We start from the raw sequence: 144,179 nt of genomic DNA, 5'->3' as shown, positions 1-144,179 counted from the left end.
TCGCCAATATGGCACTGATAATTTTTACGTCATTCCCCAGCAAGCTGATTGGCCTATAGGCACCACAGTCCAGTGGGTCTTTCCCCTCCTTATGTAAAACTGTTATTACGGCCTCTGACCAGCTCTTTGGTGGGTCATTTTCCTGTAAAGCATAATTAAAAACCTGACAAAGTTTTGGCACAAGCTCCTCCATAAAGGCCTTATAAAATTCCCCTGGTAGACCGTCTGTGCCAGGGGATCTGTTAATTTTCAATGACTTGATAACGTCCTGTATCTCACTTTCTCGAATAGGAGATACTAATTCATCTGCCTCAGACACAGAAAGTTTCGCTAAATTAAGATTTTTGAACTTTATTTATAACTTCCAATTTCCTTTTGTTTTGTGTTTCTTCTGGAGTATCATAAAGCTTTTTATAAAAAATTTGAAATGCCTCAGCTACTTCTTCTGGGTGTGAGACCTCGGTCAAAGATGTCGGGTGTTTTATTTTAGGAACAATGCGGCTTGACTGCTCTTTTCTCAGTTGAAAGGCAAGTAGCCGGCTCGCTCGATTTCCCATCTCATAGTATCTTTGGGATGTGTATCGAAGCGCTCCCTCAGCTTTTCGTGTGAGGAGTTCATCTAAGGAAGTTCTACTGTCTTGTAATTGCTTCAATACATTTCCATCTCTGGTCACTTTGTGTTCATGTCCTAGTCTTTTTATATCGCTTTCCAACTGTTTTTCCCTTTCCATTCTCTGTTTGTTTAGTTTGACAGCAATCTCAATACACTTCCCTCTCAGCACCGCCTTCGCCCCATCCCAAAGAGTTGAGGGGGATACTGATCCATTATCATTAATTGTGAAGTATTCGTCTATAGTTTGTTTTATTTGTTCTTTTATACTTGAGTCCGTTAGTAATGAAATATTCAGTCTCCAGTATTTGAAATGCCACTTAAAGCCTAAATTTAATTTCAGTTTTACTGGACCATGATCAGATAAAATACTAGGTTCAATAACACACTCTCTAACTTTATGCAGGCTCTGCTTTGAAATGCAGATCAGATCAATTCTAGAATATGACCCATGTACCATAGACAGAAACGTGAAATCTTTTGTTGTTGGATTCTTGGATCTCCAAACATCCACAAACCCTAATTCTTCCAACATGTGTTTTGCTGCTTTGGATTTCCTGCTAGGGGGTCCATAATCAGAAGGTAATTTATCTATTTTCAAATTTAAAACACAATTAAAGTCACCCCCTAAAATTATGGAACCTCTGGTTTCCCTTGCCATTACAGATGCTACTTCTTTAAAGAAGGAAGGGTCATCTTCATTAGGAGCGTAAATATTCATGATGGTTAGCGCTACTCCATCCTTTTTGTTTATTTTAACCAACATATTTGATCAATTTGTTACACACTGTGGCTTTCCTATTAAATAAGACTCTTAGCTTTCTGCCCGAAATATGTTTTATTACAGACAACTTTACACTCAAAGCTTTGGGCTTTTGACTCTTTTTTTTAACAGAAATTTCATGTACAATAATGAATCTAGAAATATATTTTAGGATAACCAATGAAAATAAGTCTCTCAACGTTAGATAAGATGTACTCTTGTACAAATATATTTTTATATTATATGTTTGTTTTTATTCACAGATTATTGTGAAATGGCTGCTCCAGTGAAAGAATCAGAATCATCCTGGAGGAAAAGGATTCCCAGAGACGCTGCAAGATGGGATTCCAGAGACTGTTGGTGAACTTGTTCAGCACATAAAGAGGCAGTGTGGGGTAGAGGACCACTTCAGGCTGCAATTTATGGATGCAGAGTTTGGCAATGAATTTACCAACTTGACTTCAATGTCTAAGTTCCAGGACAAAAGTACCTTAAAGCTTGTCTTTGATTCAGCTGCCTCAGCCCTGCCTCGTGGTTCACCCCCTCCACCCTACTCCACTGCTGCCACATCAGGGTCTGGTAATGAATCATCACTTTCATCTGGTAGCTTGTGTGATACGGACATTTTGTCTTCTCCTGAGTCCATCCCTTCAACATCTGGATCTCTCTGGATGGGCCTGTTGTTTTTTTTGTTCCTTGATTCCCATATGATTGTGAGCTGCAGCTGGACAGAGCCAATGCGGCATTCAAAGAAAGCGGACCTTTATTGAATCCAGACATGAGACTTAAAACTGCCGTTGACAGTTTAGCTGAAAAAATTGTTAAATACAAAGTGCCCCTCAGACAATGAGTTTGAAGAGGTTGCTGAAGCCCTTGTGTCATCACATCCATGTTTGAAATGTGCCACTGGATATGCTGGCTGGAAGGTGAGCTTAAAGTACAAACTTTCTAACTACAGGAGGAAGCTCAAGCGGCTTGGATGTCCAGAGGTTGAACTGAATTCCCTGACAAATAAACCTGCAGACAAATGCAGTCCTGCTTATAGTGTGAAGAAGCCCAGAAGAGCCGAAGTAAATTACTGCCCCACCTATACCCATCTGGTAAATCCACGGAGACACTTGAAAAGATAAGAGAGACCTTGCTTTTAGAAGTAAGGAAAAGGAACAATGAGGACACAGTGGCAGCAATGATGGAGAAGACCTTTGTATGCAGAAGGCAAGAAGTTATTTGTGATGCACCCTTGATTGCTGATTTCAAAACCGGATGGCTGGCTCTCTTCTGTGTACGTGAGGTAGGTGAATATGTGCACAGCGCTCATTCACTTTGATTGAAATATATTGTCTTCATTTAATATGTACAGTGTGATTTATATCAGCCAACAAAATGTGGGCAAGCCTTTGAAGTAACTCGTAAGCTGATTCAGGATTTGGTGATAGATGACAATTGTTGAACTAGTTGGTCATTTCAATGCTATGATATTCAAATTCGCTTTGTGTACCCTTTTTTTTCCGTTTGAGCCAACTGCTGAATTTAAGAGGATTACAACCGTCAGTTTGCTGTCAAAGTTCTTCTCCGAGATGGATGCTCACTCTTCGAAGTTGATGAGGGTGTTTGGCAAGAAAGGCGGCATTCATTAAACTTAATGCGTGAAATTTAAAGAGGAAATGTCAGAAGGATTGGGAGAAATAAAACTAGATGGAGAGGGGGGTAATGTACTCTTTTGAAGAAGGATCTCATAAAATATGAACCTTGGGCAGATGAGACAATGTCCACTGATGTTACAATGGTAGTTACTGTTTCCTGGGACCACATGCTTTCATTTGACATATTTCTATGATTAAATGTCTTGCTTGGACATAAAACCAATGCCCCCATGGATATTGTAAGTTCATATATCATAAAAATGGTCAATAAAGATTGTTAAATTTGAAAGAAAATTTTCGTTCAATTGTTTGTGAGATCTACTCTACCTGATTAAAATGTTATCTTTTTTTATTGTCCTACATACTCAGACTGACGCCATTGATGACAGAAAAGAGTGCATCATCAAAACCCTGTGTGTGTACCTGAATGAAGAGACCGAGAACCTTGTGAAAGAATACATGGTATGTAATTTAGTTTTTATTATCCAGTCCTTATTCATATTCATTCATATGAATTAGATAAATGATAGCTGTTTTACTCTGTGTGTGTGTGTGTGTAACATATCTTTACATATATATACTCTATTTCCCCCTTATTTCTGTGAAAAACACAGATGGTGAAAGCTCTGCAGCTGCAGCTTCTGGATGAGTTGGGAAACATCCCACTTGCTGTGGTGATGTTGTTTGCGCTTGTATATGCTCTTGACCTCAGCTACTCGCCAGAACCGAGATACACCTTTGAAGCTTTGCAGAAGGTCATCATGGAGCTTGATGGAAATAGACTCTCAAAAAAAAATCAAACACTGAGAACTCTACTTGCGCGTTAGTCATCCTCAATAGAGTAAACTACAGGTAGGGGTTACTCTTATGGGAAAGTATTTGAAGCCATTTGAGTATTTATTGTATTTACTAAAATGACAAGCTGTGTTTGTGTTTTAATACTTCCAACTGTTTCTATTTTGGGGTTACAAAGTAATATGTTTTGAAATGTTTCTTGAAACAAACGTAAGGTAAAAAAAAGAAAAGTGTTCTTTTCAGAAGAAAACTACTTTGTTTGACACTTGAGATATAAGTATGCACAATGCAGTATTTTCAGTTTGTTCTCAAACATTTTTCTTTGCACTCAGTTGCTTTCTTCATATAACTTTGTAACCAGCTTTGATTTGTTTTTTGGTAATAAGAGAGCACTAAATATAGACACCTAATGTGGGTTGTTAAATGGTTTTGTCTATGTGCATAGGAATGTATGTTGCACATTGATTTCTCAAAAGCCACTTGGCTGCCTAGCAGAACCCAGTCTTAAGAAAAGTACTATTTTAAAAGTATTTGTAACTACCCTATTAAATTAAGTAACTCAGAATCATATCATACAAGTTTAAATGGCATGACAAAATTACATTGGACTGACCCCTGGTAATTAAGTAACAGTAACGCAAATACATCATGTTGACCCATCATATTTACATTTAGGTCACTTAGGTCAATCAAGTCCTTCAATGACCAATACCTGTCTGAGCAGCAGATCAAACCACTATATAACCTTTTAGAAGATGAAGGGGCCGATAGACAACCTGTGTCCTACTTGGGATATATTCAAGTCAGAATCACGCCGTTACGCTGTAACTCAAATAGCAAAATTTGATTACCTGGGAACATGGATGTATTATAAGGACTGGATAGAGCTCCGCCCCTTTGGCTCCGTTCATTCCTATGGAGTTGCTAAGCCAGCGCATATGCCACAAAAGCTTCTGACTTCTGCGTTTTTTTATTGCTCAGCGCGTCCATAAACAGTGAAAGGCATGATGGGAGTACGCTACTGACGTGTGCAAGCGGATTTCATGAATACCTATGTCACGTTAGCTTCAGTCTTTAAACCATGGATTTGTAAATGAATGTAAAACCAACGATAGTGAACACAGTAAAGTGAAAAGTATAATGACGTCATTACAGGTTAAAATGATCAATTTAATGGTTCATTTAATTGACCGTGAATATTAGTTTATATGTGTTGTTACAGGAATTATGTTGTTTTCTTCCATTCAGTGATAAACTGTATGATAATAATAAAAATGTTGTAAAATACAAAATGTCACAGAACTCAGGGATTTTATATATTATTGTCCAAGAAAATAATGACAACATTAAGTACTTTTATGATGATTAAAAAAACAATTCCATTGAATATTAACCATGAATATGATTTTGCTCTCATTGCTATGCTTTGTATTGTGGTTTGATTTTCGAAGTTCACATTTCTAACTGTTTTTGTAGGTGGTTTACAAATGAAGCTAACTTATCATTATAATTAGTAATATGGTTAATATAGTAATCATACAATATTAAAATAAAGTCACTCTAACATGATCAAATTATTAGGAACGTATTAAAAGTAGTTTTATGCGATAAAGTGCAGTATTCAATTCAATTCAATTCAATTTTATTAGTTTAGCACCAAATCATAACATACATGATCTCAGGTGTGTACATAGACAACATCAAGGAGAGCAGAGAAACACAACAGTTCACACAATGAGCAAACACTAGGCATCAGTGGAGAGAAAAAACTCCCTCTTAACAGAAGAAGAAATCTCTGACAGAACCAGACTCACACATGTGCAGCATCTGCCTCGACCGGTTGGGGTGAAAGGAAAATGGGGGTCAGCGGAGAGGTGGGGGACAGAAAGGGGGGAGAGAAAGGACAAGAGGGAGATGAGGTAGAGACAGAAGAGAGAGCGAGACCAGGAGCAGATACACAACAACTGTATCAAGTTACAAGTTTATACAGTCAATGATAGTGGTGCAACGGATCATCATTGATCCGTGATCCGTTCGTATCAATATCTTCGGTTCGGCACACACGTGATCCGCGGATTGATCTATGAAAAAAAAAAGGTTGTGCGCACACACAGTGTGGTCAAGGCGAGCGGAGGAACGGAGGAGCTTGAACGCCCCGCGTCATTTAAATCCCCTGTATGGGAGCATTTTGGCTTCCCTGTCAAATATAATGATGAAGGAAAGAGGTTAGTGGATAAAACCGTGATGGTGTGTAGGCACTGTGGCACAAGAAAGCCATATGACAGTGGAAACACATCAAGCATGGCCATGCATCACCCCGGTGTTTCACTGACAGGAGTGAAAACGAAGGCTGCTCAACAATCGCTTATCACCGCAGCATTTAAGCAGCCCCTTGTTGCACAATCAGACCGGGCTAAAGCCATCACAAACATTATCAGTGTGTTTATAGGTGCAGACATGAGGCCATATTCGGTTGTGCAAAACAAGGGCTTTAAACACATGCTGAAAGTGCTTGAGCCACGTTACGACGGTGTGCCGTCGCGCACCCACTTCAGAGAAAAGATTGTGACAGACTGCTTTTTTGCTGATCCGAAAATTAATCCGATCCGTGAGTTTTTTGATCCGTTGCACCCCTAGTCAATGATATCGACTGTCATGGCATGTCAGTCTCCTCTCTTAAATCAATCTTTAATACATCGGTAATAAGTTTGAAAATAAATGCTAATGAGTGACGAATAAATAACTCAAACCTACTTTGTCGTTATATTTAAAAAAATGTAAAAGAAAACCCACCGTTGCCTTCATTTATTCTCATTTCTCATAAAGTTTTTGTACGGTTCCCTGACAGTAGCCGTTCCTGAGATGCCACATGACTGCACTTTGCTGTGCTCGTACACAGCTGTGATGTCACTCTGTGAAATAAGAGTTGTCTGGGCTTTTTATGGCATTTAGGAAGGTTTTACAAATGTGAAACTCCGTGAATTAAAAATACAGAATATAAAGATCTATACCTGCCTGTGTCCATGTCACCAGGTGTCCTGTAGACACTTTTACAGGTGTCTCTTTTACTATTGTGCTCAATGGCAAAATTGCTTTTTGGGCCCCTGAGTATTTTTTGTTGCAGTACCGGTAGTGGCCACCATGACAAAATTGTCTTCAAGGCAGAGGGGGCGGAGCTCTATCCAGTTCTTTTAATACATCCATGCCTGGGAAAGAAGGAGGGGTGGGGGGGGGGGCAAGGAGGGAGGGCTGAGAGCTTTCATTGGACTAGCTCAACGTCCTTCAAGAAATTCAACCAATGGGCCGTGTTTCATGTCTCAATTACCGCCGCGGGCGATAAACAATATTTATAAAAAATATACTTTTTTTCTTTCTAATTGCCCGGTACACCCGATGGCCAGTCTATGCCTGACTCTGGTTTATTATGGTCATGACAACGGACTATTGCATGGTGTCAGAAGTCGGTCCAATTCGTCATCTTGCCTAGAGGAATAAACACTGGAGTTTTCTGTGCTCAAGTAGCTGCAGCTAACAGGTACAGGACGGGTGAATTAACCGCGAACGGTGTGCTAGCTAACTGAAGATGCAACAGTTTAAACTACCATCACCGCTGGTGTTAATGGGCAATTTGGGAGAAAATTGGAGATGATGGGAACAGCGATTTTCCTGATATAATGACCGCAACTGGTGCAGAGGACAAGGAGGAGAAAGTCCAGGTAGCTATTTTGCTGCATGCAATAGGTGAAAAAGCACTGGAAGTGTACAACCCACTGGAAGTTGATCTGGATGACGATGGCAACCCCCCGGTAAGTGGAATCCTGGATGCCTTCAGGCCATACTGTATGCCGAAGAAAAATACAGTGTTTGAGAGACATCAGTTCTGGGCGCATCCTATGGCAGAAAATATTTCAATTGAGAGGACTGTATGTAACAGAACTGAGGCAGAAAAGTAAAGACTGAAGAATGCCAGATGAGAGATAAGGTTGTGTTCAGTTTGAACGACCAGCGCTTGAAGGACAGACACTTGAGAGAACCTAATCTCACATTGGAAAGAGTAATAGACACGTGACGTGCTGCAGAGACAGCTAAGGTTTAGATTCAAGCAATGGGTGTCGTCTGTGAGCCGAATTCTATGCACAAAGCCCTTGTCATCTCCACAATCTGGATTATGTTTTGAGAACACATCCTGATATTTTTCCAGCATTTCCACCAGCTGATTCTTGGTATAGGGGCTCACCTGGCAGCCCTCAATGTCAACATCCCCCAGGCCAAGGTTCTTCAATCTCTGTCTCGGGTCAGTATTATGAACAGTGTTTTGTCGGTCACGTGTCTTCTTATCTGTTTCATTCTCTTTAAACAGGAGCCTTGAAGCAATGTAAAGTCTTGAGCCGCAATGCAGGGAGAAACATCTTCTAGCTTGCAGTGAGAGGCTTTTTGATGACATTGGTCACTCTCATTGGAGTCCAACCATCTCCCCACAAAGGTGTGACCACTCTGCCAACCTTGATGCCTCCGGGGACACACTTAGATGAAGTGGGTTCCACCACCACCGTGCTTCCAGGCGACATCGGGACATTACTGGGTAACCTGCCCCACAACAGGTACTCCTGTTTGGGGTGTAGTGTCACTGCCTGAGCCAGCCTAACTGTGCCCACTGTGTCTGGTACATGTATCACCTCTCCACCTGGTGAGGCCTGCCATCATCTCCAAGAACTGCTCACACTGCACGGATTCCTGTGTGCTGCATGAGATAAGTTTCCAGTAATTGTCATGTTGGTGCCTATGATGATCTCATTTTTCTGACCGGCAACCACCTTAGCTGGAGTTAAATCCCCCAGAAACTTGCCTCGCCCGAGACTCATTACAACAGCACCCTCATCATAGTTAGACAGACCGACAGACGACTTTATTAGTTTATTAGTTACGTAAGTGCTCTCTTTATATTCTCACCCTCAGCCATGTTAGCCAAATATACTAACTTTCATTCAATGATATCAAAGACACGTAAGTAATACTTAATAGCGTGTACACAAACAAGAAAACTTCAGATAGGCAAGTTATGGAGATAAGAATATCAATAACCCTCAATATTTCAAATGTACAATGCATACATATTTTTTCACAGTGTCAGAACCCCTGGAATATCCCTACTTGTAACAACAACCACCGGGGATCACTCTGGCGATGATCCGTGGAGATGACATCCGGATGCACCAATGTAGCCGGAACGCTCTGCAGTCCCCGACTAGACTGCGTTCTGTGCACGAAAACACAGGACACAGGTTTCTCACTGAAGTATTATTCCTGTATGATGTTGATATAAAACAATATGGATGTGCGTGAGATAGTCATCCTCTTCACAAAATGCCTCTCTTAGTCAGGAACAGCATAGACTCCAAAATGCAACACTATCTCCCAAAAATGATCACATCTCTTCATACAGTGAATCACACAACATAACTTTTTGACCGTGGAGACTCAACTACATACCGCTCTTAGTCAGGAGCAGTGTAGACTGACCAGAGGAGTGAGCTACATATGTCATATCTGCAGACTTTCAAAATAAAAGCTCTGGTTTGTAAAAAATGAAGGAAATAAATAAATAAAAAAATAAAAACACAACAATTTGTATAATCCATATTGCAGGTAAAAAGAAACTAAATCACATCATGTGATGGATTTTGGGGAAATTAATAATAATAAAATAAAATACCAAAATGATTTATTTTCCTATCTGTTACACCAGTACACATGTAAAATAAACAGACACTGAGAAATCAACACTTGGTCATCACTCTGGTATATTATGGTCATGACAACGGACTATTACAGGTAAAATAACAAACCGGAGGTCAGGGGAAACAATGTTAACCGATGTGGTTCTTTGACAAACCAATCAAGGTTCAACAGTTATTTCCACATGTTCAACATGGGCGGTTGAAGTTTAAACTATACGCACACACATACACACACACTGAAAATGGACTTTCAGTGATATCTTGTATCCAGTGGTTAAAAGTCAGAACTAACAATGTATTTATAGTCTATAATTTAACAATATTGTAAAGAATTTTTAACCATGTAAATATTTTTTTTCATGGCCAACCACATTGAATGCAAATGAGTTGTTGGTCGTTTTTTCACATTTTTTAATAAACAATTTAACTTTTATAATTACTGGATCAATGTGACTATCCTCAAGCATAAATAAGTAAGTTAGACCATCAGTATCATTGTCTTTTAAGTGGAGGGTATTCTCACCAGATGCAATCCATCAGTGTTCCATTCCCTTAGTTTTACACAGACATCCGTATTTTCTGTCAGCTGGGTCCTTCTCCCCCTGCAGCTATGTCCATCTGGCTCTGGTATGAGTGTTTCTCTTCAGATTAGGGGGGACAGAATAGAGTCTGGTAGCGACCACTTTGGCCACTGAACTTGCACCACTGGCGTCTGTGCTGGAATCAAAGTGACACATGTCGTCCCAGGTCCCTCACCTGACATTTTGTTGCCAGCCTGTGTGACAGCCCCTTACTTGATTGTTGACAATTCTCTGCAACCTCCGACCCTGCTGTCCCTTCCCACCAATCGAAGGATTCTCATCATCTTCAGAATCTCCAGAAGAGCTGTAGTATTAAAGAATTACAACGAATAAGAGCCTTTCATTTCACTGTATACTGAACAGGCAACAGCCTAAACGCCACGTGAGAGTTTCAGACAAAGAAAGAGTCCTTCTCATGCTTAAACACCTACCGATGAAATTCCAAAAGCAGAATCCTGATACCTCATTGGCTGCACCTGCTGGACAACAACCCCCACTGGATAAAATCCATAAATACAACCACTCCACTCTACTTCTTTCTCTTCTACTCAAACTCCGTCAGGAGCTGCTTCTAGGTTGTTGTTGTTGTTATTATTATCATCACTACTATCATTATAATTATGTTAATTATTATTATTACGTTGCGTAACGGTTCAGTGTCAGGCTTGGCTGTCTTCGGCTTTCTCCGGCTCTACAGGAAGTAAACCGACAGATCAACTGACACGAGTCCCATAGTTTATAAGGAGGATTTAGCTGGTTCAATCGAACTATAAGTTTTGCAATTTTAGCAGCTATACTTGCTACTATGGCTATATTGATCTTGTAATGAGTTTGACATGTTTATAAGAGGTATGTATGCGATGGGGTTTATAGTTTAGTCAAAGTGTAACACAAAAGTGCTCCCCCCTTTCTCCCAACTCCCAGAAACTAAGACGACTAGCGTTGCAGTCCAACACAAATTTATTTTCAACACATGGTAGTTTAACTTCAGGGTGAGCAAGGCCAAAATAACAAACGCAATCTCTGTCAAGAAGAAGAAAACTAACTTACCTATCCACAAAAAAATTAAAATACAACAATCTTACCTGCCTCCCTAACATAAAACAGGAGGAAAAAGGTTCCCAGGCAAAATGGCTATTCACCCCTACCTACCAGGACTGCACTAAATAATATGGTTTCTTTGTTAACAATGTTATAACGAAATTCACACTTGACACCAATCAAAGCTACCTGTCAGGATGCAGTTCAGCATGGTCTGACTGAGGGGCAGGACAAAGGCATCCTTTAAAAACTAGCCTGATCAGCTCCTGGCCAATCAGCATCTCCACTCACCACCTGCAAAAATCAAGGGGAGACACAACACAAGGAGCTACACCTCCCTCTGGCAGGGTTGGTTTGAAAACTTAGCTTGCTGTCAGCAGCCTAACTGAATGAAGATGAGCCCGCCGAAGAGCCATGCTAGCACCGCTCAGAACACAAATTCACCTAAGGGGATACGATGTGGACCACTGTGATGCAATCCTCAAAGACCTCCTCAATGTAGACGAGACCAAATTCCGCCACCCTCAGCCACAAAGCTGGACTTTGTCGGGTGGGGAAGAGAAGTGCAGGAGGCTAGCTCCTCCTCTCTACCTGCAACGACTAGCACTTCAACCCTTCCTCTGTCTTAACCTTCCCTCTCCTACGATCTGAACTGAACCTTCCAATCATCGAATGCGAGTACGTGTGGTACTTGAAATCCATTCTCTACGTCGGTTTTGTAAAAGGTCAACACACAGGTGCAACTGAAACACCTTCTCGCATATCACAACGCTTGCTATACTTGACTACAAAACTGAACCTGTGCACCTAAACCAAATATATTCATTGGATTTGCCCAAGTAACGACTTATCTTTTTAACGCCTTTATATTTTTTATATTTTTTTTTCTTTTTTCCTTTTTATACATATGTTTCAGTTCATATTTAGACTGTACATAGACTTGCATGCCTCTTATGTTTCTATCGTGTAACATATTCTGGAGCTGCTGAACTGTGAATTTCTATGTGAGATGAATAAAGTATCTATCTATCTATCTATCTATCTTATCTGTTTGGTCTCAGACTTTCTGCATCTGAGTAAATGAATGGCGTGACAGGCATGACACAGCTACTAAGGTGAACCTGCCAAAATAGATGTTTTTAAAGGTTCCTCAGGGAGCCACTGTGCATATTGATGACCTCGTCCTCCTTTACCTTTACGCTAATTCACATGACTGGGACAGTAACATCACATTAAACACCATCCTCCACCTACAAAAAACACCTGAAACTCTCCCTTCTGGCTACTACTAACCCCTCAAAGGTTAAGGCAACCTCACGCTGTCCTGTCCGTTTCCTGCTTACGGTCCCTTCCGTTGAACACCTACAGTATCTCGCCTCCCCCAGGCACCTCCTCTTGGACCAGTAGCAAGAACCCAAGGGCTGTGTGATTGTACATATATATTATTCCATAACAATATGTGTTTGGAACTAGTTAGTGAAGACATCTGCCCAGATGTGCCTCAAGGTTGCCCAGGGACAACCCTCTTACTCAAACCACTTTTGAACTGCAGGGAATACTGGGAGAATATGCCTGTTCAGTATACAGTGAAATGAAAGGCTCTTATTCATTGTAATTCTTTAATACTACAGTTGAGGTCTTCTGGAGTTTGCCGACTGCTCCTGTAAATCAAACAACTTGTGCTAAATTTGTCCACATGAGAAAGATGATGAGAATCAAATTAACTGTTCCCTTTCTCCCAATCTGTATAGACTGTGCCATTCAGTCCACTCCACTTCTTTCTCTTCCTCCCATGATCATCAGAGCTGCACCCCTGCTCTCTCCATTCAGCACTGTATAGAAGATGCCCCTTCCTAAAGAAATTGTACCAGTTTCACACTCCCTGGTCGAGTCAGAAACTTTTTTTTTTGTCCACCCACGCAGCCCTCTGGATTTACACCTGGTTCCCTCTGGATCCAATTCTCCATGCAGACTCTTGGGATCACAGGTACTGCCCTTTAAATCATATTTATCTGATAGAGTCCAGTTTGCTCATGTTAATGCTAAAGCCTCACTACAAACAAAAGTTAATTGAGGAGTTCCACAGGGCTCAGTGCTTGGGCCTATTCTTTTTCCCTTATATATGCTTCCTTTAGGGAACATTATTATAAAGCACAACATACACTTTCATTGTTATGCAGATGACACACAGCTATATTTATCAATGAGCAAAAAAAGGACTTAATGGTCAGGCCCCTTCATACCTGAAAGACCTAGTCATACCTTATCACCCTAACAGATCCCCTAGGTCCCAAAATACAGGCTTACTTGTGGTTCCCAGAGTCTGTAAGACCAGAGTGGGAGGCAGAGCCTTCAGTTATCAGGCTCCTCCTCTCCTGTGGAACCAGCTTCCAATGACAGTTCGGGAGGCGGACACTCTCTCTGTATTTACAGTTCGACTTAAACTTTCCTTTTTGATCAAGCTTATAGTTAGAGCTGGTTCAGGGAAACCTGGACCATCTCTTAGTTATGCTGCTATAGACTTAGACTGCACTCTGTCACACTCACTCTCTCACACGTGTATGAATATGACTTTTTATATGTCATTAACCTTGTTCTTTCTTTCCCTAGTTTGTGTCTTTTCTTCCTTTCCTCTCTCTCTCTCTGTGTCCTCATCTTGCAGGTTGCAGGATCCAGATCCAGTTTTCGAGGCTATTACTATCATACATATCATCATCATTATTATTATTATGCTATAATTAAAGTTGACAGTATAATTTTATCAACAATCTCTGCTGCTGCTTATATAAATGACAATTAATGACTGGATCCGTTTGTAGCATGGAACGCAAGCATTAGAGTTTTGAAGCGTATGCGAGCAGCTACAGGAAGCCAGTAAAGGGAGTGGAGGAGCGGTGTAGTGTCAAAGTGTGAATGTACAGTGCTTTGATATAATGTATGTTATGATTCGGCGCTATACAAATAGAATTGAATCGAATTGAATACTGCAAACACTGCCCAGCGATGCGACCACAGTCAATGGTAGATAACACATTAGCCAACACACAAACCCTGGCTTCCCCATTTCCAAATGCCCTGTGTTTTGTCTAGCAGGCAAGTCGGCGGAGGTGTTTTTGCACTTACTGTAGATGCACTTACATATTCCCACATTTTTGATTACTTACCTTGCAACTGGATTTTGTGAACTGTTTGCCTGAAATAGAAAGATTGATTCAGATATATGATGTTTTATTGTGTTTTGAAAACTTTATTTGGGTCTAATTTGTTCTATGCACGAGGATCAGCCTTTTTCAAAGGCACTTTGAGTAAAGTTTTGCCCAAATTCAGAAGAACTTTGATCAGCATGTTTACACATTCCACAAAACCTTTAGCGATATGCCTCCAGCACAAGTTCACATGTTTTCAGTACTGCATTTTTCACACATAAATAAGTTTTACTCTCAGCTGAGTAAGCCTTCTATGTGCGGCCAGTAACTGTGTGTTGCAACATGATCAGAGGGGCCAATTTCCCCTTTTCAATTTACTGTAAGCATTTGCACTCAAGCTCCAATTTTTAACTTTCTAGATCTTGATTAAAGAACAATTCTGCACTTTTCAAATTCAATCTGCTGCTCAATTGGAGAAGTATGACGTAGACAGTATGTGAGGCTACTATAAATGACAGCAAGATGAGGTAGGATCAGCATCCTTTTTTCAACAAGAGGAGAAAAATATGAATCCATGAGAGGGAGCATGGACAAGCACACTTACTCACATGTGGAGTCAGGCCACAGAAGCAACACTCAGATGTAGCTGATCAGCTGTTAAGGGGCAGCCAGGCCCACAAGCACACCTGGACCTCGGGTAAGGGATGAGGGCAGGTTCATGAGTGCCTTCTGGGAAATATCTGCACATGTACAATTAGGGATAGTCAAAGTTAAAGTGCTTCATTACAGGAGCAGGGAAAAAGAAGCTGAAGGCATATAGCTTCTTGATGCCAAACCCTCTGTGGACCTCTCTGCACAATCGCATCATGATCATAGCCTGAAACATGTGATTCCCAAAGAGCAGGTTCAGTTGCAGGGGCCACAACTTGACCTCTGTCAACCAACTGAGAGAACAGCCATTTGTGAAATCCCATCACAGCCACCCTGGACGCTTTTCCACAGACTGCAACCGCATGATGTGTAATGGACGTTTGAAGGGAAAATGCCCAAGCAGATTTGCTTTTACAATTACATCTTCAAGACCACAGAACAGTTCTGGATTCATGGAGAGTCACACAGGGAAGACATCAAATGTGAGCTGTATCAGATCTGAGACACTGAGAATAGTCAAATATATCAGATTTTATTTTCTACTTTAATACAGACTGTGAGGTGTGTGCAAACAAAACTCAGCTGTGTGAATAAAAAAGTTTTACAAGTTGCAGTAGTTACTATTGCATTTCTTCTTGATTTACAAGCTGATGAAGATCAAACATAAGAAATAAAACTAAAGTGTCTTGTTCCAGGACAAGTTCAAGTTGTTCATAATGCATCAATTTGAAGCATGATCAAAATGTAAACTGCACAAAAAAACTAAAACTTTTAAAAACTATATGGACATCACTCACATTCAGTAAGTGAGGCATATTTCAAAGAATATACTTAACAGCACAGTTCTGGGTTTGAAATTAGCATCTAACATGTTACCTAATTACTCCCACATGTGGAATGCTGTGCACTGAATAAGTACTGACAAATTAGATATCATACAGTATGTCAACATAAATTAATAAGAAATTAAAGGTCAGAGTTGAAGCCAAATTCTATAAACACACACGCACATGTGACTTTGATTATCAGGCGGCTGTGTTTGGCTGCATGTGTCACAAATAGTCAGACTTCCTAGCCAATCACACGCAGGCTCAGGGACTTGACTGAGGGCTTGTTTAGGCAGTGTCACCCTCTCCATGATGAACAAACCACATAATGTTTCAAGAGTTCAAGTTGGAGGCTTTCTTATACTGACCAGGCCTTTCGGAGTGTGGAAAGATACTTAAAGATTTAATGACACACGGGACAACCCAGTCTCCAGGATCATGTGGTGTATATCATATCATATCCAAACCATATCATATCATATCATATCATATCATATCATATCATATCATATCATATCATATCAAACCATATCATAGCATATCATATAATATCTTCTTATTGTTGCTTTTATTTTCTTCTTCTTTTATCAATATATCCGGATACAGTAACAATGAAGCTCATTTTCGCACTGTTTGTTGTATTTTCGTTTACTTCCCGTGGGTCTGTGTTGTCGAGCTGTGGTGGTGGGGTGCGCAGACACGCCCCCTGTCCACCTTGTGGTCTTTCCAGGTCAGCAACATGCACCTGGCCATTAGTCGTTGATAAACTGGCCCTGCATCCGCTGCTGTCCTACTGTCCGCCAGGACAAATTCATGTACATTTTCTTCGTTTGATGTGTTTATTTGTCTTACAGGGCAATTTCGTACACACAGAAATTTCACTTATTGACCTGGTAAATTCCAATATTGATGACAAGGTGTCAACTTCTAATGTAAAACGAAAATGTTTCATCCTCCTTCTTCTTTTATTATTAGGCAATGTTTAGCCTAACCCTGGCCCTTTCCAGAAAAATATTAGTACCCCTCATGAATTTAGAGCCAGATCAGGCCTTGGCATCTTACATCTGAATGTCCAGAGCCTGCTTCCTAAAATTGATACAGTTAGGATTTGGGCACAGACAACTGAAACTGATATTCTTGTGTTGTCTGAAACCTGGTTGGGTAAATCAGTCTCAGATCGGGATATTTCTATAAATGGTTACAATGTCTTTCGCTGTGATTGTCCGAGGAAAGGTGGAGGTGTAGCCATTTATATCAAAAACAAGTTTCATGCTACTCCCCTCTCCTCTTTGTCTATTAGCAAACAGTTTGAATTCTGGCATTGAAACTTCAATTTCAACAAGGACAGTCACTTACAGTCATAGGCTGTTATAGACCCCCCTCAGCCTGCAGTGAGGCTCTAAGTTCCCTAAAAAACTGTGTCGCAGGGTTAAACTCTGGTGAGCTTGTTTTGGTAGGGGATCTAAATTGGTTGTCTTCAGCCTCGGACGGCCTGAAATCTATATCTGACTCAATGAATCTAAGTCAATTAATAGATAGTCCAACTCGGCCTAACATTAAATGTCCTTCTAGAGCGTCGCTCCTTGATCTAGTAATAACAAATGCCCCCCACAAATATACTGATGTTGGTGTTTTTGGGAACGATCTGAGTGACCATTGTGCTATTGCAGTGGTCAGAAATGCCAAACTCTCCAAAGCTAAACCACAAATTTTACTCAAAAGAGATTTTAAAAATTTTCATGAGCAGGCTTTTTTGCACAATCTGTCTACTGTTCAGTGAAAACGAATCTCCCTCTTCGATGATGTTGAGTTGGCATGGAGTTTTTTTCATTCTGAATTCTTGAAGATGATAAATAAACATGCTCCATTACGAAAGATTAGAGTTAAGGGGCGAAATAATCCCTGTTTTTCCACTAATATTGGAAACCTCCTCAAAGAAAGAGATCATGCCTGGGTCAGAGCACGAAAAACAAAAAAAGAGGCTCACTGGCAAATGTTTTAGTCAGCTCCGCAATAAATGTACCTCCCTCATAAAGAAGGCTAAATCTGAATTTTATATATCAGAAACTACCAAAAACCTGAATGATCCCAAGAAATTTTGGAATGTTGTGAGAGGTGTTTCTGGTACTACTTCTTCCAGTGAACTGCCACCTTTTTTAGTCAAAGATTCTGTACACCTGACTGATAAAAGTGCCATGCTAAATTATTTTAATGAACATTTTATCACAGCAGGGCACTTGTTTGATTCTTTAAATCGTGATTTTAAAAACACTGTTTTAAATAACAACAATAACGACACACTGTTGTAAGCCATCCCCCTGTTGATTGTGCTTTTAATTTTGAACACGTGTCTATTTTTGAGGTCTGTAGTGCATTGGAAAATTTGGATCCCAAAAAATCAGCTGGTCCTGATGGTTTGGATCCATTTTTCCTAAAGCTGGCTGCTGATTTAATTGCTGAGCCTCTAACTGGTATTTTTAACTTAAGTCTTAGCAGAAACCAACTTCCTAAAATTTGGAAATCTGCGTTTGTCCTCCCACTGCTTAAAGGAGGCGAACCCTGAAACGCGAACAATTACAGGCCTATTTCAAAATTATGCATTTTGGCGAAAGTATTGGAAAAATTGGTTTGCGATCAGTTGAAGGACTTTTTGGAATCTAACAACATTCTAAACTCTCTTCAATCAGATTTTAGGAAGCAACACAGCACTGCTACTGCTGCCCTAAAAGTTTTAAATGATGTGTTTGAGGCATTGGACTCAAAAAAGTTTTGTGTTGCCCTGTTCATTGACCTGTCCAAGGCATTTGACACTGTGGATCACAATATTTTGCTAGACATTCTCATCAAAAAAGGTATCTCCACACAAGCTACTACTTGGGTAAAAGATTATTTGGCAAATAGGACACAATGTGTTCAGATGGCTGGAGTTAGTTCCACTTTTCTTGAGGTCACAAAAGGTGTACCTCAAGGCTCAGTCCTAGGACCACTTTTGTTTACAATTTATATTAACGATCTGTGTGCAAACTTGTCCAATGCCTCACACCATTTTTATGCTGATGTTACAGTCATTTATTGCTCTTCACGTTCAATTGCACAAGCATTCATATTTTTGCAATCCGCCTTTGATACAGTGCAGACTAATCTGGAGAAATTGAAACTGGTTTTAAATGCTGAAAAATCCAAAATTATGTTTTTTTCAAACTCATCTGTTCCCATGGAACAAATCCCCTCAATTAGAACTTCCCATGGCAGAGCTCTTGAGCTGGTTACCAGTTATAAGTACCTGGGATTTATTATTGATGGGGAGCTGTCTTTCAAAGTGCATGTTAGAAATTTGGTTTCTAAATTAAGGGTGAAGCTTGGTTTCTTTTATAGAAACAAGTCTTGTTTCTCCCTCAGAGCTAGGAAGGTCCTGATAACAGCGACATTCTTACCAATAATTGACTATGGTGATGTTGTGTACATGTGTGCCTCTAACAGTTGCCTACAGTCTTTGACTCCAGTCTATCATTGTGCTCTGAGGTTCATCACTGGCTGTAGCCGCCTCACCCACCACTGTGAATTGTATGCCAAAGCTACCATGTCTTCTCTGTCTGAAAGACGCTACACACACTGGATGACTCTGGTCTATAAGGCTCTTCTCGGCTTGGTTCCTACCTAGCCATTATGCCTTACGTTCCAATGATATTTTGTACTTGTCTGCCTCACGCGTTCGGACCGAAATGGGAAAAAAAGCTTTCAGTTTCTCTGCCCCCTCTGCTTGGAATGCCCTCCAAACTGAACTTAAATTGCATGCTCTTATTTCGCTGGGAGCTTTCCACTCCATCTTAAAAGATAGACAACAAAAAACAATTGAACAGTGCCTGTGCTCTTAAATTGTTACTGTGACCAAAACTTTTGCACTTTATGTTTGTCTAGTTGTACTTTTGTAATTCTATGTTTGTATTGTAGTTGTTGTCTTCCTGTTTTTATTTGACTATGATGTGTGCTGCTGCCTTTCTTGGCCAGGTCACCCTTGTGAAAGAGATCTTGATCTCAATGGGTCTTTTTATCTGGTTAAATAAAGGAGAAATAAAAAAAAAAAAAAAAAATATCATACCAAACCATACCATACCATACCATATAATACCATATCATGCCATACCATACCGCACTCATCACTCAATAGTTGCATTTTTTGAGTTAAATGAAGCCTTGACATACCAGTGTATTATAGTCCACAAACCTCACACGGGTGTTGTTTACTCTTTGAAAAAATAATGCTAAAGAAATAAATTGAACTTCAGAATTTAGAAATGGCTCTGATTCATCACCGTCACCAAGGTTTTCACCAAGGGTCTTTCTGTATGGTGATTGCATGTTCTTACAGCCCAAAAACAATCAGGGATGAATTCGACACTCTGAATCGACCATAGGTGTGAATGTGAGAGTGAATAGTTGTTTGTCTCTGTGTCTTTGCCGTGCAATAGCCTGGCAACCTGTCCAGGGTGTACCCCACCTTTTATCTAGGGTCGCCATAAGTCTGGATTTAGGCTGGACAGTTGGGATTTTAAATACCTCTTCCTGAGCAAACTGCTATATCTATCTAAGGATAGATCTGTGTGAAAGTTTTTGATTGACAGCAATGCTGAATACAGCAGACATACAGCAGAGTCCTGTGTGAATATGCAGACACTATCTGGTCTTTGTGTGTTATTTGCTCATCGTTTCCTTGTTGTAGTTCATTTGCAGAATTTATGTATAAATAAATGGGCCTGAAATGAGCTTCTCCTGTTTGAAAGACCAGCAACCGCCACTGGTGTGTATGCGTCTGTAATAAGTGGTAAGCGGTGTGTTCTCTCAGCATGTTCTCTCTGTGTTCATGTTTTCTCTGGGATGCTCCAGTTTCCTCCAACCAATCAAACATGTGATCGGGTAAAGCACTGGCATTCAATCAGGAGTTGGACCCCTGGGCTGCTCAGTGGCTGCTCACTGCTCCGAATTCTAGAAAGATTCCTAGAATGGGTAAAATCAGAGAAAAATGTCCCCATTGGGATTAATACAAGTTACCTTAACATTAACCTGTAGAGTCAGGGGTGAGTCCTATTGTACTATTATAAACATGAGACTAAATGAACTTCCTCTGAGTACATTTCTCATTGGTAGCTAATGGCTCTGTCTTCCTTCTGCAGTGAGATCTGATCTGACAGGTTCAGGAAATGTGAGCTTCACCTTTATGGATGAGTTATCTTTCTCGTATTTTTCCTTTATCTGTTTTGATTTGCATGTGGTTGCTGTTTAATTAGTTTCAAAATCCAAAAAACATCCCATTTAATTTGAAAAAAAATAACAGCTTTCTTTGTGCCATGACCAGAACTTTTATTTATCTGCAAAATGTTGTACACGGTACAGAATAGCAGTGAAAGCAAAACCATGAGGAACAAATCTACAGTGTACATGTCATTGTACAATGCAATCAACATTGACTTCACAATAAAATAATACAAGTAGATTTGTAGGCTTTTTAACTTGTTTCTCCTTCTGCAGGTGGGAGCTTGTGAGTGGAGGAAAACGTCCTCTACAGCTACAGAGAAAGCAAAATAAACCAGTGGAGTTAATGGGGGTACTGCAGAGTGCACAGGCTGTGTATATGATCCTGTCAGCTGAAGCTGTTGATGGTGATTACGTCTATCATAGTGAGGCAGCACAGTTACTTCCAAAAATAAACATGCCAGCCACACCACTTGGTATTATTGCATCATCACATAATCATCTCCAATCAAAACTAACATTCCTACAGTATATGAGTGTTCCATTTGTATAGAAATGGCCTCCAACTAAAAAATGATTTCATAGTTCCAAACTTAAGATGAAGGTGGGAGGAAACATCTATACTGAAACTAATCAAAAATCACAGAAACCTTTAAATTATTGAAGCGGCACACAAACAAGAGTCATGTGGTGATGAATGAGTGTGCTGAGGCCACGCTCATCCATCACCTCACCGGTGCGCCTGACACCGCCAACGTGACAGGAGCGGTCAAATAACGTTTAGCACACTGGGAACCCTGTGTTTGGGGGGAGATTATTACTGTCACAGCTTTAATGGATTAGCTTGCACCAGTTCAGGTTCAGCCAATGGGGCACAGGGACAGTGTATTAGCATAGCTATCAGAGGTCCAGCCAGGCAGCAGCAGGTTGGTGATTGACAGATGGAGGTGGCCGCCCGGCAGATATGTAGCCAGTCTAAGGCCAAGCAGCAAGGAGCCAATTATGTACAGAGAAGCAGGATCATTCATCATTCTCTTAGACACCTGTCCAGCCTCACAAAGGAGAGTGCAGAGCCTCGGCCAGCATCCCGAGACAGAGATGATGCTCATTAGATTGTACTGGGAGAAATAAAACGAGCCCTGGATTCACATTTACAGAACACAAACAATACAGACGATAAAAATGTGAGGTGCATGCAGACGAGGCAGATGAGCAAAGCTTTGTTTTTCTTCATCAGAAGAAAATCCAGGAGCCAGAGGGAGGAAATGCTGGTGCCACACAGATGATGCAAAAAATGTATCCATAAATGGTGTTGCAGTACTACTTGTAGTGCCTAATATTGTAGCTTTTAACATGAAATTATATTATAGTATTTAATCGTTGTTATGTCCTTACCTTATTTCTACTTTTGCCTTGTAGTGATTGTTGGCTGCTGTAAAACTGAACATTTCCCAGGGGGTCTTGAAGTCATTTTGATTTTAGGAATATAATCATTTTAGTATAGACTAAATAACTAAAGTTTAAAGTTTAAACTAAATGTTTATTCATCTAAATAATTATTGTGTAAATGGTGGAGTCCTCAATATATACAATCATAAAATATGGGTACCCATATTTGGGGGTGTCACTTTTTCTTGACAGCACCAAGATGACAGTGATACTTCAGCAGCTAGATGAATATCATCCAATGATATCATATTGGTGCAGGAAGTTAAACACAGTCAGTTAAGTACTGAAAATAAAAAAAAATAAAATAAAACAAGCTACAACACGATCTTTTGAAAGATGACCACATTTTCTTTCTGTACAATCATTTATGCAAATCTGTTCAGATAATGTCATAAATTAAACAAAAGTCTGACCTCATGATAAGAAAAGGTCAACATTAAAACACCAATGTAGTCATTCTAGTTCTTCTTGTTTTGCAGTGTTTTTATAATTTTATGATTTGACAATTTCCTTTTCTTATTTCTTAAAGACCAATCAAATTCAATGTTTTCAATCAAAACGTGTCATTATTATGAAAAGGTCAGAAATGAGTGGAATATCATTACTTTTTCCTGAGCTCTAGTGACTGTGAGGCAAGAGGCAAAGATGCAATAATACAAAGATTCCTGGTCAGAGAAGATCATGTGACACGCAGAGTCCCATTTCTTACCAACAGTCGTTTTAGTTTGAACTTCTGAACTAAAGCACGGCGATGCTGCAGACTCACACCATCTACTTCTTATTCATCAAGTATCATAACACTATTATTGAATTTTAATGACCAAGGACACAGCAATCTGCCTTTTAAAGTGAGGGTGTGTTTGTCAGCCCCCTCAGCCCTCAACTTTTTGGTCATGCCTCATCACCTCTGTGCTCGGCTCCCTCTACTGATGGCAGACTATAAACCCCCACATAACACTGAAATTAACAAACGCTTGACATTTGCACCATGTCCAATTACTCAATATCCAAGGCTGAGCACATGTTTAATCAACATTCATATTCCCCAGGGACAGAGTGCAAGCTCACTGCTCCACCACCCCAGCCACATTAGGTCCATCCCCCTGGGCCCTCTTGGCAGGCATTACTGTTTACCTTCTTCCAAACTCCACTGGAGACGCTATCCTACTCCATAGCCCCCCCACCCCCCCCTCCTTGGTTCCTGCTCTGCACATGGCAGAGCCAAACCAACCTCATGGGGGACTCTTTGTTGGAGAGCAAGAGATCAATCCTCCTGCCACAAAGGGGGTCAGGAGGACAATAGCAACAGCTCTGACAGTGCATGTTTTGGCTCTTCCTTTCACTGACATGACCTGATGAAGTTCATCAGTCCAGGATGAGGGTCAAGAACAGTTTGCATGAAGCAGTGGGAGATGTGCTGCTCCAGTTCCAGATGCAGTGTGACAGAGAGGAAGTCTTTGAGACCCCGAACAGTTCCTCATAGCATCCAGCATCCAAAACACAGTGGATGTCGATCAAACATACAGCACATTTGGTCTTGACCAAGTCTCCAAAGATAAAAACACAGTGTTACAACATAAAAATTCACTATGATGTCATCGTATTCCACTTAACGGTAGATTGTGGGCATTTGATGACCAATCACTGCTACTAACCCATGTTGTGACGACCCCAAGTGGGCGGGGTTGTGTAGGTGTGCCTCTCTCCCTTTCTCTCTGTTTTACACAGGAATGCAATCAAGCTTATGCATCGCAGGTGTGTGCAGTTTCCAAGGAGGCGGGGCTGAGCCTTTAAAGCCCAGCAGTCCAGCCGTGCTCTCTCTCTCTCTCTCTCTCTCTCTCTCTTTCTCTTTCTCTTTCTCTTTCTCTCTTTCTCTCTCTTTCTTTCATTCTTTCTTTCATTCTTTCTTTCTTTCACCATTAACGGCCTGGTGTCCTGCAGCTCACATTGTTTGTTCTTAGTTTCACATCCATGCACCTGCATTTACAACTGATTCATCTGATTACAGATATAGGTTATATTTGGTTTAGATTATTATTTTGATTATAAATAAATGTTATAATTTTTGTCAAGTCTTGACAATGTCAACATCTCATGTAACCACACAACCAATCGCTGTCTTCACACTGTCTCAAATAAGTCTTGTGATGACAAAAACATTACATCCATTCTAGTACTTAAGCAAGTAGCAAGCATGTGTCCTCTTTTAAGATGTGCAGTTCATGTTTGCATATCTTGTACTGGAAGAATAAATACTGTGTTCTGATCAACAACAGCCCCTTATTCACATATCCTGCCAGGATACAAACAACAGCCAAACACTATCTGGGAAAAGATGATGCCCCAAAAGTTATTTAGTAATAATAATGATGATGACAATACTATTAATGATAATAATAATTACAATAACAATATTAATAATAAATTCGCTGTCATCTGAGTCCTCATCTAAACAAGCGTTCTTTTCTATGAAAGCATGTGCATGCAGACACAGACAGAACAGACCTGAACGTGTGCTGTGTAGGAATTGCCAGATTGCTGATCAAACAGAGGATTACATCTGTATGTATGTGTGGTGCAGATATAAGTGGATGTGTCAGCAAATGATGGATGACCAGGGGAATGTGCTGCATCCCTGAAGTCTTATACAACCAGCCCAATTCCCCATCCATCTGAGCCTGCCCCAGCTACCTCATCTGTCAGAGAAAAGCCATTTTCTGTGCACCCATGCATGGTGCTTAAGGTTATTCCATTTCTTCATTACAAACCATGGGGTGTGGCCCTCCCAGTGTACTGTATACCAGTCTCAATACAAATACAAGCATCTATAACCAAGCTGTCTGTATTTATAGTTTGCTTTAATTCTCATATCACTCAGGCATCATTTCAGTGTCATCAGATGTTTCTCAGTGAAATAATTAAAAGCAACATTCAACCTTAATGAATATGAAAGGAAGTGACACAATAGGAGCCAATATTTACACGTCAGGGTGCATGTTGTGTGAGGTTAATATGAGACGGCTCATGTTGGAAGACACAAGGAGACAAAGACAAGTCCACCGTCATCATTCATCTTAGTCAGGCTGGTCCAATCTGCATGACCGAGGTAGTGACAAATGCCACTGTTGGTCTGGGGCGTCGCATCTCCCCGGATTCATTTCCCGTTAATGTCACATCCATCATAGCCGCCCACTGTCCTGTCATGTCGCAAGAGATGAGACTGGTCATCGGTAGGAATTAATTGGAAGGACAAGAGCGAGGTGATGAGATTGAGACAGTGTCCTCTTGGCCGCAGAGACTTGCAGATGAGTAAAGTATTTTGGGTTTTTTAAGAAATGCCTTTTGCATATAGACCCTGTTCATTTGTGTTGTAAATGGCAGAAATATGTTTCTAAATGTTGCTATTATGACTCATTCAGATATTGTAAAGTCTATTGAGACTATTGCTTTGCTTCCTCACCACTCCACCACAAAATAAAGACATGTCTGTGTGTGATTTAAAGGATTCAGTCCATGGAAGTGCCCTGTGATGTTCTACTGCCCTCTAGTGATAAAACCTGCCACCACATTTGTGTGAAACCCAGCGTGATCGGTACTGTGTTTACAACTCTAACTTGGATTTCTATATACTTCACATTGGTTTGTATATGTTATATTTAACATCCTTACATGTCCATCATTCCGACACGTCACCAGTCCATCACAGGGACACAGAGACACACAACCATTCACACCTACAGTCAATTTAGAGTGTACAATTGGCCTAATTATCATATTACATGTTTTTGGAAACTGGAGAACCCGGAGAAAACCCACGCACACCCGGGGAGAAAAACATGCAAAAACAGGGATTAGGTTAATTGGTCACTCTAAATCAGGGGTGTCAAACATACGGCCCGGGGGCCAGAACGGGCCCGCCTGAGGGTCCAATCCGGCCCACAGGATGAATTTGTCAAAATTTCACACTATGATTACAATCTAAATGTAATGTCAAATGCAATATTTTTCACTTCCAGATACCTGTTTATGCCTTTATAGATGATGTGTAAATAGTAAATTTAGGCATGATATTGTTGAAATTGCACTTATATTTCTCAAGAAATGTCATGTTTTGTAAAAATATCCCTCATTAAATGTAAAACAAAGGAGAAAAAACAAATGAGTTCTTGTTGGTCATAGTTAATGCTATTATTTTACTATTTTTACTGGTCCGGCCCACTTAAGATCAAATTGTGCTGTATGTGGCCCCTGAACAAAAATGAGTCTGACACCCCTGCTCTAAATGGACCATTGGTGTGAATGTGAGAGTGAACGGTTATTTGTCTCTGAGTGTGTCCCTGCGATGGACAGGCAAAGTGTCCAGGGTGTGACTCCGCCTATCGCCCTGTGTCAGCTGACACAGGGCGATAGGCGCCCCCCCCCCCCCCCCCGTGACCTTCCTGTGGAGGATAAAGCAGTAGATGATGGATGGGATGGAATATATGATACATTTTTTTTAAATATTTAAATGGGTGAATCTATATAAGTGATTGTGTTTGCAACTATTCTTAACTAGTGATTTATTTAGTTTTTATTCCATGTTTGAGTCATCTTTTTTAATCTTTGCCCAGCAATTACACTGCCTGGCCAAAAACAAAGGGTCACATGGTTGGAGCGCCTTTAGCTTTGATTACTCACTCATTCACAGTGGCATTGTTTCCATAAGCTACTGTAATGTCACAAGATTTATTTCCATCCAGTGTTGCATTCATTCTTCACTAACATCTTGTATTGATGATGGGAGAGTCGGGCCACTGAGCAAAGCCTTCTCCAGCACATCCCAAAGATTCTCAATGGGGTTCAGGTCTGGACTCTGTGGTCAAACTGATGTCTCATGCTCCCTGAACCACTCTTTCACAATTTGAGCCTTATGAATCCTGGCATTGTCATCTTGGAATATGCCCATGTCATCAGGGAAGAAACAAATGCATTGATGGAATAATCTGGTCATTCATTATATTCAGGTAGTCAGCTGACCTCATTGTTTGGGCACATGATGTTGCTGAACCCAGACCTGACCAACTGCAGCAACCCCTTACCTATTTGCTTAGTTAAATCCAGGTGGCCACTTTTATTTTGGCCAGGTAGTGTATTTCACTGGTTTAAAATTTGTTTCAAAGTGAAAAACATTTTTAAAATGATGTGAATACATGTAACATTGTTCTCTCTCTCTCTCTCATGTATAAACAGTGTGTACGCACAAAAAGGCAGCGTATGCATGCTTTCACACACACACAACAGCATGAATATACTCGGCGTGAAACTTTGCAGGTTTCAAAATAATATTATTAATGTGTCTACATTTTACAAACAATACTGATACACCACATAAGTGTGATCATATGTGATTAACATCAGAGCTAGCATTGAAGAAGAAACACACACACTGTCAGTTTGTGTGTCTATCCAACACAGATTGTGCTTTTTCTGCAGAGATATTTTACTTCAGTAACTTAAGTAAACACATGACAAAATAATAATGCTACATTTAAAGTCCCACAAATATGAAAATATCAACCCAATTGTTTGTTTAGGGACACAACATTTTTTTTTGTCAATCAAACTGTCTTGTAGGAAACCTGAAATGCACAGTCGTCAGCCAGACACTGACATGTGTGGGAACTGAATGGAATTGACAAGTTCACAGAACAGTGCTTCTGAATGCAAGTGAACAGAGGACCCGGTCAGAGGAGAGGACGGAGCTTCTTGACAGCTCTCTGATAACAAGCTACTTCAGAGTGATTCAATCAGGCAGCTCCGCCCCTCAGCCACGAGCCAACACATACCCATTGCTGTGTGTTACAGCGATTAGCTGCACACGCATGATGAGAGATGAACGAATTTGTCATCATTTGCAATATTCCACACAGAGATGGAGCTGCAGCCAGTGATGGGTTCAGGACTTGTCATGTCCCAGGGGCAGTTTGCAATGTGTGTCTGGGTGTGGAAGGATTTCTTTCCCCCTTTGTTAACAAAAATCTAACTTTCAATTTGTCAGAAAAGTAACGGAAGAAATGTAAAATGTTGCTGCTCCAACATATTCTCAGTTTTCCTTCTTTATCTTGTTTCTTTTTTCTTATTTTCTTGTCTTTTCCTCGTGTGATTTCTTTGACTTCCTGACATAGTCAGATTGCTCTCCATTCAGATTGTATGGGTGGCGTGGGCTGGCATGCTAATGCATCACAGTCTTAAAAATATAACCAAGGTGAAATTAAACAGAAGCAACACTTTTTGTGTACGTTCAACTCTTTTGAAGGCAATGTATCTGCAGAAGAGACACTGCTGCAATTTCAAGATGGGATGCTATTGATTGATGTGTTCAAGATATTATAGTGCCATGGTCCACTGTGAAGGCAGCAATCAAACAAGAAGCTCAAGGATAACTCAGTTACTAGAATCACAAGCTAAAAACGTGCTGACTGTGCTATGTAGGGTGAAATACCTCTGGAATATCATTCCTGTCTAAGAAACATTGTAACTGTCATGCTCGTCAGCACAGCCTTCTTATGCCCTGGCTCTGGTTGCAGATGGTTCCAGTCTACTCTGCGGTAACATCACGGTCCTCCTCAGTTTACACGTTAGTGTCTTCTTGTTGTTTGTGTTTTTTTTGCCTGTGAAGTAACTCCTGTGCTCGGACCTGACCCTTTTCATCGCTGTCTCTGACGATTATCCTCATTGAACTTCCACGCCTCCCTGCCTCGCCTGCCTGCGCTTTGGTTGTAATGATTCGTCACAGAAACTATGTGAAGATAACTTTCTTCTTTGATTTTAGAAAGGAGGAGTTTGGAGATTACCCCGAAATAAGAAAATGCAGATTGATCAAGGTCAGGCTTCATTTTATCGATGGTTGCAGCACTTTTGAAAATCCTGGGCACTTCATGAGTGGTGTGACTGCTGTTAACAAAAGCCAGTACAGAAGGTCCAGTAGTGCAGGGGTTCTAAGGTGGACATACACTGATTCTTATTTTTATTGTAAAGCTCCAGCTCCAACTGTACACTTTAAGAAAAAAAGAATATAATTTACGGTAAAATACTGGCAGCTGTGGTTGCCAGAACCTCACTGTAAAAAAATAAGGTGACAATGTATTTACGTTCCAGTATTCTGTTAAACTGTAAATTTGACAGTTTTTTTTTAAACAGTACATTTCTATGACAAAACATGTCAATCATAAACCATTTTGATTATAAATTACAGTAGTAATATAATGACTTTAAAATAAGCATAGTATAACTGTATTATGGTATTTTACTGCAGAAGTGAAGTTAACAGTAAACGTAGTATGCAGTCACAGACATTTACAGTCAGCGAGCAGCTTTGACTGAAGAGGATGATCATCGCTTACACACACACAATACTCAAGAAACGTGTAGTGTGTACACAGTTGTCTTGTGTTGTTGTATAACTGAACTGTAATGGACTTTAAATACATACATTGTTGGTTAAGTGGTCAGTGCTAGTGAGAGAATTTATTGCAGCTGAGAGAGAGGATGGATTGATGTTCTTGATGTTTCTGAATGTAATGTAGCGGGGTGCTTGATGAGATCCAGAATATTGTCACGGCTTAGCAAGAAACCCAGAATGAGACTCTGACTGACGAAAGAAAAGGTTTATTTGAGATGAGGCAATGCGGGGAAGGAAGGGTGCTGGTCCGGGGGGGGGATGATGGCTGGAGGGCTTGAGGTGATGGCTGGGCTGGCAGACGGGCAGGCAGGAAAGGACTGAACAAAAGACAAACAGGTTTAAATTTTGCGCCGACTGGTAACAGAGTACAGTTTCTAAAGGTTAGCTCGATTAGTAGTCTTCTTCCAACAAACCGTGTACACTGAGTGACGATCCGGCAGAGACTGAAGGTAGGGACAGGAACTAAGTGCAGACTGGGTGATGAGCTGATGGAAACCAGGTGGCTTGATTGCAGCAGCAGGGCAGGTGTGGAGTGGGAGGTAGGCAGATCCAGCAGAGGTGACAGAGTGCAAGGGGGGAGGGGAAAGTGACAGACAGACAAAAACAAACACCAAAACTGTCATGAGGCTGGCCTCATGACAGTACCCCCCCCCCGACGGACGCCACTGGGCGGCCCACCAGGCCTGGGTTTCTCGGGGTTAGCTCGGTGGAAGTCCCGAACGAGAGCAGGGTCCAGGATGAGCCTGCGGGACACCCAGCATCGTTCCTCGGGCCCATAGCCCTCCCAGTCGACCACGTATTGAACGCCACGGCCGCGGCGGCGACAGTCCAGGAGACGCCGAACAGTGAAGGCGGGATGGTCGTCAATGACCCTGGGGGGAGGAGGAGGGGGAGGAGGGGGAACCAGCGGACTGGAGACAACAGGCTTGACAGCAGACACGTTGAATACAGGGTGAACCCGAAGGGTCCGAGGTAGCTTCAGCCGAACAGCATTGGGGTTAACAATCCTCAGAATCACAAAAGGGCCAATAAATCTTGGGGACAGTTTCTTAGAGTCTGTCTTTAAAGGGAGATCCTTGGTGGAAAGCCATACCTTGTCTCCAGGAGCATAGCAGGGCGCAGGGGTGCGATGGCGGTTCGCTTGGTGCTTGTAGCGGTCAGAGGCTTGGAGTAAGGCAGAGCGTGCACGGTGCCAGGTCTTGTGGCACCGGCGGGCATGGGCTTGGACTGAGGGTACTGAAAGCTCCTTCTCCTGTGAGGGGAATAGGGGAGGCTGATACCCAAAAACACATTGGAATGGTGACATACCTGTGGCAGATGAAGGCAACGTGTTATGGGCATACTCCACCCACGGAATTAGCGTCGACCAGGTTGAGGGGTTGCAGGACAACATGCAGCGGAGTGAGGTCTCTAGATCCTGGTTTGCCCTTTCTGCTTGACCATTAGATTGTGGATGGTATCCTGAGGATAAACTGATGGTGGCTCCAACAGAGGAACAGAACGCCTTCCAGACAGCGGAGGTGAATTGAGGCCCACGATCTGAAACTATGTCTGAAGGAAGTCCATACACACAGAACACTTCTCTGACCAAGAGATCAGCTGTCTCCTTGGCCGAGGGCAGTTTAGGTAGAGGCAAGAAACGGGTAAATTTACTGAAACGGTCAACAACAGTAAGGACTACCGTGTTGCCAGCAGAGGCGGGCAGACCAGTCACAAAATCCAGGGCCAGGTGTGACCAGGGACGTCGGGGCACCGGCAGAGGATGCAATAATCCAGCACTGGGTCGAGTTGAAGACTTGTTTTGTGCACAAACAGGACAAGCAGACACAAAAGATTTGACATCTGCAACCATTGATGGCCACCAAAAACGACGTCTAAGGAAGGCAAGTGTTCGATTTAACCCTGGATGGCAGGTAAGTTTTGATGAATGGGCCCATTGCAGTACTGCGGGCTTTACAGAGTCTGGGACATACAGCCGACCCGGAGGGCCATTACCTGGGTCTGGTTGTGTCTGTTGGGCCTCTTTTACCTCCTCTTCAATCCTTAGAGACACCGCAGCGACTAAACAGGACTCCGGGATGATGGGTTCTGGGGACTCGATGGGGCCATCCTCCCTCCCAAACATACGGGACAGGGCATCAGGTTTCGTGTTTTTAGAACCGGGCCTGTAGGTCAGGGTAAAGTTAAATCTACCAAAAAATAGGGCCCACCTGGCTTGACGAGCGTTGAGCCGCTTAGCAGACTGGATGTACGCCAAGTTCTTGTGGTCCGTCCACACCACAAAAGGCTGTTCCGATCCCTCTAACCAGTGCCGCCATTCCTCAAGAGCCAGCTTCACAGCCAAGAGCTCACGGTTGCCCACATCGTAGTTCCTCTCTGCTGGAGATAACCGGTAGGAGAAAAATGCACAAGGATGGAGCTTACCATCCATGGTGGCGCGCTGAGAGAGGACGGCTCCCACCCCAATGTCCGAAGCATCCACTTCCACAATAAACTGCTTCTCCCGGTCCGGCTGGATGAGAACTGGTGCAGAAGTAAAATAATCCTTGAGCTTGAGGAAAGCTGCTTCAGCGGCGGGCGTCCACTGGAAAGGCTTAGAGGTTGAGGTTAGTGCAGTTAGCGGGGCAGCCACACGACTATAATTTCGGATGAATCTTCTATAGAAATTAGAAAATCCAAGAAACCTCTCTAACGCCTTACGACTGCTAGGGCTGGGCCAAATCAGGACTGCCTCTACCTTGGCTGGGTCCATCCTCATCTGTCCTTCAGCGATGATGAAGCCCAGGAAGGAAGTTGACGAGGCATGGAACTCGCATTTCTCGGCTTTCACAAAGAGCCGATTCTCCAACAGTCTTTGGAGAACCTGGCGGACCTGCTGGACATGTTCTGACAAACTCCTAGAGAAAATGAGAATATCATCCAGGTAAACGAAGACAAAACGGTGCAACATGTCCCTGAGGACATCATTTACCAGGGCCTGGAAGACGGCTGGGGCGTTGGTGAGCCCAAACGGCATAACCCGATACTCAAAATGGCCCAGAGAAGTGTTAAAGGCCGTCTTCCATTCGTCACCGTCCCGTATCCTCACCAGGTGGTATGCATTACGGAGGTCGAGTTTTGTGAACACCGTGGCCCCCTGGAGTGAGTCAAAGGCAGAATTCATTAACGGCAAAGGATACCTATTCTTTATGGTGATATTGTTTAACGGGCGAAAGTCAATACATGGCCGGAGGGACCCATCCTTTTTACCAACAAAGAAAAACCCTGCTCCAAGGGGTGACGAGGAGGGACGAATGATGCCAGCAGCCAGGGAGTCCTTAATATACCTCTCCATGGCCTCCTGCTCAGGCTTGGAGAGACTGTATAGGCGGCTACTGGGAAGGGGAGCACCAGGCAGGAGATCAATGCCACAATCATAAGGACGATGAGGGGGCAGAGACAGAGCACGTTCCTTACTGAATACCGTCTGGAGGTCATGGTATTCGGGTGGAATGGAGGCTAGATTAGGGACTTCAGGCAGGGTTTCAGGACTGGGCACCGAAAAAGGAGGGGCTGATAGCAAACAACTCGCATGGCAATGAAGGCTCCAACTGGTGATCTCTCCTGTCCTCCAATCAACTTGGGGATTGTGTTGTGCTAGCCAGGGGAGACCGAGAACTAAAGGAACTGAAGGCGAGTCAATTAAGTAAAAGCTAAGGCTTTCCTGATGATTACCAGACAGAAGTAATTGCACTGGCACAGTCCTCCGAGTTATGCTGGCTAAGAGTCTACCATCTAGTGCGCTTGCTTCTAGTGGCTTATCCAGACAGATAGAAGGCAAGTTTAACTGCTTGGCAACAGTAGCATCAAGGAAACTCTCATCTGCACCAGAATCTAGAAGAGCAGAACAATCCAGGGACTGACCTTTCCACGACAAAGTCGCATGTGCTTGTGCTCGGGGTCGGGGAGAGAGAGGAAGGGAGGTGTGGCTCGACAGGATTCTCCCCCTTACTGACGAGCCTGGTTGTTTGACGAACGAAGAGGACAGGAGGCCAGGAAATGCCCAGGTTTCCCACAATACAAGCAGCTGTTACTCCTCATGCGACGCTGACGCTCCTCGGGTTCCAGATGGAAACGTCCAAGCTGCATTGGCTCAGGTGAGGGATCCCTTCCTAGTAGACCAGGGACTGAGCCCTCCTCACCTTGGTGCGCACGGGATCCTGAGGCTGATGGAGAGTGCCCTGGGGTGGCAGTGGGTGGGCGCCGCTGCCTCTCTCTTCTCCGCTCTCGCAGTCGATTGTCTATGCGGATAGCCAGGGAGACTAGACCCTCAAAATCAGAGGGCTCCGGGTAGGAAACAAGTTCATCCTTGATTGAATCATTTAATCCGTGACAAAAAACAGTTTGAAGAGATTCATTGTTCCAGCCACTCTCAAGGGACAGGGTACGAAATTCAACTGAAAATTCTGCCACACTACGCATACCTTGGCGCAAGGAGAGTAACCTCTTGGAGGCAGCCTGGCCACGAACTGGATGGTCGAAAACCCTCCTCATCTCGGTGGTAAAGGCAGCATAGGAAGCGGTGACTGGAGACTGCTTCTCCCACAGAGCAGCAGCCCAGGCCAAGGCGTTTCCACGCAGGAGCCCCATCAGGTAAGCAACTCTCGACTGCTCCGTTGAGTAAGACTGGGGCTGTTGACTGAACACAAGATTGCATTGTAACAGAAATGAACGACATAATCCAAAATCACCCTCATATCGATCCGGGGGAGGAACCCAGGGCTCCTTAACGGGAACAGAAGTGGACACTGCTGGAGTTGGGACTGGTGGCCTTGTCTCGGAACTGGAGGGCTGATTCACCTGATCCCGGATCTCCATCACCCGGGTGGTGAGCTCTCTGAGGCTGTCCATTACCTCCTTCAGTGCCAGGGTGTGCTGTCCAAGCAATATGCCATGGTGGGAGACTGCCTGGCGGACTGGGTCAGTGTCTGCTGGGTTCTGCATGGCCGGATCGTTCTGTCACGGCTTAGCAAGAAACCCAGAATGAGACTCTGACTGACGAAAGAAAAGGTTTATTTGAGATGAGGCAACGCGGGGAAGGAAGGGTGCTGGTCCGGGGGGGGGATGATGGCTGGAGGGCTTGAGGTGATGGCTGGGCTGGCAGACGGGCAGGCAGGAAAGGACTGAACAAAAGACAAACAGGTTTAAATTTTGCGCCGACTGGTAACAGAGTACAGTTTCTAAAGGTTAGCTCGATTAGTAGTCTTCTTCCAACAAACCGTGTACACTGAGTGACGATCCGGCAGAGACTGAAGGTAGGGACAGGAACTAAGTGCAGACTGGGTGATGAGCTGATGGAAACCAGGTGGCTTGATTGCAGCAGCAGGGCAGGTGTGGAGTGGGAGGTAGGCAGATCCAGCAGAGGTGACAGAGTGCAAGGGGGGAGGGGAAAGTGACAGACAGACAAAAACAAACACCAAAACTGTCATGAGGCTGGCCTCATGACAAATATGTCCTCTCGAGTGGGTGGGAGTGTTAACAAACTGATTGATACCAAAATTATATATTTATATTAAATATGCCTGTTCCTTTCCTGTTAAGATGTAGCCCATCATGCTTAAACAAGTCCCACTTAGTCCAGAAGGAGTTAAAATTGCTGACAAAACCAAGACCAGTGGCAGTTGTAAAATTTTCCATCCACTGGTGGAGACTAAAGAGACGGCTAAAGCGCTCAGAGCTCATTGTCAGAGAGGGGGTGGGACCAGATAAAATAAAGTTCCTTCCCAGACTTTTGACTGAGGTGGCGAGAGACTCAAGGTCAAAGTGGAGTTTAACTGACGTCATTTGTGCTAGAGTGTGAGATCACAGTGTGGACAGAGAGAGTCTGGGATCAGTTCAATAAAATCAGCTGTTTTACCTCCAGAGAGACAGTAGGTTAATGCACTAGGGAGCCTTACAAATCTTACAAAAGAGCCCGAAGTGGAGAAATCAACTCAGAAAGTGGATAAGGTAGGCTGAGTGGAAGGAAACTTACGGACAGGGGCCTGAGTCAGGCCCGCTGCGGAGAGACTGGCTCAGGTAGCAGTTCCTGGTTTGCGGTGTTGTTAGCAGCGCCGTTAGCAATGTTGTTAGCTGCAACTGGACACTTTTGAGCACACAGATGTGTCTTGTGTCTAATCCCCTGAGATGATCTCATATATCACTGTCTGTTAACTGTCTGGTTTCTCTGATCTCTGATGAGTAACAGTAACAACAGCAGTGATGTGTCTGTCAACAGCAGAGAGTTTAAATTGTATAAACTGCATTTATTTGAATATTTGTGCTTCTGTTATGCCTGTATTCTCCGTGGTTTGCTCATGTCTGTGTCAGTTGGGCTTCAGTTGTTACAGGCAGGTGATGTTGATTAGTATAGTTACTAATGCTTATTAGTATAAGCATTAGTAACTATACTAATGCTTACCTGTAATTAGCTTTGATAAGACTGATGTCTGGATCCACACTAGTAGCACTTTAGGATTTATACCATGTACAAATTATGGGAAATGGGAAAAGGTTCACAAGCACTTATATGTACTGTGTGTACTGTATGTACTGTATGTACTGTGTGTACTGTATGTACTCACAGAAGCTGAAAGCTGATGATGAAAATCTGTAGTCACACTGTGCAACATGTAGTGGATTGGAGAAATAATCAGTATTAATCAGATTATTTTGAAATGGAAAAAAAGTGTTGCCATGTGGAGTAAACAGCACTAGGGGGCAGTAATCTGTTTTTGTTTTGTTTTCATAAGGAATACAAGCTTTTAGTTTAACTAATATACAGTGGCCCAAAACAATTGAAGAAGAGAGAAGATTGGATGGCTGAGAATGGAAACAACTCGTAATCATATTAAATTATGTCACAGCCTTGATTTATCAGTTCTCAACATCAACACACAGAATAAGTATATATGTATAAAAGTGAACTGTACAAACACTTATCAACATTTATCTGGTGATCACTCATGTGATCTGGAGGTCTCCATGACAAGCAACCACCAGTGGACATGGAACAGGTGAAAGAAAGACAATAAATAACTGTAATGATAAGTCATCTTACAGAGCTCACCTGTGGTGCACATCATCCTTGTTTATCTTGAACACCACTGCCCAATGAAGCAGCATTAAACATTGAAAACCTTACCAGCTTGCTTAAGCATTCAAGTAGATCAGAAACTCACCATTTTCCTTAGTGTCCAGAAAGGCCAGCATGTTATGGCCCTGGGACCCACCACTGAGGAATGTGAGCGTCTACAGATAAGACGACTTTGAAATTCAGTTTATTGACCTTAAAGATATATAGAGCTTTGCCTTCCACCTACTCTGTCTCAACAGCAGTCAAACAAAGGCTTAAATGTTCTTTACAAACAGTTTTAATAAACTGACTTTGAATTGAGAGTCAGGGGGCTTTACAGTCCATTTATATCATCAAGAAGATTTCAATAAAACTCTGCAGAAAAACAACCTCATAACACCCCAACTGTGTAGACCCTCCCTCTTGATGATATTATGTTTTATTATTGTTATATCATTTAGTGTTGTCTGTGATCTTATTGTTGTGCTGAAAATGTCTGTGAAAATGTTTCAAATGAACAAAAGAGTTCGAAAATGCATTTCGGCTTCATTGCAGCGGATGCTTCTTCTTCATGGCGGGAGCACCACCTGGTGGTCACAGCCTCAGCAGGCTGTATCATGCATGAGTCCAAACAATGAAAAAGATCAACGTACACATCCACTTTTATTCAATTGAGTCATATAGGAAACACTATCAGTAAGTTAATACATCAGATACAATGACATTAGCCTACACACATTAAATTACTTCTTTACATTGCTCTCATGTGAACGAATGACTCCTCAAACACAAAACTACAATACAAACTCAAAATAGTGGTGACACACTGAAGAGACGACTGTAAAAACACTCAGGACACAGTGATACGAACGAGGACAACACAGGTTTGACAATGTGATGCTTCTGTACACACACACACACAACAATAACAGCAACAACAATAATAATAATAATAATAATAATAAAACAAACAATGACAAGTGATAATACATGCAATTAATCATGTGTAGTCCAAACACTGGAGTTTAGTTAAATCTACTATTCCCTCTGCACAGTACTACCTGTCAGTCATATGTCAGGCAAGACAGGAAATAACGAGTCAGTGACTGGCTTCAAAATAAGAGTAAGAGTTAATAAGAGTGAACAAGATTAGTAAAGTATCAGATTCTCAGCAAGGACAATACCAGCAGTATATGTCAAATATAAAAATGTTTAAACTTAAGAGCATCTGAGGCATTTTGTGGAGAAAACATAAAATAAAATATAAAATCCTTATTAAATCATGGAGATCTTACAGGTGAAGTTGCAGCTGAATATTGCTCTTCAAGAGTGTGAGAACACCTACTGTCATTGAGCCAAAGCTCCATTGTGGGCTGTTGTAAAAACATGGTGCCTCTACAGCGCTGACCCCGCTCCTGTTATAAATGGAAAAAGCTTTTTTTTATTATTTGAATTCCTGCCAAATAAGAATAATTGTACCTACATTTCACACACCAGGCCTTTAATAGTGAAAAAGAAGTGCTTTTTGATGTGACTTCATCAGGACCCACATCAGGGTGCCTCATTTTCCTCTTCTGTAGTCTGTCACGTTAGACCTTTTTACATTTTAATGTCAGCAGTGTTTAGAACGTTGCAGACAGAAAAAAACAGCTCTATTATTCTGCAAACAGGAGAAACATAGTGAAACTGAGCAGAGAACTGCCAATTCTCAGTGTGCGGAGCAGAGCTGTGATGCAAAGATGAAACTTTTCTCTGCAGTCCACAGAAGAGAGATGTTCCTCAGAGACAGACTGCATCACACAGTGTTAGTTTTTATGTTACAAGATCCATCTTCATCATCAAGAATCCATCCTTGTCCTCCAAAAGAGTCTACTTGTACTTCAGGGCCAGCTGCATAAGAGGAATCAAACTGACTTGATTACAAATGCATATTTGAATAATACCATACATTATTTGTAAAACCCTGTGTGTTATAGTTATGTGTCCATGTCACCTTGTGAGCAGTGTCTGCAAACTGCTGAGCCTTGTGCATCACGTACAGAGTTTTGTCCTCAGCTCGTGTCAGTCTGTCTCCGCGCTCGCCCAGAGCCACGTTCATCCTGTGAACTGCATTACCCTCAGTGCTGCCTGTGGCACGTTGGCCAAGCTGACCTATACACACACACACACACACACAGAGTGTAAGTGGAGAGGTCAGGGAGTGCAAACACATTATTCACTGCAAACATTAAACATTTGACCTCACAAACTGTTCCATGCAACCAGAGTTAACAACCAAAGAGGGAGACTGATTGTGTGTGTGAGTGTGAGTCTGACAGTTACTGACACCACTTTGCATTGTCTCTCTTCAGATTTAGACCGTATTTCACGGAAGTCTGAAGTTGAGCGTTAAGTAGGCATAAATCATTTTTCAGACCGATGTTGCTATTTGGGGTCACACAGCGATGTAGCAGCTAGCACTGTTGCCTCAGTGATTAATACAACCAATAAAATAATTTAACGCAGTTAACGCAAGTTTTACTTCTGGTGTATGCTGCCCTCTGATATGAAAGCTGAAAATGATCCACTGCCTGCAGTCAGTCAGATACTGTAGGAGCGACAGAGATAGAAGCTGAAGATGGAGAGAGGTGAGGGATTGTTGGGCAGAAGGTTTCATTTCAAGAAGCTGAGTGATGGAACCACCGATAAAACTAAAGTTACCTGGGTGTCACGACTGTCAAAGAAACAGTAGCGTGACTAATTGCTGAGACCTGCGCAGAGGAATTCCTCCACATCGCCAACCAGTGGAAAGTAAGTGGTAAACTAACCACTGTAGGCACAGAAATCACAACAACATCATGAGAAATCACAACGCAATTAAGAGAAATCACAACATTAAGAGAAATCACAACACAATAAAGCGAAATCACAACGCAATTAAGCGAAATCACAACGAAATTAAGAGAAATCTCAATGCAATTAAGCAAAATCACAACACAATTAAGAGAAATCACAACATTAAGAGGAATCACAACGCAATAAGAGAAATCACAACGCAATAAGAGAAATCACAACGCAATTAAGCAAAATCACAACGCAATTAAGAGATATCACAACGCAATTAAGAGATACCACAACGCAATTAAGAGAAATCACAACATTAAGCAAAATCACAACGCAATTAAGCAAAATCACAACAATATTAAGAGAAATCATAACACAATTAAAGAAAATCACAACATTAAGAGAAATCACAACAACATTAAGAGAAATCACAACATTAAGAGAAATCACAATGCAATTAAGAGAAATCAAACCGCAATTAAGATAAATCACAACGCAATTAAGAGAAATCACAACGCAATTAAGACAAATCACAACATAATTAAGAGAAATCACAACAACACTAAGAAAAATCATAACGCAATTAAGCGAAAACACAACACAATTAAGAGATATCACAACACAATTAAGAGAAATCACAACATTAAGAGAAATCACAACGCAATTAGGCAAAATCACGTTAAGAGAAATCATAACAATTAAGAGAAATCACAATGCAATTAAGAGAAATCACAACATAATAAAGACAACATTAAGATAAATCACAACATATTTAAGAGAAATCAAAACGCAATAAGATAAATCACAACAACATTAAGAGAAATCACAACAACATTAAGAGAAATCACAACATAATTAAGAGAAATCAAAACGCAATAAGAGAAATCACAACAACATTAAGAGAAATCACAATGCAATGACACCATATGAAACAAGTTCATTGAGGTTCAGCACAAAGCTGGCACATGTCCCAGCCATTACACTCTCCCTGTCAGCGGGTTCAATGGTACACTGTGCTCCCTCTCAGTCACAAAACCCTGTGCCTCCTAAAGAATGGCTATTGTATCCACTGCCTCGAAATAAACAAAGTTTCCTCTCATCTGACCGCCACATCACAGAGAAGCCTTTCTGCTGCAACACAGTGAGGACAATAGACAAAAAGACGGAAGAGAAAATGACCCAGAGAGAGAGACAAGTCCTGACCATGGTGTTCTACAGCATAGGTAAGCAGAACATCTGAAGGAAGTTTGTTGTTTGTTGAATCCCACAATACTCAAAAAGTGACAATTCTGTGGTGACATTGCTGTTGTGATTGGTTGAACAGATAATGTAAGTGAGACGCTGCAGTGCTCAGTGAGACATGGCTGTCAGCAGTGATATTCACTTTATCTTACCTTCAAACAGGAAACTGAAGTTTGTTAACTGAGAATATCAGTGTTTGAGCTTGTGGGGGAGCTGCTGTATTTCTCAGGTAAATCTGAATGATTTCACACAGGAGTTAACAAATAGAGATTTAAACTTATTGATGGAGAAAGCAGTGGTGCAACAGTTTCTGTATTCTATGATGTAACATTGTTTATATTCTCCATAGATTTAGGGGAGGTAATGTGAGCATTTTACAAAGCAAAACTTTGGTTTCTTACTTACTATGTGTCTATATGACCGCATGCACACACAATACAACCACACTTAAAAAAAACAAAAACTGAAATACCCCTTTAAAGTTCTAAATCTGTCCATGAGAAGAGGATGCAAAGAACTGTTAAGTAATGAATCTGTTTTGTGTATTTTGAGCCTCAACTTCACCGTGCATCTTCTTTACCTCTGGACTTCAAACGTGTTTTGACAAGTTAAAGCATTACTTTTACTCTTTCCACTATTTGTAGCAAAGCTTTATTGCCATTGTTAAAAGAAGGGGTTAAATTCATGCTGGTGTGTCGGGCTGTGTCGGGTTCGGACTTAAAGGCCCACGGGCCAGGTCGGGTTGGGTTGTAATTTTCAGGTCGTTGAGAACTCTACTGTGTACACACAGAATATGTTCGGGTACAGTGCTGCTGTATAGGTCATCTGTGTTCTGGAAGCACTCAGAGCCTAAAAAAACTATTGAAAAAATGAATGAAAATAATGCTTTGAGTAGAGTTGATTTAAGAGAGGTGAGGGTAAATGTGTAAACAGAAATGGTCTGCCCCAGCAGACGATACAACAACATTTTATGGGTGCTCAGTATTCAGGACTGCATCTGTAAATGGATTTAAGTTAGAGTTCTCAACAGGCCTGAAAATTACAACCTGACCCGGCCCAGGGGTCTTTAAGCCTGAACCCGACGCAGCCTGACACACCAGCATGAATTTTCCCTTAACCGGTGCGCATGCCATTGGCAGGGATGTCAGATGCAGAGTGGGATATTTGTCCCCCTCCAGTTCATGCTGAGCATCATAACAAGGACCTAAAAATGACACTGACACGCCCAAACTGTCGGGGGGTTATACACGCAGTGGTGTCAGGTCTGCCCCTCTGCATCAAGCAGGCTGCCAGATTTACTCTTCACCACAAGTGAACAGCAAAGATTCACAACATGTCATTTGCTACCTGCAAGAAATGTGTTTTATGAGCAGAAAAAAGGAAGCCTGAGGCCCGACCCGACCCGATTGAGATACACCACAGGTTTCAGCCATTACAGGAGCTAGATGAATCTAGGTACAAGAGGTTCATCAAACCCACAGCAGAGAAGGTGGTCCCAATTAGTAAGCTCAAGGGTGACAAAGGCTAGAGACAAGTTGAATAGGGTGTTTGAATGATACAAGGACACAACTGTAGAGAACAGACAGGAGTACAGTCAGGCCAAAAGAAGCTGAAAGAAACCTACATAACAGTTATGGAAGAAAGTCTCAACAACAAGATCAGGGAGGTAGAGAAGGCTCATGTGAACGGTAAGCATGGACAGAGCTGGAAACTTATAAACGACATCACTGACAGAAAGACAACTAGTAAGGGGGCAACTAGGGGCTGGAAGGAAGTACACAGGAAGAAAGGATTGAGAACTGGTACAACTACTTGAAAACTCTTCTTTGAAACCCCCTGGCATCACAGAGGAAGATGAGGAAATTCCTACAGTGTTCGAAGACCTCGATATAAAAGGAGGGCTAATTTGATCAGGAGGAATACGGGAAAGCAAAGTAATCCTTGGTTGAAGGAAAGGCCAGTGGGGGAGGACGGGATACCGCCAGAAGTTCTGAAGAGATGCGAAGGGTTAGACCAAATCATCCTAGACTTTTGCAACAGGGCGCTGATGAGAGGGGAGAAGCCTGAGCAGCGGTCCCTGTTAAACATCGTTCCTATACCCAAATCTGGTGATCTGAAACTGGGGAGCAACTACAGGGGCATCAGCTTGAGCTCACTAGTAGCCAAAATCTTTAACAGGATGCTGCTCAACAGAATAAGGCCAGCTATGGATGAATATCTGAGACACTAAAATGGGTTCAGGGAGAAAGATCAACTGATGGACACATACTCGCTCTGAGCAGACTGATCGAGGGCATAAGGAGTCACAACTTACCTGCCATAATCACCTTCATAGACTTTAAGAAGGCATTTGACACCATCCAGCTGTGATCTCCATAACACGGGTAAAGGAGGCCTGGAAGACAGCCCCTCAACTACAGTATATGGATGTCTTGAAAAGGGACACCGGTATACCTGCTGATGGCATAGGGAAGGCAATGCAGGACAGGAGCTTCTGGGCTGCCAGTGTGGTTCGAGTGGCAGAGGAGAGCTGACACAAGTCAAGTCTCGCCATAGTTGATTGCTTTGCAAGTGTGTTACTGACCTCTTCCATGAAGGTTATTTCACAATGAATTAGTTCCTCAGCCTATAGACCCTTTAAATAACATATTAGCAACTACATTAATACATTCTAACTCATTCAGTGAACAAATATAAGCTTTAGTTTTTATGATACTTTACATTATTTTTTCTTTCTAATATTTTGAAGTTTAAGGTTATTGATAAGTGAAAGTCGCAGGGTCTCCAGCCACCACTAGGGTACATCTGTAAGTCATGTTACGCATGCCACATGACACGGTGCAAGGCTGTGATTGGCTGCAACATGAGTCATTCACACTGTTCTTCATTGGTGGGTCACTCACGTTACTGGAACTGAACTGACAAAGTCCTTCGCTATGTCATTCGGCAAGCTAAAACAACACAAAATTGACTTAAAAAGTCGTCAGTTCCAGAGCGAATGGGCAGAGAAATAATGTGTTTAATGTGCATGACTGCTTTTCTGTGGTTAATGCGCACATTAACTTAAAGAGGCACAGGCACTGGTTTGTTTTCTGCCAGTTTCCTGAGCGCAGGGAGGAGCAGGGAGGAACGTCCAGGCAAGGGTTAGGTTTGGCCCTAAAATGTTACATCTCAGGAAACACTGAACCCAAAAGCACAAGTTCAGAGTGTCAAAAATAAAAAAAAATATTATTTGAAGTCTCAAAAATAACTTAGGCAGCAAACTCAACTGAGGGAGAGAGGCACAGGGAACCGCTAGCAGAAAGAACGGGCAGAGTCTTGGACAGAGCAAACCAGCAGGATGAGAGCAGGGCATGTAGCATGACGATCTGACAGAGGGTGAATTTGAATGGGATGCATTTGAAAGGGAGACTGAATGGGAGGCTGATGAGGATTATGAGGACCAGGTGTGGAAGTGGGCGGGAAGCTCAGTGGAGGGGAATGAGGTGATTGCAGATCTGCAATGACAGGAGAGTTAGTAAAACACACATGATAAACAAAAAAACACTCCCTAAACGGGTGACCCTGTGACATAAAAAGCGAATCACCAGCGCTGTCTCTCTCATCTCCGCTGTGACTCGCAGTGATATTCCCGCTTGGCTTTATTATTATTATTATTATTATTATTATTATTATTGTTATTGACAAATACTCTGTGTGGCCCACAAAACACCACCTATGTTCCTTTTTGGCTCACCCGCTTCTGAAGTTGAATAGCCCGGGACTACACCTTCTGATGAACTTGGAAAAGAGAGGAGTAGGGCTAAGTGGACAAGGAGTGAAATGGGATTGAGCCTTACAATCAGCTGATGCTCACATTTATGTGTTTTGCTTTATTTTGATGTAATATAACAGTTACTGGAAATTTATGGAAGACACTAAAATGATCACTTGGTAGCTCCCCATTTTAAAAAGCCTGTCACAACATGCACGTGTAAATTATTGTGGCTCCTTCCACTATGCTGACGATAGACATCCTTGTGGACTCAGTCCTTTGTAGTATTTGAAGCGTGCTACACCTTGAATTCTAAGGATGTAACATCCTTGAAATCCAGTTGCTCTAAATCAGGGGTGGGCAATTATTTTCCCCAAGGGGCCACATGAGAAACAAAAAACATTGTTGAGGACTGGGCCAAATTTGAATTAATTTTCATTTAATTTGATCTCTTTTATCTAAAAAAGCAGTAAATTGTTTTGTTTTGGTGTAAATTTGGCAGCAAACACACAATAAACACAATTACTAACCAACTCTATTAAAAATATCAAATGACTACACTATATAATGAATACTATTTTACTATACTGCTGTGGTGTAGTGCAGTGAATATATTGTCGAACACAACCACGACCCCCTCGCACAGAGCACATCTTCTTCAGTTTGAAACTGCAAATCCAGTTGCCTACAGTTAGCCACTGAAAATGACTACGACCTGGATGAATGAAAACCTTCACAGACACAGGTTGAGTAGGTCTAACCATAGCTAGTTTACTGTACATCAATGATCCCATGACTGTGATGGCAGCCTTACATCGACCAGGAGATTGAATTTGGTTTGCAATCATCATTTTCTTCATATGGTTCAAGAAGGCTTTGCAGCGATAGATGACAAGATTCATCGTGCAGGCATCTGAAAGGACAAGGCAAGTACTTCATGAATCAGGTGGTTTACATATGAAACAAGGCAATCAGAGATGGCAGACTTAACCCCCTTCATGCAACAAGCCTCTGGTGCCCTCTGTTGGTCATAGTGGCAAGTGCAAGCAAGTGCGGAAGCACACACAGACACACAGCGTCACCAAAAACAATACTTCACTACCACAAAGTAATTAACATACATCATATAATATCACGTAATATCACATGTTGCACTACCTCCTGTGAGTTTAGACTGGCAGTTGATGAACTCTGTCTGTTTTGGAGGAACATAGCTCTTCCGTCTGGCCTGCAGGGTTCTGGAAACAGAGGCTGGTGAGGAATCAGTAGAACCATCTCCAACCTCACTGTGAGCACCTCTCTTCTGGAGGCCCAGCTTCCCCAGCTTCCCAGATTTTCTTAAACCAGATTTCCCCTCCAAGTGGGTCTGGCATGCATTGTACAGGATCTGGACAAAGATACACTTCTCTGCTGATGACCCAGCAACCCACTGGTCCACAGCGTTGTCAAACACCAGGTCAAACTCTGGGCTGTCCTGGAAGAGTTACAGGAGAAGAAAGTGTATACTTACTGAACACTTAACACCCAGGTTATAACAACTGAAGCTTTGTGATATTAAGCATGATAATGCAGAAAGTCTCTATCAGAAGGCAAACGTTGGCCATAAAGAGATGCAAATTAAAAAATACTCAAACGAGTTTCACTGGCATCACATTTTACTCCATGATGTTTGATGCAGGATTTAGTTCCACATCACTGGTACAGTTGTAAGGGCATGTCTATACAATTTCTATATGCAAAAATAAAAAGAGGGCAAACATATGCTGACCACTTTCCTCAGACTTAAATTATTTGGTCACTGTGGAAACTTTGATCGTATAAGTTGATCATTTTTTTGTTGAATACATTTTCATAACGGGCCACACGGTGGTGTAGTGGTAGCCTTTCTGCATGGAGTTTGCATGTTCTCCCCGTGTGTGCGTGGGTTCTCTCCGGGTTCTCCGGCTTCCTCCCACAGTCCAAAAACATGCAATGTTGGGATTAGGTAAATTGGACACTCTAAATTGACCATAGATGTGAGTGTGAGAATGAATGGTTGTTTGTCTCTATGTGTGCGGCCCTGCGATGGACTGGCGGACTGTCCAGGGTGTACCCCGATGTAGCTGAGATTGGCACAGCCCTCCCCCCCCCCCGCGTCCCTCTTTTTTTTAGCACATCATACAAATCCCTGGGGCCTCATATTAGCCTCTCAGCATTATTTTTTTTGTTTCCTGAAGTTGCCACACTGTGTGCCTAGTGGTGATGTTGATCTGGGACACGTGTATGAGGCTGGGTGGAAGTCCTCAGAGTGTAACCACTGGCCATTGGGCTCCCACATCTGTGAACTGTCCAAGATCCATGAATTTTTCACAACCTCTGTCTCCATATAGATTTCACAGTGCTGCTGACCTTGTTGGGGTTGATGCCGTTGACCTGTTTGAGCTGCTCCACTGTCCACTGGGTCCTCCTGGTGAAGGTGGGGGAGCCACTAAATTTCTTCACCTTTGTAATGAGGAGCTGGTGTGGTCTTGTATTAGTCACTGTGTAAACAGATCAAGTATTAAAAAGGCTCTTAAACTTCTTCAGGGAGCAAACCAGAGACAGAGGCCCACTCACACAGACACTTAACAAAAGGGTGACATGCATTCACAAGTGGTGGTGTACTACTAATATAAGTAACACCATTTTGAACAGGAACACATTGGTCTGCTTATTTATAACACTATATTGAAAGTACCATATTTTGATTGTCCAAAAGGCATGGACTGCTGTCCCAGAGACAAACCACAGCAAGCCACTGAAGGTATGGCTGAGACTTACTCCCAGTGAGGATGGCACAAGAAGGATAGGACCTCGAAGACAAAGACTCATTTGGGGTTTGGTGTTGAGAGAGAACAGGGAGGACATGGATCAAGGCTGGACTCCGCAGCCAGTGTGGTGGAGGAGGGATAATGGCCAGTGTGGCCAGGATAATGGCCAGCTGTTCGGGACAATATACTGTCCCGAACAGCTGGAAAAACAACAACAATATTAATAATACATAGACGAAATATCTGCCAAATCTAATATGCGGCTCATAATAATATCACCCCCCTGCACTGGTTTCATTCGTATCTCTCAGGCCGCACTCAGTTCATTCAGCTAAAATCATTCAGATCACAGCCATCTCATCTGTGCCCCAGGGTTCACTCCTGGGGCCCCTCCTCTTTATTATCTACCTCCTTCCCCTTGGCAATATCCACAAATGTAATATCCATTTCCACTGCTTCATGGATGACACCCAATTCTGTTTATCCAGCTCACCAAATTCCACACTCCCACCCCTCTCTCTCACCAACTGCTTATCTGAAATAAAATCCTGGTTCAGTGACAAAACACAAATCCTCCTCATTGGCACCAAATCCACACTTTCCCTCACCATCGACAGCTCCTCCGTTTCCCCCTCCCCTCAGGTTAAGAGTCTGGGTGCCATCCTCGACAGCTCACTATCATTCCAATCCCACATTAATAACATTACCCGGTTTGCATATTTCCATCTTCGCAAAATGAATCGACTCCACCTTCCCCTCCCATACAACTTCAATCCTTCACAGCCTCGTCACGTCCCACATTTACTGCAACTCTCTCCTCTCTGGTCTCCCTCACTAATCCCTCAGTAAACTTCAGCTGGTCCAGATTTCAGTTGCTGGATCATCAGAGCTTTCATTCACTCTGCTCCCCATCCCTGGAACTCACTCCCACCAGACATCCACAAACCACCTGTTTAAAATAACCTACTGTCTGTATTTCCTCTCCATTGTCCGTTTACTGTCGTCCCGTTTCCTGTTTTTATTGTTGTTTGTTTGCTCTGTACAGTGTCCCTGGGTGTTTGAAAGGCACTTGAAATCAAGTATTATTAGTATAATAATAATAATCCGCTATCCTAGCCACGGATAGCGGATGGAATGCCATGGCCCTGTATGATGTTTTTCTCAAGGGACTTTCAGATCAAATTCAAGACCTGTTAGTGCCCCTGGATTTGCCTTCTGCTCTGGACTCAGTAATAACTCTGGCCATAAGAACAGACAACCGCTTACAGGAGCGACAACGAAGCCGAATGGCCTCTACAGCTGGTCGTCATCAGGGTCGCGTTGCTGTCACTACACCCAGTTGGCGGAGCTCCTCACGTGCTCCATCACCCGTTACCCGGAGGGAGAGGCCCTCCGAGGAGGTGGAGGAGCCCATGCAGTTGGGGCGAACCAAACTGTCCACAGAGGAGCGCCGTCGTCGCCTACAGGAAGGCAGGTGCTTCTATTGCGGACAGCAAGGACATCTGCTAGCAGCGTGTCCGGCAAAAGGCACAGGCTAGTCGACAGGGGGTACTGGGGAGACATTTCTCCTCCACGGAATTCCCTCCTCAAGCTTTAACCCAGGCTTCAGCAGGCTAAGCTTCAGCAGGCTAAGGTTTTCACTAAACTAGACCTCAGAAACCCCTATCATCTGGTTAGGATCAGAGAGGGGGATGAATGGAAAACAGGCTTTAACACTCCTAGTAATATAATTGGTTCTCCAGCTGGAGAACCAATTATGTCAATTGTGTCAAGACAGAAAAGAGCAAATTCCATGCCAACACTGTATCTTTCCTTGGCTTCATCATAGCACTTGGAAAGGTGCAAATGGATCCGGCTAAAGTTAGTGCTGTGGCTCAGTGGCCAACACCTGATAGCCGCAAGAAGGTTCAGCAATTCTTAGGATTTGCTAACTTTTACAGGAGGTTTATCCAAAGCTTCAGTGCCACACACTGTAAAAACAATAACTAGCAATTGTTGATCACATTACAATTTATAAATTAAACTGACTCAGAAATATGGCTTTGCAATAAGCAATCTATAAACTCTTGTCTGCCCAGCAAATTTCTCCCATTGTTGACTTAACTACTATTTTTAAATCGGCTCAACAAGAATTTGTAAATCTTTGAGCAGATTTTTGACTTAAGTTGGGTTACCGCCATCTGTTGCTCATGTGCGCATGTGCAGGCAAGCCTGAACCAGTTTAAACCAGCTTGAAGAGCTCTGTGCTGAAGGTGTACCCTTTCCAACATTTTGTGGATCTAAAACGCGGTGGGAGCTGAGAAAACGTTCGCTCTAGCAGGTAAGCCAAGCATGTTCTTACTTTCATCATGCTGAATTAGTGAAGAATTACCTTTTTTTTTTACTTTATGGCGTTGTCTGCTGTTAAGTTTTTCGCTTTGTAATCCACACACGCCTTGTAAACAGGGCTCGGAGGATCATAGCCATGTAGCTATATGTGGGCCATCTTTTTTTTTTAAGAAAGTGGTGCAAGTAATTCTGAAACTACATTAATTGTAGCTAACATTGTGTCTTTTTTCACTTGGTAAACCAGGAGTTAAACAACAATGGTGTTCGTTTATTATGTGAACGCGAGCCGAGCGCGGTCCGCTCCTTCCCGGTTTTCCCGGGTCCCGGGCCTAGCATGTCTTCTCTGAATTAATTTTTTTCTATCGCAAGTCCTGTAAACATGGCGGACCTTCTCCTATTCCGGTCAGTAAGTGTTGTGACGGTGCGCCATTTAGAGCGTAGTGAACATATTTTTTTCACCCGAGCTTCCTGCACCCTTAATGATAATTTGTTAATTGTGCCAGCGGGTGAAAACTAATATTGACAAAGTTATTATTTACGATCGTAAAGTGTATTGCTGTGCTTAATTATTTTGAAATTTACCGGATGCTCTGTGCGTGTGGTTTCCTGTTTGGGGCGCTCTAATCGACGTGAATTGATGCTTTGTCACCGGCATCCGGCAAAAATAAACATGCTGCCTATTTCTGCCGGACGCCGGACCAGAGACCATATATAAAGGGTAGATGTCGTGATGTCGAACATCCGCACTGGTGTCTTGCCACAGTCAGCTCGCTCTACACTACAACATGTGTTGTAGTGTTACATGGACTTTTTAAATAACCATAACTTGCTCAATTTTCTACCGATTTTCAAACGGTTTGGTTTGTTATAAACGTCAGAGATGTAGTTATTATGGCACGGCATATTTATGAATAATTATAATCATGGGCTTTAAATAATATTAAACAGAACAGAAAAGTGCAATAAATATATACACACACGGTAATTATGTTAAATCAACATATGGGCTACTAAAACTCAGGATATAGAATGGCATGAGATGTATGAATATTTTTATAAGAGGAATATTACTAATATAATAAAATAATTTCAATGATTACGTGTTTAAACTAAACATGTAATTATTCAAATGATTTTAATAGGAATATTACTAATATAATCCAATAATATGAATTATTATATGTTTAAGATAAATATGTAATAATTCAAATTATATTATTATATTAGTAATATTCCTTTTCTAAAAGTATACAAATATCTCATGCCATTCTGTATCCTGAGTTTTAGTAGCCCATATATTGATTTAACATAAATACCTTGTGTGTGTGTATATATTTATTGCACCTTTCTGTTCCTTTTAATGTTATTTAAAGCCCATGGTTATAATTATTCATAAATATGCCATGTCATATTTGATGTATTCAGTAGAGCTTGGTGTTATTGCATTAATTATTATCAGACTTTCATTTTTACGATTTTCATATCAGTATCTATTTTTGACAAAATAATTTCAATATTGCCACAATATTATTGAAACCCAGCTGTTGTCTATTCATTCATTGAATATGGATGGGGTTGTCATGGCTTCAATGAAATGCATTATATATATAGTGTGTGTGTGTTTTTATGTTTACAAATTACAAAGGCAGTCTATCTTCATGCTATTTGTGTCTCTTGTGTTTCAGTGTTGGATTCCATGCAGTGCCGGCTTTGCAAATTCACCAGCTCCAGTCAAGCGACCCTCCTAAAACATCTTTGCCTTCGCCACGGGCAAGGTGCACACTGGCCTTGCATACACACCAACTGTGTTTGTGTATTTAAAACACTTGGATCATTAAGATCACACCTCTCAAGATCACACTCAACAGTGAAAATCCATGAAAATGTAACATTTCAATGTGAATTGTGTGATTTTAAAGAGATTTGCAGTGAAAAAACTTTTTGGAACCATCTCGGACATCATTTCAAGAAAAGAGAAACTGTCCAATGTCCCTTTCTAAGGTGTACATTTAAAACAAACACTCGCCCAACCTTCAGTTCTCACAAAAGTCGAAACCATAAAAATTGTACACTTAAGGATTTTCGAAAGATACAAAGAACTGTTACTGAAGATGATGCTGGTGAACAATCTGATAGTGAAGCAGGGACGTCAGCTCATGATATTGTGAGACTAAATGAGGTTGAAGATATTGTGGAGGATGTAGATAGTGAGACACTTGAGCACAAATTAGCCTCTCTCTTTTTGTCTATGCAAACTGTGTTGCATGTTTCTCGAAGTGCAACACAAAAGATTGTAGAACATTTGCATAACCTGCTGTCTTTCTCTAACATTCACACTTTCGACTGTGTCAAAGAGATCCTTTCAAAACATAACATTGAAGTAAATGATTGTGCTTTGCAAGAAATTTCTAGTGCTATAGCTCTAACTAATCCACTCCTTTTAACAATATCAGAGAAAGGTTCCCTATCTACAGATCACAGAAGGAATATATATTTCAAAGACCACTTTCCTGTTATCGAACCCACAGAATATCTGTACAACACAGCCCATAAAAACTCTTTTGTATATATATCTGTCACAAAGGTACTTGAGACTTTACTTGGGTGTAAAGAGTTTTTTGACAAAATTGTATTTAATCAAGAAGCTTTATCTGGACACTTTAAGTCTTTTCAAGACGGCAAGTATTACTAGGAAAATAAGCTACTGGGAGAACAAAACATATGTATCAGTTTGGGATTATATATCGATGATTTTGAAGTGTGCAACCCATTGGGCACCTCTAGAAAACTTCATAAGATTACTGCAGTATATTGGGTGGTTCTAAATTTACCTACCAGGTTCCGATCGAGTCTCACTTCAATTCAGCTAGCTCTCTTGGGTAAAACTGTAGACATCAAACGATACGGTTATGAAAAATTTCTTGAGCCATTGGTTAAAGATATAAAGTGCCTAGAACAAGAGGGAATTTTTATTGAAGTTGTGGGTCAGTTTGTTAAAAGCACTGTATATTGTGTGTGTGCTGATAACCTTGGTGCGCATGGTCTTGCAGGCTTTTCTGAAAGTTTTACTGTTGAAAATTTCTGTCGGTTTTGTTTGATAAGTCGGGGCCAAATTGCAACCACTGAAGTTAATGATTTTCAATTGAGAAGTGTTGATCAACATAACTTGTTTCTGGAAGAGCTTAGGCAGGGGGGCAACCTCAAAAGTGTTAAAGGGGTCAAAAGTGAATGTGTACTGGGCAAACATCTCCTGTTCTTTCACCCAATAACTGGATTGTCCTTATGTTTGAAAAATCTGATCTCAAAAGGCTTTATTACATTTGATGTGTTAAATGACTGCATAAAATCATTTCCCTACAAGTATTCAGACAAAGTAAACAAGCCTCAAAAAATTCCAAAAGCAAGCTTTGAAAAGGGAACAGTTGGGGGGAACGGACATGAAAATTGGACACTGCTCCGTTTACTTCCTTTTATGATTGGACGCAAGATACCAGAACAGGAGCCAGCTTGGGACATTTTATTGGACCTCAAGGAAATTGTTGAGATTTTTGTGTCAAGCAGGCTTTCCGAGGAAGCACCGTGTTATTTATCTTGTAAACTACAAGATCATCGCAAGTTGCTCACCAGTACCTTTCCAGAGTTCAGACTGAGGCCGAAACATCACTTTATCGACCACTACCCGCAACTTATTCGCTGCTATGGGCCTTTAGTTGAATTATGGACAATGAGATTCGAAGCAAAACATAGCTTCTTTAAAAAGGTTGTCCATGACACTCGCAACTGGAAAAATGTGCTGCTCACTCTCTCCACAAAACATCAGCAGATGTTGGCCTACCATCTGGACAGTGGGATCCTTTTCAAGCCAAAACTGTATGCTGAAAATGTGAAAGTGGTCAGGGTTTCAGAATTGGATCCATCTCTCAAGTATGAAATACAGAAGAAGTACCCACATCTAGATAGTGTGTCTCTGTCTGAAACAATTCACCTGGATGGGACACAGTATACGGCGGGCATGATTTTGTCAAAATGTACAGGTCAAAGAAAGGAGCTTTTGGTCAGGAGATGGGGGTCCTCCTTGATCAACTGGATGACCAGGTCAGTGAAGTGCTCCTTTGCCTGGCAGTGTTAGAAGACCATGAATATACTTTCTTATTAGGAATGACCATATTATAGTCCTATACTAATTGAAATACTCATGTTTTTCACTGGATACTTTTAGACAGCAAATATTGTGTCCCACCGGAAAACGGCAGCACTGAGAGGCCTGCCTGTGTACCTCAGCGAAGATGGTTCTAAGTATTTCCTGAAGTGCTCAGTAAGTAATAGTAACTGCCAAAAAGACAAATATTTCAGGTCATGCAGCTAATTCCCCATTCCCACGAGATGTTTTTAAACAGTAGTTAATCCAAAATGTAAAAGTACACTTCCCCAGGGCAGTTTATCAGTCCAGATAATTTTGGGGTGAGGGTTGCAGTTTTCCACTTCAGATCCCTTTTTTCTGCTGAGGGAAACATCAACATCATTTTGGGTGGTGTTTCATCACAATCAAGAATCAAGAATCAAGAAGTTTTATTGTCATTATGAGACATTATGAAATTTTTGCAGAGAATCCCGGCATTAGGTACACATAAAATAGCAAAAATAACCAACGAAGGACTTGACATTTAAATAGACATAACGAAAGGCATTTAAATAGACACAACAAGAGACTTAACACTTAATGAGACACAACAAAATGTAAAAATATAAAAGTACAGTGTGTGCAAAGTAAAGTGTATAAAACTACAAAGTGCAGTTTAGTGCAACATGGTCCAGTTTATGGAGAGTTGAGCAGGTTTGGGGGGGGGGGGGGGGGGGGGGAGAAGCTGTCCCTGAGTCTATTGTTCTTTGCTTTGATGTTTCTGTACCGCTTTCCTGATGGAAGCGGTACAAACAGTGCATAGCCCGGGTGTGTGGAATCTGTTGCTATGCGTCTGGCCCTTCTCCGGACTCGGGCAGTGTAAACTGAGTCCAGATCAGGTAGACGGCATCCCACAATCCCCTGTGCTGTCCTCACCACCCGGGCTAGGTTCTTCCTGTCCTGTGTTGTGCAGTTGCCATACCACACTGTCATGCTGAGACACAGGATGCTCTCTACAGTCGCTCTGTAGAAGTTTATGAGCAGTTGGGAAGAGAGCCCAGACCTCTTCAACTTCCTGAGAAAGAAGAGCCGTTGTTGAGCCTTCCTCACCAGGTGTGAAGTGTTCACAGACCAGGAGAGGTCGGAGGAAATGTGGATGCCCAGGAACTTTATGCTGTCTACACGCTCCACCTCCTTTCCATGTATGCTGAGCGGAGCGTGTACATTCTTCCTGGACAAGGGCTTTTCTCACTCTTTCACATTACATATATCTCTGATTTGTTAATATTTTTCATACATTGTTTACACCAACTTGTTTACAATTCATGTAAATCTTATCAGTTTTCATTGGCTGTCCGATTTCAGTTTATAGCTGCCTATTTTCTAATGCCTTTTTAACATTTCAACTTCTTTTAGCCCTTATGACACCAATCATCTCTTTGCTTACAAGTTATATTTTTCAGCTTTAGCATTTACCTTTTCAGCACTCGCATATTTTTTTCAGAAAATGCTGCTAGTTTGTCTTACTTTTTTATAAGCGCTTAAAAATGTATTTGTTCTTCTTACTCAGGACGCAGACATTTTGGCACCATTGCTGCTAGGTGTGTCTGTTTCTATCCTCACTGTGCTTCATGACGATGAAACCGACACTGTGCAAGTTGTGTTGTGTTGGAAGATAACATTGTACATTGTGCGGTTGTGTTGGAAGATAACATTGTACTACATAATATTCCAAACTTCTCTACTGCCATGGCATACCTCTTTGGCCTCCTGTATGTATTTTCCAAAACAGATGAGGTACACCTTTGAGGCAATTCAGACCATCTTTTTTTCGCTCGGTGGCTCTCGATGCTCGCAGCGCATAAGGTCACTGAAAGCAAAGCTTGTACTGTGACACTCATGTCAAACAAAAAACAAAGTTAATGTCCTTCACCTCTTGAGTATACAACCATTTGCAGTTGCCAAGAGGTACAGTGTTTGACGACCTCAAATTAAGGAAGTGCCGATCCGCTTCGCAGAGCCCAGGAAAACAATACAACACTATTTTCTCAGCAGTGGCTGAACTGTTTGTTCTGAAACTTTAGGGTTTGACACAGATACACCTTTGAGTGACAAAACTAGAAAAATGCTATGGAAATACAGTTTAATTTACATTGTTGATTTATTAGGGTTCATCCAGAAGAACACAAATGACTGAACTTTGAATATACTTTTAAGATATAATATACGTTTCAGACTTTTGACTGGACACTCAATCTAACGGACTTATTTAGAACAGGGGAACTGAACTTTAAGGTACCCAGTTGTTCTACTAAGTTTTGAGTTATATTTGAGAATTGTTTGAAATTGATTTTTACATAGAGATGCTGTAAGGTATATTTCATTCAATTCAAGTGTTCAACTTCATTTCATCCCTCAGCAGGGTTACAGGGTTACAGATGAGCTGCAGAATGGATGCAGTGTGCTCTGATACACACAGCTCCGTCAATTTAAACTGCTTGCATCTCGCTTCTGCACAGCTGGACAGCTGGAGTCTTGCAGTACTTGCATGGAAAAACACTGTATATGTTAAAAATACAACACACGGAGCAGGGAGCATGCTGGGCTTGCAAGGATTCTTTCTATGATTTATTTAAGTGAAATACCATGTGGTGTCAACATGGCCCCCCGGAAAAAAAAAAAACACAACAGAGTTAAGCAAACCTTTTATATTTTAGATGTCCACAAGGACATCTAAAATATATATGCTAAATATAAAAAAATAATAATATAATTTAAATTGAAAATTTGATAGAGAAAAATATTTCTCAATTGCAGAAATCCTTCATCGGAGGCTGTTTATGATAATATAATAATAATAATAATAATAAACAAATAATTTTTTATTATTTATAATATTTTATACTCTTTGCACCCTATAAAAAATGGCGCCCTGGGCGCACTTCCCAGCTCACACCAGGAACATTGGTGGGGTGAATACTGGCTACTACACCCTTGGTGACTCTGCATATCCCTTGCAGAACTGGCTCTTAAAACCGTTCCATGACACTGGACGATTCACAGCAGAACAGCAAACATTTAACAAAACAATCAGTAGAGCACGGGTGGTGGTAGAGAATGCTTTCAGCAGGCTGAAGGGAAGGTGGCTTTGCCTCTTGAAAAGGAAAGACTGTGATGTACAGCTTGTGAAATCCATGGTGGTGACTTGCTGTGCTCTGCACAATCTGTGCCAAAGTCACAGGGAGACTTATAACAATGAATGGGAGGCACTCACAGCAGCAACAGTCGTTGAGCCTGCGGTGGAAATGGCACAGGGTGCAGAGGACGCCAGAGATGTACGTGAGGGTTTGATGCGTCACTTGTTGTGAAATAGCAAAATGTTGTTGTACTCACTGACATGACACTGTTTTTACAACTGCATTTTAAATAAAAGTTTGTACTTTGTGCTGAAATGTCTCTTGTTTGATACTTAATTTTTGCTGGCCATGCAAGTGTTTAATGTGTCCTGGGTCATATATACGTTATTTATAAATGTTTATAAAGAACAATAATAATGAGAAAAAGAGATGATAGTATGTGCAGAATCCAATGCAGGTATAGATTGGAAACATGCTGACAATCTTCTCGATTAATCGTTTGGTCCATAAATTATCAAAAAACTGTCGGGATTTCGTACCTGTATCCTGTATTGTACGTCGCGCTCTTGACGCATCCAGTGATGACACTTCTGACCAATCAGTGGCCGACAGTTTGACCAATCATCGCATAGTTCTTAGCACACTTGGAACCTCGTCGGAGCAGGTACTAAAAATAGTACATGGTACCAGGTATTATTTTTAGTACCTGGTACCAGGTACTATGCAAGTGGAAATGCTAGAGCCGGTGGAAATGCGCCATTTGTTTGCAATCTGGATACTGGAGAGATTGTTTTCAGTTTTCACTCCATAGTTACTCCTCAGCATTTGCTTTACAAACATTATTAAATAAAATAACGTTTTGGAGGTCAGGTGAGGTCAGACCTTACCTGACACACAGATGAATGTTGCATAGTGTGGTTTAGTTCCACTCAGCAGGAAGGACATCCTCTTCCTTTTCCGCCTCCACACCTCAACTGCCACCAGCATCCGCTCATCACGAGGAATGAAGAGTTCTTTGTTGATGGCAGACTGAATGTTCATTGTGTTCTTGCGACCTACACAAGTGATGGATTGACACAATCTGTTTAGACACTGAGCTAATGTTCCGACAGTGTCAGTGCCTGAATTGAGCCACTGAGACACACTGATGAAAACAGCTGATCAGACAGACAACGGCATGTAGACTAGCGGAGCTGAGAATCGAACTCACAACCTTCGAATTAAAAGAAGACTTGCTCTACTACCTCTGAGCTACCAGTACAAGTTCATTTGTATTGCGCCATTCTTGCACAAAGCAATTCATAGTGCTTTACAGAAGCAAGTAAATACATGGGCAATTAAAACAAAATCAATTTTAAAAAAATCGATTATAGAAATAAAAACAATTTAAAACATAAAAAAAATAATTCAATCAAGCAGACAAAGAATTTTTCATCTGTTCTGTGTTTGCCGTCCCTTATTTGTCCTCGATGTGAAAATGAAAGTCACAGGGCTTACACTCCCACTCAGCTGTGCTCTTTCACCTGTTCTTCCCATTCATCTTATCAGTTCCCCTTTAACTCAGAGAAACACTGAACAGACAAAGCATCTGTTAACTTAAAATTAATAAAACTTGGAATGTCATTTAAAATTATTAAACATCATTAAACAAACAGATGTGAAAGTTAAAGTGGTTAAAATTGGCAATATCAGAAAGCTGCAGTAAACAATAATGTTTTCAACCCTGATTTAAACAAGCTGACAGTTTGTGCTCAGGTGTTCAGGGAGCTTGTTCCACAGGTGAGGACCATAGAAGCTGCTTGGTTCTGACCCTGGGGACGCTGAGTAAACCTGTCCCTGATGACCTGAGGGGTCTGGATGCTTCATACTCAACGAGCAGCTCTGACATGTATTTAGGCCCAAGACCATTCAGTGACTTGTAGACCAGTAACTGGATTTTAAACTCGATCCTTTGACACACAGGGAGCCAGTGCAGTGATTTAAGGACAGCTGTGATATGGTCCACTTTCTTGCTGTTGGTCACGACTCTGGCAGCAACATTCTGGATGAGCTGCAGCTGCTTGATTGATTTTTTACTGAGACCTGTAAAGACACCATTACAATATTCTAACCTACTAAGAATAAATGTATGAACAAGTTTTTCCATGTCTTTTTTTGAAAGAAATCTTTTAATTCGTGCAATGTTTTTGAGATGATAATCGGCTGATTTAGTCTTTATGTGAAAATTCAGGACTGAGTCCATAACTACACCAAGATTTCTGGCTTGGTCTGTGGTTTTTAGTGTAATTGAGTCAAGTTGCCCACTGACTTCAAGCCTCACATTTTTGGGACCAAAAACAATGACTTCTGTCTTTTCTGCACTGAGCTGGACAAAATTCTGGCCCATCCACTGATTGACTTGTTGGATACACTCACTCAGTCACTGTAGTGGACTGTAGTCATGTGGTGACACTGAAATATAGAGTTGTGTATCATCAGCGTACGAGTGGTAGGAGATGTTATGATACTCCATGATCTGGGCCAGTGGGAGCATATAGATGTTGAATAAAAGTGGCCCAAGAATGGAGCCTTGGGGGACCCCACATGTCATTTTTGCTTGCTCAGATTCATGATTACCCAGCAAGACAAAGAAGTCACAATCTTACTAAGTAAGATTTGAGCCAATTTAGCACTTTACCAGAAATTCTGACCCACTTCCCCAGTCTTTCGAGCAACATGTTGTGATGTGTCGAATGCAGCACTGAGATCCAGTAGTACTAAGTTTTTGATGCATACGTATGTCATTTAACACCTTAATAAGTGCAGTTTCAGTGCTGTGGTGTGGTCGAAAACCTGACTGGAAAGCACTGAGGAGATTGTTTTGCCTCAGGAAAGAGGGAATTTGTTGATAAACAACTCTCTCAATGATTTTTGACAAAAACGCATGGTTTGATATGGGTCTGTAGTTAGTTATTAATGAAGCATCCAGATTAGACTTTTTCAAAAGAGGCTTGATCACTGCAGTTTTCAGGGCCTTGGGAAATCGTCATGGTAAAAGAGAAATATTTACTATCTTTAATACTTCTGGAGCAACACAACTAAAAACATCTTTCAAACACGTGTCAGCAACACATCAAGACAGCAGGTCCTGGATTTTAGATTCTGAACCGTTTCTGGCAGAGATGTGCGGTCTACAAGTTGAAATCTTTCTAGATTTCTAGAAGACTGAGGAGGAACCGGTGACATAACCAAGTTGCCTGGGGAGGAGCCACATACCCTGAATTTTATCTGTAAAAAAATCTGCAAAGTCATTGCATCACTTGTTGGACAGCAGTTCAGGAGGGACAGATACTGTAGGGTTCGTCAGTCTGTCGACAAAGTGACTAAGGTGCGGTCATTGTTGGTGTTATTTTTGATAATCTCAGAGAGTGCACAATGCTCACAGGCATCAGTCCCAGCTTTGCCCCTTCTTCTATTGTGGAATTGAAGGTACCTGAACAGTGCCCAACTGTGGATCAGTTAAAAATACTTAACAATCCTAAAGGTGGATTAATCACCAACAATTAGCAGGAAAATGTATAAAATCTCAGAGGAGTCTGGTGTATTTAGGGACAGCACTGCTGATGCAACCGGCATCACAAACCCTGCTGCTGTATTTCAGTCCAGTGACTGTGTCAGACAGAGTCTGTGCTCCAGTGATGGAGGAAGTACTGAACAAATATTTTAAATTATCTGATTCTAGTGATTTGATAGTTACACTGAAAACAACTGCTAGTAACTTGTGTGTGTGTGTGTGTGTGCAGGCATGTGTGTGTGTGTGTGTGTATACTTGTGACATGTGCACGTCTTTGTACTGTTGGATTGCAGTATTGTACTTAAAATAGTGTTGTTTGACTAAATAAATGGGATCATTGACTTTTAAATCACCGTTGTGTTGACCTAACATTAGGCCTACTCCAGTTCATGAAAGTTTCATCATACAGTGTAATTTGGCGACTATAATGGGACGTGATTCAACACTAGTCTGTTTTTTTTTCAGTCTTGGTCTTGACTTGGTCTTGGTCTCGATACCCTCTGGTCTTGGCGTTGTCTTGACGACAAGTCTAACCTGAACTAGCCTTCCCACAAGTTGGCAGGTATAGCAGGCCATTACGGAAAATGAATGTCAGCTTTATATCTATATATGTATATGTTTGTATATGTATGTATGTATATACATATATGTATGTGTATATATATATATATACATACACACGTAAAAATCTGAATCTCCCAAACCTAGGCCCTTTTCCCCTCATATTCTTCCATACACACTCCTATAATGTTCAGAAACTCCATCACCGCCTTCGACTTAGCCCCTCCACCCTCCACCCTCACTTAGTATATCCTTCAGTTCAAATCCCTGGACCCCAACACCCCTCAGCTTGTCCCTCATCACCCTCCTCTGCTCTTCATATGCCCGCACCCCAGCAATACATGCTCCACTGATTCCTCCTCCCCACATCCCTCACAAAACCCTGTTTGATGCCTGATGACTGTATTTTTTGGGCCCCCCTCCATCGATGTTATTTATGAATTGAAATCTGAAACTTACCAATGTTACTAATAAAAGTTCATTCACATTTTACATAGCGTAGTCTTTGGTTTACGAGTTGGTTCTTTGTATGCCAACATAAGTCATGTGTCGTATATTAAACAGTCTATCAGAGTATTTTTTGATTTTTATTACCGTATTTATACGTTACTACAAGGCTCTATTAAATGCTATTAAATTATCCTTATCTTATCCATTGCGAGTGTCATTGTTAAGGCAGTAGTACCAGTAAATCACCAATAGGTGGCAGCATTGCTATGTAAACAGAGCAAATAAGATAAATGTTGTAAGCTATTGCATTTTGCAGAACATCTTAATTAAATGCGTTGATTAAATTGAATAGTTTAATAAGTAGTGAAATATACAAAGACCAATAAAATTTGCAGTAAGAGAAACTGTGCTGTAGTGGTAAAGATGTCAAGCATCACCTCTCTTCCATTTTCTGGTTTTCAGCTCCTGGTCTGGACTGTTCAGCAGTTTTCTCCACTGGTCTGGATGTTTCTCTGGATGGTGAACTGTGCAGTGTTGTTTTTGGAAGCCATTCTAGATTTAGTCTTAGTTTTAGTCTTTTGGACTAAAACGCTTATTAGTTTCAGTCACGTTTTAGTCATTTCTATATGTGATAGTTTTAGTCCAATTTTAGTCAACGAAAACTCAAAAAGGTTTTAGTCAGTTTTAGTTTTTTGTTTTAAAAAAAAAAGGAGTATAGTCTTTTAACAAATCCATTTAGGTCAATAAGTATTGGAGATTACTGTTGGGCAGAAACCTTTAATCTCCATATTTCAGCTTTTCAACAGTTTTTTCCATGAATAGACGCAGACTTCCTCATACAACAGTGTCACACATAAGTTTGACATGAAATTTCCTCCGCCGGTGGTGCGCCACGACCGACTCTAGATCGGCTTGGAAGGGCTCGGGGCGAAGGTGGTTTACAGTGACCCCCGCCCGGACCTCGCCGCGGACATGTGCACTCGCTGTGGCTTCTCCCGCCCGCCTGCCCCCAGCGTGACTGTCGATCGGAGCAGACTGCCCTCAGAATGCCCTGACAGCGTCGTGGCATCAGGACATAGAGTGTAAATTGCTTGAAACGCGGACCAAGTCATTTTTAGATTTTGATTGTCCCTCTGTCTGGGCCCCCAAGCCAATCGGGCCCTAGGCACGTGCCTAGTTTGCCTTTGCGTTAATCCGGCTCTGTCTCTAACTCCAACTTCTTACACAGATTGTAGTAGTTAATCACCGCCACCTCCACCCCCTTATCCCACACCACCACAATAATATATTCTGAATCAACCCCCTGAAGGGAACACCTAGCCTTATAAAAGTAACACACCCCCTGCCCCTACCACCATCCTCCCTATCCCTACGCACTGCTGTGTACCTGTACACCACAAAATCTTCAGCTTCAGCCATGTTTACTTAATACAAATAACATCCGGTTTTCCGACCAGTTCTCTTAGAAAATACTTGAATTCCTGACTGTTAGCCAGTATGCTACGAGCATTCCACTGTAAGAGAACCCCGTAATCACACCTGCTATAAAAGTGACCAGTGCCTTCTTTTTCTAGATAAATCCTGTCTTCCTCTCTTCCTCTTGGACAACCATCTCCCTCGCCTCTTGTCCACTGGTCACTGAGCCCTGTCCTCTCACCACCCTCACAGCTTCAGCGTAGGTGAGCCCTCCCTCCACTCTCACTTTTTGAGAAGCCTCCAACAGGGTAAGGTACCGACCGGGGAGAGGAGAGCCCAAGCACCAGAGCCATACTACATGCAGATGCATGAGGCACTGGGGTCAAGGTCAGCAATATCTCCCCCAGTGCTTGTGGCATCCTGAACTTCAAGACCCCACAAGTCTTTGCCCAACAACAACAGAATGTAGCCCCACACCATCATGCTCCACCAGCTCTCTTGTACTTGTACGTGTATTATTATTTGTTGATTTGTAGTTCTCTGTCTTTCATCTCTCCTTGTTACTCCTATTATACTGTATGTATGAACTGTAAGCCACATATCCCCCACAGCCCTGAGAATGCTACCCATCCAAACACAGTTACAGTAGCCAACGCCTCCAACACTGCCACAGTTTACCTCTTCTGTAAATGGCCTGTTGTGTTTTGGTGCCTTTCTCTGCAGTAGATGGGCCACTTTGATGGTGCCACACTTTGTCTTGCGTAGCATCTTATATTATTATACTCTTTGCAAACAGCATAATCTCTTATTTAATCAAATAAGGCAGACTGGTTTGGCATTTGTGAAATCAGGTAGGATCAATCTTCTTTGAACACCCTACACTGGCTGTCAACTTTCCTCTCCACAGCTTTATATAATTACATTTATCTTACATGATACCAATATTTTGCTAATTCCACTCTGCACACAACTTAAAATGAATTATATTTAAGCATCTCACACACCTTTTTTAAACCTATGTATTTGTTGGTACCTTGTCTGACCCGTGTGTGTGTGTGTGTGTGTGTGTGTGTGTTTTCTCTGGGTACTCCAGTTTCACAGAGGTCAAATTGACCATAGGTGTGAATGTGGCAGTGAATGTATGTTGACCCTGCAATGGACTGGCGGCCTGTCAAGGGTGTACTCTACCTTTTGCTCTGTGCTAGATTAAATATGTAAGTAATTAATTCATGGATTGAATCTAAGTTTAGCCCCAAGTATATACATGTATTGAATTAATCACAAATAAAATGAATGGCCAAACTCATTTTTTGAACACACCATCAGCCATTTGGGTAAATTGTGGCAGCTCCAGCTAATCACCTATACCTCCCTTTGCTTCTGCTGGTCCAAGCCATAGAGGACAAGATAAACAAGACTTCAAAAATAATTGTAAATATCTAACGTTTGTCAGATTATAAAAGTTAGATGTTGTCAGATGCACAGCAGCAGCAAAGAAACAGAAGACAGCGTCTTTTTCATGTTCCTCGACAAACGGTTTGTACTTTTCAAAGTAAGTGGAGGTTTTTTTTGTTCAAATAGTGAATTATTCACATATATTTGTTAGGTGATATTGTTGACAGTGTCCAGAAACATGAACGGTTAAATCGTTTCTGATTATTTACCATTTACTATCATCTAAATATTATGAATAGGTTTTATAGTGATAAAGTACATGATATAATCATCAAGAAACAATAATGTGCTTTACTATTGTTTGTTTTTACATTTAACAATAATATTTATATTTTAGCATTAAAAATATAAATATAATTTCAGTTACATACTGGTGTATTAACCACTACAGAAACATAAACTATGATTTTGATAATTACCAAAGCTGTTCATTTAAGGCAGCCATGGCTTTGGGTGGTGGTCTAATCTGTGATAATAATAATAATAATAATAATAATAATCAGTTAAGCACTGTATATTGTTGGGTTTTTATTCCTCTCTTTTGACAATGATATATCTTTGAACTTTCTTTAGCCAGTCATTTCCCACAGTTCTTCAGAGTCTGCAGCAGTTTGATTTTCTTTATGTTCTCAGAGACAATATAATGAGCATATGTCATTTTTAATGTCTGTATCACACTTATACTGTATGTCTCCCTTCAGGAAACAAACAACGACCATGTCCATGCTGAATTCTGGTGACACTGTTTTAACATTTATTTTTATATCTTTTTTCTTGTTGTGTTTCCTGTTTGTTATAGTGTTGTATGTGTTTCACAGCTCTGCCATCCCATCAGCATGGAGGTGTTGGGTCTGTGGCCAGAGTCACGTGCTGTACGTCACCCTTTAAAGAGGAAGTTGTGTCAGCAGCCTGTAACTCTGGGGCCCCACGGTTTCCCTCATGTGCCAGGGAAGTACATCTACTGCCCTGCACAAGACACAGGGCTTGGTCAGGGAGATGATGGCTTAACATTGAGTTACTTTATTCATGAAATATGCTACAGAAGTAAGTTTATTATTGTTGTTCAGTTCAATCTTTGCCAAAAGCAGCATGTAAAGGCAGTTTTATTATATTAACATTTAATAACAGGTCTATTATCTCAGTATCATTATTAACTTTGATTGTTTCCTCATCATTTTTGCAGCACTCTGATTCACTTTAAATGCTAAATGTAATCCTCTTGTAGTATAAACACACATTGTAGAAAAGTATTATGAACAGAATACATTTGGGTGAGGTGGGATTCGAACTTGCGACATAATAATGTAAGAATCCTCTACAGCTATCGATGGCCAGCCCGCGCAGCGAAGGCAAGAGTGCTAACCACTACACCAACTGTGTGGCCAATGCTTAGTTTTACTTTTGTTTTAATTAGTGTTAGTTTTTTTGTAATATGGAGTATTTCCCAGGTGCAAGATTCAAAAAGATCATACTAAGTATTGTGTCATAAAAACTCAGCAAAAGCTGATATAAAAATGTCTTAAGAGAGATGAACAACCATCTCTGAATCAAATATAACAGTCTACAAGAAAGTAGACTGAAAGGCAAATAGTGTCATCATAGTGTGAAAGGTAAAAATAAAACACCCAACAGACTAAAGACTCACATGAACATAATAAACAACATCACATGAGTCTCAGGGAGCACAGAAACCGAATAAACTCCTGATGAACTAATCCAACTCAATGAACTACCAAACCAATGTTCTGTTTAACTTACATATGGCCGTATGTCCCACAGTAAACAAAAACATAATATGAGGCTGTCTTGAATGCAAATGTTCTACATTAAAATAAATACACTTTGTTTTGTAAACAACTTAATTCAGTTTATTTCAGTTAACGAACAATGAATTAAATGAATAATGAGTTCATTGAAATACTTCAATCATAGCTGTTTATCCACAGTGATGGTAGAGTGAAATCTCAGCTGACAGGGCAGTAGGTGATAGGCGGGGTCTCATCCTGGACAGTTCACCAGTCCATCGCAGGGACACACAACTATTCACTCTCACTCTCATGGTCAATTTACAGTGACCAGTTTCCCCGACTGTGGGAGGAAACCGGAGAAAACCCTCGCACACACGGGGAGAACATGTGACCTCCATGCAGAAAGACCCTTGCTCCAACCAGGGGGGTATTCCATCAACGTAGCTAAGAATTGCCAGACTTAGGTGTAAGCTTGAAGCTTGACTAAGCTCCACTTCCCAATCTAGCTCCAAGTTGTTCCATCAAGTGAAATCAGCTGGCTCCACCTGACGCTTAGTCAAGCCTCAACTGTTAAGCCTCAACTTGTGCACGCCCACAGGGAAAATGAAAAGCCCATTCTAGTCGAGCGCGAAAACTGTCAAAAATGCCGAAAAGCAAGAGGAAAAGAACGTGCAGAGATGTTCTCTGCAGCGAGCAAACCCTCCTCATGGAGGTATATGAGGATTACAGCCACATAATCCCAAAGAAGGGCAATACCGCGGCAATCAATAAAGCAAGTTTTAAACTAATCAATTATGTGGACCTATTAATGCAACCAAAGCCCTAAAATGAAAAGGAAAATCCCCAAAGAACAAAAAGACAGCCCTAATAAGTGACATTCATATGAACATAATTAAAATAGCATTATTGTTTCACTGCAATTTATGTGAAATTCTCCATATTTGATCCTTTGGCAGCCCTAGTAGTAATGTTAGAACGTGATATCCATCACATTTATCAACTGAATGTTATGCAAATCGATGGGATAGCTTTCATTTATTTCCTGCATGGCCAATTGTATAGAATTGATATCCTTTTCATTTAAGCCTGTCATTTTTACATGCTGTATTTGTGCTACTTCTGTATTTGGTCCCAGATGCTATATGTTGAATTGTTGTATTTTCATTTTATTTTATGTAAAGCACTTTGAATCACCTTGTGCTAAAATGTGCTATATAAAGTTGCCTTGCCTACATTTTTGATAATAATAGGCTACATTTAATCAAAGTATTTTACATGACTCATCACATTTATCATACAATTGATGGTAGATTATTACATGAAGAAATGCAATGTTGGTTATCATTCTATAGGAAATAATCATATGATAGATCTATTGATTATTTATCTAGAATCATTTAGCAAATCAAGCAATTCAATGGAGACGAGGACCCCTATTACAGTAAGTGAATGCAGGTGACAGCAAATCAATCATCTATCTCCTATCAATCGGAGGCCCTAACCCTTGTTACATCAAAACAATGATGATCTCTTTAAATTTCCTTTTATTATATTTTTTTGCTAATTAATTTAATTTTGTATTTGTGTCTTATTTTTTATTATATTTTATTTTGGTGATAATGTTATTTAATGTACTTATAGATAATATATAATTATTAGTTTAAATCATTTCTTTAATACATTTTATTATATATTTTATGTTTTACATATTATTTTATCATTCCATGACAGTTGTGTGTCTCTGTTTCTGTCTATTGGACATTCTTTGATCATAGATGGTGCTAAGCTTCACTTTTAGCCTGCTACAGACCAGGTTTGCCCGGCAGCATAAGTTACCATGGTTACTTGGCTGGCATTCACATTAGCCACCTTGGTGGAACAGGGTTGAGGCTCAGATTGATGGAACGGAAACCTGAGCCACAGTTATGGCTTAGCCATGGTTGAGGCTTAGCCAGAGTCATAGTTTCCATGGTTACTGAGTTGGGGCTAATCTCAGCCTCTTTGATGGAACCAAACTCTCACTCATATTAGCCAGACTTGGCCATTTAAGCTTGGCTTTGCCTTTAGCCTGCTTGATGGAATACCCCCCTGGGCTCAAACCTGGGTCTTCTTGCAAAGGCAAGAGTGCTAACCGCTACACCAACCGTGTTAAAGCACAAGTATTTACTTTATTTATTTAATATTTAAATATATATAGGTATAATGTATTTTAAATATTTTACAGAAGTATCTTATTTAATATTGATAATAATAATAATAATAATAATATAATAACAGGAATCATAATAATAATAATTGATTCAATAATTAAATTCCCTTTTTTTGACAAAATAGGTTTTTAATTTTTTTCATCAGAAAGGACTTAAATTCTTATTTATTAAGCATAGACAATTTAGATCATTGTAAATTAACTTATATCTCTGTCTAAGTCAAATATCAAACATATTAGTACCTTATTTGTATTTAAGCTATTTAACGGTCATGTTATAATTACATATCATTAAAAAATATATTATAAACGTTCCTTCACATCAAAGCAGGTATAATTTGTTCCACATACATGAGTCAATAAAAGCATTGTCAAATGTTTTCAGTGGATTTCAAACTCATTCAATCAAAGACAGTGTTTACAGCCTCAGCCTCTGCTTTCACTTCTTTATGAACTGAGTTACACATTTCTAAGGCGACTAATTAATGAAAATGAATGTCTTTTTAAAATAACAAAATGCTAGATTTTATCCATGATTCTGCCCTGCAAGTAAAACACTTTGAGATTCTCCTACCTGTGATTGTCCTCTTTTCCAATTGTGTGTTTCCAGGCCAGAGAGACAATGTTGTTTTTGTTTTTGTTGTTGTTGTTAGATGCACAGTCAGTCAATTGTGAAATTCCCAGGACCCTGTCATGGATTTATACCCCGGCACCAAACGGAGAGCCAAATGTTGCTTTGGTGGCACACATTCACCCCATTTGTCCCCTTTTGAAGAGGTCAGAGAACAGTAAGCAGCGGTTGTCTTATGGCCACACCCACTTTAACTGCACAGGGGTGGGAGGGTATGATGTGTTTTTTGTTTTTTTTGACACCCACCATCTTTGGCATAACAGACAAAGATCTTGTGTGTAATAATTACAGACATCTCAAGGTGATACTGCATATTCTAACAAATATTATTCCCAGAGGGAAATTCAATTTGCCAAAGTTGCTTCAGGCATCAATAAACAAAGCAGATCAGCAGACAGAAATCAGTATAAAGTGTTGAAAATCAAAGAATAAAACTAGAAATAAAGTTACAAGAACTAGAATGAAAGTAAAGTATCAGAATACATTTAAAATATATGGTATATATAATAATATTATAATTATTAGCCAGTTCCATAACGATAGCGGCGCGCCAGAGGAATTTATATTCTAATTTCTCTTCAGCATGAAAAATACAATGTGTGGCGGGAGTGCGTGACAAAAGACCCAAAACCCTCTTACTCTCTTTCAGCCGCTAAATTGTTGTTCATAAGCTGCAGAGAGACTTTGTGACTACACGTTGTGACTTCTGTAATTTGAAGCATGCAGTGGCTTCTTCATGATTTCAACTTGCATATTCTGAAAATAACGAAAATATTGGATTAAAAAAAACAATTTTTTGTAGTTTCCTCGACTTGTTGCTGGTTTCCTTGTGGCTGGTCACATTTTATCACCAGTCAAGTCTGAAGTCTATTTCATTCCATTTGGAATGTCTGTAACACTGTGTTGTTCCTGTAAATCACATGAATTTAAAACATTTACTGAAGTTCTATGATCCCAATCGTTCACATAGGTCATAATTCCTGCATACGACCCATATGTACGTTTCATTGGAGGACAGTCTCTATGATCCATACAGTACATGTTTGAAATTGATCATTGAGCAGTCAGAGCTCTGTGTGAGTCCCCATCTGTGCTATCTGTCAGTCTGCACATCAAACCACCCTTCTTACACACAAACTATCTCTTTAATGTAAAACTGCTGTTAAATCATGTTGTGCATGACATTAGTGTTGTGGGGTTTGATGAACGAGATCAAATTCAAAATCACTTTAGTTGTAACATTAAAAAAGAACACATTTATCTACACTTCATGTAAACATCATTTAAAAGAAGGATTACTCCTTTAATATTTCACATTTGCAAAATCAGTATCCATTACATGTCTTAAATGTCCCCTTTATTTTATCGTACATCACATATGATCTAATCTTTCGATTCCAGCAGGTGTGAGATGTTTCTGTGTCACTCTGGACTGAGTTCACAAGGTGTCGGGGTGGTCCTCTGCAGGTTCAAGAGCTTCTTGTGGTCTATACATAAAGGTGAGGAGGAAAAAAGCCACATCATAAGAGCACCAGTAGGCCGTGTGTGAGGTCACTGCAGACCAGTAGCGGCTTTCCACCAGACCTTCACGCAGCTCAAAGTCAATGCGCCGCTCCAACTCCACTGCAACAGAGACAATTACAAATGTTATCCAATGGGACCTAGTGTTCATATCATCTGCACTGCTCACCAGCATCATATTGTGGCAGTTTTTAGTCTCAGGGCTCCAGACTAACGTTTTGCATTGGTTGAACTGATGCACCCAACATTTTAATTCAGATGATCTACAGTGCCACAATGTAGAATAAGGTGTTTATTAGAAGCACACACATAGTGTGTTTACACACAAAAATAAAGGGACACATTAAATGATTTGCTGTTAGATTAACAAGGAAAATCCTGACTGTTTTGTAGTGGATATAAGTTCATTGGTCATTTAGTCGCTGCAGAAAACAATGAAAAAAAAAAAAAAAACAACATGAACTCCATTTGAACCTGTCAAAATAAAATGTAAACCTATATAGCTGAACCATGCATGGCTTTAATTTGAAAGGACGGACACACTGTGTATGTTTATCAAGTCCAAAGTTAGGGAACCTTTTAAAGACCTGTTAATATCATTTCTGTTGATGTGCAAGTTCCTCAGTTGTGTGACGACTGGTAATGTTGTTCAGTTGAAGTTGAATTCATAAAATGTTGTGTTGCTCTCCTGCTTTTGCTGTGGTGTGTGTGTCATAGGTGTGCACAGCTTTTGTATATACTGTATCTGTAGAACAGTGTTAAAATGTTACATCCTTTCTCAGACCTGGAATTCTGTTGTCTGCTTAAAACAAATACATTTTTATATTTACATTAAAATCGACAAATGGCTTCAAATGACAACCACCACTATATTATGTTAAAGTTTGCATATATAATCCAGGTAAATGGGACAACTGTGCCACCTACTGTAAATTATGGAAGTCCTGCATGACTAGCAGAAGCACAAATCCTTCAAAAAAGGTAAGACGGCTGCTGCAGTTAACAAAAAAATAAAACATTTAAATGTTATATATTTGAGAGTACATTTTATTGACTTTTTACATTTGCCAAAAGTATGCCAAATAAGCAATGTTTTCTTTCTGAGAAACTCCATAGCTGTAAAGCCTAATTCTTTCTAACTGCAGTAACTATCTCCATAGTTCAGCAACATGTTTTACAATGTATTTATTCATTTTCAGAGAAAATGATCAGAGGTCAGGAACAGCAGATAATACATTTTAGAAGTTGCATATGTGGTTCATCATGTTCAAGTCAACTGAGTTCACCAACCAACGATATGAGAGAAATGCCACAAACATTCTTTACTAGCCAATCAGAAGTACCGCAGGTTGGGTCTCAGCAGTGTGGTTATGTACGTTGTTGGCGCAGAAAATAAAACTACAACATGGAGAACATGAATGAAGCCCATGAAAGATTGTTGATAAAAGACTAAAAAACAAATGGTGTTGGGCGTGGGCACAGGAAATTGGTGGTGGCGGTGCTACCAGCACCTCGGTATGAGTGTGACTCCAGAGAGTCAATGTCCATGCACTCCAGTATAAAGTACATCCACGCTGCCAGGTGCAACAGCAACAGCTGGCAAAGTCAAAGATGGGGTATTTCTGGGACTGAGCCATCCAATTTAGTCAGAAACTCATTTCCATTGAGATCTTGACTGGGCCTTGTTCTGGGATGTTGCTGTGGTCTGCTTTCAGGTCCAAGCACATTGGTGTTATCTGATGCCTTTTCTTCCCATATGGTCTTCCAGTGTTGCTCACGCTCAGCCCTGGCTGGGTCTCTGTTGTTGACGTTCTGCCTTGCCATTGAGAGTAGACCTTGGATGGTTGGTAGAGAATATCTTGTTTATTCTCCTGGCCTCTAGCTCTCATGTATCTCTTTTTTGGTCTCTCTTTAGTGAGCCTTTGTTTGGAAGTCTCCAGTGCGTCAGGTATGGGCAGCTTGTTGTATTTCTTAGGCAGCTCTTTCTTTACCACAGCTCTCTGAAGCTTGGATAGATGGCGAACCTCTTTTCTTGCCGGCTTGATTTTAGCGTCTAGCCTTTTTCTCCATGGAGGGTACTGTTCCTTCAGGGTCATGCTGTTCACATTGTTGCCAAGGATCTCAAGGATTACTGATGATGCTGTGTTCTAATGGTACCTTGTTACTTAGCCTTGGCAAGTGGGAGGAGTTTGCATTCCTCTGCATATATCCCTTCCCACTGGGGTTGCTCTCATAGTAGCATTCCATTAGATTCCTTTATTCTGCTCTATTCCAGCTATTGCATGTCCCAGTAGTCCACCTCTCACCGAGTTGCCCTGGTTCCTCAACACCTGATTTGGATGTTGTTGAGTTGAGCTGGGCTATGTCCAAGCAGGTGTTGCTCTATCATTTGTTAGTATTGCTTTATCATTTGCACTGCTTCACGTTCACAGCATAGGCCTATACCTTGCCTCGGGGCCCAGTTAGGGCGTGGTCATCCACTTCAAGTATATATACTTGACCCAATTCTCAGTTAGGGTGAGGTCATTCAGATGGGCCCTTAGGCAAGGTCCTTCATGCTATAAGCCAATACTGTGAACATGAGTGCAATGCTGTGTGTGAAGAGAAAGGGGCAGACGAATCAGCCTGCGTGGGTGTCTGTGCGTGTGTGTGTGTGTGTGTGAGAGAAAGCTCGGGGCAGATAGATGAATGAACAGAAGGACACATGTTTTTAATGTTGGGGGGAAAATAGACGGACGGTTGATTCTGGCGCCATGCATTGATCAATGTATGGGAAACTGGAAATGGAAACATCTTTGGTCACATATGCAAGCAAATTGGTCACACTCAACTGCCCCAATGTACATTCCTGCAAACTGCACATACATGAACTCACTTACTACTTACTTATTCACATGACATCCATATCAACGTGATAGTGTTGACTCATTCATATAGACAGTTGAACCCATGTCGCTCTGTCAGTAAAAATGAGCTATTACTTATTCGTATTCATTAATCTCACATATTATAAAACTCAGCAGGTGAGTTCACAGCACTTACATGAGGTGCTGTCCATGACAGCTGAAGTGGACTGGGACATAGCAGGCTCCATCTTCCTCATTTCTTGCGCTACATGTTTGTCTTTCTCAGTGCTCTCTGCCACTGTTGCTTGTTCCTCTTTCAGCACCATGTTTTCCATCTGAGAGGCTCCACCCTCGCAGTTAGATGGCTCCTCTTCAACTCCACCCATCTGGCTACTGGAACGGGAAAAGCGGGAAAACAGGATTCCCCCGATTCCCTTCCCAAGACTTGCAGCACCTGAGGAGCAGTCAAATTTATAATAAAATGAGGTCATTCATTAAAAAGAACTGGAACATTTTTATTTTTATAGATTTGAGGAGATGAAGAGCTTGGGGATAAAAGTGAACAGCAGCAGTGATTCACTGACCTCGGATAGTTCACACTTGACCACACCCAGCATCACAGAAGACTCGAGTGTTTTCCCTATGGTGTTGCATTTGTGTCCAATTCTTTTTAGCAACAGTTTTAATTCAACAATAACAATGATCTCAAACTTGTGGTCAGTTAATATGAGTTAAAGCTAATAGCCTCAAAGGCTTTGTCTTTGTTTGTTGTAAGATGAGATGAGATAATCAGAATAATAAATAATCAACATGCTTTACCAAAAGAGTACAATATATTAAGATATTAACACAAAGACCATAAAAAAGTTAAAGTAAAAAAAGGTAATTAACATTCTATTTTTAAAAATCGAATGTAACATCGTGCATAGTTTAGCTGTGCTTGTGTTTCCCAGGTTTCGCTGTAATTCTGTAAGTCTGAACTATCAAAAGCTGTGAATGCTTGTTTGTCTTTGTGTAATAATCCTCAATGTCATAATTCTCTCTTTCACACAGTGCATGCTGGGAGTAGAACAGATGTTCGCTAAGAATAGTGGCAGCTCATCATCTCTAATGTAGAATATAAAGCATCATTAATCAGCTTTAAGTTCTCTATACAGCCGTCTCACCCTCCATTTACGGTCTGATGGGTAAAATGCATTAGTTGTCAGCTAACCTGCAAGTGATTGTTGGTTCATCACCAGTCTTTGCCTGTCTTTTATTGTTTGTATTTGTTAAAGTGAGTCTTAAGTATGAGAATGCACAAATACTTTCCTGGTTGCGCCTGCAACTCCAGGTCTCATCCTTTGTATTTATTTCATTATTTCTTGCTTTGTTTGCTTTGAATTGTTGTGCTTCCTTATTTAGAAGTATGGCAAGGTTGAGAATGACTAGCTCCTTTGCATTTCAGTTTGCACTAGACAAACTTATGCTATTCCCATCCCTTAGATAGTCAATCCATAGTAATGTGGATGTTGTTTACTAGTCACATTAAGTGACGCCAACAACCACTACAACAAAACAACAACTACAAGCCGCAGCAGAGTAACATACATCATTCTAACCGTAACGTGAGCTCGTGGAACCAGGGGGTGAAGGGGGTTTATCTTGAAACGTGCCCCATCCACAAATCCTATCACGTAAGGATTCACACAATGTGAAACTTGTGAATCACCACATCCTGTCTGTGGTGGCAGCTGGCCATATTCATTCAGATGCTGCCATAAAGCCAGCATGATATATTGATACCATGCTTGATGTCTTGATGAAGGACTTGAAAAACTTGATTCTCATTATTTGGTCAAAACAGTCATTTAAAGGGTGGATTCTCTTTGTGTTGTGTTCAAATTTTTCTAATTGGCACATTTTATAATTTCTGAAATATTCAATGTTTTTGGCACATTTTTTCCTCTAAAACGAGTACCTTGTGCTGAGAAGTTTGTATGTGGAAGAATGAAAATAAAGATGTCTGGCTTACCCATGATGCTGGCCTTGCCCAGATTGGTAATAGACTCTCCATAGTGACGTCGAGCCTGAGGTGGGGATGTGCAGGGGCTAGGGATGCTCTCTAAGTCTGACAAAGATATAGTTTCCTTGGTGGGGTTGAGCAGCGTGGGTCGGATCTGATCGTATGGTGTCGGACTGGTGGTGTTGTACCTGCACATAATATCCACATACACGTCACGTCACTGATTTCTTTACTGTGGTATTTATTGTGTTTTGATTTCATTCAACTGAGCTATTTTGTAGCTTGAGTCACATCCGAAACTTCACAGCCTACGCATTGAGATGTCATTATACCACATCATACTAAGTCATCTCATTCATTAACAACCATACTGTTGTTACTTATGGGTTACATGTTATTTTATTTACAGTATTGATTAAAAGCTGCTAATTTCATATTATTATTTAAGTTAAAAGAATTGAATTCCTAATACAGTCTATTGATATTGATTACATTGAATTTCATTTGTATTTACCTACAGAGGGTTCGCTTTAAGAAACCAGCATGTTTACCCGGATGTTATTTAGGAAAAGTTTATTTTTCTCCTCAGAGCAGCTGCTAGTGAATAAATGAATTATGCCAAAGTGATATTTTCTGCACCTTTTTTTCTTATATAAAGCCAAGATTTATTCCCATTTCTGACGTCCTGTGAAGTTATTTTGATCGTAGTTAATCTACACATGCCATTATCTCTAATATACTGTGAAAGGTGCTACAATCATTCATTTGCTCCAAGTTGATTACTAAATTTACTGTGAATTTCTTTTTACTGAAGTGCTGACATCAGAGACATGACCATGTGCAGAACCCACTTTTCTTTGTTTTATCAAAACACAAAAAACAGCAGTTACCCAATAACAAGCAGCCAAATCTAAAATCAAACAAACAAATAAAGAAGCAAAATAAATCAAAGCCAACAACTGCCAACATGGTATCACATTAGCAGGATGAAATGATTTTAAACAAAAAGTTACTGGACATGCAGTTAGAGAGCACGTGTTCAAAGCACCTCATTATACTTAGATAAGGGGGATTGTGATAACTAACATTCTAATCTGACATTCTTCAGGGGTGTTTTTTTAATTTGATAATGCAAAATTCCCACATACAAATGCACCATTTTATAACAATGGCATTTTCATTGTCTCAATTATAACGGGAGTCTTGCATCCAATTAATGGGCGGCATAGTAGAACTCTTTCTGCATGGTGAGGGCTCCGAGATGAACACTGGACACTTTCTGTGTGTCAGACCAGCTTCTGAACTTCCCAAAGCACAATACAAGAAAAAGTGCAATATTTCATGTGAAGGACGTACGTGCAATACAATACTCACTGTCTACCCCTCTGACTAACTGGCTGCTACCTAATCTTTTTTTTTCTTTTTGTTTTAAGATATATACAGTATTGGTATATTTCTAAATATATACAGTACTTAGTTTCCTCTTTACTTTACTCATTTTTCAACTTTTCTATTACAAGTATGCAGGAATGTATGCAATCACTGCACCGGAACAAAGCTGCACCTGATTTCATTGCTCCATTTAAAAGTACTCCTACTACAGCACTACTGCACCGACACATCACCCTGTGTCCAAAAACACACTCACTAACACACACACACTAATTCTGCAGTGACACTGAACGTGATGTGCATTTTTGGAGCAGCAAATTTAAATCACTCAAACAATAAACAGGGGAGGAGGTTGATACTATGCAGTGTGGATCGAAGTGACAGATGGGTGATCATTAAAGATCAGACATGACGATCGTTGTTTGGAGCTTTGAGAGAGAGAGAGAGACTTTGCCTCTAGCTGTGGTTGGTATCTTGTTTCAAAGCAGTTTCACATGCACAAATGTACTGTAAAAAAGTTTGTGTACATGCTCTGTAAAGACTTGATTGACTCAGTCATCACCTGCTGTGGATAAGTCGTGTGCCAACACTGACACTGACAAGAGCATTTCATGCCGCCACTGGTATGGGTGAACCAATAGAGAGGGGTGTAAGCAAGCTGCTGTGCTCTCCACTGAACTTGCAGAACGAGACGCTCGTAGAAGAAAAATACCATGAACTTCATGCTTTGCATTGTCATTTGATTTAGGCTGCATGCTCTGTGTGTGTGTGTGTGAGAGAGAGAGACAGAGAGACAGAGAGAGAGACAGAGAGAGACAGAGAGAGAGAGAGAGAGCGCTGCAGGGAAATGTTTTAAAATCTTGCTTGTGATGGTCAGTGTTGATTCTGTGGTACACATTGATCAATGTATGGGAAACTCTGGAAATGTTAGGTGCGACCAAAGAAACCTTTTCTCCACTATTTTCACATTTTCAATGACCAAACTAACTGATTCTGATCTAGCTACCAAGCTATCTAATGTCCTTGCCTTCTATCATGTTGTCAAATCTACAGGTGTCCTGTTAGGACTCAGTCGGTTGGAATTTTTGATAACAAAATCATTCTGTTATCAGATGCACAGAATTCTTGCAGTGACATTCTGACCCTTGATGCTTAAACTAGCAGTTTTGTCCTCAGGCTCAGGCTCTGCACTCAAACCGTCTCAGCATCATGTGGGCCCCTGCTCATTGTCAACTATTTTAATATCAGTTAGTTTGGGTAAGTGTTGTTTTAAAATGCTCTAACCTCCCAACTTCTTAAACACAAATACTTTTTAGTTTCTTTGCAGATTGTAACAAAGGACAAACAAAATAGGACAAAGACAACATGGGCAAAAACAAGACTTTGAGGACGTCATTATTTTGAGTTTTTAGAAAAACAATGATTGACATTTTCTACCATTTCCTGATATTTTACACACCAACAAGTAATTGAATATTTGAGAATCAAAATGGACTGATGGATCAGATAAAAATATATACATTTATATATACATAACTTACCAATGGATTTGAACAGGTGTAATGTTGCTATAGTGTTTCAAGATAAGAGGCTCCAATCTGTATGCCTAAAACAAAACAAACAGTTGTTATGTTAGAGTCATAGCAGGTCTATATGCAGTCATGTTGTAATATAATTAATGAATAGCATTCAAGATCAGTATAGGAAGGCTGATTTTCTTTCTGAATAATAAAAGTCACAAAAACAGGTAATGATAGTGATCTAAGCAGAATTGTTGTGGAGATAATAACTCACCACAGGATCCGTGGGATGGAATATGTTGAAGAGGTGTTTGCAGATAGTTGTGGGGAGGATGTGGTCCTGTGTGCCATTATTTCCAGGCCGGATTCCTCGCAATGCCAAGAAAACTGCCAGAGGAGAGCCCATGCAGAAGAAGTTTTCTACCTGCAACACAGAAAACAGGATTGATTCATCAACAAAGCCTGTTAAGAACTGATCCAAAAATACTCAGTGGCCACTTACAGAGAACAACAGCTGTGCTTGGCCACCTCATGCCCTTTATCACATTCCACAAACAATCATTAATCTTTCAATACAGCAAATCAAAGTAAGTAAACTTTGATTTAGGATGATTAGATTATTAATCTCCATCCATCCAAGAACAAGACTGTCGAGGGTGGGTGTAACCCCGCCTATCGCCCTATGTCCACTGAGATTGGCACAACAACCCCCGCAACCCTCCTGTGGAGGATAAAGTGGTAGAAAATGGATGCATGGATAATTGTTGTGCGTGAGTTACCTGACCGTGCTCGAATGACTCTCTCTCTCTTGAGCAAACTGCAGTGCTTGAACTTGCAATAATAAAGATCCTCTTTGTTCATGCAAGCCTTGTGTCATGAAGAAGGAAGACTAAACGACACAGACTTTACCCGGCAACAAGAAATACTATTTTCTGATTGGCTGAACTGTATGAATGGACTACGCAGAGCAATCTGCCTCCGCATCATCCATTACTAAGTTATATGCAGTGAGTTTTATCACGATCATGTGAACTTATTGAAATAAATGCATGAGACTTGAAAGTAATTAGGCTTCCTTGGTTCATTTTTTCAAATGAACAGATTTGGAAGGCTGCCTAACTTTGCCAAACTCACACTGAAATGCAGATGCAAAGAGATTTTCTCCATAGTGGGACTGAACAAAACCAAAACTAGGAACGCCTTGGCTCTGGGTGGAATGCTGTCATCCAATGAAAAAGGACATTGAGGCTCAGTGCTTTAAATGGGAGCCCCTTATCTCTGTCATCAAGGCATCGAAATCCCACAAAAAACACTTACCACACACAGCACCAATCATAAGATCATAAGAAACACACACACAGACAATGACCAATGCTGTTTAAGGGGCCAATTTGGGGCTAAATGTCTCTTTGATCTGTCTTTTTTGTTATGAAAGGCAAGAATAAAAACATATTTTTTTGGTTTACTGGGATTAGTCCTTTATTAGATTAACATATTATCTTCATACACTAACCGCCAGTACCACTACTACCCCCCAACTAAACTCTAAACTCTCTAAACATGAGAGCACTACATATCGCTGCAGTGGTTCTTGCAACATTTGTTTGAAACATATGTTAGAGATTGTTTTAGCTGTATTATATCTACAACAAAGGAAACAACTTGGAATACCTAATACAAATATTGTATACAGCTTACTACCGTCTGACTTGTCAGTGTTACCTTGAACTTTAAGGCCGGGACTGCTACACATGAGGAGGTCTGTAGACCCTGGAACTGATCCTCCAAGTCCCTCAACCTGATGGAATGACAGATATACATTAGAGATTAAATTACACGCCATTATTACTTGTTACCCAATCATCAAGAATTAAACATTCTTGGGTTACAGATGCAGCTTTCTGCAGCTGACTACTTTTGGAAACCTTTGTCCAGAGGAAGTAGTGCAAATCATCATGATATGGTGTAGAGGAGAATTTTAAAGGAGAATACATATTCACATGTGAGCGCTTTCTCTCAGCTGTGAAATAATAAAATGAAAACAGCAACCAGCAAGCAAAGATCAGACCAGGAAAATATACATAGTTCTCTGGCAGAATTCTTTTTTTAGGTCGTAAGCTTACCAAGGATAAATCCAAGAAAAAAAAAGGTTTATAATAAAAAATAAAATAGAACATGAAATGATACATGGGCAGATTCATTTGCTTTCACTGCTGACAAGACTGACAAGACCAGTATGCTGGTGAGAAATTAGTCAAATGTTGCAAGACATTTCCAGAACAAACACACAGCCTTTGCTGAAAAATATCCAGTTGGTGACAAGAGAAATAAATCTGTTTTGGAACTGATGTGGAACACTGATGAAGTGGAAGAAAATTGGAGATATGTCGCTCTCTGCGAAGACTGTCAAGGACAAAACCATAAAAATGGCAGAAAACATCATCAGTCAGCAAATTAAAGACATCAATTCGGCTTCAATCACTTGTGATGAGTCCAAGGACAAAGGTGACATTGAATAAATAACACTGTTCTGCCGATATGTGAACTCTGCTGGGCCACAGGAAGAAATGATTGAGTTGATAAATGGCCAGACATGGGGGGAAGACATCTGTCTTGGATTGTTTAAGGTGTGGAAACACAAACAGACAGACAGACACACAGAGCCACTAAAAGCAATACTTCACTCTCACTCCGTGGGATGAAGTAATAAACACCACCCACCTGGCTACTGATGGGGCACCGAGTACGACAGGAGCGCATAAGGGCTTTGTGGCTTTACTGCAGAAGTCGCTGGACAGAACGCTGCAGACATTTCACTGTATGCAGAACAAAGTCCGCTGGCTGTCTACAGGGGAGGTGCTGAAATGCTTTGCGTTGTGTCGGGAAGAGGTGAAAACTTTCCTGGACAGCAAAGGGCTCACCTTTCATGATCTGGAACAGCCAGAGTGGATGGAAAAGCTGCACTTCAAGGCAGATATGACAGCACACCTGAACACACTGAACACAACTCTACAGGGGAAAGGAGGCACAACCCTGCACATGCTGGAGGAGGTTTTGGCACTCGAGTGCAAATTGACAGTATATGCGAGAGATTTACAGAGGGGTACACTGTCTCACTTCCCCTCTTTGAGAGAGTTGAAACAAGCTCACAATTTGATAAATTCTGAGTATTTGCAGTGTGCAATCACCACAATGCAAACATCGTTTTGGGAAACAGTTCTGATTCAGAGAGGAAAAAACACATTATCCTTCCCTGTCACTCCCCTGACCATCGATCCACCCTACTGAATATGACTACATTTACAGGTGTAAGTCGGATCTTGAGATGGAACCGGCCAACATGGCCGACAAGGACATTTGGGGGTCTAAGTTCAAACACTTGATAGCTGATATTGAAGATGTTGCCTTTCAGAAGGATGGAGTGATATTGAAAACCTTCCCAAACATGTTAACATATAAGCAGTGTGGGATTATAAGGAGAGAGAAATTAAATATAAGATTGCAGCATATAATAATGATCATTAAAAGAACATACAGTGCAAATGAAAGTTTAAAATTTAAAGTGCTTTGAAAGAGCTCAATCGTAAGCACAGGAGAAGAGAAGTGTTTTTAAACTGGATTTAAAAATGTTCACAGTTGGGGCTGATTTCAGTTCTGCTGCTAGCTTGTTCCAGTTGTGTGAAGCATTACATCTGAAAGCTGCTTCACCATGTTTAGTTTGAACTCTGGGCTCCACTATCTGACCTGAGTCAGTAGATCTCAGAGCCCTACTGGGTTTATAGTCTACTTACATGTCATTCATGCATTCTGGACCTAAACATTCAAGGTCAAGGTCAAATTTATTTATAAAGCACATTTACAACAACCATCGCTGTCCAAAGTGCTGTACACTGGCAATACAAAATGTCAACAAAGTTAAAATACATAGTTAAATTACAAACAATAGCAATAACAATAACTAAATAAAATCCTGCTCAGCTTGTGCTGAAGGCCGTTGTAAACAAATGGGTCTTCAAAAGAGATTTAAAAACATTCAAAGACTGAGCTGTTTTAATGCTCAAGGGAAGAGTGTTCCAAAGCTTGGGCGCCGCAACAGCAAAAGCACGGTCACCCCTCGTTTTCATTTGTGATCTCGGTACAACTACCAACATTTCATTTACCAACCTTGTTGTCCTCTTTGGGACATGAACAGACAGAAGCTCTGACAGGTAAGATGGAGCCATCCCATTCAGACATTTAAAAACCAACAATAGGACCATAAAATGAATCCTGTAGCTCACTGGGAGCCAGTGCAAGGAGACCAGAACAGGAGTTATATGCTCATATTTCCATGAGCCAGTGAGCAAGCGAGCTGCAGCATTTTGGACCAGCTGCAGGCGATGGACGGAGGCCTGGTCTAATCCATAGTATAACGAGTTACAGTAGTCCAACCGACACGAGATGAGAACATGGACTACACGCTCTAGATCAGCGCGTGGTAGGTAAGGCTTGACTTTACTGAGAAGGCGTAATTGGTAAAAGCCTACTTTTACAACCAAACTAATCTGCTGATCCAACTTAAAGGAGCTGTCAATCATCACACCCAGATTTCTGACTGCTTGGTGGCAGTGGTGACTCAGAGGGCCTAAAATCGAAAAATCAAAAGGATTTCCAAATGTTACAACCTCTGTTTTAGATTTGTTAAAATTTAAAAAGTTTAGAGCCAACCACTGCTTTACTTCCTGGGGGCAATTTACCAGGGCGTGAGCAATATCTGTATTTGGTTTTAAAGGCAAATAGACTTGAACATCATCAGCAAAACAGTGAAACGAAATATTATGTTTTTGAAAAAGGGACCCTAGGGGCAGCAAATACAAAGAAAACAATAACGGGGCTAAAATAGAGACTTGGGGCACTCCACAGCTAAGAGGGGCCACCCTTGAGCTAAAAGGGCCCAAGTGGATAGAGAAAGAGCAGCCCTCAAGATACGACTTGAACCATTGCAAGGCTGTGCCTTTGATGCCCACACAGTCCTCGAGTCGAGAAAGCAAAATTTGGTGATCCACAGTGTCAAAAGCTGCAGATAAATCTAAAAGCACAAGAACAGTGGAAAAACCAGAGTCAACCGATAAAAGAAGATCATTAAAAACTCTTAAAAGTGCTGTTTCAGTGCTGTGACGCATTTTAAAACCAGACAGAAATTTATCCAAAAGGCTATTAGCTTCCAGGTAGTTTTGGATTTGCACATATGCCAATTTCTCCAATATTTTGGACAGAAAGGGGAGCTTTGAAATAGGCCTACAGTTAGATAGTGTTTCACGATCTAGGTTGTGTCTTTTTAACAAAGGCTGCACAATAGCATGCAAATGCATTTCATTTGGGACACAACCTGACATCAATGAGGAATTAATAATGCTCATTATATAAGGCCCAACCACATCAAAGGCATCTTATAATATTTTAGGAGGAAGACAATCAAGTGGGCATTCAGAGGGATTAACTGGTGCACAATATTTGACATACCATCTAGAGACACGGGGTCAAAGTGCTCAAAAACTGCAGAACAAACAGGGTTAATAGAGGGGTCTGCAACAGTGCAAGGCTGTGTTGAATCTCGGATCGCAGAAATCTTGTCAACAAAAAATGTAAGGAACACACACATAATAACTCAGATGGCACGATACTGCTAAATTCACTTGGGTTTACCAGGCGATTTAACCCAGTTAAAAGAACCTGGGGTTTGTGCACATTCAAAGATATCATATTTGACATATACTCAGCTTTAGCACACTTAACTGCTTTCTGATAGTTATCCAAACTAGCTCTTAAGATACCCAGAGAAACATGAAGATTGTCCTTTTTCCAACACCTCTCTGCGGACCTGCACTCTCGCCTAAGTGCACGGGTTGTGTGAATTGAACAGCACACGGAATTCAACATACAAGACAGTTCATCAACGCTTGGGTTGTGCAGTAAATCCAGAGGAGGAGCAGAAGAAATAAATCTAACACAGAACTCCACCGTCGTTGAAGAGTTAATCACGCGCCGCCTACGCATAAAAGCACAAAGCTCATCCAAAGAGCACGGCAACTTTAGAGAAAGCAGGACAGACAAAATGGTCCGAAATTGGCATTCCACAATGCAGACATTTAAGCCGTGAGAAAGGACGAGATCGAGTGTATGTCCCTTTTCGTGTGTCGGTCCAGTTAACCACTGCATTTGATTAAAAGATTCCAAAAAGGATAAAAAGTCCTTGACCAACGGTTTCGATTTACAGCATATGTCGATGTTAAAATCACAGACGATAAGCAGACGGTCATATTTAACAACCACTTCTGCCACAAAGTCGGAGAAGTCCGTAATAAAATCTTTGTTAAATTTAGGCGGTTGATAGATGAGTGCACAAAAGATGGGCGCATTTCTCTGAATCTCAAACAACTGCAGTTCAGAACTGGAGAATGTATTTGATGGATACTGGCGGCAGAGAATGCCGAACACTCACCGGGATGAAGCCAAGTCTCAGTTAAAAGCATAAGGTCCAAATGCCGGGACTGAATGAAGTCATTTAGTACAAAAGTCTTGTTGGCCAACGACCTAGAGTTTAACAGCTCTATACGGAGAATATCCTTGTTGATCGGAGCACGGGCACAAGCTAGCAAGCGGAGATTTACCTGGTTTATACCCCGGTGGTCTGTTTGGCGTCTCAGGGAGAAAAGCCGCTCCAACGCTGGCAACAGATGAGCCCCGGTTTGAGCGGCAGTGACGGGTATAGGAACCAGCCAGCGCAGATGATCCATAGCGAGGCGAAAGGCCATTTTTCCTTGAACGCAGGTAAGTCCTGACTTTGACCAACACACCTCCTTGTTTTTCCCTTCTGCGCGCACGTCTCCTCCAGGGCACAGCAAGAGGAGTGGTGCGAAGGTGAGCTGGTATGGAAGCTAGCAGGGGCGGAGGTGTTGGATTTGAAGACTGGTGAATAATACAGTGCTTCAGGAAGGCTGCATGTGAAGCCTGAATGTTTAACAAACACTGACGATCGTACACAAGCGTCCCAGAAATTCTTGAGCAGAAAACACAAATCCATACGAGAAATAGTGTGCTGATTAGGACAGGGAGACGGAGACGGAGTCCAGGTGGTCACTCTTCTTCACACGTTTTCACTTTGTTGTTTCATATCGGCCCGGTTCACGTAATGTCAAAGCTGATGCCCTGTCCCGAATTTTTGATGCCCCTGACTCCATTGAGCCTCCTGTCCCCATTCTCCCTCCTAACCTGGTGGTGGGCTCTGTCATCTGGGACGTTGAGGAGCAGGTTAAGCGTTCCCATCGCTCTGACCCGCCTCCGGCGTCCTGTCCCCCTAACCGACTCTTTGTCCCAGTATATGTCCGTTCACAGGTGCTTGGTTGGGGGCATGCTTCTAAGTGGTCTTGCCATCCGGGAGGATCGTGTACCGCTCTACTTGTGGGTCGGCACTTCTGACCGTGACGTCAGGGAGTTTGTGGCGGCCTGTCCGGTCTGTGCGGTGTGTAAGTCTTCCCATGCCCAGCCTCATGAGAAACTCCTTCATCTGCCGATACCATCTCGACCCTGGTCCCACATCTCCCTGGATTTTGTCACTGGGTTGCTGTCATTGGAGGGTAAGACCTGCATTCTAATTGTGGTTGATTGATTCTCCAAGATGGCGCACAGTCTATGACAGTCTATACTGTTCGGCGGATTTTAGACTCTCGCCGCCGGGGACGTGGATTCCAGTACCTGGTCGACTGGGAGGGTTATGGTCCAGAGGAGAGGTCGTGGGTCCCCAGCCGGGACATCCTCCACCCCTCTCTTATAAGGGACTTCTCGGTCGGCCATGTTTAGTGTTTTTATGTTTAGGGTCTGTGTTTTATGTTTAGTGCCAGGGTTTTTTATTTTGCAGGGGGTGCTGTGCCAATCTCAGCTGACATAGGGCAATAGGCGGCAATACCCTCCACCTTGGACAGTTCAACAGTCCATCGTAGGGCCACACATAGAGACAAACAACCATTCAGTCAATTTAGAGTGACCAGTTTACCTAATCCCCATATTGCATGTTTTTGGACTGTGGGAGGAAGCCGGAGAACCCAGAGAAAACCCACGCACACACAGAGAGAACATGCAAACTCCATGCAGAAAGAACCTTGTTCCAACCGGGGCTCGAACCCGGGTCTTCTTGTTGCAAAAGCAAGCGCACTAACCACTACACCAATCGGAGGAATATATTACCATTTATCTTTGATAGCCAATAACTATGGAGGACTGAAAGTGCCAACATTAAATAAATAAATACACCATTAAATAATTACTAAAATGTGTCATTAATTAATTAAAATTGGAATTAAATACATAAATGTGTTATTAAATTATTAAATTCATTCATTAAAATACCAATTCATTTTATGTAAAAAAAACATATATAATTCTTTCACTATTTAATTAATTATTTCATGGTCCTGTGTTGCAGTGCATCATTAATTTATTTTATCTGTCATTTCTAACACCTGATTGGTTAACCCGCACATCAAGTCAAGACAAATTGATTCCAGATGATGAATTGATGTAGAGATAGTGAACACATTCCTATGCACTGGGTGGCGCTATTCACCTCTACGTTGGTTGAGATACTCAATCAAACAAAACAAATTTACAACCACTAAAAATCAATGTCCTGCTAGCCCCAATCATGGATGTATAATTACTATTATTAGTATACTGTATATTATTAGTGGTGAAGTGAGCGCAGGTCTCAGTGCATCACACAGTCACAGGTCCACAGTCCACACTGTCATCTGTGTCACAATGTCCGGGACTGAACTCAGTGATAAAGTGCAGCATGTCAGTCTCCTCTCAATCAGTCAATCCACACACAGCATCAACAATAACTTTGAACATAAATGCTAATGAGCAACGAATTTATAACTTATGGCGCATTTCCACCGGCTCTACTCGCCTCACCTCGCCTCACCTCGCCTCACCACACCACGGTTTAAGTAGCGTTTCCGCTAGCATAGTACCTGGTACCAGGTACTATTTTTAGTACCTGCTCCGGCAGGTTCCAAGCGTGCTAGTAGTAGGTACTATGCAATGATTGGTCAGACTGCCGGCCGCTGACTGGCCAGAGTCCCGTAGTCCCGCTGTAGTCTGTGGAGTAGGAGTCTAGGGTTGTGGGTTAATCTCCAACAACTGCAGAAGTCTGGAGTAAAGTCACTAGTCACTAGTGTGTTGTATAAAACAAGTCACCGCAGTTTCACTCCACCCACGTTAAGTAGGTACTTTTTTGTAGTGGAGATGCAACGTAATCGTGCCGCGCCGTGCCAAGAGGTTAGGAAGGTTTTACAAATGTGAACCTCCATGAATTAAAAATATAGAATATAAAGATCTATACATGCCTGTGTCCATGTCGCCAGGTGTCCTGTGTACTCTTTTACAGGCGTCTCTTTTACTATTGTGCTCAATGGGAAAATTGCTTTTTGGGCCACATGAGTATTTTTTTTTGCAGTACCACGAGTGGCCACCATGATACAATTCAATGCAGAGAGGGCGGAGCTCTATCCAGTTCTTATAATACATCCATGAAGAACCCCCGAGAAAGAGAGAAAGTTCATGAAGGTCCTCCATCGTCTCTCTTCAGGCATGCTACTTCAGACCAAAGCAATGGATCAGCTAATGCTGATCTAGTGACTTTGATGGGCGAGTTCAACAGACAAAATAAATTAATGATGCACTGCAACACAGGACCATGAAATAATTAATTAAATAGAAAAAAAATTATATATATAATATGAATTGGTATTTTAATTAATTAATGACACATTTAATAACACATTTATGTATTTAATTCCAATTTTAATTAATTACTTATTTGAGTTATTATTTAATGGTGTATTTATTTATTTGATTTTGGCACTTTCAGTCCTCCATAAATAACTGATACCAAAGCACTTTATTTAATGTCCCAATGATGTATCACATTTTTACAGCCTTTGGAGTATGTTAATTACATTGCTTCAAAATGTTTTGTTAGTTGTTCAGCCTGAATTAGAGAAAGCGTTGCACCATGAGGTAAATGTTGTACTACAACAGATTTAACTCTTTGTCCATTGTACCTGATGTACATTCATAATGCTTAGTACCTGAGGTGTGTGAGTCTCAGCTGCTTCTGAAGGTGGTGTTCCTCCTCATTCAGCCAGTTTGTCTCCTCTTGGTCTGGTGCTTCTTGATGATGAAATCGTATGGGGTCCCAGCCTGTCATGATGTCGTAGGTGATGACACAGCCCAGTGAATGTGACACAATCGACACCTTACCACTTTTTTCAAAGTCAGGATTCCGCAAGCAGAAGAGTGAGTAGAGTCGATTGAGCTCCAGAGTCAATCCTCTTGTAATCTACACCCACACAGGTGCAAAGACACACAACAACATAAAGGGATATTTTACTAAAGAATTCATCTGTTTTTGAATCACGATTTTAAAAAGAGAATATTATTTGAAGAGCGCACACACAGCATGAACCACTGAGCATCGCAACAGGTTACACAAGACAGTGAGATTCATCATGCTTGCACTCTGTTGCATGGACTGGAAAATTAAATGCCTATGTAAACCTATGTTCTTGGATTCCACAACTCAAACTGTCATTGCATCCCCATCACTGTAAAGCAGATAACTTTCCACCATGTACACCGCAACACTTTTTTTAATTGTGTACTAACTATTTAAATAGTCAAGGGTTTAAGCATATTTAGCTTGATGCTTCATGACCTTGATTATATTTTCATTATTTCACAGCCAAGCAATTGACCCAATTATATAGCTATACAGCCATGAGAATTAAAACATTTTATCCAGGATTAAGCTGTGAATGGGGGGCACTGGATTCAGACTGACAGCAGGCCACAGTTATCTGGAAACAGAATGTGGCTCAGCGGGAATATGTAAAGCTGTTCCATAGCCTCTGGTTCAGTTGAGGCTCACCTCATCTCTATATAGAGGGCTGGTGTAGTACATGATGTCCATGGCACTGCTGTTCAGCATGTCTCTGAGACCCCGCACTTTATCTGGAGTGATGGAGTCCACTGTATCTGCAAGGAGAACATGCAAATACAAACACAGCCATCAGTGTGAGGTAGAACACCATGTCTCCACATTGTGATGTGGACTTCTCTACCTTCAGGACAACGACAGACAGTCCCATTGTCTTGATAAGTCCCATTGTCACCAAAGAATAAATCAAGTGATCTCAGAGAAAACAACCCTTCTACACCTCCTCTGAACTATCTTTGCACAAAGAGAAATTACATTACACATGAAACTCAACAATTAACATTTTTCTTATGATCCTGTGTCTCCTGTGCACTTCTTACAGGTGTCTCTGTTTGTGTATTTGGGTGTTGTAGAGATGCCTACAAATAAATTAACATAGAGAAGTGTAAGTTGTTGTGTGAAACTGCAGCAGGTTATAGGGACTTCAACTATATACAGTGCCCTCCTATACTATTGGAACAGTGAGGCCAATTCCTTTATTTTTGCCATAGACTGAAAACATTTGGGTTTGACATCAAAAGAGAATATGAGACGAAAGATGGACATTTCAGCTTTTACTTCCATCTGGATCTGATACACAAGAAGAACCTTTAGTTTGAAGTAAACTAAATGTGCATGCTTCATTTAGAGTACTGTGTAGTGTCAAAAGTGGAAGTGAATACATACAGTATGTATTTTCAATGTCAATTTGTGACTGCAAAATAAAGCAAGCTTCACATAATAATGTGCGTTTATGAAAATGAATATGTTAAAGAGTGAATATTACCAGACTTTATGCAACTGTGTGGCTGTGGATTCAGCCATCAGACGCCATCTAACTTCCATAAAAATGAAAAGAAGAAACCTGAAGCAGTGCCATCACCAGGAGAACACACAATGCAAGACTTTATAGAGCGACATGCTATGGCACTCCCTTTATAGCTAACGTGATACGTGCACCACAACAGCAGAGGGTTTTAATGTTTGCACTGTCTGTCCAGCGACAACACGGCTGAAGCCACCTGCGCTCCAGAGATTTCCCCCCCGGAAAAAAAACAAGATCAGAAGTCTGGGCATATTTTGTATTTTTAAAGGATTTTGACGGTAAAATAATTGAAGACAATCAATCCTTGTGCAGAAAATGCAAAAAAAAAACCTCCGTGAAGGGGGGTAACACTTCCAATTTCATGAGCCATCTCCGTGACCACCACCCACAACTTTTCAGCGAGTAATTCAACAAAAACGGGATTTCGGAATAGTGGGAAACGTCATGGTTTGTCTGTAAAACGTTCCTATTTTCTCAATAAAGGAAACCTAAGTTAAGTGTTACCTAACGTTACTCCTGTAAAAATACATGTTATTGGGCGCTATCAGCGAAAGCGAGTAGTGTGTGCAGACGACACGTACCGTAGCAGACCAAAATGTGTTTGTTTCTGTGTTTTTTAATTTTATTTTTATGCTGTGTACGACTGCTGCTACTTAATTATTATCCAAAACAGAGTGAGGACCTGCGTGTGTGTGTGTGTGTGTGTGTGTGCGCGTGTCAGTCAGATGATAATTAATAATAATAATAATAATCATCATATAATATAAAATATATTTTTTTAAATAAAACTTGGTTAAAAGATTTCAGTGTGTGTGTTCAGTACTTTTGGAACATTTTGAACACATCTAACAATACCGTGATAATATTGATAACCGTGATAATTTTGGTCACAATAACCGTGATATGAAATTTTCATATCGTTACATCTCTACTAGTGTATATGGTTATCTATTATTCAGTCATACTCAGTTGTCCTGGGTATGACATTAAACTGCATCCAGGTGGCGGAGGGCAAGGTCGGGGACTCGGCCAGTAAGTCCCAACTGGCCCCCACGAAATGTCCACAAAGACCACTGAATGACGACTGGCAAGTTGCCAGCGCCACGAAACCGTCTGGGTCCGGCCTCTCATAACCTGCCTCTCCCTGCTGCTCTCCGGCAGCAGGGAGAGGCAGGTTATGACTGGGCGATCTTCAGGTCCGGAGATATCGGTCAGCTAACCGGTGCCTGTGGATGACCTTGGTATTCTGAGTCAGGGGCAGGGACCATTAACGCTAGTGAGCTGGGAACCGCGGGGCAGCTGAGGAAACATCCACTGGACCTAGGTTCTTCTCAGCCCAGAGAGACTAGCTCGTACTTTCGCTCAAGGCCTGCTGGTCTTTTAACATTGTGCAAGTCCTACTGCGCAAAGCCCAGTGGTGATGGGAGCGTTGGCGACGGTAGCAGGCCTGGAGCTGGAGGCTACCAGTTGGACTCCGACACGTTTGGCGGCTCGCGATGTGATGGCCGCGTAGAGGCTAAATTGGCCAAGTGGAAGCCCTGCGAGGTCCTGTGCGAGTGACCGGGCAGCCTTTTCTAAGGATAGCACTTGCTGCCTCCATGGAGGGAGCCCCCGATAAAAGGGAGGGGTAAGCAAAGCCTGCTTGGCACTTTCCTGGCCAGCTAGACATGGCTGACAGGATCTTCAATACAGTGGCCGACATACAGCAAATGCCTCGAAAAAACAAAAACGTCGCCATGCCACATCTGACACACTGACCCTGAGCTGCAGGAACGTTTGGACGTTGCTGGATCGCGACAACTCGGAGAGGCCAGAGCGACAGTCGGCGTGAGAGTCAGGGACGAGAAGCAGAAACTCTGGGTCATGTGTGGCATGAGGAGATTTGATCAAACCATGCTTCTCCTGTAAAGGACAGGGAATACAATTACACATAAAATCTGAATGAAGATTTGACTTTTTTCCAGGAAAAGATAAACCTTTCAGCAAAATATGCCAAATGAATTAGCTGTGAGCATTCTAATTTAGGTAATTATGCTACTCTGATAACAGTCACTCTCCCGACTCTCCATGCCAGCCCATGACCTCTAACCTCCACATCAACCAGATGTCACCAACCCAGATAGTTGAGCTCCACTTCGACCAGATGTAATTGAGTCTCTGCACAGTTGTGCATTGTGAGCTACAACAAACAATCATACCCTGGCATTATATTATGTAAAATGAATAAATAAAAAATACCAAGAACACACGCACACATCACTATACCTAAAGCACACACACATACAAATACTCACACACTACAAATGTTCTATTTTATACGTTCACTTGTGTGGTTGCATCAACCTTGGGTGCAATCCCTGTTCCAACATTTTGTTTTATTGAATTTTTAGTTCAGCTATCTCTTTCATACTCATTCCTAGGTTCCTAAGTTTTTTTTAGGCAAAACAAGTCATTAAATGTGAAATTATTTGACGTTAAATTCTAATAAATTGAAAACATTTGTTTGAAACATCTTCTGTTGTGCCATTTCCTTCCCATTGTGTCACTGGTGTTACTGTATGGCATATTGGTGTTCTGGCATCAGAGTTGTCCAGTTTATTTGAACACGTTTTTTTGTATCTAGCTAACTGTTGCAACATTCATTAGTAAACATTTTAAGGATATGATATTTCACATTTGAAGACTCAATGCCAATTAATTCTAAAGTTATGAAAACCATCACATTATAATACTGTACACATACATATTTAAACTAAATTGTTACTCATTTTAAAAAACGGCTTAATAATGTAATTAACCTTTTCTTTCTTTGATTACATAAGCAAATGAAATAGTCCAATTACATCCCAAGAATCCTGAATTATGATCTAAAGCATCGGTAACACCAGTGACGAAAAGGAAGAACAAGCATATAATGTAAAAAAAAATAAAAAATACAAATGAAACCTACCTAAACTACCATTTTCATAGAATGACCCTACTGTACTTTTCCACAGTCAAATACTGTATTCAGACCATTCCCTGTGAAAACACAACACATTTCGTTAACACACTGCATTTGTGTGACTTTAGCAACTTTAGCATGCTGGGAAAAGACAACTGTCGCTGTCACTGACGATCTGCGGTGCCTGCAACTCCAACGCCCATTCTGCGGAGCTTGGTTAGCTTAATTTAGCTTAGTCAGCGGCTGTTGGCGGCACTCGGCTGATTGCCCCACACACACCCCACATAATGGGATGTGGTGTGTCACATTTAAGCTCTATGTTGGTGTATGATCGCATTCTGCATTAAATGTCTTCAAACAAATCACAACAAAGCAAACCTATAAAATAAAGTGGATATTACTTTGTGATTAATAATTTGCATAATGTGTTAGACTGATTGGCGTATACAGTGGTCCCTCGTTTATCACGGGGGTTAGGTTCTAAAAATAACCCGCAATAGGCGAAATCCGCAAAGTATTTAGCTATATTTTTTACAATTATTCTATATGTTTTAAGGCTGTAAAACCCGTCACCACACACTTTATACACTTATCTCAGACAGACATTACCATTTTCTCACATTTCGCACTAGTTTAAACACTCTCAAAGTTCAAACCTTCGTAGATTTTAAAACATAAAAGTATTATAGAATGAAACCAAAAATCAAAACTTGTTTTCAGGCTGAAATATTTGTTTGAGAAACAAAAATATAAACGTTTTCCTAGCTATTAGAAATAACAAATTACATTTTAATGATCAACCTACGAGGACACATTAATTATTAATAGTGACTTACGCATATTTCACATGTGCATTATTATTATTGTTCAACATTTCACAATTTTCTCTTCTTGGGTTTTGAATTTTCCTAAATATATATAACATACATGAGAGAGATCTAGAGAAAGTAATTGATTAAATTCTCATTTCTCTTTGTTAGGTTGAGTTGGGCCCAGTCAAAAACTACCAAGTTCCACTCAGAATTCCTGCTGTACAACTGTGCTTTTGCCAACCAGTAGCTTTGCACTCCATCCAGCTTTCATTGTGAAAACTAGAGCAAAACCTCTACATTCTACAAGCTGCTCCAAATTTGGATCATGTTTTTTAAAAGTTATTCAAAACAAATTCATGATATCGCTGGGTTTATGGTCTATTGCCCTCACCATAAATCAACAGCACACAATGATGTCATTGTATGTCAAAACAAGCTATAACCCATTAATACGTTGAAAATGTGGCAGCTATTTTCAAAATGAATTGCCAGAAAAATCAGTTTACTTTGATTTACTGTATATATCGTGATGTAAAATGTTTGCAATATCTCCCAACACTACTTTATTGTCTATTTGATCATGTGATGTTTTCTCTACTCTTTCCCTGATGCTGGTGTGAAGACCTGGGATCCTGATCCATTGCAGTAACTCATTCAACCTGGCGGGAACCTCAATGTCCATTTGCTGCTCCTTTGCTACTTTGTTGATTCAAAAGCTACAAAAAAGCATCTTGACAGCTTGCTGATCGATCAGGCAAGTTTTATGCCACGTTGGACTTCTGTCTGCCTGTGGATTGGGGAGAAAGCCATGGTATCCTGAAATTCTATTCAAGGATATTGTTAGACCAAACTGACACCTTCATGTGTCTCTGGAGTCAATTCTGTCAACATTACTCAAAAGCATGATACTGAGGACTGTTGTAAGATCTCTTTTGATGATTCAAATATTTACTACAACTTTAACTTTGTATTTAGTTTTTTCCATGGGCTATTTAAAGTTACGTACAATCATGGAGGTTTGATCAAAACTAGCACTGCGAGATGTGGTTTTTTTTAATAAAATTTTTATTTTGGAATTTACAAAGAATTTAGTATTTTATATTCCAAAAACCCTTAAATAATAATAATAAATAATAACATGTGCAATAAAACCTTAAAGACATGTGCAATAAAACCCTGGGCAATATGGGGTAACTGTAGGTGTGTGTGTACATATGTGTGTATGTATATGTATGTGCATATATGTATATGTGTGTGTATGTATGTATGTATGTATGTATGTATATATATATGTGTATATATGTATGTATGTATGTGTGTATGTATATGTATATATATATATATATATATATATGTGTGTTGTTTGCATATATATACAGTGCCTTGTGAAAGTATCCGGCCCCCTTGAACTTTTCAACCTTTTGCCACATTTGAGGCTTCAAACATAAAGATATAAAATTGAAATTTTTTGTCAAGAATCAACAACAAGTGGGACACAATCGTGAAGTGGAACCAAATTTATTGGATAATTTAAACTTTTTTAACAAATAAAAAACTGAAAAGTGGGGCGTGCAATATTATTCGGCCCCCTTGCGTTAATACTTTGTAGCCCCACCTTTTGCTGCAATTACAGCTGCAAGTCGCTTGGGATATGTCTCTATCAGTTTTGCACATCGAGAGACTGGAATTCTTGCCCATTCTTCCTTGCAAAACAGCTCGAGCTCAGTGAGGTTAGATGGAGAGCGTTTGTGAACAGCAGTCTTCAGCTCTTTCCACAGATTCTCGATTGGATTCAGGTCTGGACTTTGACTGGGCCATTCTAACACCTGGATACGTTTATTTGTGAACCATTCCATTGTAGATTTGGCTTTATGTTTCGGAGCATTGTCCTGTTGGAAGATAAATCTCCGTCCCAGTCTCAGGTCTTTTGCAGACTCCAACAGGTTTTCTTCCAGAATGGTCCTGTATTTGGCTCCATCCATCTTCCCATCAATTTTAACCATCTTCCCTGTCCCTGCTGAAGAAAAGCAGGCCCAAACCATGATGCTGCCGTCACCATGTTTGACAGTGGGGATGGTGTGTTCAGGGTGATGAGCTGTGTTGCTTTTACGCCAAACATATCGTTTTGCATTGTGGCCAAAAAGTTCAATTTTGGTTTCATCTGACCAGAGCACCTTCTTCCACATGTTTGGTGTGTCTCCCAGGTGGCTTGTGGCAAACATTAAACAAGACTTTTTATGGATTTCTTTGAGAAATGGCTTTCTTCTTGCCACTCTTCCATAAAGGCCAGATTTGTGCAGTGTACGACTGATTGTTGTCCTATGGACAGACTCTCCCACCTCAGCTGTAGATCTCTGCAGTTCATCCAGAGTGATCATGGGCCTCTTGGCTGCATCTCTGATCAGTCTTCTCCTTGTTCGAGATGAAAGTTTGGAGGGACGGCTGGGTCTTGGTAGATTTGCAGTGGTCTGATACTCCTTCCATTTCAATATGATTGCTTGCACAGTGCTCCTTGCAATGTTTAAAGCTTGGGAAATCTTTTTGTATCCAAATCCAGCTTTAAACTTCTCCACAACAGTATCTCGGACCTGCCTGGTGTGTTCCTTGGTCTTCATGATGCTCTCTGCACTTTAAACAGAATCCTGAGACTATCACAGAGCAGGTGCATTTATACAGAGACCTGATTACACACAGGTGGATTCTATTTATCATCATCAGTCATTTAGGACAACATTGGATCATTCAGAGATCCTCACTGAACTTCTGGAGTGAGTTTGCTGCACTGAAAGTAAAGGGGCCGAATAATATTGCACGCCCCACTTTTCAGTTTTTTATTTGTTAAAAAAGTATAAATTATCCAATGAATTTCGTTCCACTTCACGATTGTGTCCCACTTGTTGTTGATTCTTGACCAAAAATTTCAATTTTATATCTTTATGTTTGAAGCCTCAAATGTGGCAAAAGGTTGAAAAGTTCAAGGGGGCCGGATACTTTCACAAGGCACTGTATATATATATATAGCATGGGTCATTTACGTTTGTATTTTTTTACTTTTTTAGATTTTTATTTTTATTTTATCTTTATTTTTAGCTTATTTTATTCTATTCTAATATTTTATGGACTTTGGTACCTGGGGTGTTTCTCTTTCCAGTCTCCTGTAAAGTGTGACTCTAATCTTAACAGTGCTGTGTGTTGATGTTGGAGCTGTTAATTTCCCCGAGGGAACCTCCCAAAGGGATCAATAAAGTCGTCTGTCTGTCTGTCTGTCTAAATATACGGCAAAACATTTTAACTTTCAAATAAAAACAATGTTATTTATATGGTAGAATATGGAAAAAATCTCCAACCTTTACCGTAAAATCAGCAGTACTAATATCCTTTTACCATAATGTAAGAATTGTAAATGACAGTGAGGCAGGTGGTATGGTGCAAGGATGCAAGGAGTAGAGCTAGTGAAAGTGGATGAGTTCAAATACCTGGGGTCAACCATTCAAACCAATGGACAGTGCACAGGAGGTGAAGAAGAGAGCGCAGACACGGTGGAGTGTGTGAGACGAGTGTCAAGGGTGGCGTGTTAAAGTATAGCAGCAAAAGTTAAAGGGAAGGTCTACAAGACGGTACTGAGACCTGCTATGATGTAAGGCTTGGAGACAGTGGCACTTTCTAAAAGACAGGAGGTGTAGCTGGAGGTGGCAGATCTGAAGATGCTAAAATTTACTGTAGGAGTTAAGTTGCAAGGTCGCTTGTTACAATGTAATTTATGAACAGTTGAAGTTGGTAACTGTTGGCCTTAAACCTTTGATTAAATATTCTCACAAGGAAAGGAACGTGGCTTTGTGGCCCTTATGATGTTATTGTGTTCTTTAGATAAAAGGTATTGGGAGTGACCAGGATGGACAAGATTAGAAATGGCATATTTGAGAGACAGCTCACGTTCAACAGTCAAGCTTGAGATGGTTTGGTCATCTCAAGAGGGACAGTGATTATATTGGACAAAGGATGTTGAATATGCAGCTGCCAGGCAGAAGAAAAAGACGAAGACCACAGAGAAGGTGATGTGATGCTGTGAAGGACATGAGGACAGTAAAAGGATACAACGGAGAGCACAAGATAGAGGCAGATGATCTGCTGTGACAGCCCCTAAAGGGTGAATCTTGACTGTTCCATGTGGCTCAGTATCCCACAGACACAGCAATGTTGTTTTGTTTGGTTTATTCCAAATCAAATATGTCAGCTATTCATCAGTTCTAGGTCTAGAAAAAAAAATGTAATCTGATTTTTGAAATCATCTGCTGGGCCAAATCCACAGATCAGTTTCTAACCACTGGTCAACACGTTATTAGGGGCAACAGAGGAGGGTGTAGAAGGTTTAATTTTTGTAAGGCATGCAAGAATCTGTTTATTCACTGATATTAAAAAAACAATGAATGCATAAATAATCTTACATATATTCACTTGAACAACTCCTGTCCTGAACTTGGTTCTGGTTGGAGAGGTGGGTCAGTCTCTGCTGAGGTAAAACTTACCTCCATCGAGCGACAGTTTTGACCTCCACTCCACAGGAAGAAACTCCACATGTTCTGTGGTGCGGTCAGAGAAGTGCTTCTCTTCCATCTTCCTGGCAGCATCTCTCATCCTGTGACCAGACAAAAATAAAACAATGACTTGAAACCACTCCACCCTACACTCTGTCCGGCTAGAAATGTTTCCATCACTCACATGCTAGTGTTCCTGATGATGCGGCCTTGGTCCATCTTCTGGCCGATGCCATGAACCACAAAAACAATGTGCGTGGTTTCAGGTGGGGTGTCCTCAGGTGCTGCCTCCTCCACATAACCTCGATGGAGGCGTGTCCCACTGCTAGAGACTGAGGGTACAAGAGGGTACACTGTGTTGTTTGCTTTGCAACACTACAATAAAGTAACCAAGCAAACCATGTTAGAGTATACGTGTGATCTTGAGGAGGACCAGTTATAAAAGTGACAAATCACAGACAAACCCTTCAAAGCTCCAGTCAGGACCCACCTGTTGACCTCGGACTTAATCACACAAAATTGCAGCTTAAGATTTTTTACATTACATTACATGTCATTTAGCAGATGCTTTTATCCAAAGCAACTTACAATAAGTGCATTTCAACATTTGGGTGCAAACAAGAGCTAGAAGTAAATAAGTGTTTCAAGTAAGCCAAACTATAAAGTGCTAGTCATTAGTGCGATGTATAAGTAAGTGCTTTTTTGTCGTCGTCGTCTTAGTCGAGGTAGATCGAAAGAAATGTGTTTTTAATTGGTGGCGGAAGATGTGGAGGCTTTCTGCTCTGGATGTCGATGAGGAGCTCGTTCCACCATTTGGGAGCTAGGACAGCAAACAGTCTCGAGTTCTGTGAACGCCTCTGCGATCCTCTCAGTGAGGGGGCAGCAAGCTGGTTTACCGATGCGTTCCGTTTGTAGCATGGAACGCAAGCACTAGAGTCTTGAAGGGGATGCGCACAGCTACAGGAAGCCAGTGAAGGGAGCGGAGGAGCGGTTGGTAAGTTGAAGACCAGTCAAGCTGTTGCATTCTGTATGAGCTGCAGAGGTCGTATGGCACATGCAGGGAGACCAGCCAGGAGGGAGTTGCAGTAGTCCATGTTTGAGATGACAAGAGCCTAGACCAGAACCTGTGCCGCCTACTGGGTTAGAAGAGGCCGTATCCTTCTGATGTTGTGCAACATGTATCTGCAAGATGGAGCTGTTGCAGCAATGTTGGCAGTGAGGGAGAGATGGTCATCAAGTGTCACACCCAGGTTCCTTGTGGTATGAGAAGGAGTTACCACAGCGTTGTCGAGGGTGATGGTCAGATCTGTGGTGGGAGAGCCCTTTCCTGGGAGAAAAAGAAACTCTGTCTTGTCGAGATTGAGCTTCAGGTGATGGTGAGACATCCACTGAGAGATGTCAGTCAGACAGGCGGAGATCCGTTCATCTGCTACATGTGTTTCGGAGCTGGGAGAAGAGAGAATAAGTTGGGTGTCATCGGCGTAGCTGTGATAGGAAAAACCAGGAGAGTGAATAACGGAACCAAGAGAGTTGGTGTACAGAGAGAAGAGGAGAGGGCCCAAGACAGAACCCTGAGGGACCCCAGTAGCTAGAGGACAGGGTTCCGACACAGATCCTCTCCAGGTTACTCTGTATGTTCGGTTTTGAAGATAGGACGAGAGTAGGGTAAGTGCAGAGCCTGAGACACCTAGTTCTTGAAGGGAGGAAGTAGGGATCTGGTGGTTAACTGTGTCAAACGCTGCATAAAGGTCCAAGAGGATGAGCACAGAGGAGAGAGAGGCAGCCCTGGCAGTGTGGAGTTGCTCAGTGACAGCAAGGAGTGCAGTTTCTGTCGAGTGACCTGCTTTAAAACCAGACAGAAGAGGATCGAGAAGGTTGTTCCGGTGAAGGTAGGAGGAGAGTTGATTAAATATAGCACGCTCCAGAGTTTTAGAGAGAAAAGGAAGAAGAGAGACAAGTCTGTAGTTATTTACTTCAGACAGGTCAAGGGTGGGTTTTTTAAGGAGGGGGGTCACTCTGGCCTCTTTAAGAGAGTCCGGAAAGCAACCAGATGATAGAGATGTGTTAATGAGGTGGGTGAAAAAAGGAAGAAGATCAGAAGCAATTGACTGAAGAAGGTGAGAAGGGATAGGGTCAAGGGGGCAGGAGGTGGGGCGGGAAGAGGTTATTAGGGAAAGAACTTGATCATGAGATAGAGGTGAAAGAGGATAGTGAAGGGGATGAATTTGTGGTTGGCAGAGTGGTGAGATCAGGAGGTGGGGTTGAGAAGGAAGAGCGAATGTCATCTACTTTTTTGTGAAGTAGTTGACAAAGTGAATTGGTAGAAGGGAGGAGGGATTTGCTTTTGTGGTAAACAAGCTAAGCATAGGTTTCCATTTTTGGTCTTGGCCCCTCAATGAGCCGGGTTGTCTTCTTCCTTGTGGATTTTTTTTCTTCCAGGTCAGTGTTAATTTCAGGCAATACTGCCCTAAACAAGCAGCTATGTACACTTCAAACCCTGGAACACTTTAAAGGAGACATATTATACCCTATTTCCCCAAGTTAAAATAGTTCCCTGGTATCCTAATGAACATGTCTGTGACATGCTTTGGTCAAAATACCACAAGGATAAAGCACCATAGCAGTTCAATAACCCTGCTAAACCCGCCCCTTTCAGAACACTCGGTTTTGCGCATGGTCCCTTTATATGCAAATGAGACACAGGCAAACACACACCCACTTCTTCCAGGGGGTTTCTGATTTGTCCTTGTTACTGCGCTCACCCACTCAGCTCCTGTTCCCTCCGCTCCATTCCTCTCCCCCTCCCTCCACTAGTTCTCTGACAATATCAACATGGCAGCGAGAGTGTCGTCACAGGAAGAGACGTCCGACACAAGGATCAAGCCGAACACTGACCAACTGTAAATCAGTTAAAAACACTTAGGGACAGCACCGCTGATCGCTGCATAAACTGCTGCTGTATGTGACTGTATCAGACTGAGTCTGTGCTCCGGTCATGGAGGACGTACTGAACAAATATGTTTAATTAGGACGTGTCAGAATGGTCAGTTATGACCTCTATTTGACCTTTTCTTAACAATGTGTGTGTTTGTACGTCGGTGAAATGCTCATGCTGCCATCATAAGCGCAGGGAATTCAACATTGCGTGTTTTGTCGCCTATACTTACACTAAGGGGGACCACGAAAAAATGGTAGAGTATTATTTTTCCACACTTTGACGACTGGTAGGGCCTCCAGAGTCCCAAATATAAGTATTGAAATGATTAAAAAGTTGATTTTGCATAATATGTCCCCTTTAAGACAGAAACTGGTTCATCCTAAGAACAAAATCCACTGACACAAACAGAACAATACCACATTGTTTCTGTTTGTGTCTGTGGATTATTATTATGCAGTGCAATGTAGTGAGGAGTCCTGACCTCTACATTGGTGAAACCAAACATCTGGACAGGACTCAGCCTTCCACTTACATCTGAAGGACGAGGGACACTCACAACACCCACACAATAGCAGACTCTGCCTCTCAGGTGACCCCCTAATGACCCGTTCACACCTTGTCTCAAGTGAAACCAACAACCTGAAACTGTAAGGGATGAACTGTCTGCATTGTTCAACTTAATGACTCTGTAGACCAGTATCAGCCTCAGAGGTTAAAGTAATACAGGGCATTATTTCAACCTAAACAAAAATCATATAAACCATTATAATAAATTGACTGTTTTATGGACTGGAGACGTGATGAGCGATCGTTTCCACAGCGTCAGCGTTTTTTATACTTTGGCTGTTTCTTCAGCCTCTTTACCGGGACGTATCTCGTAAATGTGCATACATTCTGCTTCAAGAGACAACACAAGAGTTAACTTTGTGAAGGTTTTCAGTGGATCACAACGTGTGAGTGGACTTTCATGGATAATGAATTTCATGGGTAATCTTGTCATTGGGCTCCTGTTTGTGTTGTGTGTGTTTGTGTGTTGTACCTTTGGAGAAGCCCAGTTTCTGTGTGACAGTGCGTGCAATCTTGGAGGTGGTGGCGTCGCTGTACAGGTAAACCTCATCCACACTGTGCCAGTCCACATGGCTCCTGCTCAGCTTCAGACTGTGGATCGCTGCAACACAGTCAAACTGGGATTAACAGCAAGTGGCACACTTAAGCCTTCAGTGTTAAAGGATGGTTGGGGGTTTGACTCCCAGCTCTGCTACTCTGACATGCCAATCTGTTCCTGGGCAAGACACGTAACCCCCAAACTGGTGGCTAAGCAATTGTACATCTGTGGGAATCATGAAAATATAACAAAAAACAATGATTATTACTGTTGTTACTGTTATTATGTTTTAAAAACAAATAACGCAGCTTTCAATGTAAAGACCAGAATCAACAAATACTAGTATATCAGAAGAATTAAAGTTCGCTCACTGGAGAAATGAGTGTTTAGAAGCCGAAACCTAAGTAGCAAGAGCAAATAAGATTCATGAACAACAAGTAAGTTTTAAAGAAAAAGTGTATTGCTTGCTTGAAAACATGAAATGAAATAACATTAAACAGCAGTCAATGTAGGTGGTCTCTTTGAAATAAAAGTAATCACTGAGTGGTATCAAATATCAAAACAATTCACATCTGAAACCTTTTTAAATCATTTAAATGTTTGTTTGTTTTTCCAGTTTTACCCTAGTTAAAGCTAATGTTTAATCTGATTTACATCTGGGTTTAAACCCGTTCAAATCTGGCTTCAATCTGTTTTAGATTTATTTAGCTTTATTTGTATTCACTCTACTTTAATTTAAAAGCTGAGTTTATCTAGTATTATAATCAACTTTAGTGTACACTGTGGTTCTAAAATATTCTTTTAAGAATTTGAATCACCTTTTGCATTCAAAACATTCTCAAAAATACCTTCTATACTTCTATATTCTAAACTATACATCACCTCTCAATTAATAGTATCATAACGGGTCAATAACAGGTTTCTTTCCTTAACCACACCTTAACTGACACTAAGGCTGCACAGTTTCCTTTTCTTTTCAGTCCAGTGAGAAAAATAGTCCTTAATATGGGTTCTTTAACACTGGCAATCCCAGTCCTACCAGATTCCAGTAGATAGTCACAGTTCAATACAAAATCAGGATGGTCTCATGCACTGGGCTCAGCTCGCCACCACTACTGTCCTCCAGCACCACAGCCACAGTGAGGAGAACAGCAGCAGCACCAGACAAAAGGCCAAAAAGAAAACAAATTAAAAAAAATAATAAACTGTTTTAAATATTCTTCTATTACTCCTTACTTTGTCTCGTAAGTGGACTTCTGATTGGCTGGTTAGGTCTATCATCTGGCTATCATGCGTGTGTCACATGAACAAGGGCTATTTCACTCCAATGTCACCTGAAGGTCTGAAAAATGGAAACAAAATGTTTCTTCTGTTTTATTTATTGAACCACAGTGATCTATTTTATTTGAATAGCTCCTATTTAATAAACTACAGTTAACCCTTAGTTTTTTCTTTTCTTTTCACTCTCATAGTTAGGGCCTAGTAACCTGGCTTACACATATGTTATGTGGTGTGTGCCATCATACCTTTACATTTTTATAACAAGACATGTTTTGTTCTTGCAAAATACCCAGTATAATTGTGGGCTGTTGTGTGTGTTTGTGAGTGAGTGAAGTCTCTGTCTATTCTATTATACAGTCTATGGGTGCACGCTGACATACTGTCTCATTTCATATTTCAATTAAATAATTGTTGTTGCCGTTTACGTGATGCAATTTTAAAAGTTGTGGGTTTGTCATTCACTTATATCAGCCTTAGCTTCACGTCAGTTTTTAGAGAGCCTACAAAACTCAGATTCTAACTCAAATCCTATGTGAAAGGGTATGAAACATGTGTGATAGAAGAGCACTGCACATAGATGCACAATATGGATGTGTGAGTGCATGGGTGTTAATGGATGAATAGCAAAACTGAAGTGTAAAGCAGCTTTGAGTGCTCGCTACAGTGGCTGACAGTAGCAGCGACCTAAACACACACACAGCTGCAGATTCACAAACACTAACGAAAACAAAAACACACACAGAAGCCAAAACACGTGCACATCCCCAAACACAAGCAGAAATTAAAACACCAACATATTCTAAAATGGGAGTGGGTCTGTGGGAGTGCTCGTTGTCGTGCAGCTCTACGACCGGCCGTTACCATACTCAGGAGCTACTTAATTCTTACCTAATAGTTTCTTTGTATTCAAACTATCTGACGCTGAATTACAAAGGGATTTACGGTAAAAAGCCTGCAGTCAAGCGGATTTTTAAGGACATGAAACAGTCTCACTGTATCTGTGTACATGTTTGAAAACACATCTCCTCACAGCTATGTTTCAGAGACCTATTAATCAGACGTCCCGTGTTATGTGTTAAGTCTGCGTCAGTTAGTTTAGTTTATGTGTATTCCTGGTTTTACTTTGGTGAAGGGTTTTTCTGTCTTCTTGTCTGGGGCCTGTTTCAGAAAGCAGGTTCAACAAACTCTGAGTTTTCGGTTTCAGAACAGCTGATCAGCATTAGTTCAATCAACTCTTAAAGTTAAGTTAAGTGTATGCGTTGGGAATTTAAAAAGCCATCATCAATGGAGCTCTGATACTACGATTCACCATGGCAACGGGTAAACAAAGAGCACAGCCTCCATTTTAATCCAGTTGAGCAGAAATATTAACGACCAATGACCATGACATTTATGTGAAGAGACGAGTCAATAAATGAACACTATTACATGTTATACAGTGTATTCCACTCATTCATCATTTAATGGATGTTGAAATGCTGCAGTCCTACCATTATGTGACATTTGATCTGATATTTATTCAGCTGTAACTTGACGGGGACAAATGCATGAGAGAGAAACTGAAGATGAGAATATGGATCAAAGTGATAAAACATAGTTGACTTATGGACCTATCATTCTAAAGTCCCACTCAAGTGTCAATGTTCAAACTGACTCACTTTTTGAACTCGATTTTACATTCAAACATTTTGCTCAATGCTATTTCATGACTATATTTCCACGTGTAAATATAAACACAGTCAATGAAAGTTTGCGTCTGCAGATGGATTTTAAAAGTCACTTCTAAACGACAGTGAAGTTAAAGTGTTTCCAGCTGCATCAGAAATATTCACATCAGCTATAATCTCCATCATGATGTCTACAGTAGCAGAGAGTGTCTACAGTGATGATGAGCCTACAGTAACACACAGTCTTAATGTCACACAGTCACAGTGTTGGTGTGAACTACGGGGAGAATCAGAGTTTCCCTCATCTCAGGCTTAACTAATTCCCTGATTGTCTGCACCTGGTGTTTTTCATGCTCCCTATACGCCCTCCTCCCTTCGTCTTGTGTGTATCCTCGTCCTGCACCTCGCGTCCCCCCTTTTGGCATACAATCATATGGTCTGCTTCGAAATGTTTAGTTTGAAAATAACTGTGTTTGAGTTGTTTCGAGATAGTGATAAATTTGCAACTAAACTGTACCATCTGTGAATGAAAGGCAGTCAAATGAGCAATTGGAGCCTCATCAAGTCCTTAGAGACCTGCATGAATTGAAGATGATGGTGGTCTCTTAGTGGAGGATCTGCTTCATGTTTTCTTCGGCGCATCTTGTTCCCTGTGCCTGGCTCATCCTCGTCTGATCCTGTTTTGGAATTATTATCTGACTTACAGTAAAATAAACTATTTTAGTCTGAACTGAGATCTCTGACTGTGTTTGAGTGCGTTACGGTCTTGACACCTGTTAATAAACAATGATGATGAGGTAATAAGGTAAGAATGAATTAGTCCCCGAGTATTGGAATGGCTGGTCGTAGAGGTGCGCGTAAACGAGCGCTCCCACAGACACACTTCCATTTTAGAATATGCTGGTGTTTTCGTGTCAGCTTGTGTTTTTTGTGTTTTGGAGTTTGTGTGTGTTTTTGTTTGTGTTTGTGAATCTGCAGCTGGTTTCTCCTCCTGCTAATTCTTCACACACGTTGCAGTGCATTTGCCCCTGTCAGCCACCGTAGCGCGCTAAGACAAGAAAAGCCTTACATAAATACAGACCACTTACGCTTTCTGGCAATAAGTTTAAAAAAAAAATTAAAGGTTCTGTGTTTCCGTTTTTTTTTTCAATATAAATGAGTTCTAGTTTCTATGCTGTACTACTGTAATACTGTGACAGTACACTGAATATCTGTGTGTTGTATGAGGATGACATTTTATGGACCAAACATTTACTCAATTAATGTTTGGACTCATAATTGACAGAGAATAATGAAATGATCAATTATATAATAATATAACAGATGTTTATGCTCTTTGTCTCTTTCTTTCTTTCACCAGACACACGTTCCACACATACCATCCTTGCTGTCCACTGTGGTGGTTATGGCCTCCATCTCATAGGTGTCCCTCATCTGCTGTCCCCGGAAACGAGTGAGGTGCTCCTCTTCGATGAGATCACTCTCATCCTCCTCCAGGGGAAGCCATGTTCCATCTGTGAACCACTGGCCCCTCATCACAGGAATACGGTCTTGCTCTGAGGAACATCACACCATGTTTTGAGACTTGTGAGAAACATGATGCTTTCTTTACTGCTATATCATGAACTACATTATTTCTTGCTTTCTGTCTATTTGCATTGAATTTTTCTTGTTTGTTGATGATTTAGTTATTTCATTCATATACCATAAAGTAAATGTGGTATATTAATGGAAAGTGGAAAACATGTTGTATGTGTAAACATGTGTATAAACATGTGGCTGTAGCCGACACGGATTGTGTTTTCTGTCTTCTGGACAGTTTCGTCGGACTGTCTCGACATTACCATTTGAAACAGTTTTATGATCATATAAAGAATTTGAACGTGCTCATTTGATAGATCCGGTGCCCCATAAACCACAGCCCCCCTGCATCAGCTGAGATTTGATTCCACTTGCTGGGCATCCTTCTCCCCCGCTTCACACTATTCTGTCCCATTGATTAAAAATGAAAAAATATCTTTAAAAAATCATTTTAAATCTTACAATCAGAAAAGTTCATAGTAATGGTAATTTCATAAGATTACAGATTCAGTGATTTAAGTGGAAGATGACTGACAGGTCTCCAGTCCATCACATAGAGAAACAACCATTCACTCTAACACTCACACCTAATTTAGAGTATCCAATAGAATCCATTTGCCTTATCCCCAAATCTGCAAGTTTTTGACCGTGGCAGGAAACACACACGGGGAGAACTAACCGCCTGTCGGCGTTCTAAATGCCTCGTCTTGTTGCTCTGCCCCAGGGATTTTCACAGCCAACAGAAGAGAAGAGGTGGTGATGAAGAAGTGCAGACTAAGCAAACACAGATGGTCTTGTTTCGTAGCCTGCTTGTGAAAATCTAACAAAGCAAGATAAAACTGAAGATTATTTTTAATTAACTTCAGAATCTATCATGTATAAAACATGTATGTATGTATGTGTGTAGTTGATGTAGAAGGTGCAGCTTACAGTTACAGCTGGTATAGATATCTTATATCTTTTTAATAAAAAGTTTAAATTCCATATTTTATATTTCATCTGCTGTGCAACATTGCTAAGAACATAAATAGCAAATACAGGTTTCAAATATAAAGAATAAATTATAAAGAATAAATTAAAGCAGTTAAATACTTAAATGTATGCACTCGAAGTGTGATTGTAATTTACCATAATAACTACCTCTGTTGCTTTTCTTCCCATTTGACTTATTTTTGTTTTCACTCCAGAATCATCACATCATATTTATATGATGGATTATGATATCTTTAAATCATGCATTACACAAACTCTGTCCATATAGGTGATATATATAATTATACATATATATAATTTGCCTTGGAAGAGTATAACAAAACTCGAGTGTGACCATCTGAATTTGATATGGCAAATGTAAATCCTCTGAAGCTGTGTCTACCATCTACTGAAGAGATGAGAATACATCTCAGCACACATAATTAGCATCTACTTTGGTAATCATAAATACATGAATCAATGTTTGGCTCAGAGGAGAACATCTGTTTGAAAAGATTTTAGAAACTACTGGACTGTAATATGAGAATATAGGGTTACCCTGACCTGCAGAGGGCAGCATTGTGCTATCTTGTGTAAAGCCTGCCGAAACCTTATTAGAAGAAGGAGAAGGATGAGGACTTGAGTTTAGCAGTCGAAGGCCGTTTCTCAACATCCATACTTGTGTGTGCTTGTGAAACGTCATCAGTCTCAGTCCAAGTTCTGTTCCAATTCTCAAGTCCGTGAACAGCCAGGACGGTTCTCAAACCTGGAAGTGTTCTCGCTCCGCCCATTTTTACCAAGTATGAATCGAGTGGTGACTTGAGCGTAGAGATGTATGACGATAAACCGCGGTAAAATTCCCGACGGTTAGTACTACCGTTTCAAATTTTAATTATCGTTAAAACCGTGATTGATTACCGCAACTGATTACCGGAAAACTCACAGTGATACTGCTCATTTCCTGAAGAAACAGCAGCACCTGAACGGCACTCGCTCAGAAGCGGGCGCGCATGCGCAGTTTCCACTGTCTGTCCAGCGACAACACGGCTGAAGCCACCTGCGCTCCAGAGATTACCCCCCCCCCGTAAGATCAGAAGTCTGGGCATATTTTTGTATTTTTAAAGGATGTTGATATAAGGATGTTGGTATTTTTAAAGGATGTTTTTAAAGGATGTTGTTGACGGTAAAATAATTGAAGACAATCAATCCTTGTGCAGAAAATGCAAAAAAAAAAATCTCTGCGAAGGGGGGGTAACACTTCCAATTTCATGAGCCATCTCCGTGACCACCACCCACAACTTTTCAGCGAGTAAGTCAACAAAAACGGGATTTCGGAATAGTGGGAAACGTCATGGTTTGTCTGTAAAACATTCCTATTTTCTCAATAAAGGAAACCTAAGTTAAGTGTTAACTAACGTTACTCCTGTAAAAATACATGTTATTGGGCGCTATCAGCGAAAGCGAGTAGTGTGCAGACGACACGTACCGTAGCAGAGCAAAATGTGTTTTTTAATTTTATTTTTATGCTGTGTACGACTGCTGCTACTTAATTATTATCCGACACAGAGTGAGGACCTGTGTGTGTGTGCGTGTCAATCAGATAATAATAATAATAATAATAATCATCATATAATATAAAATATATTTTTTTAAATAAAACTTGGTTAAAAGATTTCAGTGTGTGTGTTCAGTACTTTTGGAACATTTTGAACACATCTAACAATACCGTGATAATATTGATAACCGTGATAATTTTGGTCGCAATAACCGTGATATGAAATTTTCATATCGTTACATCTCTACTTGAGCGTACTCGAAAAGCCATGTATCACAGATTACATTTTAAGTTTTAAGATCATTTGAGGCGAGAAATTAGTCATTTAGAATTCAAACATGTGGTTTGTATATTAGGATCTGACGTATTCATAGTTTGGCAGCAACGTTGTCAGAGGTGATAGGCTCCGCCTCTGCGGACGCTCGGCGCTCACTGTGCCCGGCACAGAGCAGCGTTACCTCGGCCTGTCCTGATCTGTCATTACATGCTTAGTGTGATCCATAGATTTGTTGTTGACGTGTTATTTTGTTTTTAATGGAAACATTTTGACCTGACAGTTTAAAAGTTTGTATATTATTAATGCTTTATTTATTTTAAAGTCGCACGGTCATTGTATCTATATTTAAATATAATATGTACATAAATATACACACACTACTCTACAATGCTGTAATATATCTATTTTCCACATTGTACTGTATATTTTAATAAAAAATAAATTAATAAATAAATAAAGTTAAATATTGAAAATGTGAAAATAATAACAATATATATATATATATATATATACATATATGCATTTATTAAAAGTATTTCATATGTTCATTTATCAACACTGTAGGTGGCGCTAATGAGGCTTAAGCACTTGGTGCCACCCGCCATTCAAACAGTAGAACAAGGAAGTAGCCGCTGTTCCAACTGAAGAATCATACTTGTGTACTCTGTACTTGTACACGAGTGTGTACTCCCAGTGTAGTTCTCAAGTATATACTTGCGTACTTGAGTATTGAGAAACGGCCAAAGTCTTGGTCAGAACAACAGTAAGTGGCTGAATTTATTTATCCAAAAAAACAAAGCCTGAAAGCACTGGTCTTGCATATGTTTATACATTTTTAAATATCCACCATCATTAATAAGTGTAACGCTAAATCTTACTCAATGCAATCTAGTCTGTCCTGGCTGATATAAACTGTATTATTAGACAACAATAAGACTCAGTTGGCTTGACTCCAAGTTGAGTGTTTTCTTTACTGAAATCCTGGTTGTTTTCTTTTTGTAAAACTGCAATACAGTATAAAATAATCAATATGTTACAGTCAAATATGATATGTGCAACATCAACATAAACACAGCATATTTACAATATAAGCAAATGAGCTAAATAAAACAGACTGTTCATCATAAATAAGGCTTAACAGTCTGTGCTAACTCTCTATATATTTTGCCCAGCTAAACCCATGCTAGCATCACGATTAGCGTTAGTGATTAGCTTTAGCCCGACTCTGACTGAAAGTAACGCTTCCAACAACAGTAGTAGAACATTTACACATGTTTTAACAAGAAAAACAACTATGAGTGACCATACTCACTGATGGATCTACTCCAAGGAAAAACAAATAACTCTGGTGGTGGAGCATTCAGTCTGCATGTGCATGTGCTGTTGATCTCCTTAAAAATGCAATGATTCAAATCACCACCAGATGTCGCTGCATAACATTAACAAAGCACTGACACGGATAGGACAGAACACAATCTGTCATTTTCAAGTTCTACGCATGGATGTATTATAAGAACTGGATAGTGCTCCGCCCCTTTGGCTCCATTCATTCCACTCAGCACGTTCACTGAAAGTTTCTGACTTCTGGGTTTATTTCCTGGTTGTACAGAGCTGGTACAGAGCGTGCGCAGTAGCGTTATTCCCATAATGTCTCTCAGCTATGCGAACGAGCCGCTCGCTTTCTCTACTTGATTGGCGCGTTCATGAACGGAGAAAGGCATGATGGGAGTGACACAGTAACAGTTGCTGTCAGTGTTTAATATAAAATATTTGGATTCATGGTGTTTTTACAATGTTACATTTAATATTTGGTATATTTGTAATGTCTTTTCACACATTTCCTTGGAGATGTGCATCAGACGTGACACAGACAAGAGTGGTGAGGTTGCATTTTTATGTCTATGTTGCAACAACATGAAAATATCTTTTTTGGAAGCTACAAATGCGGGCAGGGGTATGTGTGTGTGTGTGTGTTGGCAGTTCGTACGGCCCAGGGAAAAAGCTGTCCATCAGTCGGCCAGTGTGGGACTTGATTGGCCTGTGGCGCCTCCCAGAGGGCAACAGGTCAAACGTGGGTGGGCAGGTTGTGAGAGGTCTCCTGTGATGGCCTTGATTTTCCTAAGGCAGCAGGATGTAGAGCTTTGTTCCAGGTCAGGCAGAGGGCAGTTGTTTATGACCCTCTGCAGTGTTCCTGTCCTTATCTGTGGAGCCACATACTCAGGCAGCAGCTTTGTGTTCAGGTCCAGAAACTACTTAACTTAACTTAACTCCAAATACAATCAAACGTGAATATGACAAGGCTGTTAACGCCATTGTATGTGAATGTGTGTGTGTGCTGTGTGCGGTCGCTCCGTGACTGTCAGTGGATGTTGCAGATGGTAAAGCGGTACGCTGCATGGTCACATACCAGATCGCATCTGGTCCATTTCTCATCGTAGTCTACGCTGAATCAAAAATGATCCCACACAGTGGACTTAAAAGAAGACAGGGGCTCTTGTGAGTCTGTGAAAGGGCACTTGTAATTTCAGTTTTTGCCTGAAATCCAATGCCTATCAGGTCTTGGCAACTGTAGACAGAGTTACCGTGGCGTATGTGTGTCAGAAATAGCGATGTAACGATTACCGGTATGACAATAAACCGCGGTAAAATTCCCGACGGTTAGTACTACCATTTCAAACCGTGATTGATTACCGCAAGGGTTAGGGTTAGGGTTAAAATATATTGTTTTAAATAAAACTTTGTTAAAAGATTTCAGTGTGTGTGTTCAGTACTTTTGGAACATTTTGAACACATCTAACAATACCGTGATAATATTGATAACCGGGGAGCCTCGGCCCCTGCATCTGTGCGCGCCGCTGTCTTTTAACAAACAGAAGACATTTGTGATAAATAAAACTTTGAGAGCTGCATGCCTTGTCCACCTTGTGCCTTGTGTGAAAAGCACCTTAAATCTTGTAATGAATGTAATGAAGTCTTGTTGGAAAACTACCCAACTGAGGGCCAGGTCATGCTTTCTGCCCTACATAGCCACTTTTCAGCAGTGCTTACATTGCTATGGCTCCAATCACAATAAAATGAATGTCTTCTCTGTCTCACATTCCATTCCAGGAGTTATCATTTTTAGTCAGGACTTCACCCCATTTGTATATCCTTATATCGACTGTTTAGTTGTACATGTGTGGAAACTAGGGATGTCCCCATCCGATATTGATATATGATATCGGTCCAGTATCAGCCAAAAAACAAGTAACAGATTATATCGGAGTGCCTCTAAAATCTCCGATATAAGCGCTCCGATGCAACAGTCCATTCCGCTCCAGCTCTTCTATCCAGCAGCGCCTGTTGTGATCACATGGGCTCTGTGTGTTGGATGCATGTAGATCACATGATCACAACAACAGTGTGTGTGTGTGTGTGTGCTACTGCTATTTCAGAGGTTAAACATTTTTATTTAACCTCTGAAATCAGAGGCTACGAAGCCGCACAATGAGAGTGAGCTAGCCGTTAGCACCACGCTAGCTCATCCTGAGGTGAGCTACTAAAACAACATTATTTTACGAACCAGCGCTACCTGTCGACTTTCAACAGTTTGTTAATTATACCTCAAAAAGCAGCCATGCCAAGAGCTTTGTGTGTTTTAAATGTGTCCTGAAGCTCCACACACGGAGCTAAGTACGTCTGCGGGGCCGGAGGGGGGTGTTCTCTGAAGACACGCTGTTACCTGTGAAACACGGGTGCTCTGAAAACACCCCCACATTAGCACTTGGTACTTTCCTCCTGATAAAATTAACCATAGACTGTATGAAATTGACATGGCAAAAAATCCAATATTCTTATTTTGAAGGTTAAAATTGATGTAACCATTGGTTTATAATAAATGGGTCAGTTTTTCTCATACCAACTGTTGCTGACTATTGTTGACTGTTCTCTGTTTAAGTCATGTCACTTGATCAAGCCTATTCTAACATTCCACACTACAAAATAACTGTATGTATGATTAGTGCTGATATCGTATCGGGATCGGCCAATACTCAAGGCTGCAATATCGGTATCGTATCGGAAGTGAAAAAGTTGTATCGGAGCATCCCTAGTGGAAACAAAGGGACATCTGTAATAACGTCAAGTAACTGTCTATTATTACGATATACTTTGTCATTTTTAAACAAAACACGGCATGCCACCATCTGGACGATAAAGTGTTGTGCTACAGGAACATGTGCAGTCAGGATGTATGGACCACACTGTCGCAAAATGTGGAGGTGATTCCATCCTAACGCACAACGTTCAAAAAACGTTCCTCTAAGGCAGTGGTTCTCTATTATTTTCTGTCACGCCCCCCCCCCAATACTATTGGGAACCCGATCATTTTTATTTATTTATCTAGGATAAAGCACTGTATGAGTTGTCCCCCCCCCCCCCCCCCCACACCTCACCCCGCCCCACTATTTGAGAAGTACTGCTCTAAGAATGTTCCCTGGAACGTTAGGTAGGAGCCTAACGTTCCCTAAATGCAGTGTAGCAAAAGATTGATCATTGTTGATTGATCATTGTTGATCATCCTAAATTGTCCTCCAATCATTTGCAAATTAGATGTGCGATGGCGATGGCAATATCAGCCATGATCGTGTTCAGTAACTTACAAATAAGATGGGCACAACTTTGATTGCAGCAGTCATTGCCCTCAGCCATTTGCATATGAAATGAGCATATGGACAATAAGTCCCATCACTATTCTGAATCCGACATTCCATCTATCTCTACGTTGGAAAGTGGTTAATACAAACAATACATGGTCCCAGTCTCCCTGAAGCTTAAAATGCATATGCAATGAGGACAACAGGCTCCTGATTGGAAGGCAAAACCAGCTTTTCAACAGCCATATCTTCAGAACTGAAATAGCCAGGCACTGCGCCTCTCTCACCCATTCATAGTTGCTAAAGTTGAGCTGAACAGGCAACGCAGTTCAGCTCAGATCTCTGACCTCTGACCTCTGAGGACACACAATATGGAAAATATGACCCAGTCCTAAGTCCCCCACCCAAGGTGCCTCTTGTCTAGGGCTCCCCAAAGACTCTGGAAGCAGCCCTGGTTGAAAGCATTGTGAACATAGACATGATAACAATAATAATAACAACAATAACAATAATACATCATTAGCTACTCACGGTTCCAGTAAACGGGATAGCACTCCTTCTCTCTGATGTCCACTTCATACAGCCCTCCTCTTACACACACTGCCTCCACGTGGTTCCTCGCCTCCTCTGACAACGACGGCCGCTGCACTGCAGCCTCCGCCTGGTCGCCTCCACCTCCGTGGACGGTCCCGTTCTCCGGATGTGTCTCGTAGGACCGGTTCGCCTCCTCCTCCTCCTCCTCCTCCTCCTCGCCCTCTACGGTGTCTTTGACCTTGTCGGGGTTCTGCTCGCACAATTTCCGATAAATCATTTCAATTTTCAAAGAGTCGTGTCCAACGAACGGTTTCCACGTTCGCTTGTCCTCTTTGTAAAACCAGCGCACTTCCTCTGGTCCGAGCTCCGTGACGATGTCACCGCGGTGCCTGGAGCTGTTGGAGCGTATGCGCTTCTTGATGGTGATGTTACCGTCACCTTCGCTGTAGATAGAGTCTATAGAGTCCACCGCCAAGAAAGGCAAGGCCGAGTATTCCTCGACCAGGCCCGGCATCGTGCAGTCCTGAGACGGGAGCGACAGGTGTATGTGCTCCGGACGCTCCTCGGCGGCGGCGGCGGCGGCTGCGGTTCTGTCGTCGTATCCACACACAAACACATCACTCGCCAGGTCCCATTCACTGCTGCTGTACACAGAGTTCTCCTCCTCCTCCTCCTCCGTCATGTGTCCTCACGGTACAGTCGCAGCGTTAAAGGCTGAACATGGCAACACGAAGCTTTCCTCACATCTGTCTGACGGTTACATCATCACAGCAGCAGTGGATTTAAAGACACCGGTCACACACGGACACAGCTCAGCCTCTTCTTCTCCTGCAGCCTCTTCCTCTTCTTCTCCTGCAGCCTCTTCCTCTTCTTCTCCAGCTTTAAGGTGCATTACCGCCACCCACTCTGTGGGAGCGTGATCCAAAATACTTCAACCTCATACAAAACAAATACTACTACTGCTACTACTACTACTGCTACTAATACTAATAATAATAATACTAAAAATAATAATCATGATGATAATAATACAATAAAAATACTATTAAATAAATAGATGAATAAAGGAATGAATGAATGAATGAATAACTAAAGAAAGAACTCTGTTTATCAGCCCTGTTGCTTGTTTCCTCCTCCCTGATGAAGACTGGGCTCCTCCTCATCTCTGTTCTCTTGTGGATTACTATTGCATTGACAGCATGAAAGCTGTGAAATCATTTAGATTTGCCTTATGAATTAAGTAAATGTAATTAAAACATTGAAGCAGATCTGAATAACTACATTGAGTTCCATGATATATAAATATTCAAAATTCAAGTCAATGCAATAGTAACCCTAAGTCCAAACCACTCAAAACAATGAGTAGATATAACTGAAATGTTTGGTAGATTCAACATAAAAGAGCATGACAGGACATAAAGTGGACAACCTGAACATGTGGAGGTCCCAAATTTGTTTTGATCTCCTTTTAAAACAAATAAAGCAACTAATTAATGCTTCAATATAATTTTATGTTTCTCTCCAAACAAAATTGACCCAGAAAATAACATTTGATGTATTTAAAGCAGGACAGCATTGATCTATAAATGAAAGTGTGTGTTTTCTTACAGTATCTGATGTCCACAGCACACTTTTTCTTTTTCATTAAATGTATTAAATCCCTGCAGCATCAGAAGACAGCAGGACTTTTTAGAATAGAATAGAAATACTTTATTCATCCCCAAGGGGAAATTGTTTTAACATAGCAGCAATACAATACAAAAAAACCCATAAAATGTAAAATGATGGCAGGAATGACTTCCTGAATCTGTCCTTGTGAAGGCAGAGCTGTCTGAATCTCTTGGAGAATGTGCTCTCCTGGGCATGGAGGATGTGGTTTGCTGATGAATCTGTCGCCCCATGGCGCAGTGCTGTTACACACTGCATTTAACTTCATTTAAAATGATACTAGGTTGCTGCTCTATAACCATAAACATCTCTACGCACCACACTTTTTTAAATGGTTACAACAATTTGAATGGATTTGCCAACGTGTGCTGTAAGGAAAAAACAAACTTTACTGCAACTCTACGGTCACCCGTGATTACATTTGTTAAAACTTTAAAACGAACACTGTTATAAATCATGAAAACACTTATTTTTAAGTGTAAAATGTTTCACTGATTAAATTGAGTAGTTTTTAGAGTGTACCCAACAGTACCACTATCAACAATAGCACCATGGATACTTCCAGATTCCACCATAGACCTAACGCTGTTAGAGAGGAAAAACAAAGGAATGTTGAGCCAGAATCCACATTCACTACAAGCCTATATAGACAGTTACCATGGTTACATTGAAGTATACACAGATGCATCAAAAACCCCATCCCAAAAAATAGGAGCAGTGTGTGTGTCTGTTTGTGTGTGTGTGTGTGTGTGTATATACATGTATACATATATGTATATTATTGTAATATATATTTTTCATTTATTTATTTTGCAGTGACAGCACATTTAGATCCACATTTTTAATTTCCCCGAGGGAACCTCGCAGGGATTAATAAAGTCGTCTGTCTGTCACACTTTGATCCATACTCCTTACCAGATGGTGGCGACAATGCACCAAAGCGTTGTTTGTCAACCGCCATAAAACCTCAAAGAAGAAGAAGAAGGAGAAGCAGCAGCAGCAGCAGCAGAAGAAGAAGAAGTAACTGTAGCTGCGGAGTTTACCCATGGATGGATCCATTTGTTTACCAGAGGAGTTGCTTATAAACTGCTTTCCTCTCGGTCATGGCCGGTGTTTTCCTCGTCACGCTGTTTGAGTACTCGCCGCTGTTTTACGTCAGTGTGGTGTCGTTGTGTTTCGTTGTTACCGCTGCCGTGGTGCTCGGGTGGTAAGTGTCTTTAGCCGAGTTAGCTTAGCCATATTCTCTTCCTTCTCTGACAGCAAACTTCACCACTGCTGAACTGCAGACAGAAGACATCCCACAAACGCTCGATGTGCTTCCGCCTGGTGCTGTCAGGGTTTATGAGCTCAATCATCAACACAACACACACATATGTTCAAACGTCTTGAATAAAAAACAAGTGTAAAATACTAACCAAGCCTGAAAATGACATGTCTTTGTATGAGGATGTTTTTTTTCTAGTTTAGTAGTTTATTCAAATTTGATTAGTCATTGCAGGCTTTGTTAAAATCATTAATATTTTAAAACCCAGTCCTTTTTCGGTGCCTTTCAGTGATAGTGATTCTCAGCAGATTAATGAATGCAATAGGAAATAATGAATAAATCAGCAAGAGAGACTTACTCTGTTCTTGTCCTGCAGGTTTGGCTTTGATGTCCCTGTGATTCTTCGCAGCTCAGATGAGACAGAGTCCATCCTCTCAACTCCTGAGAAGCATATGATCCAGGTGACCAATCCCTTTGCTATAGCGATGGGCTCTGGTCCAGCATCTGTCACTGGTGAGAGCAGTTATCATCATTAAGAAAACAGTGATGGGAGTAGAGTCAGTGAGCATACCGTGTTTAAAAATGTCAGAGATGTGAAATGTTCTTATCATCCAACACATGGAAAACAATGGAAGTGAATCCCTGTTGTTCCACTGTAGCTGTATATTTTCTGTGTTGAAGGTAAACCGCAGTAAATACTGTTTGGTTTATTATCTCTAGGTACAAAATATGCACATCACATCTATTCTTTGTCTGTTGTCGAGTTTAAAGGAGCGTTCATGTGTATACTAAGGTGGGATCGACAGGGGCATACGCACTGCAACGCCCCAAAACACATGTAGAAAGACAAACGAGCTGCAGATTCAAAAACACACACGAAAACAAACACAAATGCAACGTGAAAAACGCACTGCAAAAGAATAATGATCTGCAGAAAGAAACAAAACACATGCATCAACAGAAACACGCTGCAAAAACAAAACGACGCAGTACAGAAAACACACACAAACCCCAAAACACACGCAGGACAGAAAACACACAACCCTCAAAACACACACAGGACAGAAAACACACACAGGACAGGAAACGCACACAAACCTCAAAACACACACAGGACAGAAAACACACAACCCTCAAAACACACGCAGGACAGAAAACACACAACCCTCAAAACACACGCAGGACAGAAAACACACAACCCTCAAAACACACGCAGGACAGAAAACACACAACCCTCAAAACACACGCAGGACAGAAAACACACAACCCTCAAAACACACGCAGGACAGAAAACACACAACCCTCAAAACACACGCAGGACAGAAAACACACGCAGGACAGAAAACACACACGGGACAGAAAACACACACGGGACAGAAAACACACACAGGACAGGAAACACACACAAACCTCAAAACACACACAGGACAGAAAACACACAACCCTCAAAACACACGCAGGACAGAAAACACACAACCCTCAAAACACACGCAGGACAGAAAACACACAACCCTCAAAACACACGCAGGACAGAAAACACACAACCCTCAAAACACACGCAGGACAGAAAACACACAACCCTCAAAACACACGCAGGACAGAAAACACACGCAGGACAGAAAACACACACGGGACAGAAAACACACACGGGACAGAAAACACACACAAACCCCAAAACACACACAGGACAGAAAACACACACAACCCTCAAAAAACACACAAAATTCACGTTTGTGAATCTGCAGCTTGTTTGTCCTCCTGCATGTGTTTTGGGTGGTTGCAGTGTGTTTGCCCCTGTCGGCCGTAGTATATTGCCCAGAAATCACCAACAGTAAATATGTTATGAATCGTTCAAAGAGTGTCCCAACTTCAACCATTAACTTTAGTATAATTAGTGGAACATGAAGTGAAGTGTGCTAGGCCATGTTCACATTAGCAGACACTCCCTTGCAGATGGTGCATCAGTGCGGCCTTGCTGTCTGGAACCTTGCGTCCTGAGCTGTTTTTGGGGTTGTGAGGTTACTGCTCTACAGGGAGCACTGCAGTCCTATCAGCATGGACTGAGGCTCAGCACACCACAGCATTTTCAGGAGGCACTACACCAACGCTACCATCACCTCCAGAGCTTCCAGTATCCTTTACAGTCCTAACAAAAGAATGTTTACTGTTAACTGCCCATTGAAAATACACTGATGGGCAGAAATGATTCTGTTTACAAATTCATGAGCTACATTCAAGTCATTTATCACATCTTTTCAATGTAACACTTTTCTTATCAATTGTAACAGCTATGGCTTAAATATAATGTTTGTAACTGTTTTTAAGTTGAATTTAATTTATGAAAATCATCCTTGAGCCCACCTTGTGGTCCCAACCCTTAGATAATCCACTGCTTTATATTGTTGGCAATGTATGTAATTCTGTAAAACTGCAACTAATGCTGCCAATTTATCATAGCGCCCACACTACTCTGTTTTTCTTTTTACGCGTGGAAACAATAATGAGTGAAAACATTCCTATTATTTGCTGAGATGCTTGTGTGTGTGTGTGTGTGGTGCTGATATATATTCATCCTGGAGCAGCTTCTTGACTCCACCTCCCCAGTGTCAGCAGTGAGGACGCAGAGGAATGCCACACACAGATTCCTGTTGACCAGGGAATCACAGACTTTGGCCTGTTGCCGAGGGAACGCTACCCTCTTGTAGCTGTGCTGACACTGGCAGAGCCAGAAGCCAGGGACACATACAATATTGTAAGTAGCTTGGTCCCTTTACATGCACAGTCTACACAGACCTCGAAGGTGAACACTTTACTTCCATAATATTTAATGTGTATACTGTATGTGTCATAATGACTCACAGGGCTGAACATGTCATGATGGCATCTCTCCTTATAGTGAGCAACACGAGCAACATAGCTGTGTGTTCATATGCCAGTCAACCTTGTGAAACCACTCCCTCTGGTATTTGTCCAGTCCAGAATTTGCGTCATGTATGTTTACTATGGAGTACAAACAAGGTTAACATGAAAACAAACAATCTTAGAGGCTATTTCATTCAATTTAGTTTTTTAGGATTGTTGATTATCGATCTTTCCAATTGTGTATTTACATATAGTTAGTTAGTTAGTTAAAGGGCAACATTTTTACCTTTTACAAAAATTTGTCATCATTATTTTGATACAATGAGTGATCGCTGTATCGTTGCCACAGCATAAGCGTTTCTCCTACTTTGTCTCTTCAGCCTCTGATCTGGGACGGACCTCGGGTCCAAGTGCGCGCACACACACAATATTGGGTTTACGGTACACAGCATAGGCGGAGTTCACGGCTGTTGGAATGAATTTCGGGAGTCGAATATAATTAGAATTTTAAAAAAAATCAATAATCGAATGTTGTAATTACTGTTCGAATGTGTATTTTTAAAATGTTTTTAATACATGTGTTAAAACATGGCGACTCAAGCCCCGCCCTCTTTCCTCCACGTGTGAAAAACAAAATGGCATACTTATTATTATTAAAATAATGACGTGACAGTCACTGCACATTTCAGAGACATAGATTTAATTCTCAGATATCTTGTTGCACTGTGCCTTGTGATTTAGTTCCAGTTTTAAATTGTAGTCGTATCTGCTCTACTCATTTCCCTGTTGGGCGAGGTAGGACATGCTTCGCGTCAGTTATCTTTTTTGCTTTTTAAAATAAGGGGAAGAAGAAATGCTGCTGTCACTGTTGTGTCCCACTTCAAATTACTTCAGCCTAATTTAACAGGGTACTTATTATGCCTTACTTAATTTTCCTCTATATTCCATTTGAATTCCATTCCTTATTATTTTTAATATTCAAATTATATTTGAATTTTTAATAATAAATAATAACAGGGCTGGGCAATATCTCGGTATTTTAATATATATCGATATATTTTTAAACGCGATATAACACGGGACACTATTGCTTGTATCGATATAATTCATTTTGCAATAAAATGACAATACATGAGCCGCAAGTTCGCACCTATTTCTCCTCTCCCTCTCCCTGCATCCCTACACACACACACACACACACACACCAGGGCGTCGAAACCATGGGGGATGTGGGTGTTTTAACGCCCACGCTTTTCGCGGTGAGAGGGTTCAACACCCACACTTTTTCTTTTCTCTGCAGTTTCTCCGTTTCTCTGGCCACTCTGTGTCTGCGCTCACTGCGTCTGCCTCCTCTCCCCCTCCCTCTCCCCCTCCTCTCCCCTCTCCTGTTGTTGCCTCAAACATGACACCAGCTTTGAGTGTGACCGGCTGATGATTGGCTGTTCTGCCTTAAGTCCCGCCTCTCTTGGTGTGTTAGATTTATCGTTCACTAGCTGGTTCATAGTTCACACTCTACAGAGTCTTGACTTATTTTCCATTACTGTCAGTCACTTTGATAATAAAATATAAGACATTATTTAATTATGTGTTAAATATCTATGTGAAATCATTGAGAAAATTGTTCAAACCCAATGAAGCATTCATTTTCACAGATTTTTTTATTAGTCATGTTTGTTAGTCCATTTTTGTTTCTGTTAACATTGTAACAGTATTGTATTTTTGAATTAATGACTGTATATTATTGTCATGCAGGAAAGAGATTTGTTTTATTTTTTTTATTTCAGTGACCTCTGACATTTGGCATGTGGCTTAAACTTATAACTGACAGTTTGTTTATTTTTTAAAGGGTTTGCCTCTGGAAAACATTTGATCTAACATGCTATAATGCTTTGGGGGAAACCCTGAATACATCACAGAAAAAATATCCAGATATATATATATATATATATATATATATATATATATATTGTCTGTAATAGCATTCTGACGAGCAGCTGTGAACCCCGCGATGTGGACGGAGGCAAACGATATCTAACTCTTGCCTGCTCGGACTTAAAAAGTGGTGATCTACGTGAGCTTGTTGTGATTCAGAAAACTTTTATTGTTCTGCGACGGTCGTACGTGAGCAAGGCATTTTAGAGGCTGAGGAAAGAGGGCGGGGCTTCCGTCACCACGTTTTGACACGTGTGTAAAACACATTTGAATAGTAATTACAGCATTCAATTATCATTGATGTTTTTTAAATATTCAAAATATATTTGACTCTTGAAAATCGTTCGAGAGTCCTAGTACTTTAATAACTTCCACTGCTTCCCGACCAAACCTGAGGATACAATAGTTGGTAGATATACGCCAGGAAAAATCCACAATCTCCTCGCACACTAGCAACTATAGCAGATATTTCATTCCTCCAACAAGAACAACTCATTATGGCTGACACTGTTGAGTAGGAACATAACCAATGATCATACTTGTTTACTGTAGGAAAACATTTATACCCAGGGTTCAACAGTGCAAGTGTTTTATTCACATTTGCATCTAAAAATAGATGTGTGCGACTTGTTTAATGTATTTAGTTGCACATCAACACATCAACAGCACAAATGGCCAGTTCAGTTGCATGCAGTTCCTTGCTCAACACAGGCTTCTTGCTTGCTGAATCAAAAATAAGACTCACCACAGCACCCCGACAATTTCTTCTGACAATATTTCTACTGTGCAGAGTTTCCTTAACATACACTTTATCGTGGTGGCCTGTTGAACATGACACAAAATGGTCTAACTGGTGACGAGTCAGTGGATCAAGAAGACACATTGTAATATAATATCAGAGCTGTGCGCTCTGATGCACACGCACGCACACACACACAGTACGACTAGAGGGCAACCGATATGGGTTTTTCTATAGCCGATGTTGAGAAGTCGGGGTTAACCGATGGCTGATATATGCTGCCGATGTTTTGGGCCAATAATTGAATGTATTTCCCTCATTATGGGAGTGCACATTCCAACAATTACACTCCAATACATTTAGGGGAAAAACATTGATGACTAAGTGCATGATGGTAGTATAATAGTAATAGTGTGCATATTAGTATGTCATACAAGAACCAAAACCTTTCACTGACATGTTTTTTTTGTTGTTAACGGACAGATTACTGAACACAATCTTTTGATCACAAAAATTCATAAGTTGAATGTGTTGTGTTACACAGTCTTGTAAACAAGGACAATGTAAATCACCAGTGATGATAACTGTCCAAAACAGACTTGCACTCTTATCACGACATCTGACGAGTCATTTGAATCTCAGGTGATGTACACCTGTCACACCTGTCTGAAATGAAGATTCACTCAGAAAAGTTTATTGTATGTTTTCAACACAATGGCAGCGGGGATTAGCTTCAGCTCCACCATGACCCACGTGTGGAGGATAACGCAGTAGACAATAAATCAGTAAATAAAAGCAACATTATTATTATTAGTAGTAGTAAAGATAGGTTCATAATGGCAGTGCTTCAACTGAACAATGAACTGACCTGTGCAATACAATGTGAAATGCATGTCATGGCATGTATTCACTATACTGTAGTGGAGTCAAGTATCCTTCCCGACACTGCTCACAGGCACCCGTAACAATCGCCCCAGCATGCACTTTGCAGGGATGCATACCGGATGAGGCTGTGGCACGGCAGACTGCTGGTTGAACTCAACATGGGCCAGGCAATCTAAAGACTGATATACACTGCCCTCCACAAGTATCACAACAGTGAGACCAATTCCTTTATTTTTGCCATAACCTGAAGACATTTGAGTTTGACATCAAAAGATAAATATGTGACAAGAGATCAACATTTCAGCTTTTACTTCCAGGTATTTACTCCTGGATCTGATACACAGTTTAGAAGATAGCATTATTTGTAATGGAACACAACATTTTTAGGTGAGCAAAAATCTCAACATTTGGGTAAAAACAAGAGCGAGAAGTAAGCCAAACTTTTTTTTGCGTCGTCTTAGTCGAAAGAGATGTGTGAAAGAAAATGGTCCTGTCCTGCGTTTCACAATTCTGCATACTCATTTGCCTTTCAATTGTCCATAGATTAGATTATTGAAACTCACTCTTCTTTGATTTCCGTCAGAATCCCTCTCCTGTCTGTTCCAGAATACAGAAGCTAGGTTTCTACTGATCTTGTGATCACACTTAAAGCACGTATGGTGCTGGCCCAGCTACATTTCAGAGAGATTTAGCTTGTGCCACTGTGCAGCCTTACGTCCTCAGCCAGGGCCCTTCTTTGTTTTGTCAAAGTCAAGGCTCAATTTCAGAGATGTGTGCCACATGACCTTCGTGAGAGGCCCGCAGAATCACTGACTTCTTGTAAATCACTTTTTAAAACACATTATATAGACTGTCATTCTTATGTCCTTTCTCTCTTTACCCTTAAAACATCTGTTGCTTTTATTACCATTATTATTGTGTTTTTTATTCCTGTTGTTTTGCTTGTTTCTTATTTCATCGTTATAACAAAAGACTGTAAAGACAGAATCAAACATCATCGTTTGTTTTTTCAGGTGGCCAGTGTGACGGTGATTCATGTTCCTGATGTTAAATACAAACTCACTGCACGGGCTCTCTTTCAGTACCTTCTAACTTCACGGGGGAACATGTATGAATTAAAGGTATGCCGTGTATGTAGGTCATTACACACATTCAACACCAGTGTAACGAGTAGTGGGAGTGGTGTGTAACATTAATGCTGATGGTTTCACAAAGTTATTTCACGGACATGGTCAAAGATTGTAATTTCATTTTAGCCAAAATGAAAATTGAACTGACAGAACTTTATCTCAAACTACTGCTTATCAGAAATCTGCATGTCATGCAAGAGGGTTATACCAAACCATACCATACCATACCATACCAAACTATACCATACCATACCATACCAAACCATACCGTACCGTACTGTACCAAACCATACCATAACAAACCACTGGGGCGAGCTCAGTAGTCTAGTGAGTCGTCTTACAACTTGAAAGTTGTGGGTTCGATTCCCTGCTTTGCTAGTCTACGTCCTTGGGCAAGACACTTAACCCCACATTGCTCCAAACGGCTGTGAATGGGTATGAATGAGTGATAGAAAATGCACTGCACATAGATACTCTGTATGAAAGTGTGAGTGAATTGGTGTGAATGAGTGAAGTAGTGTAGTGTGAAGCAGCTTTGAGTGGTAAATATAATTATATATACGTACATTTACCATCCCATAGACCTGCTGATGAAATGTTGTTGCTACACTTGTATAGTTGTGTGCTGATCGCACTCACCACACCCTCTGCATCAAGAAGCAGCTCCAAACACTGGCTTGTGGATATAAATCTGTACCTTCTAAAGTTAGTAACTTAAGACACTTTTTCTGACTGGAAGGAGCTTTGTAAATCACTCACTCTCCTGCACCAAAGTCCCAGAGCTGCTGCTCGACTGCTGCCTGTTTATAGTGTGTTTGTGTCACTGAGGTAAATCTAGAACCAAAGTCACAAAATAACCTGTTGGTGGAGACATGAGTTAACTTAAGATGCTGATTTTAAATAAGGCAACATTGCAGATGCCAAGTGCTGTAAAACACAAAAGGAAATGAGAGTGAACCTCTGTGTCTGTGCAGCTTCTCACCACAGGGTGGTGCATAGAGTGCAGTCAGTGCTGACAATGACAAAACCGCGCCATCCCATTGTTAGTGTGAGGTTTTCTGCTGTGACTATCCAACTGTCCACTGTGAGAAAGTAATGCCAGCTGTGTCCTGCAGCCTCTGTTCATGTCAGCAGACAGCACGGCGCTGTCTGGGCCTCCTGACTCAGAACTCGGCACCACACCCGACAAACCTTCAGAGGAGGCCCTCAGAGCAGAGCCGAGTCCAGCACCGGAGGGAGAAGACGAGGACTGGTCAGAGGGGACAGGCAGAGACTGTGTGGTGTGTCAGAATGCAGCAGTGAACAGGGTGCTGCTCCCCTGCAGACATGCTTGTGTATGTGATGGCTGCATGTCACACTTTCAGCACTGCCCCATCTGCAGGGCCTTCATCCTGGAGTCATTCACCCTGACACAAGGAGCAGCTGCGGAACAGAGACTCCAATCTGACACAGTCGGTGGCAATTAAGCGATGCATTACAGCATGGCCACTATCAACTGTCCTGAGTAATCCGTTCATTACGGCTCTGAATGCTTCCAGTGAGTTAACATCCAGTGATTTGCCATGTACATCACCACTCAAAGCGATATTTAAATCCAGGATCAAGCATGAGCCCAGACATGGGTTTCACAAATAGCTTTTTCACATGCATGCATGTTCACTATTCCACCCTCAAGATGGATTAGAGCCTGCGTCTGCTGACCCACACTTTTCAGTGTCTGTCATTTTTATGTGTGTATTAATGTAGGAGAAATATGATTTTACCAACATAAAATAACAATAATCAAAATAAACAACATACTATGTCATCCATAACCACAGATATTCAGAGGCTCCTCACTGGTAACTTTGTAGAGTTTAAAGAATCCTCTGTGGGAGTGATTCTAGTTATATTGAACAACCTCCCACTTGATGGCAGTGAGGCACAGTCAGATAATCTCATGGAAAGGGAACAAAAAAAGTGTAAATACTACATATATGAAAAGTGTGACTGCTGTTTTATAAACGGCTGCATGATTTCAACAAAATCTACTGCTGATCAGTCACCGCTGTTGTTTCATGTTTGAAGAATGTAATATTTCCATGTACAGTTTATTTATGTATCCTTCAATTTGTGAATGTTATATGGTTTGAATTATTTAAAGATACTCTTGGGGTAAATATATAAATATACAAGAGTATAATGATTTGCAAAGTGACTTCAGTCAATCATTTAAACAGGAACAACAAAAAGATGGTGAGAAACATTTGAAAATGAAGCATCATTTCTACTTTAACTGCACTGTTTGCTTCACTTTTTGTTGCTGACCGGTTTCTTGTCTTTTTACAATGCTTACACCTAATTTGTGAGGTTTTGGCAAAGGTTTGCTAGACTACTTGTCTTACCACTTGATGGTCATGTCTTGATTTTATTTATACTTTCATTTATTTTCAAGACAAAACAAAATAATAATAATAAAAAATGTGGCAGTAAAGCAAGAGTTGTGTCACAGACACTGATGAGATTCGACCGATATATCAGGAATTTGATATATACGTAGACCACTTCTTTTTCAGTCCATGGATTCAGCAAAAAGGCTCTACTCTCAAAGCTCTGTGTTTATGAGGCTGAAAATAACTTGACTTCAAACAATGTTAAAAAAAAAAAAGGATCTGTAACAATATCTGTATAGTTAGATCTAAATGTTAAATATTAAATTTAAATATAAATATTTGTCATTTGAAATTCAAAAATGTGGTTTGTGCATTACGATATGACGTAGTGATGGTTTGGCAGTGACGCTCAGTGTCCAGCTGAGAGCAGTGTACGCGGGGTCAAAGTGAGCGTTGTTGTTACACTCACACGTGTTCATTTATATTTGTTATCTGATTCTGTAAACACAGTCTGACCATCTCAATTAGCTGAATATTTAGTTTTATACAGAACATTTATATTTAACATTTGTGTAACATTTAATATTTAGATTTAACTAATTAATGTGTTTATAAGTTAACAAATATTGGTGTAAATGTGGAAAAAGTTAACGTTAACACTTTTTGAAACATAGTTTGGAGCTAATGTTATTTTCAGCCTGAGCCACCTCTTATGTATTCCCCACATCATTGTCTTTACACCTAAAAATACCTCTAGAGGAGAGGCTTAGAATTGCAATGTCCCTTCCCTACAGTGGTCACCGTTGTCTTTTATGACCATAAGTTGTATTGTCTATATTGTAACTTTACTTACTGATATTTTAGCAATCTTTTGCTAACAGCAGGCTAGCTGTTGTCAATGTAATGGTGAAACAAGTACTTATTACATGGTCTGTTCAGTAACATACAGGTATTTACAGGTGCATCTCAATAAATTAGAATATTTTGGAAAAGTTCATTTATTTCAATTATTCAACTCAAATAATGAAACCCCATATTATATAAATTCAATACACAGACTGAAGTAGTGTCATTGACAGTGGCCTTCAGCTCATATGCATTTTTGGCTTCTTATTTCTCATTTTCCTCTTGACAAAATCCCATAGATTATCTAAGGGGTTCAGGTCTGGTGAGTTTGCGGGCCAGTCAAGCACAGCAACACCATGGTCATTTCACCAACTGTTAGTGCTTTGTGCAGTGTGGGCAGGAGCCAAATCCTGCTGGAAAATGAAATAATCTTCAAAAAGCTTGTCAGCAGACGGTAGCATGAAGTGCTCTAAAATGTCTTGGTAAACGTGTGCAGTGACTTTCACCCAAATCATCACAGACTGTGGAAACAACACTGGACTTCAAGCAACTTGGGTTATGAGCTTATCCACTCTTCCTCTAGACTCTAGGACATGATTTCTGAATGAAATACAAAACATTCTCATCTGAAAAGAGGACTTTGGACCACTGAGCAATGGTCCAGTTCTTTTTCTGCTTAGCCCAGGTAAGACGCCTATGACGTCTGCGGTTCAGGAGTGGCTTAACAAGAGGAATACGACAACTGGAGTGTGGTGGCGCTTGATGCCTTGACTCCAGCCTCAATCCATTCCTTGTGAAGTTCACCCAAATTCTTGAATGGATTTAGCTTGACAAGCCTCTCAAGGCTGCGGTTCTCTCGGTTGGTTGTGCATCTTTTTCTTCCACACTTTTCCCGTTAACACGCTTGGATACAGCCAGCTTCTTTGGCGATCCTTGTGAAAGGTGTCAATGATTGTCTTCTGGACAACTGTCAGATTAGCAGTCTTCCCCATGATTTTGTAGCCTAGTGTGACGGAGTGACTCGTGACTAATGAGCACACACACTCACTGGTAGAGCGCAAAGACACACACACTCCAACACACACTCGCTGGTAGAGGGCAAAGACGCACACACTCCAACACACACTCGCTGGTAGAGCGCAAAGACGCACACACTCCAACACACACTCGCTGGTAGAGCGCAAAGACGCACACACTCCAACACACACTCGCTGGTAGAGCGCAAAGACGCACACACTCCAACACACACTCGCTGGTAGAGCGCAAAGACGCACACACTCCAACACACACTCGCTGGTAGAGCGCAAAGACGCACACACTCCAACACACACTCGCTGGTAGAGCGCAAAGACGCACACACTCCAACACACACTCGCTGGTAGAGCGCAAAGACGCACACACTCCAACACACACTCGCTGGTAGAGCGCAAAGACGCACACACTCCAACACACACTCGCTGGTAGAGCGCAAAGACGCACACACTCCAACACACACTCGCTGGTAGAGCGCAAAGACGCACACACTCCAACACACACTCGCTGGTAGAGGGCAAAGACGCACACACTCCAACACACACTCGCTGGTAGAGCGCAAAGACGCACACACTCCAACACACACTCGCTGGTAGAGCGCAAAGACACACACACTCGCTGATAGAGCGCAAAGACGCACACACTCCAAAACACACTCGCTGGTAGAGCGCAAAGACGCACACACTCCAAAACACACTCGCTGGTAGAGCGCAAAGACACACACACTCGCTGATAGAGCGCTGTTACAACCCGGCTCGACGGAAGTAACATAAAGTAGACAAACAAGGATTAAATATAAGAAAACTGGGTTTATTGTTATGAATGGTAATCAGACTGGTAAATGGGAGCCATGCGGCCGGCCCTGCCTAGAGAGAGACATGAGTGAAGCCTCCCAGGCTTTTAAGGCAGCAGCAGGTGCCAGGTAACGAGGAGAAGGAGGGGCTGAAGGAGGAGCTCCAGGAGCACTGCAAAACAAGGAGCAGATCTGCACATAACACCCCCCCCCCTTAAAACGGTTGCTCTAGGCAACCGCCAAGTTACACACATCAACTTAACACCAAAATAAAATGAAATGTTGCTTCCATATGCTTCTGACACTTATGACCTTGAAAGGGCATCTGCGAGCACATTGTCCCTTCCACGGATGTGCTTTATTTCCAGGTTAAAGCCCTGCAGAAACAGACTCCATCGCATCAGCCGGTGGTTGGAGTTCCTCATTCTGCCGATGAACACAAGTGGGTTATGGTCGGTGTAGACCACCAGGACCTGACTGGAAGAGACATACACATCGAAGTGGTCCAGAGCAGAAATAAGAGCCAAGGCCTCTTTCTCAATGGTAGAATAATGCATCTGATGAATGTCAAACTTCTTTGAAAAATAACAAACAGGATGCTCAACCCCTGACGAGTCGTCTTGAAGTAGGGCAGCACAAATCCCAGCATCACTAGCATCGACAGCCAGTTTAAATGGCCTGTTAAAGTCAGGGGCAGCCAGGACTGGGGCACTGACCAACAGGGCCTTCAGATTCTCAAATGCCAACTGACACATCTCTGTCCACACAAAATGGACCTTTGGGCTAAGTAAGCTAGTCAAGGGGGCAGCCGCAGTAGCAAAGTTCTTGCAAAAACTTCTGTAATAGCCGGTCATGCCAAGAAACCGTTTCAGCTCACGCCGAGAAGTAGGAACACCGAAACAGCAAATGGCCTCTACTTTAGCGCCGATAGGACAGACTTCCCCCCGCCCAACAACCTTCCCTAGATACGTCACAGTGGCCTGTCCAAACTCACACTTGGCAAGGTTCACAGTCAAATTGGCAGCAGCCAGCCTACCAAATACTTCCTCCACCTGAGCTATGTGCCGAGACCAGGTGGAGCTATAAATAACTATGTCATCAAGGTATGCTTCACAATCTGCAACCCCTTTCAACACCAGGTTAACAAGCCGCTGGAATGTGGCAGGTGCATTTCGCATTCCAAAAGCCATAACTGTATACTGACAGAAGTCATCTGGAGTCACAAAGGCAGAGATTTCACGAGCTCTCTGAGTAAGAGGGACCTGCCAGTAGCCTTTCAGGAGGTCTAACTTAGTGACACAAGCTGCAGACCCTACTCTGTCAATGCAATCATCTAGACGGGGAAGAGGATAGCAATCAGGCTTTGTGACAGAGTTTACCTTGCGAAGATCAGTACAAAATCGAGGTGTGCGATCTGACTTATCAACCAGCAAACACGGGGAGCTCCATGGGCTAGCACTAGGTTCTGCAATGCCATGCTGCAACATGTAATCCACTTCTTTGCTCATCAGCTGGCGTTTCTCAGGATTTACCCTGTAAGGGTGTTGCCTAATAGGTGCAGCCTCCCCTACATCAATGTCATGCTGGAGAACATTGGTACAAGTAGGCACATCAGAGAACAGGGCAGGATATTTACAAATAACCTCAATAACGTCGGACCGATGTGAGGACTCGAGATAAGACAGATGGACCTCCAAATTGGCTACAATTTCTGAGTTCGGAAGCCTAGCACGAGAGACCCCACGTTCAACAACACCATCAATGTCCTTTTCACCCACAGGAATCGAAGTGCTCAGCACAGCAACCGTCTTCACCCCTGAGAGCCCAGCCTGGCTCCTCTCACAGTACTGTTTCAACAGATTAACATGACAGAGACGTGTTTTACGCTTTCGTTCTGGAGTCTTTATCAAATAATCCAACTCACCCACCCGACGCTCAATCACATATGGACCGCTAAATCGAGCTTGCAAAGCAGACCCCGGAAGTGGCAGCAGCACCAACACCTTGTCACCAGGAGAGAATGCTCGATGCTTTGCCCTTTGGTCATACCACCCCTTCATCCGTCCTTGGGCTTCCCCCAAGTTCTGCCTCGCCAGCTCACATGCCTTGTTCAGCTTTGACCGAAAATGACAAACAAAGTCTAGCAAATTTGTGGCGGGGGACTGGTTTGCCAACCATCTCTCTTTCAAAAGTTTCAAAGGGCCCCTCACAGTATGACCGAACACCAGTTCAGCTGGACTAAAGCCAAGGGACTCTTGAGTGACCTCTCTAGCTGCAAAGAGGAGCAAAGGGGTTCCCTCATCCCAATCTCTCTCAAACTCCTTACAGTAGGCTCGTAACATGGACTTTAGGGTCTGATGAAACCGCTCAAGGGCCCCTTGAGACTCTGGATGGTAAGCAGATGAAGTCTGGTGCTCAATAGACAACTGCTGGAGAACCTGAGAGAACACACGGGACATAAAATTCGAACCCTGGTCGGTCTGGATAACTCTTGGCAGGCCAAACACTGTAAAGAACTTAATAAGGGCCTTGGAAATGGCTGAAGCAGTGATTCTACGTAGAGGGATAGCTTCAGGAAACCGGGTAGCTGTACACATGATTGTCAATAAGTACTGGTTACCTGATTTGGTACGAGGAAGGGGACCAACACAATCAATCAAAATACGCTCAAAAGGCTCTCCTATGGCAGGGATAGGATGTAAAGGAGCTGGGGGAATCTTCTGGTTGGGCTTACCAATAGTTTGGCACACATGACATGTTCTACAATGCTCAGCAACATCAGAGTTCACACCAGGCCAAAAGAAATGTCTCAGCACTCTGTCTAAAGTTTTCTTAATCCCCATATGACCAGCAAGACAATGATCATGAGCCAACTGCAAGACATCCTGACGATAGACACTTGGCACTACCACTTGAAACACACTACTCCAATCATCATGACAGGACAGTTTTGGAGAAGTCCACTTTCTCATTAACACACCGTTGTTTACAAAATAGCAACAAGACACAGCTGTCATCTCATCATCAGGAACAACCTGGTCAAAAAGAGAAGATAAGGTTTCATCTCCCCCCTGCTCACACTTGAGCTCGTTACAAGAGGGAAACACTTTACCAAATCCCAACATGTCACCCTTCGCCAAAAATGTGTCAAACAGTGCAATATCAGAATCAGCTTCTTTGTCTTGTTTCTTCTTCTTTGACATGGCACGGGTAGTGACACAGACAGGGAATGCTTCTGGGTATTGCTTCTCAAGATCATCTGGGCATTTTGACACTACAGGAAAAGGAACAACCTCAGGAGCCGCAAGCACCCTACCACCGGCTAGGTCATTTCCCAAAATGAAGGACACCCCTTTAATGGGAGTGCTTGAACACACAGCTACAGCTACTTCCCCAGAAACAAGACCAGTTTCAAGTGTAAGGTTATGCATAGGCAGAGACAGATACCCCCCCCCAAACCCTTGGACGAGGACACTGGAACCCAACTTAGACTGGTCAGAAAACGGTAGGAGGTCCTGTAGAATCAAAGACTGAAAAGCTCCACTATCTCTCCAAATCTTAATCGGTTGCTTGGTTGAAGGATCAGTGACAAGAGACACAAAACCATCCATAAGGAAAGACGAAGAACCAGGCAGCTCACTCTTTTGAGCGGGTTGGTCGATGTTTTGGATGACAGCACTATTTTTCACAGTTTTTAGTAAGGCAACAGGCTTATAAGACTCTTGTTTCTTACTCAAGACAGGGCAATCTGCAATGAAGTGACCACTGTTCTTGCAATAAAAACAAGTCCTCTCTAACGGAGTACTCACAGTAGCCGATCTTCTAGTGAAAGCTGTAGAAACGGTGGGAGGAGGTTTTGAGCAGGTGGAGGAAGTGGTTGGAAACCGAGGTCTATTAAAACCAGTCCTTCCTTTCCGCTCACCTTGGTCGTTATCAAAGTTTACCTTGAGCGTCAATACAAACTTGTCTGCTAGAACAGCAGCCTTATCAAGAGTGGTCACTTCTTGCTGATTGAGATAAGTACACACGGCAGTAGGCAGACAATCTTTAAAGTCCTCCAGCAGAACTAATTGTCTAAGATCTTCCTTAGTTTCCGCCTTCTGTGACTTGCACCAAGAGCTAAAACTGATCTCCTTTTCTCTTGCAAACACAACATAAGTTTGTTCATCCAGCTTACTGAGGCCTCTAAAACGCTGGCGGTACGCCTCAGGAACGAGCTCATAAGTTCTTAGAATAGCACCTTTAACTTTTTCATAGTCCTTGATATCCTCAATGTTTAAAGCAGTGTAAGCGTCTTGTGCTTTTCCCACCAGAACGCTTTGCAAAAGCGATGTCCAGGCATGTATTGGCCAGTCTGAAACAGTAGCCACTCGTTCAAAATGAGCGAAGTACCTCTCAACATTTTTCTCAGCAAATGGAGGTACTAGTCTGATGTTGCTCGCTACATTAAACTGAGCCGAGGCAGAACTGGATGAGCTCAAAGCAGCATGCTTAAATTCAAGCTCTTTTAGGAAACGCTCATGTTCTAGGTGCATTTGTCTTTCCTTAAGGATACGCTCTTTTTCTTTATCCTCTAGTTCTAATTCTCGAAACGCCAACTCCTTCAACCTGAACTCCAGCACAGCCTCTGACATTTGAGGAAGATCAAGTTGATGCTGATATGCTGGTAAAGCAGACGGCTTTAGGACGCCTCCTTCTGCTAGGCTAGCCTTAAGTGCTTCTCTTAAATTATCTTTAAGACGTTTATCACCACTGGCAATCTCAATGCCATAATGGCTGGCAAGGCTAAGGAGCTGTTCTTTAGTGAGCTGACAAAGCAACTCCTCCGAGGGTGCACTAATAAAGTCATCGATAGCCTCCATACTAGGTAACTTCAGTAACCAAACATAACAAAATACACCAATCGCCGTTACCCAAGGTTTCAACTTAAACCAGTACACACCTCATCCAACACTACAGCTTATCACAAATTCTCTCTACTAAATGATTCTTGAAACCATGATCACAGAGATAGGCCTAGTAACTCTCATCTAGCTATTAAGTAGCACAAAATTTTACCCATAAAAACCCATTACCAAAATGGACCCTGCTGGTAATCAAGACCAAGGCAACAACAACCTCCGGGAGAACTAGCCCACAAAGTCAAGCTAGGCACCACACACACCGCACCTGACACATCCACAAGCTATACAAAACGAAGTTAGGACCCTGGACATGTTACCACAACTGTTCCCATAAAGCAGTCACTAACTCAAATAACTTTACAAATCAATCACTGCTGAGCACAGTGAGCAGGCCTCCGAGTGCAAATGATCATCTAAGCAAGCCCCCTGGTACCTGCCTAACTTTAAACTCACCCTAACTGTCTTCTGAGGCGTGCCGGGCTCGAGGCCTCTTTAAAGCAAAGCTCAGTTAACCTCAGCCATGTGACCAAGGCCCTGAAATGCTCGCCCCCACCAGAGAACAAGTCCCCACCCAGGATTACCTCGAGAGAAAAAAAATAAATAAATAAAATAAATAAATATAACAAATAGTGCACCGATGGAAGGACAGATTGCTCTGCCCAGCTGGCACACTCCCTAACTAACCAGGGAGATCACTCACAACTTCAAATCAAAGCACTCAGATTCAATGCTCACCATACTCACCATGACAAGAAGCTGCTCACAGCCACACTACCAAACACTTCACTCTGTCTAGGGGAAAAATAGAAAAAAAATAACTCTGCAAAACTCATCCAGATTGATCCCGGACAAGCCCCCAATATGTTACAACCCGGCTCGACGGAAGTAACATAAAGTAGACAAACAAGGATTAAATATAAGAAAACTGGGTTTATTGTTATGAATGGTAATCAGACTGGTAAATGGGAGCCATGCGGCCAGCCCTGCCTAGAGAGAGACATGAGTGAAGCCTCCCAGGCTTTTAAGGCAGCAGCAGGTGCCAGGTAACGAGGAGAAGGAGGGGCTGAAGGAGGAGCTCCAGGAGCACTGCAAAAAAAGGAGCAGATCTGCACATAACAGCGCAAAGACGCACACACTCCAAAACACACTCGCTGGTAGAGCGCAAAGACGCACACACTCCAAAACACACTCGCTGGTAGAGCGCAAAGACGCACACACTCCAACACACACTCACTGATAGAGCGCAAAGACGCACACACTTCAACACACACTCGCTGGTAGAGCGCAAAGACGCACACACTCCAACACACACTCGCTGGTAGAGCGCAAAGACGCACACACTCCAACACACACTCGCTGGTAGAGCGCAAAGACGCACACACTACAACACACACTCGCTGGTAGAGCGCACAGACACACACACTCCAACACACACTCGCTGGTAGAGCGCAAAGACGCACACACTCGCTGATAGAGCGCAAAGACGCACACACTCCAACACACACTCGCTGGTAGAGCGCAAAGACGCACACACTTCAACACACACTCGCTGATAGAGCGCACAGACACACACACTCCAACACACACTCGCTGGTAGAGCGCAAAGACGCACACACTCCAACACACACTCGCTGGTAGAGCGCAAAGACGCACACACTTCAACACACACTCGCTGGTAGAGCGCACAGACACACACACTCCAACACACACTCGCTGGTAGAGCGCAAAGACGCACACACTCGCTGATAGAGCGCAAAGACGCACACACTCCAACACACACTCGCTGGTAGAGCGCAAAGACGCACACACTCCAACACACACTCGCTGATAGAGCGCAAAGACGCACACACTCCAACACACACTCGCTGATAGAGCGCAAAGACGCACACACTCCAACACACACTCGCTGGTAGAGCGCAAAGACGCACACACTCCAACACACACTCGCTGGTAGAGCGCAAAGACACACACACTCGCTGATAGAGCGCAAAGACGCACACACTCCAACACACACTCGCTGGTAGAGCGCAAAGACGCACACACTCCAAAACACACTCGCTGGTAGAGCGCAAAGACACACACACTCGCTGATAGAGCGCAAAGACGCACACACTCCAAAACACACTCGCTGGTAGAGCGCAAAGACGCACACACTCCAAAACACACTCGCTGGTAGAGCGCAAAGACGCACACACTCCAACACACACTCACTGATAGAGCGCAAAGACGCACACACTTCAACACACACTCGCTGGTAGAGCGCAAAGACGCACACACTCCAACACACACTCGCTGGTAGAGCGCAAAGACGCACACACTCCAAAACACACTCGCTGGTAGAGCGCAAAGACGCACACACTCCAACACACACTCGCTGGTAGAGCGCAAAGACGCACACACTTCAACACACACTCGCTGGTAGAGCGCACAGACACACACACTCCAACACACACTCGCTGGTAGAGCGCAAAGACGCACACACTCGCTGATAGAGCGCAAAGACGCACACACTCCAACACACACTCGCTGGTAGAGCGCAAAGACGCACACACTTCAACACACACTCGCTGGTAGAGCGCAAAGACGCACACACTCCAACACACACTCGCTGGTAGAGCGCAAAGACGCACACACTCCAACACACACTCGCTGGTAGAGCGCATAGACAGACGCATACACATACCGAAATGCTTTGCCAGTTTTCAGCAACATTTGTAGAGCGTCAAGGGTTCACACTTGCTGCTCCTACATTATCATCCTGTTAACAGTTAACTTGGTTCAAACTTACTTACCCCTCATCCTCAGTTTTCGTCTGCAGCATTCCAAACATGACGTTTACGTCAGCAGCGCACTTAAATGACAACAATCGCAGGACGCTTAGTGTGACGTTACTTTTGTTTGTAGTTCTATTAATTATATATTAATTTTGTTTATTAAAGGTGGGGGCAATGATAATTATTATTATTATTGTTGTGGCACAGTTAGTTTGGGAAATATTTTGGCTTTATTTTCATCTGGGTTGTTTGTTATAATAAACATGCTTGTGTTCATTTATTGTGTTTTTGGATAATTGATGTTTGGATGAGAGAGGCAGAGGACCTATATAAAGAGCAGTCTACCTCCCACTCCAGAGTGTATATTGGGTTACAGAGGAGTTAACACTTTTTTTTTTGCTCACCACTAAATTCAATTATTTTGATTGAGACTTGTATAGGTTTTTTTTGGAAATAGCACTTTGGGACAATTTTCATATTCTTTTTCATTTTTTTCATATTCTCGATTTTCACCTGTAAATATTTTTTCACGGTACGCATCTTGGGTTGGACAAATAAAAAGGGAAACAACATCAGTCGACTACGCCATCATCTTTGGGTCTATTAAGTAGTTGCAGCAGAACCCGTGACACCTAGTGAACCAAACTGAGAGACCATTGCAGTCTCTGATGTTGAGCCTCCTCTGCACAATCCCTGCTTGCAGCTCAGGGATTAGATTAGATTAAATTAAATTTCTGTAACATCACAAACCCAATATTTTCCTCAAAGGGCTTTACAGTGTGTACAGTGGTGATACCCTTAGACCCTCTTTCCTTAGACCCTCACATCTTGTTTCACTTTCCTTGAGAGTCTCTCACCTTTTGGGTCAACTCAGTTCCCCAGGCCGTAACAATATTACAATATAATATTTATATTATATACAATATAAAGGGCTTATTCTAAGGCTACCACAAAAATACAACAATTATTATATGGTGATGATACAACATATACAACATTGGTAGAAGTTAAAATTAGATTGTAAGGAGTGCTGAATTTTTGAAATTTCAGGTTTAGATGAGTAAATTACAGTATCATCGGCATAAAGATGAATTTGAAAGTCCGAACAGATTTGTGGAAGCTCGTTGACAAAAGTAGAAAATAAAAGAGGACCCAAAGATGAACCTTGAGGCACACTTTATGTTATTAACTTAAAATCTGACTGAGTACTCTGAAAAGAGAAGCACTGGCTTCTATTGTGAAGAAATTAATTAAAAAATAAAACTGATTTTGTTGAGAGACCAATAGCATATAGCTTGTCTAGGAGGAGCTTTTGATAAATCAATGAATATGGCACCAGTAGGCAAATTATTATCAACGGTGGATAGTATGTCATTGGTGAATGTTGTGAGAGCAGTGGTCATCGAGAAGTTGGGTCGAAAACCAGATTGGTGCGGAGACAGAATGTTGTAATCATTGAGATATTTGGATAATTGACCAAAGATTAGAAAAAATTAAAGAGAATATTTTTGCAATACTATTGATGATTGAAATGGGTCTATAGTTGTTAATATCTTGTCGGTCACCACCTTCATGTAGAGGGGTTACTCTGGCACATTTCACAGCTGAGGGGGTTTCACAGAGATAGATTAAACAAATCAGACAGAGGAAATGATAGAACTTGAGAAGCCAAAAAGAATTTCATCTCCAGCCCATCTGGACCACAACTGCTCCCAGATCTTAAGCCTTCAATGACCCGTTGAACCTCAGTTGATGAGAATTAATGAGAAGTGTTGACTAAAGGCTTCTGCAATGAATATTGAATCACTAATCATTTTTTTAATTATTCATTTTAATATGAGAAGAAGAATTTTTTTGTGGAATTATTAGTTACACTATTGATTATCTTCCAGAATAGTTTGGAGTTCTTAAAGTTGGTTGTTAGGGAATCTTTATAGTAATTGGCTTTAGCATTTCTTGTTTTAGTTGTACATTTATTCCTCAAATCTTTATAAGCATTCCATTCTTTATAATTTTTCCAAACACAAAAGACAATGGAGTGGTCACTAAAAGAATCAGATAATACACTAGATTGAATAATTCTCTCAGGATGTGTGACTAGTGTGAGATCAAGCAGGGAAGCTAAACTAGAAAACATCTTCGTGGCTTCAGTTATAAGTTGTGTGAGCTTTATACTGTTGAAAAGATTGTGATCTTTGAGAGAAGATCGGACTCGCCAGTTAGAATTAAAATCCCCTTAGAGATTTTTCTCACGAGTGGTCCAAGGAGTTAATGGTATCGACAAAATACAATTTGTCCAAGAATTAATTTTTTGTTTTCATGAAAAATTATCCTGACGAAGAGACATTCAAAATACAAAGGAGTCTCAGTTGGTATGACTAGCTCTGAGGGAGGTCCGACTTGAGGAGATATAGGTCAGAAGTCCCCATCCTCTAGAGCCCCTATCACTTCTGTATAGGAGATAATTGTCATGTTTAACGTCATTGTCAGGAATATTACTGTTCAACCAGGTTTCTGAGAGAGTGATTACATGAGGTTTGTTGTAAGTAAGCCAGGCGCTTAAAAGGTCAATTTTAGGTAAACTTCTTATATTCAGGTGAACAACTTGCAGACCTTCACTAAATTCATAATTCATATGAAACAAATAAGTATCTGACTATTGTCAAAAGGTATCAAAACATGTAAGCAACATCCATGGTGGTGACCTCGTCCTGGTGGTGACCTCTCCATGGTGGTGACCTCGTCCTGGTGGTGACCTCGTCCTGGTGGTGACCTCTCCATGGTGGTGACCTCGTCCTGGTGGTGACCTTGTCCTGGTGGTGACCTCTCCATGGTGGTGACCTCGTCCTGGTGGTGACCTTGTCCTGGTGGTGACCTTGTCCTGGTGGTGACCTCTCCATGGTGGTGACCTCTCCATGGTGGTGACCTCGTCCTGGTGGTGACCTCGTCCTGGTGGTGACCTCTCCATGGTGGTGACCTCGTCCTGGTGGTGACCTCTCCATGGTGGTGACCTTGTCCTGATGGTGACTTCTCCATGGTATTGACCTCGTCCTGGTGGTGCCTCTCTATGGTGGTGACCTCTCCATAGTGGTGACCTCTCCATGGTGATGACCTCTACATGGTGGTGACCTCTCCATGGTGGTGACCTCGTCCTGGTGGTGACCTCTCCATGGTGGTGACCTCTCCATGGTGGTGACCTCTCCATAGTGGTGAGTTCTCAATGGTATTGACCTTGTCCTGGTGGTGCCTCTCCATGGTGGTGACCTCTCCATGGTAGTGACCTCGTCCTGGTGGTGACCTCTCCATGGCAGTGACGTTGTCCTGTTGGTGACCTCTCCATGATGGTGACATTGTCCTGGTGGTGACCTCTCCATGGTAGTGACGTTGTCCTGGTGGTGACCTCTCCATGATGGTGACCTCTCCATGGTAGTGACGTTGTCCTGGTGGTGACCTCTCCATGGTAGTGACGTTGTCCTGGTGGTGACCTCTCCATCGTGGTGACGTTGTCCTGGTGGTGACCTCTCCATGGTAGTGACGTTGTCCTGGTGGTGACCTCTCCATGGTAGTGACATTGTCCTGGTGGTGACCTCTCCATCGTGGTGACGTTGTCCTGGTGGTGACCTCTCCATGGTAGTGACGTTGTCCTGGTGGTGACCTCTCCATGGTAGTGACGTTGTCCTGGTGGTGACCTCTCCATGGTAGTGACCTCGTCCTGGTGGTGACCTCGTCATGGTGGTGACCTCTACAAGGTGGTGACCTCTCCATGGTAGCGACCTTGTCCTGGTGGTGACCTCTCCATGGTAGTGACCTTGTCCTGGTGGGGACCTCTACATGGTGGTGACCTCTCCATGGTGGTGACCTCTCCATGGTGATGACCTCTCAATGGTAGTGACCTTGTCCTGGTGGTTTAAAACATGTCAACTTTTGTTTTGCTTGTTGCTGTTGAAAAACATTTCTCCTTGCTCTACTCCAGTAGTCTCAGACACACGGCCCGTGGGCCAATTGCGGCCCGCAAGATGATATTTTGTGGCCCCCCACTTGATATCAACATTTAATGTAAGTGCAGCCTGCAGTGGTGATAACGAAGAGCGGCTCAAAAGGGAGAGAAAAAAGCTGCAGACCAGAGCAGCTGCTGATTCAAAACAGCAGATAAACACACACACACACGCACACATGTATATCACAAGAACCAAAACGCATGAGTAAGAGGAATTCTCAATGGCATTATGCACGGATATGACCACAAATCTACCTGTTTTGGTGATAATTGATAACATCGCAAAAGTTGATTTACCTGAGAGAACACTATGGCAAGACAGATCTTTAGTTTTCACACGGATCTCGCGCTATTCTTAGCAGCGAGAAGGTCCGTAACTTTGCCAGCAACCTGAGACACAAACGTTTGATGGACATAATCACCCGCCCCACCACACTCGGTCACGCTGACACACCACAAAATCACTCTGCCAATTCAACACCAAACATCCACAGAACACAGCAGGGCACGATAACAACACTCAGAACATGCACACCACACATCAAACTGAAACACATCACAATAACAGTTTTATTAACACACAAGAACCCACTCCCGTGAGTCTCTGCGCCATCAGCGCTCACCGTCCACAAACGGTACTGCTCCGGTCATTACAATACAATGCAAGGCCTATCTGACAGCATCATGAGGAGGGATGAGAAGCCCACTCTTGGATGAAACGCAGGAATAGGCCTGACTACTCCATGGCTCTCCACCCGCAGGTTCCAGGGAGAAGATATCAGTCAAGTGAACACTCACTGCAACCAGGATATAACCGTGGTGTTTAACAGAGTTAATGGCCCGTTAGTGGGAAGTTCGACTGACTGTGGGATTGCGGTAATGTCACGAAGACAGGAGCCAAGCGTCATAACATGCGTCAAGAGTGAGTCATAGACGGATGTAATGGAGAGAATCTGGTCATTTTTCAAAATAAAACATTGTTTAGTTGCAAATATTCATGCAAGTTGTTTATTGTTAGCTTATTAATAAAGATTGAGAAGACTGGACAGTTGTACTTTTTTTGAGTACCCAGCCTCACCCAGACTCTAACTCAAATTGAGTTTGAGACCCCTGCTCTACTCTGTACTCTCAATTCAATTCAATTCAAAAAGGTCTTTATTGGCACGGTAACGTACATCTTACATTGCCAAAGCATCATACACTCTTATTCACACACTATATACAATATGTACAATATCTGTATAAACACCAGTGTTGGGAATAACAGTGTTTAAGTGTAACGGCGTTACGAACGGCATTATTTTTTCAGTAACGGAGTAATCTAATTAATTACTTTTCCTATCGTTGCAACGCCGTTACCGTTACTGAGAATGTAAAGACGCGCTACAGCTGCCGGGAGAGAGCGGGGGTGGAGAGGATTGATGACGACACCGTTGCAAATGCGATGATGATAGGCTGGGTGGACGGGTGCCCTGCTCACGCTGTCTTACTGCACGCTCTAAGACAATGGCGACGAGCCAGGGAAGCGTAGCGTTTTTTAAGTGGAAATATCGACACTACTTCTCCCTTACCGAGGTAAAAGGAAAGAATGTATATGTAACGTGTGTTGTGACTTGTTATGTCGTCAATACATTCAGATACACGCAGTTATCTTGGGAGCTTCTGCTAGCCACACTTTATTGTTGTTTACATCCTAGCATGTCATGACGTACTTCCTATTTCCGGTGTATCAAAATAAAAGTCAGTAGCCTTAAACATTACAACGTGCACACTAT

At 41.5% G+C, this 144,179-nt stretch overlaps 3 protein-coding genes across 4 annotated transcripts; 1 reads left to right on the top strand and 2 right to left on the bottom strand.

Moving 5' to 3' along the window:
- Nucleotides 1-37,672: 37,672 nt before the first annotated feature.
- On the bottom strand, nt 37,673-69,653 carry stxbp6l (syntaxin binding protein 6 (amisyn), like). The gene is made up of 7 exons (XM_058613530.1): nt 69,188-69,653; nt 58,109-58,276; nt 47,236-47,366; nt 46,006-46,321; nt 45,662-45,760; nt 39,022-39,179; nt 37,673-38,918 (listed from the first exon to the last, which is right to left on the bottom strand). Exons 2-7 carry the CDS (start codon nt 58,260-58,262, stop codon nt 38,898-38,900), a joined length of 879 nt encoding a protein of 292 aa, XP_058469513.1. The 5' UTR covers nt 58,263-58,276; nt 69,188-69,653; the 3' UTR covers nt 37,673-38,897.
- Nucleotides 69,654-70,511: 858 nt separating this feature from the next.
- ddhd1b (DDHD domain containing 1b) lies at nt 70,512-116,100 on the bottom strand. 2 transcript variants are annotated; one of them, XR_009233660.1, is made up of 14 exons: nt 115,204-116,100; nt 107,033-107,209; nt 102,640-102,768; nt 98,847-98,994; nt 98,654-98,763; nt 89,498-89,604; nt 88,659-88,909; nt 80,251-80,326; nt 78,803-78,952; nt 78,550-78,614; nt 75,626-75,804; nt 73,808-74,065; nt 73,652-73,722; nt 70,727-70,867 (listed from the first exon to the last, which is right to left on the bottom strand). XR_009233660.1 is itself a non-coding variant. In XM_058613516.1 (13 exons), the coding sequence occupies exons 1-13, from the start codon at nt 115,886-115,888 to the stop codon at nt 70,683-70,685; spliced, it is 2,520 nt and encodes an 839-aa protein (XP_058469499.1). In that variant the 5' UTR covers nt 115,889-116,099; the 3' UTR covers nt 70,512-70,682. The 2 variants fall into 2 exon arrangements, 1 of the variants encoding a protein (XP_058469499.1); XM_058613516.1 differs by lacking the exon at nt 73,652-73,722 and having other exon boundaries at nt 70,512-70,867; nt 115,204-116,099.
- Nucleotides 116,101-117,851: 1,751 nt separating this feature from the next.
- cgrrf1 (cell growth regulator with ring finger domain 1) lies at nt 117,852-129,050 on the top strand. Its single transcript, XM_058613529.1, has 6 exons — nt 117,852-118,081; nt 118,515-118,651; nt 120,092-120,269; nt 120,743-120,890; nt 125,570-125,677; nt 126,802-129,050. The coding sequence occupies exons 1-6, from the start codon at nt 117,978-117,980 to the stop codon at nt 127,150-127,152; spliced, it is 1,026 nt and encodes a 341-aa protein (XP_058469512.1). The 5' UTR covers nt 117,852-117,977; the 3' UTR covers nt 127,153-129,050.
- The last annotated feature ends 15,129 nt before the right edge of the window (nt 129,051-144,179 follow it).

Source organism: Solea solea, chromosome 17 (assembly GCF_958295425.1).
Source record: "Solea solea chromosome 17, fSolSol10.1, whole genome shotgun sequence".
NCBI classification, from domain to species: Eukaryota; Metazoa; Chordata; class Actinopteri; order Pleuronectiformes; family Soleidae; genus Solea; species Solea solea.
Note: the sequence above shows the minus strand (reverse complement) of the source record. Positions and strands in the feature narration are given on the sequence as shown.

What these genes read in the sequence shown, in the direction of transcription:
- stxbp6l (XM_058613530.1), bottom strand. Translation starts at nt 58,262, where the DNA reads ATGAACATTCAGTCTGCCATCAACAAAGAACTCTTCATTCCTCGTGAT. An exon ending in AACATTCATCTGTGTGTCAG is followed by an intron (nt 47,367 to 58,108) that starts GTAAGGTCTGAC and finishes CTGTTTACACAG; the next exon opens with TGACTAATACAAGACCACAC. An exon ending in ACGGCATCAACCCCAACAAG is followed by an intron (nt 46,322 to 47,235) that starts GTCAGCAGCACT and finishes TAACTCTTCCAG; the next exon opens with GACAGCCCAGAGTTTGACCT.
- ddhd1b (XM_058613516.1), bottom strand. Translation starts at nt 115,888, where the DNA reads ATGACGGAGGAGGAGGAGGAGGAGAACTCTGTGTACAGCAGCAGTGAA. An exon ending in CACAGTGGACAGCAAGGATG is followed by an intron (nt 102,769 to 107,032) that starts GTATGTGTGGAA and finishes ACTGTGTTGCAG; the next exon opens with CGATCCACAGTCTGAAGCTG. An exon ending in CTGAGACTCACACACCTCAG is followed by an intron (nt 80,327 to 88,658) that starts GTACTAAGCATT and finishes TCATTCCATCAG; the next exon opens with GTTGAGGGACTTGGAGGATC.
- cgrrf1 (XM_058613529.1), top strand. Translation starts at nt 117,978, where the DNA reads ATGGCCGGTGTTTTCCTCGTCACGCTGTTTGAGTACTCGCCGCTGTTT. An exon ending in CATCACCTCCAGAGCTTCCA is followed by an intron (nt 120,270 to 120,742) that starts GTATCCTTTACA and finishes CCACCTCCCCAG; the next exon opens with TGTCAGCAGTGAGGACGCAG. An exon ending in CCAGGGACACATACAATATT is followed by an intron (nt 120,891 to 125,569) that starts GTAAGTAGCTTG and finishes TTGTTTTTTCAG; the next exon opens with GTGGCCAGTGTGACGGTGAT.